General features: G+C 32.7%; 11 protein-coding genes, 1 long non-coding RNA gene and 2 other non-coding genes across 22 annotated transcripts; 9 read left to right on the forward strand and 5 right to left on the reverse strand.

The window, feature by feature from the left end:
* The first annotated feature begins 2,932 nt into the window (after window positions 1-2,932).
* LOC105172128 (uncharacterized) lies at window positions 2,933-5,599 on the forward strand. Of its 6 annotated transcripts, none has more exons than XR_002287886.2 (5): window positions 2,933-3,130; window positions 3,291-3,461; window positions 3,567-3,624; window positions 4,932-5,151; window positions 5,261-5,599. It is a non-coding gene; the product is annotated as an uncharacterized LOC105172128 (long non-coding RNA). The 6 variants fall into 6 exon arrangements; XR_002287887.2 differs by having other exon boundaries at window positions 3,567-3,616; XR_016067750.1 differs by lacking the exon at window positions 3,567-3,624 and having other exon boundaries at window positions 3,252-3,461.
* On the forward strand, window positions 2,958-3,060 carry LOC148786713 (U6 spliceosomal RNA). Its single transcript, XR_016068421.1, has one exon. It is a non-coding gene; the product is annotated as a U6 spliceosomal RNA (small nuclear RNA).
* Window positions 5,600-7,531: 1,932 nt separating the features above from the next.
* On the reverse strand, window positions 7,532-9,126 carry LOC105172126 (2,3-bisphosphoglycerate-dependent phosphoglycerate mutase). The gene is made up of 3 exons (XM_011093466.3): window positions 8,958-9,126; window positions 8,813-8,865; window positions 7,532-7,864 (listed from the first exon to the last, which is right to left on the reverse strand). Exons 1-3 carry the CDS (start codon window positions 9,046-9,048, stop codon window positions 7,742-7,744), a joined length of 267 nt encoding a protein of 88 aa, XP_011091768.1. The 5' UTR covers window positions 9,049-9,126; the 3' UTR covers window positions 7,532-7,741.
* Window positions 9,127-11,784: 2,658 nt separating this feature from the next.
* Window positions 11,785-24,154, forward strand: LOC105172125 (glutamine--fructose-6-phosphate aminotransferase [isomerizing] 1). 3 transcript variants are annotated; one of them, XR_002287854.2, is made up of 12 exons: window positions 11,785-12,255; window positions 13,184-13,356; window positions 14,585-14,693; window positions 16,821-16,966; window positions 18,511-18,675; window positions 20,976-21,336; window positions 21,414-21,664; window positions 21,751-21,865; window positions 21,988-22,243; window positions 22,326-22,494; window positions 23,473-23,629; window positions 23,760-24,154. XR_002287854.2 is itself a non-coding variant. In XM_011093465.3 (11 exons), exons 1-11 carry the CDS (start codon window positions 12,033-12,035, stop codon window positions 23,554-23,556), a joined length of 2,052 nt encoding a protein of 683 aa, XP_011091767.1. In that variant the 5' UTR covers window positions 11,785-12,032; the 3' UTR covers window positions 23,557-24,154. The 3 variants fall into 3 exon arrangements, 1 of the variants encoding a protein (XP_011091767.1); XR_848628.3 differs by having other exon boundaries at window positions 23,799-24,154; XM_011093465.3 differs by having other exon boundaries at window positions 23,473-24,154.
* A 1,216-nt stretch (window positions 24,155-25,370) lies between these two features.
* On the forward strand, window positions 25,371-27,663 carry LOC105172124 (Pentatricopeptide repeat (PPR) superfamily protein). The gene has a single exon (XM_011093464.3). It carries the CDS (start codon window positions 25,659-25,661, stop codon window positions 27,534-27,536), a length of 1,878 nt encoding a protein of 625 aa, XP_011091766.1. The 5' UTR covers window positions 25,371-25,658; the 3' UTR covers window positions 27,537-27,663.
* Window positions 27,664-29,190: 1,527 nt separating this feature from the next.
* Window positions 29,191-29,264, forward strand: TRNAV-CAC (transfer RNA valine (anticodon CAC)). The gene has a single exon. It is a non-coding gene; the product is annotated as a tRNA-Val (tRNA).
* A 774-nt stretch (window positions 29,265-30,038) lies between these two features.
* Window positions 30,039-33,619, reverse strand: LOC105172123 (uncharacterized). Of its 2 annotated transcripts, XM_011093463.3 has the most exons (6): window positions 33,194-33,619; window positions 32,147-32,224; window positions 31,639-31,738; window positions 30,986-31,128; window positions 30,510-30,754; window positions 30,039-30,315 (listed from the first exon to the last, which is right to left on the reverse strand). In XM_011093463.3, the coding sequence occupies exons 1-5, from the start codon at window positions 33,593-33,595 to the stop codon at window positions 30,533-30,535; spliced, it is 945 nt and encodes a 314-aa protein (XP_011091765.1). In that variant the 5' UTR covers window positions 33,596-33,619; the 3' UTR covers window positions 30,039-30,315; window positions 30,510-30,532. The 2 variants fall into 2 exon arrangements, with proteins under 2 accessions (XP_011091765.1, XP_088741723.1); XM_088885597.1 differs by lacking the exon at window positions 30,039-30,315 and having other exon boundaries at window positions 30,330-30,754.
* Window positions 33,620-36,063: 2,444 nt separating this feature from the next.
* Window positions 36,064-36,701, reverse strand: LOC105172122 (allyl alcohol dehydrogenase-like protein). The gene has a single exon (XM_011093462.3). It carries the CDS (start codon window positions 36,610-36,612, stop codon window positions 36,313-36,315), a length of 300 nt encoding a protein of 99 aa, XP_011091764.1. The 5' UTR covers window positions 36,613-36,701; the 3' UTR covers window positions 36,064-36,312.
* Window positions 36,702-38,215: 1,514 nt separating this feature from the next.
* Window positions 38,216-44,324, forward strand: LOC105172121 (transducin family protein / WD-40 repeat family protein). Its single transcript, XM_011093461.3, has 7 exons — window positions 38,216-38,517; window positions 38,646-38,673; window positions 39,109-39,209; window positions 41,213-41,416; window positions 41,527-43,432; window positions 43,538-43,752; window positions 44,013-44,324. Exons 1-7 carry the CDS (start codon window positions 38,392-38,394, stop codon window positions 44,160-44,162), a joined length of 2,730 nt encoding a protein of 909 aa, XP_011091763.2. The 5' UTR covers window positions 38,216-38,391; the 3' UTR covers window positions 44,163-44,324.
* A 146-nt stretch (window positions 44,325-44,470) lies between these two features.
* On the reverse strand, window positions 44,471-47,782 carry LOC105172120 (receptor-like protein EIX2). The gene has a single exon (XM_011093460.3). The coding sequence runs from the start codon at window positions 47,780-47,782 to the stop codon at window positions 44,660-44,662; it is 3,123 nt and encodes a 1,040-aa protein (XP_011091762.3). The 3' UTR covers window positions 44,471-44,659.
* Window positions 47,783-52,066: 4,284 nt separating this feature from the next.
* Window positions 52,067-68,544, forward strand: LOC105172223 (phenylacetaldehyde reductase). Its single transcript, XM_088885691.1, has 6 exons — window positions 52,067-52,267; window positions 57,256-57,428; window positions 61,094-61,285; window positions 61,364-61,529; window positions 66,757-66,946; window positions 68,240-68,544. Exons 1-6 carry the CDS (start codon window positions 52,159-52,161, stop codon window positions 68,388-68,390), a joined length of 981 nt encoding a protein of 326 aa, XP_088741817.1. The 5' UTR covers window positions 52,067-52,158; the 3' UTR covers window positions 68,391-68,544.
* A 4,375-nt stretch (window positions 68,545-72,919) lies between these two features.
* Window positions 72,920-81,068, forward strand: LOC105172119 (phenylacetaldehyde reductase). The gene is made up of 6 exons (XM_088885690.1): window positions 72,920-73,107; window positions 76,754-76,926; window positions 78,052-78,243; window positions 78,568-78,733; window positions 79,102-79,291; window positions 80,708-81,068. The coding sequence occupies exons 1-6, from the start codon at window positions 72,990-72,992 to the stop codon at window positions 80,847-80,849; spliced, it is 981 nt and encodes a 326-aa protein (XP_088741816.1). The 5' UTR covers window positions 72,920-72,989; the 3' UTR covers window positions 80,850-81,068.
* Window positions 81,069-86,026: 4,958 nt separating this feature from the next.
* Window positions 86,027-94,054, forward strand: LOC105172118 (phenylacetaldehyde reductase). The gene is made up of 6 exons (XM_020697482.2): window positions 86,027-86,214; window positions 87,919-88,088; window positions 88,635-88,826; window positions 91,682-91,844; window positions 92,366-92,546; window positions 93,797-94,054. The coding sequence occupies exons 1-6, from the start codon at window positions 86,094-86,096 to the stop codon at window positions 93,927-93,929; spliced, it is 960 nt and encodes a 319-aa protein (XP_020553141.1). The 5' UTR covers window positions 86,027-86,093; the 3' UTR covers window positions 93,930-94,054.
* An 8,907-nt stretch (window positions 94,055-102,961) lies between these two features.
* On the reverse strand, window positions 102,962-107,767 carry LOC105172222 (polyamine oxidase 1-like). Its single transcript, XM_011093595.3, has 10 exons — window positions 107,648-107,767; window positions 107,305-107,554; window positions 106,640-106,756; window positions 106,483-106,544; window positions 105,857-106,011; window positions 105,138-105,284; window positions 104,890-105,039; window positions 104,564-104,818; window positions 104,382-104,463; window positions 102,962-103,453 (listed from the first exon to the last, which is right to left on the reverse strand). Exons 1-10 carry the CDS (start codon window positions 107,703-107,705, stop codon window positions 103,275-103,277), a joined length of 1,455 nt encoding a protein of 484 aa, XP_011091897.1. The 5' UTR covers window positions 107,706-107,767; the 3' UTR covers window positions 102,962-103,274.
* Between the last annotated feature and the right edge of the window lie 15,809 nt (window positions 107,768-123,576).

Here is a 123,576-nt window from a genome sequence, read left to right on the forward strand (position 1 = left end):
AACACCTTCAAGAATTTGGAAATCACCGTGCTATTTCGCTGATACTCTCAACTCATGTTTTCATCACATTTAGCTCACGAAATTCTTACTTTTACCTCAGTTTCTCATTATAATTTATTTCTACATTTATTTATTTCTAAATCCAGAATTAACTTGAGCGCTGGAGTGGTAACATATTATTTTGCAGGTCTTATTTATCAAGTTCTCTTGCTCAATAACCCAAATCTATCATCAAAATCCAAGGACATTGGGCTCATGCTAAAATCGCACGGATCATATATATATATATATATATATATATATAGTTTTCCTCCAATTCTTTTCTTCTTTCCATTGATAATACTATACATCTTCGCAAGACAAAAGACAATAAAATCACTGAAAAACTATTGCATTGTTGAATATTTTCATTAATAAGAAATATTCTTATTCTTGTTTGATAAATACTTTTACTAATAAGGTTTTAAAATTTTTTATATGCTAAAGTCATTTTAGTATAATATTGATTTGCATACTTCATACAAAATGAAGAGAAGGGCTATTCAGTAAACCACAAAAAATAGTTTTTTGTTCTCAATCTGTTTTTTCTGTACTAAACAAGTGGAAGTATTTGAAATATTTTCCTTCCAATTATATCAAATAACTTGAAGGAAAACTATTATTTTTTTCCTATTTTTCCCCCCTTTCACTTCTCTTTTTCTTTCACATAAACCAAACGAACCCCTCTTTGGGTGTTACACATTAAAATAAATTAAATATTATAAATATTTCTTTATAATGATATTACCAAAAACATTTTACTAAATTAATTTATTAAACATATTTCATGAACTTACAATCTTACATCGATAAGGGAAATTAAAAGCTATTTGAATTTTTAATATGTGCAAATTAAATATTGTTGAAATATATATATATATATGATGCCTGCGATTTTTAGCATGGATCCAACGTTTTTGGATCTTAAAGATAGATTTGGGTTGATTGAGCAAAAGACTTGAGAAATAAAACTTACAAGCACGTTGGCACTCCGACGCTCAAGTTAGTTTTGAATTTAGGAATAAATAAGTGAAGAAATAAATTTTAATGAGAAAGTGAGATAAAAATAAAAATTTCGTAAACAAAATATGGTTAGGGCACGAGTTGAGAGTTGCAGCAAAAATAGCAAAGCAATCTCCAAATTCTTGAAGTTGTCCCCGTTGGAGGATGCTGCTTGTATTTATAAATAAGGCATCCCCCTTCGTGGGGACTCTACATGTTACCTGTATCTTCGAGAAAAAGGGCAAAAAACATGTGGATAAGGCATGATTCTATCTTATTCTTAGTTTGATCAGTACGTTTTTGTCTGCAAAATAACTTCTTTTACGTAAGGACTCCTACTCTGCAAGGAGTCCAGAGCCTTGAGGGCGCTTTCCTTATCTTGGACTGGGCTTGGAAGGCAAGCCTGAGGTCTGACAAATCTTGTGCTGGGCTTCTCTCTTGGGCCGAGCTTGATAATCTTTCAGCAGGCCGTCCGCATCATAGGCTGATGGGCCTGGTTTGGGCTTTAAACCTTTTCTTGGGCCAAGTACTTTTGAGCCATACACATAAAGATGATCTTGACTTTGTTCAAATAATAGATCATGTAAATTACATAACTCGCATAGATTCGAGATAGGAACGAAAATTAAAGAATCGGTAGGAAAAAGAATATGAAAACTATATTTTTAACTTTCGAATGATTCTTTCGTTGATCTGAAATTGTGTTCAACTTTCATTTCATGATCTTTTTTCAATTCAAATTCAAATAAATTTTATTAGTCCCATATATTAATCAAGCATGACTTATTATTTTATGTTCAAATTAATTTTATCATAAATTTAACTTGGTATTGTCACTACAAAAATAAAGATGAAAAACTCTAATAATTTTTTTTTAAAACTATCAGTACGTAAAAGAAATTAATAAAGTATGTATAATATTTAAGAATTTTAGATGGCAAGTTAATCTAGTCGATTAATTTATTAAAAAAAATATATATTTAATGATTTTAATTAATACCCGTACAACAAGTAACATAAGTTCTAGATTCTACCCATACCCAAAATACTTGTTTCAATGGGTATGTGATTTGAGTTTGAGTCTAATATAAAAGTAACGGGTTTGAGTTTGAATGTTACATATTATAATAAATTCAGATATAGATAATGTCCGTCCATTGACAAATCTAAAGCAGCATACCTATAACTAATCTATTGGTATTGAGAATTAAGACTTAATAATTCATATTATGAGACAGGTCGCTTAAAGAAGTCTACTATTTTTATAAAAAATTAATGGTGTTTTCTAATAGTGTACTCATTCGGTCTTATATTTTAGAGGTGTTCATTCTGATGAATTAAAATTACAATTTGGTTCTTTTTATTTTATATCGAATTAATAAAAAATTAAAGCAAATATACATATAATATAATGTTAATTTATTAGTTATGAATTATTTATTGATCAATAGTTATACTAAATTAAGTATATGTTAATCATAAAATTATTATTTTTTTGGTATAAATATATATATTAAGATATTAATTTTTGTATGTTGCTTTATTTATTATATTTATATATGTATTTATAATATAATGTGTATTTTAAAATTTAGTATCCGGTTGGGGTTCAATTAACCAATATAAAAAATTAAATTAAATCGAATATAATCATTTTTTTTTTTTTGATTTAGTATTCTATAAAAATCGAATTTTTGATTTGATCGGTTAATCAAAATTTGGACACGCCTATTGAATAATAGGAAAGTGTTGTAGCCTGTGATAGTTGTGCTGGGCCAATTATGGGCCTCATAAGTCTAGGGCCGCTATATGAGTCCAGCCCATTAATCAAATTTACGTTTCAAATCTGTTTCCCACATCGAAGATATATTAAAACCATTTGTTCTTGATGTAGCGCGGTGTGATGACAGGAGTATGTCCCTTCGGGGACATCCGATAAAATTGGAACGATACAGAGAAGATTAGCATGGCCCCTGCGCAAGGATGACACGCATAAATCGAGAAATGGTCCAAATTTTTTTTTTCCCTAAATTTTCAACCAAGAACACTTGATGTTCTCAGGATCGAATTGCTTCATGGTTTGCTTCAGGTTGGTTGTGATGGTAAATTATAGGCATTTTTGTTTTAGTTTCTTTTGGTTCTTCTGCTTTCTTGTGAATTGATTTAGGATTCTTAGTTCTGATTCTTGGGTCATTTCTGAGCTGCTGAAGTATATGGATCTTCTGATATCAGTATTCACTGTGACGTAGGAGGATGAGGCCTGGGAATGGGAGTGGGAGCTGGAGCTGGTGCCGATGGAGGGTCGAAACCCCCTTCTGGAGAGGGTGGAAACAGACGTCGGAACATTGTTAATGATTTCGGATCCTAGGTCAATGTGGCTCCGGTCATCTTTGACCCTCATGAGACTGCAGGCAAAATAGGTAAGAAACTATTTGCTCAAATGCGTAGCTGAATTTTAGACACGGGGAAATTGTTTGAGGATGAGAAGGTGATGCATTTCCTAAGAGCTAGACCATATTATGTAGGTCCTTGGTGCTTTAATGCTTGAAGCCTGTTGATATAGAGTATAATGACGGTAATACGGTATATTTCTTTTCATGTACCTTTTTGTTGGGAACATTGAGCGGCATGGCATTTCGAAATTAGTTGTTTTCGTGTAGTTTCCGTTGATAACATTTCGCTGCTCAGGCATGCTAACGATCTGTGATGTCGAAAGTTTCAAGTGCAAACTATGTTAACAGGAAAAGATTGAGGAAAATGTGGAATTGGGTTCAGATGCAGATTAATCTGAATCCCAGAAATTCAGAGTGTTCTTGCATCTTCTTTTCTTTCTATCTTCAGAGAGTCAAGAATTCTTAAAATGCTTTAAGGACTGGGAATAAGACACATATTTCATGTAGTTTCGTGGGAAAACTTTTAAGGAATGTCATGCATGAGTGATCAAGCTAACCCACTGGATTTTAGTGTAGTTGCTATCAGCACATTGGATATGGAAACAATAGGTTCAGAATTCAGTAGAATGAGTGCTTTCTATTTACTTCCCCAGAGCCACCGTGTCTGATATTCACTTTTGGTTACTGTGATCTCCATTGTTCACATTCCTAGATGCCTGCAGAGATAAATGTATAGGAAAAATGGCTAAAGACATAGAAAAACAAAATGTATATCAGCAAATGCTGACTGATCTACCATGAACACATAGGCCGACAGTTGGATCATTTACAGGCTGGTAAGATACTTCTAGGTCTATCCTCTTCAGCTGCAATTTTTATGTTTTCAAGTGCGAATATAATGAATACATTTTAGCTGTATCTATAACTCATTGCTTATGGAACCTTAGGAAACTGCAGTAAGTTGATTGATTCTTTCGTTTGTCTTTCTCTTTCAGCTTGTTAAGTGCATGTATTGTTTGAACATGACTCTTCTCATTCTTAATTAGCTAACATCTAGTGATAGGGTGAAGATTATTGTATTTTGCATCATCTTGATTATTTATTCATTTGAGAGGGAGGTTGTCATGTAAAAGTAGGTTACGCTGCTAGGAATCAGGTGCAAGACCTTGTAGCAACCCTTTCTCAACAACATTGCAGTGGATTTAATTTCAAGTACTTCATGATACACCAGATCCTTCTGCCAGTATAACTGAATGCTTAAGCTAATAATTCTAAAAGAAAATAACATTCTAATACACGGAAGAGATTCAGTTAAGAGTTATTATTTATCAATTGAATATTTGATCTCTCTCTTTAAATTCTTGGAGTACTTTGCGTTGCTTTTCAATCTCTATTCATTGACTGATTCTTCATAAGAATAATGAGATATAATGTATTTCTCAGTTATGCTTTTGCTTTCTTCTTTTTCTCATTTTCTCATGTAAGCGTTTTGCATAGATGATGGACCCCTTGCGAAGGAGTTGTTGCATTAAACTTTCTCCAGTCTTGTAGATGCATATTCTTGCAGAGAATTCCTTCAAAGTCTGAGCATTTTCTGTGACCATGAGATTTTGCACAATGAATATACATTTTTGACCAAAATTATCTTTGGGGTTACTGATCATGAGGCTCAAAGTTCCCAGGAACCCACTGCAATGAGATGCTTGCTGCAAGAATGGTGAGAAGTGTTCCTTTACCGTGATTTCATTTTCTTTTTGGATAAAACATGAGTAGACAATGCAAACACCAAGATTTGGTAAATTGAATGCATGGATGTGCTTCTGCAGTACCTATGTAGCTGACATTCATCACTAGCCTACCGGAGCTTGAGTCGCATTGCTGCTCTTCCATCATACGGATGAGCATTCTCCCACGCGCACCATTATTTTCCAATTAAGTAAATAGCTTGTATAGATTCGTAGGTAGGGAAAGTGATATACGTCGTGATTCAATCGCTCTTGCATCTTTTACCTATCATCGACTTTCTGCTTTTTGTTTATGTGCTGAAAGGGAAGGTTAGACTTGAGATTCGATTCTTATTTCATTTGCTTGTCTTATGTATGATATTCCGAATAATTGTTACATTGAAAAACTTTCAGGCTACCTACAGGGATACTTGTTTGAAACCTATCGATCGGCGGGTAATATCCTACTCGGACTCGATAAATACTTGCAGTTGTGACTTGTATGTTTTATCCAGATCCTACCCATTGGGTCTTACCCATTTTATATCCAAAATAATTGGATCCGATATGGGTCTTACCTATTAAGTCTTACTCATTAAAATGAATGAAACAATTATATATGTTTTTTTGTAATGATATCACCAAAACATATTACTAAATTAATTTATTAAAAATATTTCTTGAACTTGCAATTAAAAAAATAAATTAAAAGCTATTTAAATTTTTATCATGGGCGAATTGAATATTGTTGAAATATATATAATGATTTTGATTTTGATCAAATAATGTGTTGTTATTCGTCAATTGCACAATCAGCACAGATTTGAGATAGAAATGAAAATTAAAGAACCAGTAGGGAAAAAAGTATGAAAAATATATTTTAACTTTAGAGTATTTTCTTTTATCGATCTAAAATTACATTTAATTTTCATTTCACGAGTGTTTTACAATTCAAATTCAAATAAATTTTATTATTCCGATGTATTAGTAGAGCTTGCTTGTCACTTTACAATTCAAATTAATTTTATCAGAAATAAAAAGAAAGAACAATTGTTTGCTCGTTCACCAAGGAGAAGCCATCTCTAATACTTCTTGCTGCTCCTTTTTTCTTTTTCTTTTTTCTTTTTTTTTTCGAAGAAATGTAAATTTTATTAAAACTATATAACCGGCTGCTCATCATGGGGCACCAAGCCCATAAAGGCATGCATAATGTACCCCCATATATTTGCAAGAAAATTTGAACATATCCAAGCTATCTTCTATAGTCTAAATAGGACATATGCCTGCAAGCTCTGCAATTCTTCCCCCGAATCCCATTCTAAATTGATCCAGCTCGTGTTTTGTAATCACTTCAGCCTAACAGAGTGGTAAAAAAACAACCAAAAAAAAAAAACTCAATCTTCAATCTCCTTTCGTTGTGATATACTAAAGTTGCCAAGGTAGCTCTATAAACTGCATTGATATAGTGCTGCCCTCTCCATCTTTTAGCGGCCACTCAATACCCCTACTCCACTCGGCATGTGGCCGCGCAAACTATACTTCTTTATTAAGAGTAGCCGAGCATCTCCTAGAAAAAGTGCACTGAAAGAAGAGGTGAGAATGCGCCTCCAAAGTTTGGTCAGTGCAGAGCGCACATGAACTATCTGCAATGTACGTGCACGATTTATCCACCATGGAAACCCTCTCTAGAATGGCTAGCCATAGCATAAACAGATTACTTTGAATCATAAGAGGTCCCTGCAGCATGGGCCTCACCCTCTCTAGAATGGCTAGCCATAGCATAAACAGATTACTTTGAATCATAAGAGGTCCCTGCAGCAGAGAGGCCCATGCGACCTACGCTGCTTGTGACCGAATTGACTGCAACATCTTAGCATACTTCTTGCTGATTTTATCATAAGTAAAGATTATTAAGGAAGAGAGCTGGATTTTGCAATAATATGTACTAAATTTTTATTAGGTTTATTTGAATAACATGTAATATATCCGTGGAATTTGATTTTCATTTCTTTTACCAGACAACCACAGTGAAGCAGACAAGGAGAATCTCATCATCATTCTTTTTCACTTTCCTCCAATTCTCCATACCGACTGAATCGATTAGAAGCCACAGCAATAACCATAAGGGAACTTCCTCTCATGGTACATTCTTGTTTTTGAGTATAAATATTCTTGATACAAGAAAATTCCACAGCACTTTTACATCGTCACAGACCAAAGATAATAACAGAATCAAGCACTTTTCAAGCAGATTGACCGCATTTTATAATCTTTATACAAGGAGGAGCTCTTTTATCAGTAAATTACATGAATTGGCAATCAGAACAATAAGTTTTCACAGGTATGAAAGGGTAAGCGCCGGCTCAGTATATATAACAGAAGGACGTGCTATATATTTCATTTCTTCATACTTCTCACGCACAATATGTAAAATCAGTTCGAGTATATAATACATGCACTACACGACGCAAGACCCAAGAATGACAAATCGGTAGAAGGTAAATTAAAATTTACTTGAAACTAGCATTTTTGTAAACTCAAAATTGTGCTTATACAACTCACATACACCTGCCGCATGTCCATCTACTTCTTGGCACCACTTGATGAATCTGCCTGTGGTTTAACGATACTTAACTGGCCACCATCTTTATTAGCAACTGTAGCAGCTTTTACCTCATTGCAGTAATTTATAAACTTGCTTAGCTCCTGGTGAAACGAAAAGAAGTAGAAGGAGGCTGTTAAGACACATGCCCATTTAAGCAGAGGAAAATCAAGTATGAAGTATCAACTCAGATGACTATAACTAATAGTTTGTATGTGGCAGTTCAGACTTCAACTTCCATCATTATATGATATCAAATAAATCCATATTTACTTATTCTCATGGTCACCTTGGGGCATATCTTGATTGGGTTCAATGAATATATTCAACAGAGACCCAATGCTTGTACATTCTATTCAAGCTTGTTCGGTCTGATAAAGCCTACACTCCAATGGCCCTCAAAACTGAGAAAAGGTACCAATCTTGTCAAAAACAGCTGTGTAAGGAACTCCTAACATTTCAATACTCAAAAGCTTCTTTGGAGCTACCAAGCCTAAGCATAAGGAAAAATTATACATTCTTGATACTTATGAATGCTGATGCAAACAGCACAAATAAGACTTCCTGATGGCAACTAAATTGAGTAAAGATAACTCACTAAAACACATATGTCAAATGTATAATTGAGAGCATTCCAACACGTACAAACACAAAAGCAATCATTAAAAGTTGAATAAACTTCAGAGTTCCTCACGAAGTTCATCTTCTACCTGATTTCCTAAAAATTCTATGAAAAACAAACTTGTTCAAATTGGAATCCTGTTATCTCTCCAGTCAATTCAAAATTGCACATAACGTCCAAACCCATTAGAAATCGACAAAAACAAAATTCATCGTCTTAACAATCAACGTACAATACTCAGTCAAATTTTGTACTTAACCATACAATGATACAGAATAAAATCTGTACTTCAAAGCAAGTATATAAGATATCAAATATGCACAACCCTCCCCCCTCCCCCCCAAAAAAAAAAAGAAAGAGAGAAACGGTAAATACACACGCACGTTGAAAAAAAAAAAAAGAAAAAAGAGCAAGGAAACGAAGAACATACTTTATCAGCGTCCATCTCTTTGGTAACCTTCGATGGCTTCACCGCTCTCTTCCCTTCATGAGCCAATAAAACATCAATATCACGTTTATTATGTGCATACACAAGTGAAAATTCGTACGATTGTGTGCTTTGTGACTTGAATTACCCTTTCGAGTGTGAGAGACTTTGCCATGGCGATTGGGAGGGATGGATTTCTTCTTCTGCTGGCCTTTGAACAGATTGCCCTTCTGCGTCATCTCCCTGTTCTCTCTTTTGGGGGATACGAGTTCCACTTTAGGGTTTCCCTTTTGTCAAGAATAAGGGAAGATTAAATTAGGGCGTGAGGACTTTCAAAAAATATAAAATAAAATCAGGGCGTGAGGGAGATCAACCGGTTCAGCGGTTCGTAAAGAACCGTCAGTCTGCGGCTTTTTGGCACAGGTCTATTAGCTTAGCCTGGACCTTAATTTGTCTTGTTATTAAATTAAAAATAAATAGAAGTCATTTTAATTTGTTTAGAAAGCAATGCTAGTGTTTGAATCTATAATATAAGGACACTCTGAAAAATATTCTATACAGTGTTGGATATATATTCGACACGGACACAATTCAGACACGTATCGAACACGGCAACAGAGTGTCAAAAATTATTTTTTTAAAAAAAGGGACACGGCTGTTGGCGTGTCCGACACGTTTTCGAGGAGTATCCGATATATTTTGAATTTTTTTTATAATTTAAAAAAAAAATTATTGTCTTTAAAAAAAAAAGTTTTAGGCTTAATAAAAAGAAAAAGAATTAATTGTTTCCTCTTAACTAAAAGAATTAGGATGAAACTATTAAAAATTCGGGAGATGTTGAAGATAATTTAACTAATTTAAATTATTAAAAAAAATTTATTGTCTTCTTTTAAAAATAAATTGATTATGTATATTTTTAAAGTCACATTTGATTAAAAATATAGATGTAAGACATGCTTATTTTATATTTTATCTTAATATTATATCGGATATTTTAATTTTATGAGAAGTTGAAGATATATATATAATAAAAAATATATTACATATAGCCATGTCAGGGTCATGTCGTGTCATATTTTTTGTATTTTTCATGTCACCGTGTTGTATTGTGTATGTGTTATCGTGTCCGTGTCAATGCATCATAGGTTTGAATTTATTTTTGGAGTGTCTCGTTTTGTTTTGTGGAGATTGAGAGAGAGAAAAAAGAAATAAATAAGTATATGTTGCAAATAATGTATATATTTAGATTTGATTTTTTGGATATAACTTATAATAGTTTAAAATAAGTGTTGTATGCTTGATTTTGTACTTTGAGAGACAAAAATCACTATTTATTGTTAAAATCATATCTCTTATATATTATTTGTAGGTGGATTTAATTATATAGTATTTTTGTAATTATATTTATATGAAAAAAAACAAATTACATTTTTTATTTTTAATAATTGAATAAATAATTTTATATACTCTAGTAACTAGTTAATAATATTGTTGTTGAACATTTTATACGGATTGATAAATTTAAATAGATTATTCAAATAATAAATTATTTAAATGAACTATATAATAATGTTATATTATATAGTATTTTTAATATTTCTAATGTGTGGAGTTTCCGGTGTCCCTGGCTGTTGCTCACGAGTTCACGTCATAATCAGATCCCTCACTTATTATCACCATAAATGTGTCCTAGAATGTGAAAAATAAAATAAAATACATAATATGGAAGACTTGAGGTTCACCATAGGCATTAAACAAGAAAAAAAACACACGCAATACTTTGATAACAGATAATAGATTTACAACCGCGATAGGTTAGCGGCAACACAATCAAGTGGATAAATCAGAAATAATCATTTTGATGTCACTGCGTTGAAACCATCGTACACACTCATTTTCCCAATGAGTACAACCATCGCAGTTTGTTCTCATCATCTAGATGGAGGAAGATCGCTCTTGTGCTACGACTAAAAAAATGCTCTAAGGCAGTAGTGAAGACGACATTCGGTAGATTTTTAAACTTTGTTAACTCATTTATACACTGATCTATAGACTCAATGGCCTTTGGCCCTGATCTGTCAATATTTCCGTGGAGTGACTAATTCAACCTGTTCATGGTCTCACATTTTCTCGAATGCAACTCGCTCATTCTGTGTCGTGTCGAATGCTTGCTACTAGACAATGTTGTGAAGGTTGGTGTTGGGGGGGGGGGGGGGAGGGAGTAGAAAAGTATTCTTCATTTGATGGAATTGGTGATGAATGGGACAAAGTTGTATCCTCATAGTCATGTCTTAATTAACAACTGTCTGAATTAGTCCCTATAGTTTGGTCATCGTTTATGCCGTTTGCAGTTTGGAATGCACAGAGTAGGTGGGTAGAAATTCGAGCAATGCCCGTGATGTGGTGTTCCTTGCGAACATCTTGGTGCACTGATCAAAATGAGGTAGCCCGTTTCAACTATTTTCTTATATTTCGGATTTTTCTACAGTAGGACAACATATAGGACATTTAGATATAGAACATTTATATTTGTTTTTTTTAAAATAATACGAGAAGTTTTTTGTCTATAAATATAACATAGAGAAATTTCGCACTATTTTCCAAACACAGGTGGATATTATGCTATTGACCCTTATAATTTAGTTTTATTAGAATTCTATCTCATTCAACTAAGTGCGTAACTAACAATTATAAAACTAATTATGGAATTACTAATTTATACACATAAATTCATATATTATTATATGAAAAGGATATAATTAAAATAAAAAATAAAGAAAAAAAATTAAAATATGACGAATGATTCATACTTTTTTAATATATGTTAAATTATTAAATTCTATATCCAAATATCACTATTTTTAAAATTAATTATTAATATTTAATTAATGGGGGGGGGGGGTGGGGGGGTGGGGGGGTCAAATTGGAGCTATAAAAAGACAAGCAAACTTGACAACTCCAAGACAGACACTTGGCAACAAACCTGTGAAAATCCCATCACTGGTCAACCTCACACACTTTCTTCCAACACCCAAAAATCACCTGTCAAAACCAATTTCCAAATCTCTGCCAAGTCAAAAAGTGTTCGCTTCCTCACTCTCCTCCGCTCCGTCCCTCCACATCTCCCCAACTTTCTCTGCAAATCTTTCAACAACCAAAACGAGGAAAAAGACGAGAATTTTTTGAAAACTATAGGGAAGAAGAGGCCCGGAAGATATCAGGTATGTGTGGGATTTTTGCATATTTAAATTTTGACGTTAGGAGGGAGAGACGCTACATTTTGGAACTGCTTTTCAATGGCCTACGCCGCTTGGAGTACAGAGGCTATGATTCCGCAGGAATATCTATTGATTCTTCGTTTAGTTTGGATTGCGACGCCGTCCCTCCCCCTCTGGTCTTCCGCCAAGAAGGCAACATCGAGTCACTTGTCAAATCTGTCTACCAAGGTAATAATTGTATGATACTTTTGGTGATCTGGTTTAGCTTTTCTGTTTTACTTTTTTAGGTTTCTTTTTTCGGGATTGATGTATTTGGTATATTGTGACTGGAGGAAATAAGGTCATGTGGAATTCTCTTCAAACTAATTGTTCAAATCTGGTTTGCATGACATGAATAGGAGGGTTTTATATTATTTTTGTTGGATGCGTGGTGTATGGTTTCCTGTTGCGGGCTTATGCGTCATGGAATTTCATGGTTGAACTTCTTGTTTTTGTGAGTATCATGGTGGCGAAAGTGCATTCACTTATATCTACTGATTATCATGCGTTCCATACTTAACTTTGACGCTCTGCATTTACTTATTGTGCTAGCTCGGAAAATTAACACATGCTTTGCTAAAGAGTAAGAATTTTAGGATTAGACTTTCAGTTACTTTTTAATTTTAAGACAATGCACTGTCTGCACATTCATGTTGTTTTGTTTTGAACTTCTGGTAGATTTTACTTTTGTTTCATAGAAAGTGTACACCAGAATTTCGGCTGTAAGCATATGAACATGCTTGTACTAACACATTAACAGGCATAAGTATGTGAACTATGGTGCATGTTCCAGAAAAACAAGAATCTCTGGATCCCCCAAGCCAGGCAGATACTAAATCTTTGAATTGTAACTCATGGGTGGATGGCATAGCGCCGCTGCATAAATTAGTTGGATGCATTTAGTAAAACATTTGAGATCTTTTTAAACCTGCATGAGCGAGTACTATAGTGATTGCACATTGAGCAGTGGAGATTTCCGGTTTCTTTGGTGTTTCCGTATGACTTGTTATCTAAGTGCTTTTAAATTATTCAATATACCCTGCTTAAAATCTGTAGATTCATGTTTACTTTGCCTTCCATGGTGCTAATTACTTGTGGTTCATCTTCATATTTTCAGACGTTTCCTTGACGGGTTTGAATTTGGAAGAGTCATTCTCGATTCATGCTGGAATAGCACATACTCGGTGGGCTACGCATGGGGAGCCAGCTCCAAGGAATAGTCATCCCCAGTCCTCTGATCCAGGAAATGAGTTTTTGGTTGTTCATAATGGAGTTATAACCAATTATATGGTTGGTTTTCCCTCTCTGCCATTTTGCCATTTTTTCTTGTTCTATTCCAAATATGATCTGATTCTGCAGTTGCTTTTGTGCTTTCAATTGATTTGTTGCGTGGATATGGTTGCCGCTGCCTTCTATATTCGGCAATGTTTTTCTTGCTAGTAGTATACTTTTGTTCAGGAATATGATTCAAATGAGAACGATACATGTTTTCATGCAAAATAAGAAAGGGAAAACAGATTATCATAGCCCTGGATCTCTTTATTGATTGCAATTTAGGATTTGATATATCATTTCTTTCGAGAATCAATGTCCTCCCTATATATTCAACTCTGGGGTTTAACCTGACCATGGGGACTGATGTCTTTCTTTAGAGGGAAAACTGGGGAATGAGAAGTGTAGTGAATTGACTAAAATTGATGGTATGTTAGTAACTGATAGTTTCTGTATCTTTGAAAGCCCTTGCAAAAGAGTAGTTCTTTTCAGTTGTCTGGTTGAATTTGCCGATAGTGTTTTTTATAGTATAACCAAAAGGAATTCACTCAACAATGTATACCTGAAACACTGGGAAACAATTTAATTATAACTGGGAAAGCACATAGTTGAAGTAGTTGTCAAAACAGGAGTTACTTCAGGGGTGTTGCTTCTTTTTGTTAAACTTCAATTACTATTGGCAGAAAGAAATTATTATGTTACATACTGAAGAGGATTTGTAATTTGGTTTCGTTGACGATCCCACAGGTCTCTATATCTTTGGAAATAGATACTTGGAGATATAACACCTCCTTTTCCCATTTTATGGTAGCAAATATTGAGGGCAGAGGGTGGTTCAACAAATAGCCAACTTGTACATTGTTTTTCTCTATGTCCTTTTACTGCAGTTCCTCCCTTGCTAGAGTAGCTGATTTTCTTAATGCTCGTGGTTAAAAAAGGGGATCCACTGTGAGATATATTAAGATGTCTGGTTTCCAAATATAGCTGGCTGCTTTCTAGACTTAAATGGCATAATTTTACTTGTTTGTTTTCTATCCATTTGCATAGGGATATTATATGCCCTCAGCTTTCTTATCTTGTCTCCTTTAAGTTTTTGTTCTTTGTGTCCTCATATGTTGCCTCCTTGAGTTCTTATTAATAAATTATCATATGAATAGTAATAATGTTTGGGTCTAAACATAGAGTTTTCATTTTTCACACTTATAAGATATTCTCTTTTTCATTCACGCATTACATGTTCTTTTAGGTGTTAAAAGAGACACTAGTTCGTCAAGGTTTCAGTTTTGAATCTGAAACAGATACAGAAGTCATACCAAAGCTTGCAAAGTTCATCTTTGATAATACGAAAGAAGAAGGTATCTTTCTCCTACATCTATAAAGGCACTAGTTCTACATTTCTTGGTGACTTTTCATTACAATTTTCTCCTTTCGTCTTTCCTGCATAGTTGATAAATTAGCAAAGAGCAGTGAGGCCCTAACGCTTCCTAGTGTTCAAGATCATAGTGGTTCAGATTTTTTGCTGTAGCTTGCAAATTGTTTAGGAATGGTCTTGTTTTTCTGCGATTTCTCACATTGCGCAACTTAGGAGGAATTACTTATACTAGACAGCAAATTAAGACATAAATGTCTCGTCTACAGCACGACAAAATGCAGAAGCCAACGACAGAAAGTTACTGAAGCAAAGTTAGCAAACTGCTCGTATTTGGAATGGGGCAAGCGAATTTAGAGCATGCAGGAAAATATTGGAAAGTTTCCACACCTCTGTTGGTTCACCATATATTAAGTTAGAACATCAAAATAACTACTGCAATTTTCAAGGATACAATTACAAAAGGATCAGAGGTTGATTAGGTTTTGGAGAAGAGCCAAGAAGGGAACTTGACGTTTGCTTAGAAGGAATACTTTAAAGGTTCAGTCTCAGAGAGTGATACATGAGACGAAGGAGGAAAGATTAGAGCAGAAGGAACATGAAATTGCTCTCTTCTAAAGAGTAAAATTTCTTTTATTATCATTGTGAGCTTCTCTCTGGACTGTGGGGTGTTTTCATTAAATGTAGAAACTGGATACTAGTGTCACATGATGCAATTTCTTATTTCAGAATTCTGCTGTTGTCTAGGTTATATATCAGCATACTCAAGCACAGTTTCTTGTAGTTTCCATGGGGGGAATGGTCTTCAGCTTCAGTTTCTAAAATGGGTATCTCGGGAAGTGTTATCTCTAACGATCCAGCAAGACCTAGGATGCTGGAAGCATTGTGTTGGTAAAGACTTCCAATCTTCTGGCCTCCTGGAGAAATCCCAGGTCCCTGCTATAGGAGATGACTTACATGGAGAATTCTGCATAATCGTTTACTTTGTTGTGAGGGAAAACTAAGCAGTAGATGTAGGGAAAATGCTCCTTGCTCCCCCTTCTTGTCATCTTCCGGGTGGAAAATATATTACTAGAACATGCCTGTGTTAGAAATTGGAATCATAATAATAAGCTTCCCTCTGGTAGGGGTAGGTACGATTTGGAAAATTTGCATTTAGTGATATAGTTTGAAAAGATGCTATAGTCTGTAAGATGTCCATAGCCTACATAGAATGTCCTATGCTGCAATGAGGTGGCAACTAAGTGTGAGACCTTTTAATTGCGAGAGTTGAGGGAAGGCTTCATTAAGAGTAATTATGCAGCCTCTTTAACAAGAGAGTGAGGAGAAGCCTGCCTATGAAAGAAATTTTGCCTATTTTACCAAGTGAGGAAAGGTTTTCTGCTTTCAACGAAGAAGTTTATCCCTTTTTACTCTGTTTTCTCCATCCTTCCATAGGCTAATCTAATTTCTTTTGCTTTTAAAATAATTACCTCCACCTTGCTTGAAGGACTTTAATCTATCTTTGGCTACTATTTAGGGCTATCACTAGTTCCTCTACGTTTATTTGGTTTGGACTTGGACTTGTGTGGGACTTAGCTGCCTTGATCATCAGTAAACTCTCTCAGTTTCACTGGTTGCCTGTAGTAACTAGACTTGTTTTTATCAAATGTATTTTCCAACAATTGGTGTATGCTCATTCTGTTTTTGACTCAGTCTTTTACGCAAAAGAAAGTAACAGTTTTTTCCCACTCTTGGTTGTCTATTACTGTATTACATTAAAGCATCAGAGTGGTAATGTAATATTGTCAGAAATGTCTCTTTTTCGTTGAAGTACTTGGGTACACAAAAGTGTGCATAAAAAAATTGTATTTCAGGAATAACGAACTTGTCCTGCAACTTTGGTGCATAAGCTTTGTGGTTATCTGAAATTTTGCTTTCCTGTCTTATTTATGTCCTCTTTTGGTGAATAGTAGCATGTCTATGTTGCATTTGTTCTCATTGGTTCTTGTGGATTAATATAGGTTTTTTCTAGGTTACTCTTTGTGCACTATATTTTCTTTGTTTTTCTATGTTATAAAGTTTAGGTTGCTACTCGTTCACAAGGTGTCATTTACTCGAGTTCTTGGTGTAGGTGACAAGAGTGTGACATTTAGTCAAATTGTACTTGAAGTTATGAGACATCTGGAAGGAGCCTATGCTCTCATTTTCAAAAGTCGGCACTATCCAAATGAATTGATTGCATGTAAACGTGGTAGTCCACTGCTCCTTGGCGTAAAAGTGAGTTTATGTAGTCCTCTTTTTGTGCACAAGCATTTGCTTTACTATATCACTACATTTATTGAAGTTAGCTCTTAGAAATCCTTTAATGCTGCCTTCTGTGAAGTTATGTAACATGTATTTTGTGAAAAATGAGTTCTTTTCTTTGATGAGAATAACCTCTTTAATACATTTTCAAAATTTCTTTTGCCTCTTCTTATAACATTCTGAACTTTTCACATTTAATGGAGCTGTAGTATTGGTAGAAGTCAATATGTTGTTCTTAGTACATTTCTGAATGATTCATGCATTACGTAGAAAAGATATCGTGAAAATTATGAATCAACTAATTCTGGAATCACATATTCTGAGCCTGGTAGATATAAGTGAAGCACAAAATGTTATTGTGCTTTTTCTTAGTCAAACTGGTTTTATGAACTCCATCTTATGTTCGTGGTTAGGACAAAACTTTTTATCCTAGCTGAAAGCATAACTGTAGATGTTAATGGGCATTGTCTAGCAAAATCATCTTTTAAACAAGTGAACAAGGAACATCTAAAAAGGTTCCAAGGACAAGGAGGATTAGTGATACAACTGATATGAGGTGCTTCTTGTCTGTTTTCAATCTTTCTTTTATTCTCTTGTTCGATTCTCTTTTTCCACGCAGAATTTCATTTTCTGATAATAGTGATCAAGGTTTTAAAACCTAGCCCGGCCCAAATAGTAGGACCTTTTGAACCGCCGATCGGGCCATAAAATGGTCCATTGAAACCAGAAAATCGGAGGAGCCAAAGAACTACTTTTTTTTCATGAAAACCGTTTGACCTAGTGGTTTAACCGGTGAACCGTGTGGCCCGATATTGGGTTGATTGTACAGGTCGAGTCAACAATAAAGTATAAATACACGATAAAATCTCTAATTTCTCTTCTAAAATGTGTATTATTTCTGTTAAGTATCCTAATTTTATATTATTTCTAAAAGAATAATAGATTATTTTTGTATGCATTATTTTTGTTAAAATGGGATAATTTCTGTTAAGTTTTAACTATTTTATGTTATTTCTAAATATAAAATCCTAATTTCTCCTCAGTTCAGTTTTGCTATTTCTGTTAGATTATATATGGTAATTTAGTGCATCTGATTTTCTATTAAATTTGAAAATATATAATATTATTTCCTGTATTTAATCTTTATAAGTTTGTTTTTAAATTTATTTTATTATTTTATATATTCTATTGAACTATTAATGTCAAAGAAAAACAATGATTTATTATTTTTAAAAAAGATAAGTTGTTAAGTATATTAAATTATTTATTATTTAATGTTATTCTTAAAATATTAATAATAATTTATGACATAAATATGACGTCATTAGTGCGACCATGGTTGAGCAAATGGTTGAACCAGTGGCCCTAACCCACTTAATTTTCCAATTAGATGAATGGTCCAGATTTCAAAACATTGATAGTGATAATAAGACTCTTTGATGTTTCTGTGGAAAAAAAGATGGGGTGGTTGTAATTTCAAGTGTGTATGTTTTGAAAGTGCCATTTCTGTGTTGCAGGAATTAAGTGAAGAAGCCAGTATTGGAGCGTCTTTTGACGACACTAAATTTCTTTCGAGCAACGGGCAACCGAAGGAATTGTTCCTGTCAAGTGATCCCAGTGCCCTAGTGGAGCACACAAAAAAGGTCTTGGTGATCGAGGATGGTGAAGTTGTTCATCTGAAGGTGCTTTTTCAATTGATTAAAATAGCTAGATTCCAATAGCTCCCTTGCAATTAAACTGATTTAAGCTTTTGAAGAGCACCACTTGTTGATTATTTCATTAGAATTCTGAAGGACCAGAGTCATATACATCATATTTTATCCTATTTCTTCCTGAGAGAAGACATCAAATGGAATATAGATGTTATGTATGTGCTTACTAGAGCTCAAGCACCTTTGTGGACATTGATGATATTAAATATGGCAACTTTGTGCAGTTCATTAAGTACGAGTCATAATTTCTCAGAGACGAATAACTTCTCTAAATTTACAGATGAATTTGATGCATAAATAATACAAAGGCAGGGCTTGCAGTTGTTGTTACTGTTGATTTACCTTTATATAAATCAACGTCACATTAGAGTCAGATAATCTTATCTTGTTGCAATAAAGTTCTTAGAGTTCTCTTCTTGTCATGTTCTCTCTTCAGGCTTGACGTCTTGTCTTTAACTTGTTGGACTTCTATTAATGGAATCATATGAAAGAGAATAAATGGCACTGTTTGTTTTGAAGTTGAAATTTCCATGTTTTATATCTGGATTAAGTGTTTTTTGCTTGTTGGCTCGTGCCGTTTTTCTTCCCCCCCCCCCCCCCAAGTCTGCACAAACTAAATTAGCTAGTAATTAAGCCTTTTCATCCTCAAAAGTCCAATATTTATGTTGAATTAAATTTCCAGATGAAAGAAATAAATTGATGAAATCTATACCATTGGTAATCCGAAGAAAAGTAATCTAAAAAAGATGCTCGTCTTTAAAAGATTTTCGAGAAATTTTGTTATATCTTTGGTATGTAGGTTCTTATATTCTGAGGATTAGGGGCGAGTTGGTTTATTTCAAGTGACAGTGAATCTCACTCCAGATTAATCCCAAGATGAGGCTGGATTGGTTATCAAGCCATGGGGATTGATTACTAAATGGCCATTTTCTCCATGGGTTTTTGATGAAAATTTATCCATACCCTTTTCTCTAATAGCATTGTCTCTGGCTCCAAAATACTTGTTTCCATCTTAACTAGAGGCTTATGGCCCCTACCTGTGCATCGGGGCAGCCCCTCAATGCCCCACTGAATCAGCTTCCAAAACCACTTGCAACCCCATGATTCTTCTATAACCACCGTCACCGGCCCTTTTAATCTAATGTCCATTTATACGCTGGTTCCTAACTCATCATATCCTAGTGAATAGGAGAGTGGGAGGACTTTGTTCTAATCATTATTCTTTTTTCATTTTTGGGTGAGGTAGAGTAAACTGGAGGGAAATATTAGAAATAGGACTTCAGCTTGTTAATTCCTTTAATTGTCTTCTACAAGCTTTAAGTTGATTAATGGATATATCTTTTGATGGGTTGATTAATGGACAGAGAATGTGCAAATACATTATTGTTCCAATTATCGGCATATCGTCTTGAACTGTGTGAACATAGTCATGCCTTTGATATGCCTGTCTTCAAATATTGAAGAGCTTTTAAAAGTTTGAGGAACTCTCCATGCATATGGCTTCCATGGGTACTGTGTCGCCCAGTATTTTTCCAATGTTAAATTTAAATAAACACAAAGATCTTGCTTGGATCCCTTGCTGGAAACTGATACTCTTTTATTTATTTTTTTCAGTTCTATAGAAAAATTTCTTCTCTGATTTATGATCTGGAAAGGCAGGGGCCTCCCTGCATGTTCACTTGCAAACTTTTACTGGAAAAAGATCCATTTTCCATCTATCCGATGCATGTTCGATTAATTTGCTCTTTTGCTCAGAAAAGTATTTAGACCAATAATACGAACTGTAGATGACATTCATTATTTAATGCATACAGAAGGCTTAGAAAAAAATTCAGACCAAGGATCGATGTTTTCCTTGTCTGAATATCTCTGACATATGTTTTATTAGTCAGATACAAAACCAACGATATGAACTGTGAAATAACATTTATCATTTAATGCATGCGAATTGCTTACCAAAAATTCAGATCAAGAATTTACAGTTTCTTTCTCTGAATATTTGCATCTGAATATTTGCTATGTTTTGTCAGTGATATAAAATCTTTCCAATTACAAGTATAGTTATCTTGAACAAATGGGAGGTTTTTTCTTTTTAGAAATAAATTACAAATATCCGTATGCGCAGTGATTTTAGCAGGGTTAATTGCTGAGGACTCATGTTTGCTACAAAACCATGTGCATTAATATACACCTGAAGAAATATGTCACTTTTGTCCTTTTTCTCTCACCAGACTTGTGCGCTTCACTTTTATTGATTTTGGTGGGTCCAGGATGGACGTGCATCAATTTTCAAGTTTGACCGTGCTAAAGGTGAACATGCTGGAGCTTTGGCTCGGCCAGATTCTGTTCAACGTGCATTATCGGTTCTGGAAATGGAAGTTGAACAAATTAATAAAGGGAAGTATGAACATTACATGCAGAAAGAAATCCATGAACAACCAGAATCTCTTACAACAACAATGCGAGGGAGGCTCATACGTGGAGGATCATGCAAATCCAAGAGTGTCCTCCTAGGGGGTATAAAGGATCATCTCAAAACCATAAGGAGAAGCAGAAGGATAGTTTTCATTGGCTGTGGCACAAGTTATAATGCTGCTTTAGCTGCAAGGCCCATTTTAGAAGAACTTTCTGGTAAGTGTTGGCAAATGTCATCCTCATATTCAAGAGTTCCTTTGATGGTTACACACCTAAATTAATGTTGTGTTCAGGTATTCCTGTATCAGTAGAAATTGCTAGTGATCTACTAGATAGGCAGGGGCCCATATACAGAGAAGATACAGCTATCTTTGTTAGTCAATCAGGTGAAACTGCTGATACTTTACAGGCATTGGAATATGCATTAGAAAATGGTGCATTATGTGTTGGCATCACAAATACTGTCGGTAGCGCAATTGCCAGGCACACCCACTGTGGTGTTCATATAAATGCTGGCTGTGAGATAGGTGTTGCAAGTACTAAGGTAGACGAATTGCAGATATATATTTTCTTTTTTGGTCTCTCTATAGTCTCCCGATAATTTTAGTTATTATATGTTTTCATGTGTAGGCATACACAAGCCAAATTGTAGTCATGGCTATGTTGGCTCTTGCAATTGGAGATGACACATTATCTAGTCAAGCAAGAAGGGAAGCGATTATAGATGGTCTATTTGACTTGCCAAGTATGTATGTCTGCTCTGTCCCCCCCCCCCCCCTCCAACCCCCAAAATACACCACAATAGGAACTCTTTTGGAGAATATGTGTGTGCTCCAACCAAGGGCCTCTCTTTTTACTAAATTGCAGGTAAAGTGAAAGATGTTCTCAAGCTTGACCAGGAAATGAAAAATCTTGCGCAGTTGCTGATTGCTGAGCAATCACTTCTTGTTTTTGGAAGAGGATATAACTATGCAACAGCTTTGGAAGGTGCCTTGAAGGTAAAAGAAGTAGCGCTTATGCATAGTGAAGGAATACTTGCTGGTGAGATGAAACATGGACCCTTGGCTTTAGTTGATGAAACTCTACCTATTGTTGTTGTTGCCACCCGAGATGCTTGTTTCAGGTTAGTCAGTTTCCTAGTAAAAATGTCTGATTATTTCGACATAATTCTAAATGCTTCATCTAAGATTTCTTCTTATGGACAGCAAGCAGCAGTCAGTCATTCAGCAACTTCATGCTCGGAAGGGTCGACTTATAGTGATGTGCACTAAAGGAGATGCATCATCTGTGTGCGTTGGTGGATCTTGCCGTGTAATTGAAGTTCCTCAGGTTGAGGACTGTCTACAACCTGTGATTAACATAGTTCCCTTGCAGGTAATGTAGTTACTCCTTTATGAATCCTTCATTAACTGGTTTTGGGTTTCTAACTGAACTTGGAAATCTTTAGTATCAATGAAGGGTATTGATATTTGAGAAAATTATATAGATTAATACATCCAATGGTCTTGTATTAAGATGATGAAGACATATCTAGACCTTGAATGTCTTTTAATGGGACAGACTCTGTAATTATTAGAATTTGCTCTTTAGAAATAAAATGGTTAAGTGGTTTAGCTCTAGAGTGTGAGATTTCTCATTTTATGGTCTTATTTCAACTCCATGAAACCATGGTTGCGACACAAAGGCCTAATTATTTTGTAGCATATTTGTCAAGATTGAATTCTTCTGTGATGCATATGGAACTTTTTACATGTTGGATGCCTTTAAATGATATGCACCAGTACATAAATCATAACTAGTTCAGGATTGTGATCATGCCTTAGTTATACTCGCATATCTTGTGATTGCTTCAAAGTTTTACTGACTATTATTTGAATATTCAACATTGTTGAAGTGTCATATGGCAGAGGTGGAGACAGAGATTGCAAAGAGTATTGTATTGCTTGATATTGGAAAGTTTCTTTTTTGTGAAGTTTCATCTTATCTATGCTTCTTGAAGTAAGAAATTACTGTTTGCTTCACAAACTGCATGTGCAATTATTAGATTACTATATTTTCGTAATATTGCTATACCTAAACTCGTTCATTGATCCATTATGAATACTTTCTTGTATTTCGGCCCCTAGACTTGGTAAATCTGTATGCTTAAGTTAGTTCCTGAGAAGCTGGAGTGCAAAGCATAAGGAAAGTTCAGAAAGGCCAATATATGAAAAGAAACATCAGGAGATATATTTGGTCTGATATTTAAGGAAATGTATTTGAAATTGAAACACTTACATTTCTGCTAATTTGACTCTAAGCTTTAGCTGTAGTGCCTCATATTTATTCTTACATTTTTTTCTGTGATGACAGCTTCTGGCATATCATCTAACCGTACTACGAGGATACAATGTTGATCAGCCCAGAAATCTGGCAAAGAGTGTGACTACTCAGTGATATATGTGATCTTCCCCTCTTGCAGTTTCTTTAACATGTCCCGGACAGACCTCATCTGCTATCTTTTGCTAAGGTGATTGACTCCTCTTTATGTTGAGCGCATATCAATTCCTGGGCAGTTCATCATCACCATTTCATTTAACCACAAAAGACGGATTGCTATTATTCCCCAGTTTGTTTATCCATTCATCTCATCTGTTTAGCTGCTCCGTGTTCGACCTCTTCCAATATACCATTTCCAGGGAAGTGAGTTTGAAGCGTGACAACGGCATATAGGAGCCTGTCCCGCACGGATCAAGTGATCTTGTGACAGATGACTGTACAGTAACATATTGCTGAAACGTCGTCGGTAAATTATTCATGTTTTCTGTAATCACTGTATCCATCAGCCCCGACCCGTATTTGTTTATGAAACTCAAATTGTTCATTCTCTGTTCTTTGCAACTACTTCTACAACTGCATTGTTTTTCGTTATTCCGGTGTAGTAAGTTTGTGAAGACAGGTAACATGAAAGAACGTGAATACTTCACAACAAACGACGCCAACGGCAGACGCTGTATGATTATATATGCATCAGAGCTCACACTTTGTTTGGATCTGTTCCTAGTTTAGTCTACTTTCAGTATCTACCCAAGTTTTGGCCCAACAGGCAAATATAAAAGGGTTAAATTTCTATGAAACATCTTATAAATTTACATATATAAGATTGGGTTTAGGACTTCTAAAACATTAAATCTTGTTTTAAAATTAAACACTTAAAATGATTGAATAAATATGATTACAGAGCTCATAAGTTGGTAATATTTATAATTTTGTAATTAATATGATAAAAAAAATGAACGAATTCTTTAATCCTTAAAAAATAATTAAATAAACTTATAAGCTCGTAAGATTTTAGTTTTGGATTTGATAAGTTTTTTCCTCTCAAATTTTTAGCAAATATTTTTTAATTGTCCTTTTCATATAAATACAAACATACTATCCTACTCAACAACGCCTATTATTACAGTAGACAACAACTCCTATTATGCAGTAGACAATATCCCACCCACATGGCGGGGTTCGAACCTATAACTTCTAAAATTATGAAGCCTCAGCTTCGTCAACTGAGCTATGCCTCATCGATAAATAAATTCTTTTTCTAATCAAACTATTTTTATATATCTTAACTCTTATAAAGGTAATTTAATCATACAAGATTTGTTCCACCTCCATTAAGTTAGTAAAAGGTCACACACAAAAAAAAATCTATTTTGATTTATATTATATAATTGAGGATAATAATATAAAAAAATACATATTTAATCCAATTTCTATCAAATAATACTAATTCAAATAATTATGAAAATATCAATTCAAACATTTCCTCCCAATTCAAATCATTATAGAAATAAAAACGCATGCTAAATGCGGAACAATATAGAGATAATTCTCTAGTAATAATTCAAAAACACTAACAAAGTTTTATGTCCAACAACCATTCGCACTATTTGCAAAAAATAAACAGAGAAAAATCGAAAGCCGCTCCAAGAATATTAATGTACTTTTATATATTGTCGGTTGTGAGTCGAATATAATTGTTTATGCATACTTTAATACATTACAGTGTTGTGTTTGCACAAAATAAGAAATACATTTCAATTATTATTTTTTATCGAGAGAATTTTGTTTATTAATTTATTAAAACTTTTTATTTCACTAGCCAAAAGAAAAAGTCAAAATGATTTATTTATTAAAACTAATAAAAAAAAGTATGAAAAATAGCCAAAAAAAAAAAAAATAGATGCGGGCTTTGGCTTCTTATCGTGACTACAGCTCCTTATCGTCAGCGCTCCTCCCTCAACTGCCACCTGCTCGGTTGGATTTTGCTCTCTTACGTTTAAAATAAAGCAATTTCGAGTAAAAAATTCTGAGAAGGGTCGAAGTTTCAAAACAGCTTCCGAGGCCTGCGCCACACGTGTAATTGGACAAGAACAGTAAACTGCGGTGCATGGCAAATTCTAGGCTGTTTGTTTTGCCGGAAAATAGAATAGGGGAGAAAAGTTCTTTGTGCATGACAGGGTGATTTTAGGGGATTTGCAGTGTCACTATTTGGAAAATCCATGTCTAGTATCTTTAACCTTTCAAAACTGCTAACTAGAAGAACTAATCAAAAGTTGCCGCCTTTCTCACACACAGATTCAAGATTCACCTCTACTACCTCTGTCTTACTACCAACCCACCAGCAAATAGCCCATCTCATTCTGGACCAGAAATCAGCAAACAAAGCTCTCCAAACCTTCGAATGGGCCTCGAAGATTCCCAACTTCACCCACACGCTGTCCACTTACCGAGCTTTGATCCACAAGCTCTGTACTTTCCGACAATTTGAAGTTGTCGAACAATTGCTTGATGAAATGCCCACGAAAATTGGTTTGTCCCCTGATGATGACATTTTCATCACTGTTGTCCGTGGTTTTGGGCGGGCTAGAAAGACAAGGGACATGATTAGAGTGCTTGATTTGGTGCCCAAGTTTGGTAAAGGGGCCCCGTCTTTGAAGCTGTTGAATACAATTCTTGATGTTCTGGTGAAGGAAGATATTGATATTGCTAGGGAGTTCTACAGGAAGAAAATGATGGGGAATGGCCTGAAGGGTGATGATTACACTTACGGGATTTTGATGAAAGGCTTTTGCTTAACAAATAGAATAGGTGATGGGTTTAAGCTTCTGCAAGTAATGAAGACTCACGGTGTCAAGGTGAATGTTATTGTGTACAATACATTGATGTATGCTCTTTGTAAGAATGGAAAGGTTGGTAGAGCTAGGAGCCTAATGAATGAAATGGAGGAATATAGTGATGTGACTTTTAATATTCTGATATCAGCATATTGTAATGACAACAATCTAGTGCAGGCTCTGGTGATCATGGAAAAATGCTTTAGTTATGGGTTTGTGCCAGATGTTGTCACCTTGACTAAGGTGATAGAAATTCTATGCAATGCGGGGCGTATCTCTGAAGGAGTTGAGGTATTAGAGAGAGTGGAGGGCAATGGAGGGACTCTTGATGTTGTGGCCTATAACACATTGTTGAAGGGTTTTGTTAAAGCAGGAAAAGTAAAAGCAGGATGTGGCTATCTCAAGCAAATGGAGATAAAGGGATGTCTACCAAACACCGATACATACAATGTTCTGATTGCAGGATTCTGTGAGTCTGGAATGTTGGATTCAGCTCTTGATATGTTTGATGAAATGAAAAGGGTCGGTGTACGCTGGGATTTTGTCACATTTGAGACACTAATTCATGGATTCTGTTCTACTGGAAGGATTCGGGATGGGTTTAAGATCTTCGAATTAATGGTTGAGGGTAAAGGTGGTTGTGCTGGCCGTATTGGTCCTTATAATAGCATTTTATACGGTTTATACAAGGAAACTTGTCTTGATGAAGCACTAGAGTTTCTAAACTATATGAGAAATTTTTTCCCTTGTGCTGTGGGTCGGAGTTTGAGGATTCTGCAATTATGTCAAGAGGGGGGCATAGAGGAAGCAAAGCAAATTCTTGATAAGATGATTGAAGAAGGAGGCTTTCCAAGTGCTCTTGTATATGCAAGTTTGATTCAAGGATTTTCCAAAAGTGGACGCATGAAGGAAGCAGTAGAGCTAATGAATAAGATGATTGGCCATGGTTATTTCCCAGTTGCATCAACTTTTAATGCTTTGATCAGTGGGTTCTGCCAGCTGGGAAAAGTTGGGACAGCGGCGAGGCTAATGGAGGACCTAAAGATGAGAGGTTGCTTGCCTGATTCTGAAAGCTATGGCCTTATAATCAAAGCCTTTTGTAGGCAAGGGGACTTCCATGAAGCCTTAATGTTGTTTATGCAAATGGTGGAGAAGGGTATTAGACCTGATTATTATGCATGGAATTCGTTGATTCTGGTGGCATTAGAAGGCAAGAATTTGTTCCAAGAGCATGAACTAATGCAGTGGCTGATTGAAACCTGATTTTCATCAAGAAAACCAAGGGTTCAATCGTTTCTTCCTGCATTTCCTTTTTGTCATCTTTGATTAATTAATACTACAGTTCAAGATTTTCACAATTGAAAAGCATAATCAAATTTGACAAATAAAATTCTTTCTTTGACCATGAATATCTTAATTTTTCAATGAGAAAGACATATGTTATGTAAAGAAACCACCAGAGCAGAAAGACAAGAATTCATGTATACCAAACTATTATGATCCAGTGAATGCTTATGGGAATACCAAACTTCCAATATGGCAAAATTGAACTTTTTGTTTCCTAGGACAGGGATTTGAACTTTTGGTGTTCCCTACTTTATGGGGTTAATTTTTTTGGTCCCGTAAAATTAAAAAAGGTTCCAAATTTGGTTCCATGCACTAATCCTAAGTACCAAATATGTTAGGTTTTGGAACCACATCTGCAATCTTTTTTAATTTTGTGGGACAAAAAATATTAATCCTTTAAAGTTGTGGGTAAAAAATGCAACGATTCTATCATACGGGATTAAAAGTACAATGCCCTCCACTCTTTCACCTCCCTTCCCCTCCGTGTACTTGTGTTTGTGGAGGTAGAGGAGGAAAGGTGAACAATAATGGGTATCTTCGGACCATTTCGAGCACTTGGATACTTAACAACTCAGGTTCCGGGCTCCATACAGCTGCTCGACACCACCGAGACATTCGTCACAGAAAGTGTTGGCAAAGCTTTTGATCAAATTGATTTGAGTCATGAAAATAACAATATAGGATAGAAGTTTAGAGTAACCTCTGAGTTGTTATGTTTCATCAGCCATAGTTTTCAGATGGCCCTTAATGTGATGAGGTTACGAAGGATTCATGTATGTAATAAAGTTGTTAATGTTATTGTTTAATATAGTTGACTCACATATTCTACTTTAGTATGGTGGCTCTACTTGGCTTGTTTATTTATTACAAGATGATTTTAGTATTAAAGGCATCAAGAGAAGACATTCTTTGTGAGCTCATGTACTGCAACTTTTGCTTATCTGAGTTACTGAGAATAATTTGGAGCTGCTGTGCTCACTATGCATCAGCTTTTTGAATATGTTGTTGGTTGGAGCCTAGAGGTGTCAAAAAAAATCAGATTGGAAGGACAAAGCCATAAACAGCTTCTTGCCATAACATAACTGGACTGAATCTCTTTAGTGTTTAACATGTGATTGGATGGTGAAATCATTTGTGATTGCACAGACATTTTGGTAGAGGTTAAATACCAACTAATCTACTTGGACTTGTCTGCTGCAAGTCTTGTCTGATATGCTGTTGTCTTATGTATAAATGCAATGGGAGCCTTTAACAAAAAGAAGAATAAAGTGTTTGGATGAATAATTATCCCTTGACATACTATGAGCATTTTAAGATAATCTAAAATGACTAGCAGAACTGGTAAAACAAACAAGTCAGATTTACCTAAGATCAACGGAGACTATCAAACTTTCATCACGAATTGCCACGTGGCCCTTCTTAGTTCCTTCAGTCGACTACACAGCTTAGTTTCTTGAGGATGACTTTATTTTTATTTCAGATTCTTTTCCATGTATGCGAAGATAGAATTTGAATTTATGTCTGACTGTTGTTGGTAGATACCTTGAAACTTCTTAAACATTTGAGCAGTGTCTGGGTGGTGTAGTTGGTTATCACGCTAGTCTCACACACTAGAGGTCCCCGGTTCGAACCCGGGCTCAGACATTCCTGTTTCAGATTTAACCTTTTTCCTTGCCAAACAATTTTATATGAATATTCAATTTGAATTATAATATATTTTGACCAAAAGTTCATATTTCAATTTAGATCATTATAAAGCAAAACTGTTGTTGTGTTCTCCGACTCAGTTGTTGAGATGTGTATGAATGAACTCTCGAAGAACTGCACCCTCTAAATCAGCAAAATAGTCTAGTAATTAAGCTATAAACCTTTTCATTAGAATATCAAGAGAATTTGGACCTAAATGCCAATGCATAACTCATTATTTTATGTTTTTTAATTAATTTGGACAAAACATCACAACAAAGGATTGAATAGGTAAATGAATTGAGTCCAACATTAGTATCAGTGTTCAGTTCAGTTATGCAGTAGCAATGCATGCAAGTGAAAATTTAGTAACACAGACCAAGAATCATTGTTCGCGTGTACTTGTCAGACTGTTGCTGAGTAATTTTTGGATATCAAACGTACCTCCCCAGAAGGTAATTTTAATGTGGTTTGCGATACCAGAAGCAAGTGTTGGTGGTCATAGAGATAATGAGCAGAGGTGAAAAAGTGTGTCTGACAACAGGAAATATATACCAGAATACTCATCTTCTATGCAACATAAGAATGCTACCCAAAGACACTGCACAGAACGTAAGTTTGCTCTTCTCTAATATAAATATACACCACGGGAAAAGAAAACAACTGCAGAAGATGCTAAGGAGTAGGCATGTTCCAGTTGTTGTGTCGACCGTGATGAAATGCAAAAGAAAGTGTCAAACTTGATTGAATGCATCACTAATCTCTTTCTTTGTAAATATTACAATTCTTTCATGTTCTCACCAAGCGTTTGTTAGGATAATTGCCTTCCAAGCAATAGACCCGCCGGCAAACGCCTCATACTGTTTTTACTTAATTACAAAATAATTTTCTGTGTGGTGATTGCGTACTGACGGGGTGATGAGTACTAACTACTATTGTATTCCTATCCAGCGGTTAATGAGTTCGGTCTGCAAACTTATTAACTTATCTGCAATCGTCCTATCCGAGTCTGAAAACATAAAATAAAGTTAATAAGTTCCATTTGTGCATGATATGCAACATAACATAACAAAAATTCGGACACAAAGGGCAAAAACACATATTCTAGGACGTCCATATATACATATGCAGACATGAGCAGTGAACCTAGTATTACTATATTACTTTGCTATCAGACAGACTTCTGTTCTATGCAACACAAACCTTTTACAATGTCCGTCGTTGTCTCAGTGCTCGTCGCCTTCCGATTTATGCAGATTGTGAAGAATGTACAAAGAAGCCGAAGACAAGAATACACACACAGAGTAGCTCAACAACTCCATCCCAGTAGTTATTGTTGCCATCTTGCTCCTCTCAAACATCTTCACCAGAAGGATCATCACAATCACATGTCCTACTTTCGTCTTCAGCTCGTCAATTGAACTGATCTTCATCCACTTTGGCCTCTCCTGCAGTTGTGTACAAGTTACCGGTTACAAACACCAGAAACAAGCGAATGGAGGAATATGAAAAACGGTCTGCGTTCTTGCTATCAGTTTGAGGAAGTTCTTAGTTACTAGCAATCGGAGCACACTGTGTGTTGTGTGTGCATAATTTGAATCTTTATAAAAAAATATAAAATGAACGATTCATTAAAGCTGTCCAAAATGAAATTAGAATTAAGGATGCGGTAATATTACCTTCAAAGCAAACATGCCAAATAAGGAAGAGCCCTTGAGTGCTCGGTCAATGGCGGGAGGTATATCGGGAGGCACGTTTGAAATGAATAATCCATACAAGCCCATCCCAAATATTAACATGACGGTCCCAGCCAGATATACATCTGCACTAACGAAACTATGATCTCAATCAGGAAAGAGAGAAAATTTGATGAGCAAGTTTTGCTTTCAAGGTGTTTGATAAATGCCTGATTAAATCTTTGTTGACTTGTTTGGTTTTGCTTGGTCTTTGGTATCACTGTTGTGGGAATGAAAAATGATGTATTGTTATATGAATTGGAGATGAAGTTTGGATTTTTTTGTATTGTGTATTATTATATGCATTGAAGAAAGTTCAAGAAACCACTGTTGTTGTTTGTGAAGAGAGAGAAATTTAGCAAACTAGTCTTCATTTAGCACCATCTCATTGTTATATATATATTTTTTAATATTTCGGTTTTTCAACCAAAAAAACCGGTTATGACAGAAACCAAAGCAAAGCTTCTCAGTTCGGTTTCGATTTCTGAATACAGGGAACCAAACTTTGGGTTAACTGAACTGAAAAATGACCAAAAACAGTTCAGCTAATTACTGTCGAAGTAGCTTTCCCGCTGTAAGAGCTGTAAGAAACTCACCAATAGCTTCAACTAATCGTAGAACCATTTGCCCAGAATGGACCCCTTTGACGCAGCTTATCCAATAAACTTTATATGCATCAAATATGTAGACGCATCCCTACAAAAAATTCAGTCATTCTGAACAGATCTTTGATACAAACAAGTGAGAGGTTCATCAATCGCATGCTTGTGAGGATGAACTATTAATTTTACTTCTAGTAAAGGAAATAAGCCTCTTAGATGAGATAACGAATCAGCAAAAACATGTGAGCAGAATTTATATTTGTGAGAAACCCAAAAGATTGTTTTCAAGCCCTTGCAATAATGTCTTGCATCCAGGGGTAATTTATCGTGTGAACGTAGGCCAGGTGAGGTTCATATTATAAGAAACCAGCTTGGGTATGCTTAAATTATTTAAAAGAACAATTATAACAGAAAAGAAGTATTTACAGAATCATGGTCAAGATTCCTACTGCTTGAGCTGATAATTTGAGATGAGAAAGTGAAAGGGATTCCTGAAAATTACATTGAGAAAGCACAACAGAGAACCTGCTAACGAACCCCCAACTGCTAGAAGTGCCAAGAAGCGAAAGTCGAATATGACCTGCACAGGTAGAAGAAAAGCAACATATCTCATAGGAAAAAGGAAAATCATAATAAGCATATTTACTAATCTGGATAGAGTATGTCAGGATTTTGAAGGTATTGTTTCAATCAAGATTCGTCAAGAAATATTCATCAACATATCAAATAGATTGTATTCTTCACTTCATCAACAGGGAAAAACCTTTAGAATTTGTTTATTTGCTTCCACACGGCAAAAGAGTTCAAATCCTTCAATTCTCATCTTAAACTATACTTTGTAAAATATTCATGCATTTCAAATCCATTTCATGTGGAACCATTTGAAATCGTCTTTTCAAATCTTCAATACAAATACTAATCCATCCTTTCAAATGGAGGCTTAGTCATTTTGAAGAGAATGCTGGAAAGTTCTGGTCAATTTATTGTACATGTTTTCTTCTTAACTCTCATGTAACAAAAGCGAAAAGAACCCTCTTCCATCCCCATAACCTCAATTGTTCGCCTCCATGTTTGGCATTTCAGCCAACGAATGGTTTAAAAGATTACATTTAGGATCATGCTGTCCAAGTTTGAACACTTAGCCAACTGACTCGCCTCCTCAAATAGAAATGCTTGATATGCAGTCTGAATAAACGGTTCAAGGAAATTAACCATGCGCTTACTCGAATGTGCAGCAAGACACTAGGCCACATAATCATCAACACACAAGAGGCATGATTTCTCTTTACTTAATAGTTAATACCTGTATAAAAACTTCCAAAGCATATCCAACTATAAACTAACACAAATCATTTAGATTCCACTACCTGAGGAATAATGACGAACATGATAAGCACAACACAACATCACCATCGATGAAGCTAAGCTTGTAGTTATGATTGTCAAAGTCACAGAGGGGATTCGGCCTATAATTCTACAAGGAATACTTCTTCCATTGAAGCAAAATCTAGAGCAAAACCACAGCCCCGTTACACAGAAGTCTACATACCTTCTCAATGGTAGACTCAGTAGACTGTACAAATTTCACGACCGCGCTCCCATTCGTATTCGCCAAAGCATAATCGTAGGGTGACTCCGGCGACTTCAAAGGCTCAACAAACTGCCCTTTCGGAATCGACCCTTTTGCGGATACACTCAAACTCCCAGTTCCTGTCGCTGGTGAAGATTCATGAAAAGCTGCGGATGAAGATGAAGAAGAAGAAGGGCTCAAAGAATCAAAAGAAGATGAAATTTTTCTGGGAATTTTCTTGGCAGAGCGTGGAGTGGATATGCAGGTAAAGAAAGGGTTGGCTGAAACTGAAGATGAGAGCGCAGCCATTGAAGAGAGAGAGAGAGAGAGAGAAGCGTCTGAAATGGAGGAAGTTTGCGGGGCTGTAGGAAGAGGAGACATTTGTCGATCAGGGCTTTGTGTTTCTTGGCGGGTAGTGTAGTGGAGTTTAAATCATTTTTCTATTACAAATTACTTGATGGATATTTGTTCGATTCTTACAGGTGGAAAACTTTCATGCTTATCATTTATTCTGCAATTAAAGAAGAACAAGTTTCATTCACACTGACAATCCACGGAAACGTTGATGTAATTGTTTATTGGTTTATTCATATTAATGGAAAAAAAAAATGCACATTTTACTTGTGAATCGCGAATTATGACATTACTATATCAAGGTATTTACTAATAAATAAAAAGACTTTGAAAGTCTTGGGACCAAGTGCTCAATCGGGGTCAATGTAATTTGGGTGGACGCTACAATAGATAAACACGTTATGGTCACACTAAAAGGAATTTCGATGATTACTCTCAAAGGATCAAGTCGTAGAAAACTTAGGAATGTTTAGTAAGTATGTGAGTGATCTTAGAGTGACCAGACCCCGGTTTTGGGGATGAAGAACCATATGCCTATATAAGGGTAGATATGTACAATGTTATGGGCTCCTTTGAATTAGATTTTGATTTGATGGAGGGAAGTGAGTCGTACAAGTCCAACTGATAAAGACAGAAGGTGGTTCAGGGAAGATTAGCAAACGAGTTACCAAGGAATTATGAGTGTGTTGATAACATACTAGGTTAAACTTTGTTAAGCTTATATGGAATTTGATACCATTATAAATATCTTTTTATTATTTGAGAAATCACTAATATCTCTATACCAATATTCATTCAACAATTGACCTATTTTATTAGTTTTTGTTAGCGTTCCATTCAATTTTATAATAAAATTGTCCAAAATATCCTTTTAAATGCCAAACACCATTTTACTTATCTGTAAAAAATATATATTAATTTTATTATAACGTCCATCCAATATTAAATTCTTTTATATTTTTTTTTCAATTATCGTCCAAAGCTTACATAATCATGTCATATATCAAGCGGTATCAATAAATTCTCAAACAATCAAAGATTTTTTCACTATATGTGGATTCGTTTTTGGTTCATTGTTTGTATCAAAATATTTTTCTTCATTTTGACTTGGCTTTTACTGTTAGAAACTCAAAAAAACAAGATGCCACTCGCTTGGTCACATTGGATTTCCTGCTGTAAATCCAATTATATACACACCATCATATTCAAAAGTTAAATCATCTCATGTATTTAAAGATAGATCAACAACAGCATGCATGCACTACAATAAACAGACTGCTTAGGTTTCCAAATCAGAGTAGCAATGAGAAATATAGTGCCACTAAACCTCCAAATCAGTTGGAGCTTGAAAATGCAACCAGTTGTTTAAAATGCTATGCTGATGAACAATCTGAGATAGGGTGATGAGTTTCATTTGACTGATGAAGCATGCTCTCTTATTCTTCTTATATCAACGAGATGCAGAAGAATGTAAGGAAAACGACACACATGTTGAGTTATATCATACTTCCCCTGAACAAGATAGCAAATCAAACTGCACATAAACTGATATTGCAGAGTTCCTATGCTCTCAACATCTTGTATTATACGGTTGATGAAGAACAATCTCTCAACACATAAATTCTTTTACTCTACGAGTTCATCAACATCAGAAACTGAAACAGACAGGAGAAATACTTTATACCAATTCTCTACAATTCAATGTACTCAAATGAAAGAATTGAAGCGAGTGAAATAAGCTTCGCAGAATTAGTTTTGTTATGAAAACCTTCTGTTTCTACAAACCACCCAAGATTTTCTACGATATTAGTAACAACTGAGATGAAAGAAGTGAGGACAAGCGCTAGAAATACACTTACCCAACTCTTCCCTAGGAGATCTGCACAGCATTGTTCACTTTGCAACCCATGCTATCTCTCAATTTTGATACAGATAAATACCAGTAAACTTGCAAGTTAACAATATAGCTTATTACAAGCAGCTGGAAATCAGTTGCCTATGTGAAGGGTGGAGAAGAACAAACTAAAACTAATACAAAAAGTGCTGAAGGCACAGTTCATGCAGTAATTGCATTAATCAAACAGCTATAACCAGAAAATGTTCACCAGCAGAAGAAAAACAAACCGGAGATCACATCATATTACTGCCATACTAGCCATAATCGAGAGGTAACTTAAGATGCATGTAATATGGAACCAAGACTCCAGTCCATTTAAGGATCACACAAGAAGCACAACCATCTCCATCGGATTCAAGAACATCGAATTTCACAAAACTTGCAAAGCTCAGTCCACGACTATACTTATCAAATCACATGCAGAGTCACATTCAACTTGAAACCCTCCTCCTTATTGATTGCAAAAGAAGATTTCATGAGGAATATGCATCATGTCTCAAGCATCACGTAATCGAATCATTCGCAATGTTCAAGCACAAGCACCACTCAGAAATCACCCAATGAGCTGAAAAGTAAAGGCACATACATACAACCTACAAAACTACAATCAAGGAATTTTCAGATACAAAAATGGAGTTCTTACATGAAAGCATCCAAAACAACGCAATATACAATAAGCTAGCGTAATTGCATCTGAAAAGTCAAACTTTATATATGAGGAAAATCTCCAGAAATACAAATTACATTCCCTCTTCAGCACGCCACCAAAGTCACAATTTTCTACGACGAACAACTCAAGCAGCTCTCTCAGTCCCTCCCCACTTCTCCTAATTTCTCCTCCGATAGTTCAAAAGACAACCCGGAACTGAGGCGCGTCGGAGCCACTCGCCGGCAGGATCTCCCACCGGCACGGCTCGAGTTCGTCGGAAACGGGACAGTAGCCCGCCAGAGTCACCTTGTCAGCGGAGGCGGCCACCGACCCGAATTCGAAAACCGACACGTCAACTGCTGGAGGGTCGGGTCTCCGGACCTCGACCGCCCCGTTCATGCCCGGGGCCTCCACTGCCTGATGTTTCGGGTCGGGTTTTGAGACCCGAGATTCTTCCTTCTTTCCGTTGCCTTTGCCGAACCAAGATAGAATTCCCATTGCCAAAAAATCCTGGGCAAGTATTAGGGTTTTGAGTTATCCGGAGCCTAACTGGCTATATAACAAAGGGAAGGGAACTTTTGAAAAATTTCTTGTCCATGGTATCTCCAAATGGGCCCATACTGCAATTGAAATGAACCAATTCCACCCCCAAATTTTTACTTGATACTTTTTGTGACAAGGGCCCAAGAACCCTTTAGTTATCATTTGTATTAATGAAAATCTAACCAGATCAAAATAAGAAAAAAAAGGGTGATTTTTGATATTGCAAACGAGTAGATTATCTCCTATGAAAAAAATAACAATTTATCTTCTTATACTTTTTAAAATGAAGCAATTTACCTCTCTGTCTAATGAGGTTGAGGTAAATTGCTTCATTTTAAAAATTAGAGTTGTAATTTGTTATATTTTAAAAAAAACACAGCGCTATTTTTTTTTTATAAGGGAATAATTTGCTCATTTGTAATATCACATGGAGTTTACTTGCATCTTTCCCAAGAAATAAATAACACTCCATATGAAAAACACTTTATTATGTAATACATTTAATTTGAGTTTATTGTAGTATCAGTTAATTGTACTATAAGTTTATTGATCAAATCTTTGTTAGTTTATTGATATTAATCACCGTTTTTATCAAAAATAAAAAAAATTAATTATTTACTGAAAAACACTTTATTTGGAACCACATAACAAATATATTATATGTGGGGGATATCAATTATATGAAGGATAAAAGTATTATTAATATATAATTCATCATTTAAAGTTATAGTATTATATGTAAATTTTTAAATAATTTTTTCATATACCCAACTTTATATAAGAAATACAAAAAATAAACTTGATAAAAGAATTAATAATTTAGATAAATGTATACTTTATTTTATATAATTCATTTAGATTGAAAACTATGTTAAGATATTTAAATCTAAACTAACATTTATTAGAAAAAATAAAATATTAACTGAATGTATTTTTTGTGTTGTACGACTCATTATAGATCTTAACATAATATATCTTGATGAGAAAATTAATAATTTAGAGGAACATATGCTTTGTGTTATACAATTCATTTTAGAGTGAAAAGTGAACAATATATTAAGGTACTTAAATTCAAATTGATATTACTTATTAAAAAATAAAATATTAGTTGAATGTATTATTTGTATTATATAATTCATTATAAATTGTAAATGATATTACTTAATCGAAAAATTAATAATTTAGATGAACATATATTTTGTATTATACAATTCATTTTAGAGTGAAAAACTATGTTAATGTATTTAAATTTGAACTGATATTACTTTTTTAAAAATAAAATGTTAATTGAATCATGAATATATTTAAGTCTAATCAAATAATTAATTAAATTATTTAACTATAATTAATAGTGATTAACTAAAATAACAATATAATTATTTGTAGTTAAAAAAAAAGACTTAAAAGTCAAAATTCGAAATTTCTCTTTGAACCCGGGTCGAGGCGGGTCAGACCTATATTATGGATTGTATTTGGTTAATTCGGAAAATTATTGCGGAGGGTATTTGTGTACTTTTGACAAACAGAAAAATCCAAAAATAAACGCCTACTCCTCGTCGTCTCGCCTCCATTAAGTTAAACCCCTTGCTGTATTTTTGTCGCTAAACCCTGAAACGAGGTCGCCGCTCGCCGCCCGTCGCCCGTCGCCCGTCGCCCGTCGCCCTCCGCTCTTTTACCTCCCTCTCCCACCTTGTACTTGTTTTTCTGGAGGTAGACGAAGAAAGGTGAACGATAATGGGTATATTCGAACCATTTCGAGCGCTCGGATACATAACAACTCAGGTTCCGTTCTCCGTGCAGCGGCTCGGGACTGAGACATTCGTCACAGTCAGCGTTGGCAAAGCCTTTCAAGTTTACAACGTATTTGCTTGCTTCTTCCGAATTGCTTTTTTTCCTTTATGCTGATGTTTTCCCTCCCCTTTATTTCGGAAGAGTTACAGTTTCTGTGTTCGTTAAGAATCTGACTGTTTATTACCTTTCATGGGCAGTGTGCTAAGCTGAGTCTGGTGCTCGTCGGTAAGCTTCCAGCTTTCCTAAATGATTGTTCTATTTCTTTCTTTCTTTTTTTTTTTTTTCTGTTCTCGGGTTTTATTTGGAGCAGGTGTCTTTGAAATTGAGATACTTCGTGGGCTTTCTTTTAACTTTGTTTAAATGTTTGTTTGGTGCAGAGTAGTTTAAAGAGTGTGCACAAATAAGTTTTTTGGTTGGCGATGAAATATTTTGTTTCGCAAAATGTGCAAGTCATATTTGTTTCCAATGATTTTGGATATGTTCATCTCAATTTTTCGGTGTTTCAATTTTAGATGCAAATGCCAAATGTAAAAATTCTTTTTTAAATATTCAGTGTCTCCTCTTCTGGGAAGCTATTCACATGTTTTGGACCTTCTACTGATGTGGTACGGAAAAAATGTTTCTCAGGTGGTTTTTTCTGATTACTTTTGTGAAATGCAGGTCCGCAACTGCCAAAGAAGATACGAGCTTTGGCCTCTTATCGTGACTACACATTTGCAGCATATGGACATAATATAGCTGTTTTTAAGCGTGCTCATCTGGTAAATTTCTGACAAAAATTACTTCTGAGATATAAGATATATTATCTTGCTGCTTTCTTACTTATTGAAGGCCTCCCCTCCCATGTCAAGTATGCCTTTAGTATTCAGGCTTTCCCTGTTGGCTCTGATCAAATTGGTTTGAGTCTTGAGAATAATTATATAGGAGAATTTTAGAGTAACCTCTGTGTTTTTATGTTTCATCAGCCATGGTTTTCTCATGGTCCTTGAACTGATGAGGTGACAAAAGGATTCATGTAGCCAACCTGCACGAGTAGCAATGAGGCCTAGTTTTGTTTAATAGAGTTGATTCTATACATTACATGCTGTAATACTATTTTATTTTAGTATGGTAGCTCTATTTGGGTTGTTTATCTATTACAAGATGATTTTAGTATTAAAGGCATCGAGTGAAGTCATTCTTTGTTGGCTCACATACTGCAACTTTTGCTTATCTGAGTTACTGATTGGATGCAGTCGCTAATTTGATGATTTGTTTTTGTGCTCTCTTGCTCCCTCTCTCTCTCTCTCTATTTGTATGTTGTGTAGTCATAGATAACGCAGAAAAAAAGTATAGAAGACTGCTACAATGTTGTGGTGAACTTATTGTAAGTCAGCTTTTCATCCACATATGAGAATAATTTGGAGCTGCTCACTAATGTTTTTAGAAGGTATTTTCCATAGTGGTTCCAGGATGTTGGAATAGCATCAACTTTTTGAATATTTTCTTCATTAGAGCCTAGAGGTGTCAAAAATCAGATTGAAAGGAAGATGAAAGGACAAAGCCACAAACATTTTGTTGCCATAGAATAACTTGATTGAGTCTCTTTAGTGTTTATCATGTAATTAAATGGTGAAATAATTTATCACTGGTTCTGGTGAGCGGTTTTTTCTGGGAAAAGTAGTTTTTGTGATGATTACACTGATTAGGTGATAGATTAGCCTGCGTTGCTTGCCCCCTAGCTTCAAGGTAGATATGGTACTTGCTCACTCATTAGAAGACTTCTCATGACTATTTCCATATGACGGTACATCAAAATATGACAGTCACAGTAATATGGCCTTCAAGAAACTGACTGCTCTACACCTAAAGTAGTTTCTAGCTATCCAATTTCTAATGTCATAATACATTGGGGTTGATGGGTTAGAATTGTGTTTCTAGAAATTATGATGATTGGTTTTGAGTTTAGGATCTACAAATGCTGATTTTGCTTCTGTTCTTTCCTCCTTTCTTTTGTATGAGAGAAGAAATTTAACATGATTTTGGTTCTCCAAGGGTGATATTGATATATCTTCCCAAAATAGATCATAGGAGAACAGGATCTGATAGATTATTCTCTCTCTCTCTTTAAGAATTTACTCTGCGGCACAGCAATCCAGCAAAAGCTACAAAATTGCTGTCTGCAAAGCTTGATTGTTGTGTGTGGTGTTACATATTGGAGGTCCAAAATGGGATGTGAGAGGTCTATATCGTAATGGCTTATAAGTCTTATGGCTCTTATTCGTGCTGATTTTGACTTCATCAATTAGATTCTTGAAACATTTTTTTGGAAATTTTTATCATAATTCAAAGAAAATTGACTTTAGCATATCAATATTTATGAATGACACATCATTAAAGGCTGTTGGTTTGACAGACTGACTTACCTTGCATGGCCCATGTGAACTGGGACAACAGTGTGAATATGTTTTTTCAATTGTCGATTGAATGTTCGTTCTTTAGGTTTTTGTTCTTGCTGAAATTTCAAAATTCTTGGTCTGGATACTTAAGTGAGTGCTACAGCTTTGGATATGGATAAAGAATGACAAGTGGGTTTCAGATGACACTTTTTGGAGCATGACATGATAAAAAAAACATAGTTTCAAATTCACCAATAAAAGTTTTATTGGAAACAGCATCATCCCTCTTTCTTTATACTCGTTTATGGCAATAACAGTAGGCTTGTTTACATGTGATGATTTTTCCTCGCATAAACTGGATACACATAGTACTTCAAATTTTACAGGTGTCAACTTGGGAAAGCCATAATGCTAAGGTCAATCAGTTGCTTCTTCTCGGTGAACGCATCATCAGCACCGATGTTAAAGGCAACATCTTTATCTGGGCTTTTAAAGGAGTGACTGAGAATCTTTCTCCAGTTGGTCACATTTCACTAGGAAACAAGTTTACTCCAACCTGCATAATGCATCCGGATACTTATCTTGAGCAGGTACCCTCTTTTCACCATTAAATAGCGCTGGCAACATTCTAGCAGGAAATATGGTTATAACTAGCTGCATTAGTTTCCTGTAAACTTCCTCTCAAAATGTATTGTAACAGGTACTTCTTGGAAGTCAAGAAGGTTCTTTGCAACTATGGGACATTAGCACAATGAAAAAAGTTAATGAGTTCAAAGGATGGAATGCAGCCATCTGCTGTTGTGTTTCTTCTCCAGCACTAGATGTTGTTGCTGTTGGCTGTTCTGATGGAAAGATTCATGTTCACAACATTCTTCGTGATATTGAGATTGTTAGTTTCACTCATTCTACAAAAGATCCTGTGACTGCATTATCTTTCAGCACAGATGGGCAGCCTCTTTTAGCGTCTGGTGGTTCATCTGGTGTCATAACTATATGGAATCTTGAGACGAAGAGATTTCACTCTGTCATTAAAGAGGCTCATGATTGCTCTGTAGTTTCTCTTCATTTTTTTGCACGCGAGCCTGTGCTGATGAGTTCATCAGCAGACAACTCCATAAAAATGTGGATTTTTGACACTAGTGAGGGGGATCCTCCTCGTCTCCTACGTTTTAGAAGTGGGCATAGTGCTCCTCCTCTGTGTATCAGATTCTATGCCAATGGAAGACACATCCTTTCTGCTGGCCAGGATCGTGCCTTTCGGCTGTTCTCCGTTATACAGGATCAGCAGAGTAGAGAACTTTCCCAACGTCATGTATCAAAAAGAGCAAAGAATCTCAAAGTCAAGGAAGCAGAAATAAAACTTAAGCCCGTAATTGCATTTGATGTTGCTGAAATCAGGGAGCGCGATTGGTGCAATGTAGTTACATGCCACGTGGATACTGCCCAAGCTTATGTCTGGAGGCTTCAAAATTTTGTGATCGGCGAGCACATTCTATCACCACACCCAGAGGATCCAACACCAGTTAAGGCCTGTGCGATCAGTGCATGTGGCAATTTTGCAGTATTAGGGACTGCAGGTGGTTGGATTGAGCGATTTAATCTTCAATCAGGAATTAGTCGAGGCAGTTACCTGGATATGTCAGAAAGAAAACCCTGTGCTCATGATGGAGAAGTGGTTGGTGTTGCTTGTGACTCAACCAATACCATCATGATAAGTGCTGGTTCCTGTGGAGATGTAAAAGTTTGGGATTTTAAGGGACGTGAATTAAAATCCAGATGGCAAATAGATTGTGCATTAGTCAAGATTGTATATCACCGGTACAATGGTCTTCTGGCTACTGTAGCAGATGATTTAGTTATTCGTTTGTTCGATGTTGTTGCACTAAGAATGGTTCGGAAATTTGAAGGTCATTCGGATCGTATAACAGATGTATGCTTTAGTGAGGATGGAAAATGGCTTTTGACATCCAGCATGGATGGGACTCTCAGAATTTGGGATGTAATCCTAGCTAGACAAATAGATGCTGTACATGTTGATGTGTCTGTGACCGCATTGTCTCTATCACCAAATATGGATGTCTTAGCAACTACTCATGTGGACCAGAATGGGGTTTACCTGTGGGTTAATCAGGGAATGTTTTCCGCCCCTGGTAAAGCTGATTCCTGTGGGAGTGGCACGGAAGTTGTGAGTGTCAATTTGCCCACTGTCTCATCAGTGGAAAAATCTTTAGCTAACAGTTTTGAGGAGGCTAAAGTAAACCCTGAAGAAGCCGAAGATGCTCATCACTTCCCAGTTTCAGATCAACAAATACCCGATCTTGTCACTCTTTCCCTGTTGCCCAAAAGTCATTGGCAGAGCTTGATCAATTTGGATATTATAAAAGCCAGGAACAAGCCAATTGAGCCACCAAAAAAACCCGAGAAGGCTCCTTTTTTCTTGCCATCAATTCCATCCCTCACAGGGGAGATTTTGTTTAAACCTAGAGAACCTGCTGAAGATGAAAAGGATTCACAAGCTGGTGAAGAACAAAAGACAAGGCAAAAAGCTGATTTTCCAGCATCTCACTTCCTTCAATTCCTTCAATCCTCAGCAAAGGATAAGAATTGTAAGAATTTCCTCTTCATCATGGGTTGTCACACATTTTGTTTTTTCCACTGTCCCTTTACCTGGAAAACTCCACCTTCATTTACATGTGTTTGAACCTGTGCAGTTGCAGCATTTACGGATTACATTAAAGGTTTATCTTCTTCAACACTGGATATGGAACTCAGAATGCTTCAGATTATAGATGATGAAGATGAGCAAGAGCCCGGCAAGAGACCGGAGCTGCAGTTCATTGAACTTCTGATGGATTACTTTATACAAGAGGTTTCATGTAGAAACAATTTTGAGTTTATACAGGCAGTAATTCGATTATTCTTAAAGGTAACATTTCATCCTTGCTCCTTTTATTTTTTCTTTTTAATATGATTAGTACGTGCTCCACAAGCATCAACTGCCCCCTTAATATGTTGAGCTAGTTTGTGATCCAAGGATCGTCGAGTAATTAAACAGTGTCCTATTCAATAGATCAACTTTCGGTTTTAAAAAAATGTCTGGTGGTTAAATGTATAACTTCGTCCTCATGTGCTTGTTGATGATTGGTTTCTTGGTGTTGATGTAACGGCATTATTTCTTATGAATAGATTCATGGTGAAAGCATACGCCGCCAGCCAGTTTTACAGGAAAAAGCACGGAAGCTGCTTGAAGTTCAGTCTGCAGTATGGCAAAAAATAGATAAGTTGTTTCAAAGTACAAGATGTATGGTCACATTTCTCAGCAACACACAATTTTGAGTTATCACTTATATTTCCTTCTTGCTGTATTTGGTATCATTTTTGTTTTTGAGCGTAAATTTGTTGTACCCTTGTCTCTGAGATTACAAAATTTTGGTGATTCAATGGGAGGCATGTTATTCTTATTATAATAATAGTGAAAATTTACGAGTTATACTTTTCTTTCTGGGATTCTGAAACTTATCTAATGTTCGCTAGCATTGTAATGTATTCGATTTGAATCCCAAATTCCCAATAAATGTCTCGTATTTCTTCATCAAAATTATTAATTAATGATTGTTAATTTGCTGGTGATTGATATCCTAATGTAGCAATGCATTTTCATTGTATCGAAAAAAAAAAGAAAAGGAAAAGAAACTATTCTATCTAATCTCAGAATGCCAATCTTATCTCGAAGACCTGAACATATTGCAGAAAAACATCTCAAAGCATCAAACAGAAGTCATCTTTGGAATGCTTTCTATCCTTCCTCTTCTCGGTATCTTCTTTCATTGCCTTCATTGGGCAGTTTGTGCCCTGCTTCCAACAGATAACAACTTAGAGACAGCCTTGTCTACAAAATCAAAATACTTATCGCTCCAAGGTTTCCTAATCGCTAGTACAAGGTAAGGAACAATAATGCCGGCTGCAAATCCCAAGCCGATGCTAAGATAAAACCATCTATCAATGAATCCATCATTGCTGTCATAGACAACATCGTTCCCATTCTGAGGATCAACCCCTTTGCCTGAATCTTCACCAGGGCACGTTACTACTAGGGGAGCTCCACAGAGGCCAGGGTTCCCCTCAAATGCATTTGGACCAAAAGTCCACATCCGACCCTTGTCTGGAATCTTACCAGATAAATTGTTGTTTGATAGATTAAGATATCCAAGAAAAGACAAGGACTCCATGCTAGCTGGGATGGAACCAGACAGGTCATTACTTGAGAGGTCGAGAGATGTCAACTGTCTTAATCTTGAAATGCTATCAGGAACTTGGCCACTTATGTGATTTCTCGACAGGTTCAAGGCCACCAGGCCCTGTAAATTTGTTAGCTCCACAGGGAAATCTCCTGAGAGGTTGTTTCCAGACAGATCTATAGCAGTGACAAGGGAAAGAGTCTTGGTGAACTTCTGTGATTGATTTTTCAGATTCACAACCAGGTTTTCTTCAAAATACATACCTCTGTATCTCCCGTATAGAAGATACTCGTTTATTAGTTGTTCTTTTGCCATGGCTTTTAGATCTCCCAAGCTTGCGGGGATTCTGCCTGAGAAGCTGTTTTCAGCAAGATCAAGAACCTGGAGGGAAGTTAAGTTTGAAAGACTGGAGGGTATCCCCCTGGAAAATGAATTTGATCTCAAGCTCAGGATTCTCAGACTGGTAAGAGTTTCACCTAACCATGGTGGAAGAGTGCCTTCTAATTTGTTGTTTCCTAGATCCAGAGTCTCCAAGCTGGATAAATTCTTCAAAGACAAGGGCAGGTTTCCTGCTACCAAGTTGTCGTTTAAGTGCAACGACTGGAGCTGGTTTAACTGACCTATAGAGTCTGGAATTTCACCCGACAGGTTATTCTTGCCCAAGTCCAACACTTTAAGATAAGAACATTTTCCTATGCTTGTAGGTATTGTTCCCGTTAGATTATTGCTTGAAAGATCTATGACAAATATTGACGACATGTTGCCTATGGAAGCTGGAATTTCTCCTGTAAGTTGGTTTCCAGAAAGAGAAAGAAAGATCAGCTCTGGCATAGCTGCACTGATATTCTGAGGAATCGGTCCCTGGAATCTATTGTTTGATAGATCAAGCAACTCAACTGGAACACTGGGCAGGGGAACAGGCCCTTCAAACAGGTTTGAGCTGAAATCAAGGTCTGCAAATGGAGTTACCTGGAATGATCTTGGCAACTGACCTTGCAACCGGTTGAAAGAGACGTTTAAGAGTGAAAAGTTGAAGGTGAGATCCCAAAACCAGGCAGGAATTGGACCTGAGATGCTTGCGTTTGAGATATCAAGATACATAATCTCATTCTGGGATCTGAGCCATCCTGGAAACGAAGGGCCTAATTGGCACGAACCCATGTTAAGGCTACGGGTTCGAAACGGTGGAAGCCAATCAGAACTTACATTCAAGATGAAGGAGTTGGAAGATAGACTCAAAATCTTCAGCTTTCTCAGCTTGGAGAAATGTGTCTCGGCAACAATTCCTGATAAATAGTTAGAAGAAACATCTAGAACAACCAGCTCTTGGAGCTGCCCGATGCTCTCCGGCAGTGTTCCATTCAGCCTGTTTGCTGCTAAGCTCAGATCAGTCAAATTTTGGAGTGAACCTAAAGAAGCTGGTAAAGGGCCTTCAAAGAAGTTTCCAGCCAACGATAGTTCCTCCAGATTCTTAAGCTGCCCAAGCCAATCAGGCAGTCTACCTGTCATTTGGTTGACACTCAATCTTAAGTTGACTAAGCTAGGCAAAGGACTATCAACACCACAATTCTCTGTTCCCTCAAGAAACTCAGGCAAACTTCCTGTTAGCTTATTTCCTGATATATCCAAGTTTACCAGCTTACAGAGCGAGCCGATAGTGCTTGGTATTCCACCCTCCACATCATTATCAAACAGCTCAAAGTCTGTCAGTGACACCATGTCTCCGATACTTGCTGGAAGCTCACCATGCACTTTATTGGAAGCCAAGTTAAGAACTTTTATGCTTCGCCAGCTTCCTCTGAATAGAGAACGGCTGCTAGCACTTAGATTACCATTTAATGCAAGATTCAAGAATTCGAGATTCTGTAGTTCAGCAAAACCAAGTGGAATCCTTCCTCTAAGCATGCAATTACTCAGATCAGCATGCACAAGGGTACTAATGTTAACGAGCCAATCTGGAAACATTGAGCTGAAGCCATTAAAACTAAGGTCTATTACAGCAAGTGAAGTGAAGTTCACATGACTGACGTATGGAATTGGACCAGACAAGCCACAGGCAGAAAGATGCAACTCTGTCAAATCAGGCAACATGTTTAACACTTCCAACCAGTTTGAACTTACTAAAGAAAGGTCGACACTGTTCATATCCAGATGCTTCAAAGAAACAAGACCAGTCATCCACTGCAAGTGATCGGCAGCCAAACCTGGAAATACCTGATTAGAAACATCAAGAAACTCCAATCTCGACAGGTTTCCAAGATTCGGAGGGATTGTCCCACTGAATCCACAGTTTGACAAGTTCAGATACTGCAAATTCTTTAAAGAACCGAGAAATTCAGGAATCGTGATTCCTCCAAACTCGTTGGAACTCAAGTCCAAATGCTTCAACGACTCGAGCTGCACCAATGAAGACCTAATCTCCCCACTCAGGTTCCATAATCCATAGCCAGGTGGATAAGGGTTGTGAAGATCGATCACCAATACACCGCCAGTGACGTTATCGCAGACGATTCCTCTCCATCCACAACAATCCGCACCTTGCCATGATGAAAGCACATTCTCAGGGTCATTCAGGCCATTCTTGAAGTCCAAAAGCGCTCTGCGATCACTCGGAAGACATTTCACATTTGCTGTTGCAGCGTTACATGTTAGCCTCGTTGTTATTGAACTGAAAATGGCTATAACAAGACCAGCAGCCAAGAAGATCAGTCTCTCCATTTGATGACCTCCAACTGAACTGGATACAGAAAAGCATGAACTCTTGAGCCCCCCTCAGGAAAGGTTGAAGTATGCATTGTGGAATTCAGGAGGAATTTTCTAGTCAGATAATCATTAACAAAAGATTTGCTATCTGAAACAACGTCAAAGAGTTGGAAAGCCAACTTAAAAAATATGAAAGACAGTTGAAAAACAGCATTAGCAAACATTAATATAATTGGTCTGATGGGACACGGTTTCATCATTTTGGCTGATTCTGATTTCTGAATGATTTAAGAAAATGCAACAAGCATGATTTCACACATATTCCTCGGCAAGAATAATTGCGAAGTTTTGTGGTCAAAACGTGACAAAAGGATTAGAACGTTGACTTTTTGCATGTTGGACTTTTGGAGTAGAGTCCATAGGCCCACTATTTTTCTTTCCCAAGGGCTATATGGGGATGAAAAACAAATATCGTAAAGAAATTAATTATAAAATTTAAAATTCTAGCTATAAGGGAACAAAGCTAAAAATGAAATGATCAATCTTTTTACATTAAATAGAAGTTTATAAGTTTAATAACATATATATATATATATCTTATAAAAAATAAAATGTAAAGCAAGAATGGAGATTTCTGTTAATGAGTTATAAGAGAGACAAATAAATATTAAACCGGATATATATACTTATTAATATTAAATAAATATGTTAAAAAGCCTAAATAAATATGTTCCTTTTAGTAGAAAAACAAAAAAATAATAAAATATGAGAAAGATCAATAAATTAAACTATAAAAAAATGTTGATGGATTAAACTATAATACATAGTAAAAAAATAGTGTATAAAGATACAAAAGAGTATAAATTTAAACAGAAATATATACGAAAAAAGTATTAAGTAAATTAAACAAATAAATGTTAAAATGAGATATATATTAACACCAAATAAATCTATTTCTTCTTCTACAAAAATTAAATCGAGCAAGTCATCATAAAATTTTTAATCAAAGTAAAAGTAACAACAAGATTAAATATCTCAAAGTTCAAAATTCTTTTATAAAAATTTTACTACAAATGAACATAGTTAAAAAATTAATCAATAAATTTAAATTAAAAAATTCAATTAACCTCTGTATTTATTATTAATTTAACACATGTGACTACAAAATATTCAATTAAATTAAAATATACAAAAGAAAATAAAATTCAAACAACCACACGTGTGCAGATTTTTTATTTTTTATTTTTTAAAAAAAAGAGCTCGAATCACATACATTGAAGTACATATACGTATATTACAAAGCATATATATGTTTAGTATAATTATATTTAGATACTTCAAGAAACTAATTACATAAAAGTTAAAATAAAGTCATTCTTTTCATTCTGTAAAATGTCATTAGTAGACACAAAAAAAATAATCTAGAAAAGAACAATAAAATTAAACTATAAAATAAAATTTAATCGATGAAGCTATAAGATATATTAAAAATTGGTATATAAATGATACAAAAGAATACATATTTAATAGAAATAAAATTTAATTATCATACTAAATATAATCATACAGATAAATATTAAACAAAACGTCTACATATTACTAAATAAATGTGTTCCTTCTTATAGGAAAACAAAAATGAAAGAGGAAAAAGAACAACAAAATTAAATTATAAATTAAAAAGATAAAACTGCAATATATATTAAATATATATATACTAGTATATGCTCTGCACTACGTACTGAGACAATTTAATATATATATATATATATATATATATGATGGAGGGAATTTTAAAAAAAGTCGGATATACCCCTAAAGAAGGATAGAAGTGACTTTACATACCCAGACGATTTGACCTAAAATTGACATAAATTAAAACAGAATAAGTAAATATTTAAGGACATAATTAGTGGGCATGATTACAGATTTTTAGTACTGCACGTGTGATTATGGTGCGTAATTTAAGGAGATATGAATGTGAGTGGAATCTTAAAGCCTAAGATCGTGGGACATGCGGTTTTTCTGAGGGGAAAGCTTCATTCAGTATAAAAGGGGGAAAATCCTCCAATAAAGGTAATTTTTCGGAGATCCATAAAACAGTACATATTTTACATCATCATTTGTTTACATTAAAAAGATCACTGACTTGAGCGTCGAAGTGTCTTCGTCGGGTATCAACCCGACTAGACAACATTTCTTTTATTTGCAGTATCCAAAGGATTTGAAGCCAAAACGCGAACACAACCGTAGAGCAATTCTGACGATTTCGAGCCCGATCAATACACACTAGTGCAGAACCCATGCTATGCATCGTTATGAATTTTTAATATTTTTAAACTAAATAATTTTTTACAATATATGTTGTTATAAATAAATTTTTTACTCAAAATATTTTTTTTTATTTTTAATGAATAAAATATGATAGTTTTGAATGGATAGATCAACTTTTACATATATCCAATTCTATATAAAAATAAAAATAAAGAATTAGTTTAATATATTGCTTGTTTATATAATTCATTTTTCTCAAAAACTATATTAAAGTACATAATCTAATATTATCTTACTTATAAAAAATAAAGTATAAAGCAAGAATGAAGACTTTTGTTAATGAGTTATGATGCCCCCTAAAAAATATTGGGTCAAACCCACAAGTTAGGCATACTAGTCTAGCCGGTTAAAAATTCAATTGGCTCATCAACAACACGGATAATGCCCCATCAGTAGAATGGATAAAGCCCACCAGCAGGATGGATAAAACCCATGAGTAGGGAAGAAAGGCCCACAAACTTACCTGTTACTTTACTGAGCTGGTAGACCCAAGATATATACCCCATTTCAGCTGGACACATCATTATACAGTTAGGAGGACAAGTCGTATAACTTGTCGAGATATTTGTATACGTTATTGAATCTAAATACCAAAAAAATAGGCAACTTTATTACAGTAAAACCTCTATAAATTAATAACCTTGGGACCATGAAATTTTATTAATTTAGAGAGATATTAATTTATCGATAAATTAATATTTTATTAATTAAAAGAGAGATTTTTTAAATTCAGCAAATTTAGTACATATGTATTGAAAATAAATGAATTCATATATGTTTCATTGATTATATTCATGCATCAATTTATTTTTTTATAACTAATTAAATATATTCATGTATAATATCAATTCATTATTTACAATTAACTATTATATTCATAGACACATGTATCAATTTATTGGAATAACTTAAATATACATGTTTACATTAATTCGTTGCACTTAAATAACTATTATACCCAATTAAATATATTCATGCATGATGAATGAAACATATACTACATAAATCTCAATATGATAATAAAATAATTCATAACACCCAATCATGTCTTCTCATCTAAAAAGCATCGCAAAATCATCCATGAATGATCAAATGCGTAAAGCATTACAGACTTCACATTTTAGTAAACTACCATAATATTTATAATTATAATATTTATGAATTATTAATTTAGAGTTTTAATGAGACCTAATATTTATAAAGGAATTTTCCAAAAAATTATTATTTTACTATCTTATCGAATTTGATGATTTTTTACAAAGGCCCAAGTCGGGACCGGAAGATTTTATTATTTTAGAGAGTTTATTAATTTATAGAGGTTTTACTGTAGATATAAAATGTATTGTGTTTTTTTTGCTAATAACTATAACACAAATAAAATAAAACATAAAATTTGAAATATGATAAAAAGAAAAAATAATGGTAGGTTCTGAAAATGCAGGTGTCTTTAAATATAAATTGTAGTTATGTTATCCATCAAATATAAATAAAACAATCACCGGTAAATATAGATTTTTATTTAGTCCTTTTGTTAATATTAACAAATTTGGTAAATTTTGAATGAAGAAGGGACTTATTTGTTAAACGAAAGCAAACCTAGATGAAATTTTCCAAAACATAGAAAATTTGAATGCAATTACATCAAATTTCAGGAAAAAGGAAGGCAATTATTGTTAAATTAAATGAGTGTTTGATTATGTTTTAATTACTACTCAGTGGTGTTGTTGACAGATCCAATGCATGTGTTTATAGTGGTTTTTTTACTGAATAATAAGTGACGTTTTTAGTGAATAGTAGGTGGTGTTTAGATTTAGTGATGTGATTGTAGTGGTCTTTGTTAGATACGACATGAACGATTTTAATTAATTTATTTCAATTAATAATAATTTATCGCTCTTATTTAAAAAATACGTAACTAAGGTAATAAGTTTGTAATTACCCCAAATTGATTGTAGCTAAGAGTAATTAACATGCATCGACCCGTGCACCCAACCCTCATAAATTAACATCCAAACATCCCCACAGACACACACACACACACACTGGAGAGGAAGAGAGAGATGAGAAAGGTAGTGTGCGTGACCGGAGCCTCAGGTTTCATAGCTTCATGGCTGGTCAAGCTTCTCCTCCGCCGTGGCTACACCGTTAACGCCACCGTTCGCCATCTCAGTTAGTACTCTCTCTCTCAGAGTTTCTAGGCACTGTTTGTTTACGTAATTTCAATCACTATTATGATTTTCCTGATCAAAAGCCGATCCCATTATTTGAATAATATATTACGGAGAATTTTTTTTCCAAAATTCAGAATAAATATATTTTTTCTATCTCAAAATTAGGAATATTATAAAAAAATCAATAGTTTGTATTCTTTTTTTTAGATTAAATCGATTACAAGATATTAAATATTTATAACGAATTAACAATTATTATTAAAATAGTGTTATACAAATATTTTCTAAATATTGTTTTCAAAATTCAATTTGATAGAGATACCAAGATGTTTTATTTGGTTTATTTTCCATTGGAAACATTTTTACCATCATAAATTCACATTGCAATCATTATTTTTTTAAAATATATATAAATATATGTGCATGCATACATGATTTTCTAGATTATTAACTTAATAAATTATATATAATATAGCTCTTTTATCATAATGGATTTATATGATATAATCAATGACGATTCGGAAAAAATAAAAAAAGAATAAAACTATAATATAGCTTTTTTATAGTAGTAGGCATTGTTTTACTTTAATAGTAGGTTCCAATTAGATATAATTATTTAATGCTGATGATTAGTATATAATTATTAAATATAAATATTTAATATTAATAATCACTATCAACTTATTTAAAAATAACAATAATTGATCGTTTTCATTTTAAAAAAAAAGAACAACCAAACATTGACTAAAGCTTTGCGTATTCATCCCACTGACTGTACTAAGATAGTGATTTGGCTAATCTTCCTCCACCACGTCTTCTTATGTCTATTATTTAATATTATCTATTCCAATTGTACGTTTTGATTGTGAAGTAAATCTTATTTTATTTTTAAAAGAAGAAATAATATATCAACATTTTAATAAAATGTTAATACAATAAATTTATATAAAATGAGGTAATTATCCATGTACAGAAAAAATATAATTTTTTATTACGATTAATTATTATAGTAAAAAAAAATAAAAAAGCGTGGTAAATACAAATTAACCACAATTTCGCAACAGTCATTAACCGTTGTTTCTACAAGTGTGGCTGAAACATTAACCATAGCTAAAAACCATGACAAATGTTTTGGCTATAACTGAAAACCACGGCGAATATTGTTTAATTGTGGTAAAACTTTAAATTTTTGCTTTGTTTAATTTAATCGTGGTTAATAGTATTCATTTACCATAATTTTTAAGCTGTATAATTTATAGTATAGCGAAAACTCAATTTACCGTAATATATATATATATATATATATGTATGCACTTATGTTTCATAATTGATTTGATTATTGAAAGGGGAGAGACATGGAAATTAAAAGAAAAGCAAATGAAAATTTGCCACAAGAATAAAATTGAAGAAATTAATAATTATATATAGTTTCATAATTGATATGAAAATGTCAGAAACTAGATTAAGTTTTGCATTAGATTTGTGTATAAGTGTGTTTTTTGTTTAACTAATTTGATAATTAAAGGGTGGAACTGCCATATTATATGTTCTTCAATTGACTAAAATTTCTACTAGCAAAAAAATTGATATTGGGTACAATATTAATGGTTATTGTTAAAAATTTTGGTAAATAATATTTATTAATTATAGTTAAATAAAATTAATATAAAAAACTATTTTTTTTCATCATTAAAGAATTATTCGTCACAACTAAGAGTTATGGTAAAAGTATTTGTCATGACTTTTAGCATTGCATGACTATGGTCAGTAGCTATTTGCTATGGTTATTTATTATTAGCAATGACAACTAATCATGGTATGAATGCAATATTTTATTTCTTGTAGTGATCATTGGAAAGGGAAAATAGTATTTTTCGTCAGTAACTTGGAGTTTTTCTACTTTTGATTTCATTGGTTACGGAATTCTTACTTTTTTCCATAACTTAAAAAAAGTAGCATTTTTTTGGTCCTATTACATCTTTTCGTTAGATGTTTAACAGAAAAACTACGTGGCTGTTAAGTGCATGAGATCAAAAATGATACTTTTTGAAAGTTACGGGACCAAAATTAATAATTCCGTGACATATGAGATCAAAAGTGTAAAGACTCTCAAGCCCACATGCTATTTTTCATTAAAATATATCATGGGATTAAAAGTGCTATTTTTTAGAATTTACGGGACCAAAAATAAAAATTTTATAATGAATAGGACCAAAAATAAAAAGACTCCAAATTACGGAAAAAAAATAGTATTTTCCCTCATTGGAAAATTGAGGAAGAGATGAAATTTGAGGAAATGGAAACTAACAGGGATCAGTTTGCAATTAAGATCAAAAGTCAGGGACTAAGAGAAAGTGTTGTATATATATATAGTGCCCACCAAATTTTAGCAAAAATTCTGCAATTTTCATCAAAGAAAATATTTGTATAGTAGCTTGTTTATTTCCTCTGTATTTCATTTAACTCATATATCTAGGTGAAAAATTATAATTTTAATCATGTTCATATAGGGGGCAATTTGCAATTAGAGTATAATTAAGGCCTAAACTTCATAAATTAGACGGAAATCCTAAAAGAATTAGCATATTACGTGCACAACACATACACTTTTCGACCAATTTATGAATTATCGGCTAGAAATCCAAATTGCTAATTGCTTTTAATTGCATGATCAAGTGCCCGAAATTAATTTTTATGGAATCAAAATTGCCACCTCCTACATCTACCGAACTAAAATTGTAATTTTTTCTAAGCAGTTGAATCAATTCTTTCTAATCTTATATAACTTTTTGTGGGTAAACTACAAAATGTTTTTTTTATCCAAATCAAGTTTCGCCGACCAAACCAATCATAAATTAAGTGTATTACACTTATTATGTGATTGGTCCATTTCCCTGAACTATACACCAACTACACGATAAGTATATTACACTTATAATATAATTAGTTCAAATTTAATCAAGATGAGTCCGAACTAGAATTTCGCAAAACAAAACAAACCTGATGTGGGAGGCAAATGAACCTTCTTCCTTAAAATTTCAAGAGTAGCATTATACTTTTATTTTTCACTTTTGAGAAATTTTGTGCCAATTAGTACTTGATAGGGGAGTAAAGTGCAATTAATTAACCCAATTTTTGGTTGTTGAGCAACTCATAAATTAACCATTTTCTCCAAAATTAAATTCTTCACAACCCACAACTCTAATGTGTAGGTATCATGATGATTGGACTTGGATTCTTGCTTTCTATTTAGAATTGTAAATAATTCGAGTCGAATTGAACACATAATTAGTTAAAATCTTTATTGAGTTTTACGTTTCAATTTGATTGTATTATTGATCTAATCGAGTTCAAATAAGTTTTAAAGGGTGTTTGACCACACTTGTAAGCTTTTCGAAACATTTTATAAAGTTTAAATATTTGTTTGGCTATTTTTTTTTAAAGAGCTTATAAGATGTTTTGAATCTTATAAACTCTTTAAAAGTTTTTTATAGCATTCTATAAACTACATAAAATTAATATGTGATAAGACAATAGTATCCCCATTCATACACTTACGCACACTCTCTCACACACACTTGCACACATTCTCCTCACTCTTTCTCTCTCTCTCTCTCTCTCACACACACACACATATATACATCCACGCGCACTCTCTCTCTAGGATTGAAATTATTATTTTGCTATTTAATTTCTTCAAAATATTTGAAAGGAGAAAATACTTTATTATTTAATAATAAATTATTATATTTAAATAAAAATAAAATTGATGTTGATATAATTATATTTATTAAAAAATATAAATCTAAGACATTATAAATTATATGACTAGAAATAATCATTGCATAACAAAGAAACTATTAATTATGTATCTATATTGATATATATTTGACTAGCATGAATGTGTATATCTTATTTTTATTAAAAAATTTTAGGTAATAATTCTTTATTTTTTTGTTATTATAAAAAGATTATCTATTAAATTATTATTTAAAACTAAACTAATGTGTACTATTTATCAAAGAGTTTTACAAATATTTAAAATAAACTACGTCACGAAATAACAGAGAAAAATGCAATTTAATCCTGTAAGTCATTTTTCGTCCTGCACGAATTGATTTTTACAATATAGTCCTATAATTTTAAAAGTTTGGCAATTTTCATTATTTTTCGACAAATTTGGCCGAAAAATCACATGTGATTTCATGACCCAATTAAATTGCATTTTTGGTCTTGTAACTAAGGGGACATTGGCATTTTTAGTCTAAACTTAGGGGAGTTGGCATTTGTGGTCCTGCATGAATTTATTTTAGGACTAAACTTACAAATAAATTGCAATTTCCGGCTAAGTTGGCCCAAAAAAGGACTAAAGTTGCCAAAATTATAAAGGTTATGAGACTAAATTGCAAAAATCAATTCGTACAGGTAAAAATGCCACTCTCCTTAAATTACAGGACTAAAATTGCAATTATACCAGAATTAACAACTTATTTGATTCTAATGGTATGATTCTATTTTAGCCGTTTTACCAATTAAAGACCTTATTATGCCAAACACCCTAACATCACATAGGATGTTTATGTCTTATAAGCTTTAACATCTTATTTTATTTAAACGCTTTAGAAGCTTATTTTTAAAATAAGTTACAACTTTTTATAAGCTCTTAAAGCATCTTATAAGCTTATAAGATGTAGGAGCTTATACGATGTTTTAACAAAGCTTAGTCAAACACCCTCTTAGTTTGAACAAACATAACTGGAGTTTGAATAGTTTAATATTTTTATGTATAATTCATTGTTTCTATACCAATCGAATTGAGTTTGAGCCGATCGAAGTTGAAATCTTATCAAACAATTTTTTTTTGTTTTCAGTTGTTGGTTTATTAAGTTTGACAACTCCAATTCAAACGAACTTTTATCAATAGATTTCAATCACATATCATGTAGTTTAATTTATTTTCCAACCCTTTTTATTTGGATTGGATAGGTGATTCGAGTAAGGTTGCACACTTGAACGCACTTGAAGGAGTTAAAGAAAGACTCCATTTGTTCCAGGCCAACTTAACTGAAGAAGGATCCTTTGATGATGCGATTGATGGTTGTGATGGCGTCTTTCACACAGCATCTCCTGTTATACTTGATAACTTTAGCGACCCACAGGTTCTCTATTCACCTTAGTTTTTCTATCTCCTCCCCCCACCCCCCATTAATCTTAAGGTGTTATAACCTCATCAATTTTGGTCTTTAAATCTTTTTAAAATGATCAAAGTTAGTCTAACCATTAGTTGACCGTCTAAACTTATGAAAATTTTTTTTTTGTGTGAACTTTTGTTATTGGATAAGGGGTATACTTATAATTTTACAAAGAGAATCTAATATTTGTGTATTTGAAATTAACTTCAAGGGTTGTAAGTTATCCTTTAATTAATTTATATGCCTCCAGAGTCCAATTTCATTTCCATATAAAATTTGGTGAAAAAGTGAAAGTTTAAGGCTAAAAACACAAAACTTATTTAAACTGAATAGTTTCAAAACTTATTTTGATGAATATTTTTGTTCTTATTTGATGAATATTTTTACTGATAAGGTTTTTAAATGTTTTATACACTAAAATTATTTTAATATAATATTAACTTGTTTTGTTGCAAAAATGAAGAGATTGGCTTATCAGTATTATATTCTGTTGAAGCATACTTTTTTTTTTTTTTTGTATTTTGTTGGAGTCTTGTCATCAAGTATTCCATCAACCACTCAAACATTGACAAGATTGGCTTTTCTCTTGCTTCAAGTATGTTGCTGTTGAAGTATTCACAAGCATTGTTCAAGAGAATATTACAATGATAGAAAGCCCCCTCATCCAAATCATTTAGTTCTTGCATCCTCTAATTAAATTGATTAATTGTTGTTGCTGTTACAGCCTTCCACAACCCATTTTTGAATGCCAACCTTCTAAGCCCAAAAGTCTTAAAGTTGGAATGCAAATGCCTAACACAAAACCTGTGCTTTGCATTAGGAAATGGTTCTTGCAATGCACCCACAAGCCTCTTTTGTTTATCTGATATGAATGTCCAATTAGAGTCATCTTGAATCATCAAATCCTTTCTCACAAGAGTTAAAAACCAGTCCCATGTTTTCCTGTTTTCTCGCATAACCACATCATAGCAAATTGGGAAGAAATTATTATTAGGGTCAATCCCAACTACAAATAAAAACATTCCCCCATGTGGCCCCTTCAAGTGACACCCATCTACACACATAACATGTTTACACTCAGACAAAAAGTTCATTTTCAGTGCATACAAGCACACGTAAAATCTGTCAAACTGATTTTTGCCTTTAGTGCCCAATATGACTGTTGATCTAGGATTATTTCTTTTGATTTCGTCTGCATAATCCCATAACAATTCATATTGTGCATTAGGACCACCCTCAATCATAAGCAATACAAGGTTTTTTTGCCCTTGAAGCTTGATTTCTTGAATATTACACCTTGTATCTTCAATTGCACCAACTCTAAACACCTTAACCCCTCTTATAAGATCAATTTTGAACTTGTGAAAATATTTCTTTGACAACCATCTTGAAGTCATATTTCTCACGTAAAAGAGATATTATGTGTGATTAAGAGCAAAAATCCCTAATCTAAAAGGTACATTCACCTATCAAGCATGTATTTTCCAATTACATTCTTTATCTAAACACTTAGCATGAACATATTTTCTATCATTCTTTGTAATCTTGATGTTTCTTTTGGTTTGCATGGCATGTAATTGGATTGCAGTTCTAAATTCATCTTTAGTACTGAATATCATTCCTAACTCAAAATGTGGATCAAATATGCTGGAAAGATTGAATATAGGAAAAGTCACTTTGTTTGTTACATCTGCATCAAACCTCTTATTTGAGTTTAACTCATCATTATTCCATAGCAAATTCTTATCCCTAGACCAACCCTCTCCATCAGTATCTGATACCTTGGCCCCTTCTAAATCTGTATCCTCAACCCTGTCCTGCCTTATTTTTTCATCATTTTTCACAATATTTTCATCTGGATCATCTCCCTACAATTCCCAATCATCATCTTCCTTCTCCCTCTTCATCTTTTTCTTCATCCATCTTATATTTGTATTCACTATCACTACCATCAAAATCGTCACCACCTGAAGCACCTGAAGATGACTCATAATCATTTACATCACCTTGTAACATGTCTCCTCATTTTCTTCACCCTCTTTAGCTCCCACTTGCCCATTTATGATATATCTACCTCAACATGATCCTCTAATTTAGCAAACATACCTTGTAGAGTTGAATTTGAAGTGATACTTTTGAAAATGTTTTCATCTTTAATGAAATAGTTGTTTTCCCCTGTAACTCGAACATAATTGCTAAGTTCAGTCAAACCTCCAACTCCAACAAACTTATGCTCCACATGATCAAACTTATAGGTAGACCCCCACATAGTCTGATTATGTGAAATTACCCCTATAATTAATACTCATTGTTATAAACCCATTTTTTTGGCTGAAAATAAGGAAAAAAATGGAGGATGTGTCAACTCACAAAAAAGAACAGAATATGAACTATACAATAAAACAACAAAACATAAACTTCAGGGACCACATGAACAACACAATAAATCAATAAAATATAAGAACAAAATAAAAAAGCACATAGCACACACACAAAAAAAAAAAAATACAAGAACATAATAAAATAAGTATAACAAAGCACAAAAAAAATACAGAACATAAGATCAGAATAAAAAAGGGCATAATAAAGCACAAAAAAAAAAAAAAACTTCAGGGATCACAAGTTCCCATTTTTTCAACAGAAATTAAATAAAAAATACAAAATAATTTCATCCAAATCACAAGAAATCGAGGAAGGGGCCACTACTTTTACACACATGAACACAAGATTAAAATACAAAGTCATAGTGTTTTTTTCGGGTTTGGGTGCCTCAAGACTATTATTTAAGATTACAGTACAAAAGCCATACTTTTACCCACAAGAAGACAAGATTACATTTCATTGTTTATTGTACTAAAATAGAGAAAACTAACTATATTTTGGGAGTAGGTCGCCGTTCAACTCTGTGTCTCCCATGACGACCATGGCTATGCCTCAAACTAAGCTTCCCGTTGTCTCTTTCACTTTAGCAGTTCACAATTGTGTTGGGATTGGGGAGAAATTAGGGTAGAAATATTGGGGGTTGGGGGAGGGATGGGAAAGTCATTCTGAAGGGGGGTTTGGCTGAAGGAGAGGCACGTGACCAGTGCGTGCCTCTTTTTTCCCTCCAATACATGCCACATTAGATGCCAAGTGTGATTATTAGCCACGTCAGTGAATGACATGGCCATTTTCCTGGACAAATAAGCAATTAAGTGCCACATCATCAATTTTTGTTCAATTGACCGAAAAATTGACACCAAAATCCTAAATGTACCTAATTGAAGCATTTTTCAAATATAGTGTATAAAATGTGATAATTATCATATTTAGTGGACCAAAATTGAACAAGAGCCAAGTTAGTGGACTAAATTTTTTTTTCCCAAATTACAAAAGTTAGCCTTTTGTTCTCAATCTATTATGCTTGTACCAAACAAGGAGAAACATTTGAAATTTACTTTTTTTTTAATCATACCAAACAACTTGAAAAAAAACTATTATTTTTTTCTTCCCTGTTGCCCTTTCCCTTTCCCTTTTGGTCTCCCTTTCCTCTCATTTGAATCAAACGAACTCTAAATACTCCTGGCATGGAACTACAACATTATATTTTGTTTCCATCCATATTGATATGAAATGTCATGTGCATTATACAGACGGAACTTATAGAGCCGGCAGTGAAGGGAACACTCAATGTTCTTAGTTCATGTGTTAAGGCGTCGTCGTCTATCAAACGAGTGGTGTTAACGTCTTCTATGGCGTCAATGATAGTGAATAGGAACCTTCATATCAATGCTGCAATTGATGAAACTTGGTTTTCAGATCCAACATTTTGCGAAGAAGCTAAGGTTTGCAGTCGTTTGAATCTCATAGTATTTGTGCATATATGTTTTACTTAGTATGTGATAAGCAAATGTTTGTTCCAGCAATGGTATATGCTCTCCAAAACATTGGCAGAGAAAGCTGCCCTGAAACTTGCAGAAGAAAATGGCATGGACTTGGTAGTGATAAATCCTGCCTTTGTGATTGGTCCTCTCCTACAGCCGACACTCAACGTCACTTCCGATAGTTTCCTGAGCTTCATCAAAGAAGGTATGATTGCACTTGTTTTCAATCTTTTGCTGTCTGAAAAATCAGTAAAAGATAGATAATACAAAATTGAACATTTAGAAGGATAAATTGTATTTTTGATACTATACTTTTTATGAATTTGCAATTTTGATCCCTTAATTTTGTTTTTAGTATTCTATGTTTTGAGGTAGTAGAAGTCTTGGTCCTAAATTTTATTGGTAGCGATTTAGGTCCTATAATCTTTATCAAAACAAAAATAGTACCATGTACCACTATTCATTGATCAGACCTAACATACTTGCGAAATAAAATTAAGTCTGCATAAATTCATACCTTATTTTTTATTGTACTTTATGACGACTTATACTATTATTTGAAGAGTTTGAGAGGTTTTCAATGATCTCCATTTGCTTTTTAGCTCTCTATTTATAATAGTTTGCTTAACTTGTTGACGTCATGGCGATCTTCATTTGTTTTGGCTCCTACTTTTTAGCTATGGTCATTATACTTTGTTAGTCATTGCTTTTCCAATAATTGTAACTTTGCTTTTCTTATTGTGAGCCTATTGTTTTTATTTCTTACATTTTGAGGTCTTCATTGTCTTGTAAAAATTCTTTTAGTGCCTTTTTGGGGTTTAGATTCGAGTTGTTTTTTGGGTTACACAAATCTTAGTTCCAAACAAAGGTTTTTCTGATAAAAATTGAAAATTTATGTAACGATTGAGGCATGGGTGATTTATCCTATCCCTTTTATATGATTCACTTTATCACAAGAGTCAATTATTAAAATATTACTCAACCCCATGTTAAAGAAAATACATATTATTGACTCATATAAAATGGGAAAATGTTTAGCTTATATGGTATGTATCTTTCTATTTCAATGACAATAATTTTTTGGTTTTTGTGAAAAACATTTGTGATCCCTTAAATTATTTAAACTGAAATTATTTCAATTCTATATTATAGAATATCTATAACAGTGACAATTGTTCAGTCAATCTATAGATACGAACAAAGGCATATATGATTATATAATTGTTCCACATGCATCAAGTTGTTTGTCTTCTTTCTAGTGGCTGCTCTGCGGGTAACTTTATTTTCTAGATGAGCATTCATTTTTTTTTCTTGAATAGGTTCTCCACAAACTTAGTGTTTTTTTCCTGCCATGGAGTTTTAACATAAAAGATCGATTTAATTTGTTTGAGACAATCTTAAATGAAAATTTGACTTTGTCCATCTTAGTAAATAGACCCAAAACCCAAAGGTTTTTTAGTTGATATTTCATCCTCAATGATAGATATCAACAAAGGAGCTTCTTTATTGCAACTCTAATTCTATTATATGTTGCCATGTTGGGTCTCTGTAATTTGTAAAATAAAATGCTGGATGAGAATCATCCCCTGCATTTTCTGGAGCCACTAAAATGAACTTTAGCTCTAAAATGTCTCCTCGCTTTTTTAAGGCGAAGGTTGTTTTGCCAAGTGTCATAGACTGACCTACTATCAATTCTAGAAGTTTTGAAATTTTTGAAAATCCTAGTGTTGTAGTTTGAATTGAAGCAAGAGCTCCAAAATCATAACACTCTCGAACTTTTTCTACGTTAGACACCACAATGTCCAAGTCCTGTTATATTTTTTTAATGTATCAACAAGAGTCTTGCTTGGGTTTATTCTTTTTTGGGGGAATAAGTTTATTTTGATATTCCTGCCAAACAAAAGAAATTGAATCGTTAGTATTAACCTTAGAGGTGGTTGTTATTAGCCTGAGGTTAACTTAACCTCAAAGGTGTTGGGTTGACTTGAAATTATCAGGAGTCTGCACTTCCTGTGGTTCAATTATTGCCTTATCATGGGATCGCCTTGTGTAAGCAGTTCTTGAATCTACAGCTCCACATATAAAGTCATGTTCTCCAAAGGCAGGTTTAGAGCCATGCACTCGTAATTCTTGGGTCATCACCGAAGTTGATGCCTTTTGAATTGGTTATAATAATGTTTCTCAAGCATGTTAGAGGCAAGCGTGGTACTCTGAATGGTGATCTGGATAGTATCTATATCAGTTTGTTGCACTTGGCCAGTTGTTTTAGGTTACCTACTAGCTATCCAAATTTCTTCTCAATCTCCTCTAGGTTTCTTTTGACATGCCCATATCTCGTGATGATGTTGTTTGTTTTATAAAAACTTAATTTTATTAACAACTATAATAGATTTCTTTTCAAAAATCATTAAGCCTTTCTTATAACATGCATTTTAAAATATTTCAAGATGTTTAATGTAGTCCTTCATATTTCTAGATGCTATCAGGTGACATATATCCTTTTACTCCGCACGTTTAAAAGTCCTTCAAACTTTCACTGGGTCTGGTATGGATTCACTTGAAAGTCCTTATTGGGGGGGGGGGGGTTCTCCGGTAGATCTAGTGTTCCTTAATTCAAGAACAAAGAGAGCTTGCGAATACTCTTTTCAAATCCACTCTTCTCAAAATATTCATCTTCAATGAAGTGTAGATTAATTAGTCTTCGAAATCTCTTAGCCATTGTACATTTGGATTCTCAGTCTAGGGTTTCTATTTTGCTGTCCTCTAAGGTATTATCTCAACCAACTTTCACAGTTTCCTGCAATCTTAATTCCAATAGTTGTATTAAATTCTACCTATCAAGTTCCATCATGGTGATTGCTATTCTCGTAGTTGCATCCCATTCATCTATCAATGCTTTGACGTTTTAAAAGTCGATAATGTCCAGGTTGAGCATAGTGCCATATGGGTGCAAAGGCTGAAGCATGGTCTTTGTCCATAGTATATTTTCTTGCATTCGTCTTTGATTCCTACTTGGATTCTCCCTCTATTTAGTTCTCACGAATGAAGGGTTGGAATCGGTGTGGAAAATCCATTCCTTCTCTTATTGGATGATACAATGGAGAATTATTTGAATTTCTGCTTCATCTATAGTATGATTTTGTTGGTTTGGATGTTGACTATATCTACAATCCCAATTTGGGAAAATGGTTCTACTAACTCTGCAGATTTGATAGATATACTCTTGAAACCTCTATTATTTTATTGTTTCGAGGATATCAATGATTAGATTTTTCCCACATCTTCGATTTTGAGATTTTTGTTACCTTTTCCTTCTAATATAGAAGAGGTACTGGTCCAAAAGCATACTACATACGTTCCTAATAGCATCTGGATATCTCAAGGGTATTCTTTTATTTCTTTTCTTTAGATCTGTGACTTCGACTTTTAAATTTATAAAACCTTGTGTATATGTAGGAAGATCTTTAGGGTCTCTTCATCTTTTATTTCAAGAGCTCTATTTTTATAGGTATGTGAAATAATATAAGTCTATAGTCTTGAACTTTCCTTTAAAGTTCTCTTAGATCTTGAGAAATTTTTAAGGCATGTCCTTTTATCATGTTTCTAGAAACTGTGAAGTTTCAAAAAAGGATTTAGCAGATCTGTCTCACCCTATTGGTATTCTATCCTAAATTTCAGTGGATTTGTAGAGATTTCACCATGTTTCTTGGTAGATTTCTTTTACGAATGACCTTTTGCATCTATACATCCTTGTCTTCTTTTGCATGAAGATTTCTTCATTCCTCGACTCGTCTCATTCAATCTTCACTCCTTCGGATAAATTTCACAAAGAAGTTTCTCCTCTGTACTTCAAGAATTTTGAAGTATTCATATTTTCATCATAACTCAAACTTTTATTCAACTCTATACTTAGAAACACCTCATTCGTGAGGATTAATATATCAATTATACAATATAAAAATTTGCTTATTTGATGAAACCTAAGATCTAATTCCGTTTTGAGGCAACATGACTAAATCTGCCAAAAACCCATACTTAAAAAGGCTAAAATCATCACATATTAAATTGAAGGATTAAAATTGCCATTATCAGCAAAATTTTTTATACATATATTATGCATATATTAAATGAATTAAATGCAATTTAGCCCCCTATAATATGTGAAATGAGTAAATACCACTCTATAAAAAAATAATTAGTAAATTATTCCACTGTGTTTCAAAAAATGAAACAATTTACCCCCTATCAATGATTCAGAGATGGGATAATTTGCTTCTTTTTTCAAAACATAGGGAGTAATTTGTTATTTTATTTTTTACAGGGATTTTTTTGCTCACTTTTCATATTACGGGAAGTAAATTGTATATTTTTCTATATTAAATGGAATATAAGATGAGATAGGATCTAAAATAAATTACCAATACCATGTTATACCACCATAGTTTCATCATGTTTTCGTAAGGGGGAATAGTATTTTTGATCCCATATGTTAGGCCCATTTTACTTTTGGCGCCATATGTTAGGCCCATTTTACTTTTGGCGCCATATGTTAGGCCCGTTTTACTTTTGGTCCCTTTCTTACGGGATTAGCTCTTCTAGTCCCGTAACTTATAAAAATTAGCACTTTTGATCCTCTTCCACTTTTTTGTCTATAATTTAACAGTGTAGCGCACGTGCCTAGCATGTGATCGTTTTGGATGGAGAAAAAATTGATTTATTTTCATCTTAGGACCATTTTTGGGGAAAAAAGTATAACTACTTTTAAGGAGAAAAAATAAATCTCGAAGGAAACTAGGGCAAAAAACATAGCAATTTCTTCCCTCACAAAAATTAAATCCTATCATTCCCATATTTCTATAAGTTGAAGCAAGTAGAAGCAACACAAAGCATCATGTTTTTCACAACTGAATCAAGTAGGCCAAATGATGCAGTCATATGCTGCTATTGAAAAAAGGGTCAATCTTTCCTCCAATAAAAAATACTTAACGACGACATGCTAGACACATAGTTTACATCGTTAAATTGTAGATAGAGAAGTGCATAAGGACCAAAAGTGCTAATTTTTGTAAGTCATAAGACCAGAAGTGCTAATCCCATAATGAATGGGACCGAAAATGACATGGGCCGAATTTATGAGACTAAAAAGACTATTTTCCCTTGTCCTAATTACAGTGAGGCAATATCCCTATTTCATCCCGAATAGAAGAAAACATCACTATATTTTACTAAATTTCGTTATGTTAGACAAACGGTAAAAATAGAGGCCTAATTATTCGATTGATAAGATTGATGCCTCACAATCAAAATTTTTATGAGTTTGAGTCTAAACAATGTGGTTGCACGTCTACTTGTACAATAATTTATTATTATTTTTTATTTGAATAATAAAGACATTGAACCAGTTTGAGAATAAGTTGATTTGGGGTATGCAGGAAAGTGCAGTGGAATGCCTGGTGGGATTTTTCTACATGTTGATGTTAGAGATGTTGCGGATGCACATATCCTTGCATTTGAGAACCCTTCAGCTAATGGCAGATACTGTGTTGTTGCCAAAGCGCTGTATGCCTTTGAAGCTTTGGATATCTTACGTCATCTATACCCTATGCTTAATCTTCCCATGAGGTAAGCCTCTGCATCTTGTGTATAGTATATATTTACTTTTCTTAAGGTTCGATTCAATTAAAAATATATTTTTATTAAATTAAAATTATAATTATCTCTTTTGAAATTTGTAAACTATTAGTACCCTAATGGGAAAAAAGGTAAAATCAGTATTTTAATATCGTCGCTCGAAATAAAGTTTGATGAAATGACCAAATTGTTCAAAGTAGAATTATAGATCTGAATCCTAGTTTGTTTCTTTTTTCTATCTTTTTGTATCTTCTTACTCATGTCGTTATATCTAGTCTTTTTTCTCGTGTTCTTGACAATGTTCATTTTAAAATAGTACAACACTGACAAAATCAGCTAAAGATACTTTACTTAGATTTGGAGCAAAAGTATTTCAAGCCAAAAAAAAATTATATATATATATATATGATCAAATTAAAACGAAAAGAAATAAATATAGAAAGGGTATTTTAAAATATCACATGTGTTAAAACCCTACCAAATTGAGTCAAACGTAAGAGGGGGCAGATATGTTTTCATTACACTAACACCCCCTTGGCCCTTTGTATGCAATTACAATATTCTCCGTAGTTAAATGTATGCAATTAGGGCTATGTTTTTTTTTTTTTTTTTTTGTCATATAATTTAATTACTAAATCTATTTCGATATTCATGTTCCAACCTATTAATTATGATCGTCAACTTCTTTTAAAATGATCAAAGTCAATGATATCTATTAATTCATCGTTTAAACTAATCGAGAAATCCAACATGCCATAGGCGAAAGAAAAACATTCTGTACCAAAATTGATTTGGTTACTAATTAACGGGGTCAATAGCAATTTACTCTCCTGAAAATAAAGTAATTTACCTCCCTGTTTAAGGAGATAAATTACTTAATTTTACAAAAAATAGGAAGGTAAATTGCTGTATTTTAGAAAATATAGAAAGATAAATTAGTATTTTATTTTTTTAATAAGAATGTAATTTGCTTATTTACAGGAGATTGCTTGCAATTTTTTTCCGTAATTTAGGGGCCAAAATTTTGAAATTATCTCATGTTAGTATTGACTTTTATTATGCTTTTACTAGCATTTTTTCCCTTCGAAATGGTATCTCCATTAGTTAGACTGTCAACTAATCAAGAAGACTGATTTTGATAATTTTAAGAAAATTTGAGAATCAAATTTGATGAAATCAGAATATGGAATATCAAAATTAATTTTAAAAAAAAAAATTAAATTGTCCCTATGCAATTACACAATGTCTTATATATATATATATATATATATGTTTTGGTTGCAGCTCAGAAGAGAATGCGGCTGCAACACCACCGTACCAAGTGTCTAATGAGAAGGCAAAATCGTTGGGTGTCTCTTTTATCTCTATTGAGCAGAGTCTGAAGGATACTGTTGAGAGTCTCAAGGAGAGAAACTTGCTCAGTTTCATCCTCTGATGTACAAATTATTCATTACATAGAATATGTTGTCTGTAATAATATTGTTCCAGTGTTAGAAAAAAAAGTTGTTAGGTTTGATGATTTTAATTACTAGTTATTGTTGCACGTTGTTTCTGCGTGTATATAATAAATAATTATTTATACTTTAAAATATATTATAAATAAAAATAAAATATATAAATTTATACATTCCATTTATAAAAGTAAATAAATAAATAAAATAAAGCTAATTTAAAAATATTATCGGTACAAAAAAAAATTTTGGTGTGAGTGAAATTTTTATATTAGTACAGATATATAGTATATATCGTATAAATGAGAAGAAAAATTTAAATAGGGAAGTTGAAAATACAGAAGGACATTTTGGTAAATTTAAAAATTAGTGTCGCAGTGTAAGTAATCGCTTTTTGTGAGTGAAAATGAGGTTTTCTTTTATATAATATGGATACAAAAAGCATTTGGTGTAAGTGAAATCTTCATATTAAGATAAATAGTATAGGTTATATAAATGAGAAGAAAATTTTAAATAGGGGTTGTTGAAAATATAAAAGAACATTTTTTGATAAGTTAAAAAATTGATGTCGCGATATAAGTAATCAGAAAAATGAAATTTTCTTTTTTATATAGTATAGATTACATACATACAAGGTTTAATTTGTTAGTCACCAATTATTTGTCCTCACATGAAAAATACATGGTAAATTCCGATGAATTTACCAATTTCTGACAAACAAAGTCTTTAAATTGCGGAAATTCATAAATTCGTTGGACTAATTTTGTTTATGCTGAACTAAGAATGTAATAGAATCTTCTGTATACACAGGACCATAATTGTAATTAAACATTTTCTTGTTCTTTGTTTTTTTAAAAAAAAGATAAATGTGTTAAATTAATTAGTTGAAGTTGAATAGAGTTAGATATTTTGTGTGATACATATGCGTTCTATTAGCACCATAAAAAAAAAAAAATTATGAAAAATAAAAAATTATCATAAGACTGACCTGTAAAAAAAAGTGGTTGGGACTTTGATACTTATGTCAGTAAATAATTTGAAGAAATACAACAAGAAAAACTTGAGTGCACATGAGATTGTGATGAAATAAGATTCAATGTGGAGGGCTTGGATCCAAAAATTGGGGTTGAAATGTGAGTAAATACAGAAAACATCAAGAATTCGTGTTTAGGTCAACATGTGCACTTATAGTGTATAGGTCAACATGTTCCAGCCACAACGAGTTTTAGATTCAAGATAAGCTTAGTATTCCTTTATGAGTTTATGGTCCAAATTTTGCTGCTGATGATCGTCCTAATTTATCTGCTCCTGATTTATTGTGTTTCTACATGGCTCTATTAGAGCCTGGGCTGTGTTTTTCGTTTCTCCTGACGTTACCTCCTTGTTCAGCATGTCCTTTAACGACTTGACCTCCAAAGTTATTAGTATGCTAGCTAGTTTTTTCATGTTAGTAACTGTTTAGGGAGATGGGGTGAAAACAACTTAACTTCATTCTTTTTTTTTTTTCTTACAAATTTAGAAGGGAGACTCGATTCCTCAATGGAAGAGTGGAAGAGAATGTTCTTCTATATTTCATCCCTTACTCCTTAGAACTTTCCTTTCTCATGGACAGGAATCCTTCACCTACATTAATTTTTGTTTTGGTAGTTTTCATAAACGGCCAACCCAACAAAATTACTGTAGAATTTTCAACATCTTTTGCTTCTATTTTTATAATGTCTGAAAATATCAAATCATTCACTTTTACCGACATATCTTCGACAAGATCCATAAAAACCACATATGAACGATCAACTAACTAAACAATGGAATATTGTTTCCGCCTTTAAAGAGTATCCAAAGTCTCCTTGCCGTGCTTCTCATCTTTTGATTTTTTTTGTCCTAAAGGAAAATAAATAATACAAATATTAAATGAAGGTGGGATGAAGTCAAATTTTTCAATCATTCAAGTTCATGCCAAAGTATCGCTACAGGACATGTATCAGATTTTGACAAAAAATTGAGCAAAAATCCTATATTTATGCATTTTTGTAAATTAATGGTAAAAAATTGATAATGATAATACTTAATGGATCAAAATTAATTGAGAACAAAATTAAAGACCAATTTTTTTTTCCAATTATATAATTTTATCTAGAAAATTACATTCTTTCTATTCAAGCACTGAAAATGAAAATGGATTTACATGCTTCTTCGAGAACCTGAACCCGACTAAACGAATACTCGAACCTGATATGTACTCGATTTAATCGGTTTGGGATCGGGTCCGTTTTTATACTATTGGACATGTTGGGTACCAGATCCGTTGCCCGCCCCTACAGTTTTGTGCACTTTTATGATTACGGGTTTATATTATTATTTAGTTTTTTCCTTAAAAAAAAAAAAAGAAGGATACAAACTAAACTGTATATGCAAAAATTGGGGTCTACTTCTTAAATTGTTTTGGACTAATAAGGTATGTTTAGCTTTACTGTCACCCCCACTGCAAAACTCCATTTGAGTTAGAATTATTGTTCAAACGATTTTGTACTATTTAGGTCTACTTTACAAAAATACATTGGATTTGATTTGTTCAACTTCTAGCTTGATGATTTTGGATTTGGAGGTATGCGGAAGAAAGCTGATTGATCTCCATCGGCCTCTGTAATGATTCGTTGGATTTGATTGCATGGGCCACATGTTAACCTGCCGTCTGATCTATTTCAACTAATTATATTTAATAATTGTTATAAAAATATGTATTTTGTGGAAATTATCGAAATATTATCCAATTTAATTTTTGTTGTCATTTAATTCTTATTTAGAATTGTCATCGGAATCACTTATGTAATACATAAACCAACAGAGGAAATACACTCGATAAGCATACATAATTTTAAGTTATTGTTATGAGAAAAATTAATTAAAAAAATATTTAAATTTTAAATGTGTATATGAACAGAATTATTGATAAAAACAAGCAATTAAATAGGGGGTTGTTTTATGTAAATAGAAAAGCTATTCGAGGGTAATTTAGTCAAAATATATATTGACAATCAAAGTTTATTATTTTTGATATGTTGATGAACCACTTGAATCAGATTAGAAAGTGGTTGCGAAGATGTGTAGAAGAGATAATTTTGATATATGAGAATTACGAAACTCGTTCCGAATTGCAGTACAAAATTTTCAAATAATCCACTCCAATATTTTACAAATTCAATTTTGTAATATTTGTAATCGGGCGATTCTTGTAAAGGATTTTTGTGATTGTTACAATATTCGTTATAAATTTAGATGGCTTTAACGAAGCCATTTCAAAGTTTTTCGACTCTTTCCTTCAAATGGACAATGGACTGTTACAAATGCCATTCCAAAATTTGATAGAACATTACAAATAAATTGATCGTTCCAAAAAGTAAATATTTTTCTTAAAGTGGAAGAACAATCCCTAAATCTCCAAGTTCACCTCTTTCTCTCAAGCCCTAAATGGAAAAATAGTATTTTTAATCTTATAATTAGGCCCATGTCACTTTTGGTCTCTTTTTTTACGGGATTAACATTTAGTCCCATAACTTATAAAAATCAGTATTTTTGGTCTTCATGCGTTTTTTCATCTATAATTTAATGATGTGTATCATATACCTAGCACATCGCCGTTAAATATTTTTGATTGGAGGAAAAATTGGCCCTTTTTTCAACAGTAGCATATGAGTACTTCACTTAACCTACTTGATTCACTTATAGAAAACATGATTCGTTGTGTTGCTTCTACTTGGCTGCAACTTATAGAAATATGAGAAGTATAGGATTCAATTTTTGTAAGAGAAATTGCTACGTTTTTTGCCATAATTTTCTTCAAGATTTATTTTTTTCCTCATATGTAATTATATTTTTATTCAAAAATGGTCCCGAGTTGGAAAACAAATCAATTTTCTCTCTAATAAAAATACTTAATGATCACATGCTAGTCACGTACCCTACACCTTAAATTGTGCTAGTCCTACAACTTATACGAACATTCCAATAGTGCTAAGTTTTGTAAGTTATGAGACTAAAAGTACTAAGCCCACAATGAATGGGACCAAAAGTAAAACGAACCTAACTTATGGAACAAAAAATGTTATTTTCCCCCCTAAATTTATCGACCATAAATTTATAGTCATAGCAAATATTTTGCCAAGACTTTTAGCCGTGTTAAATGTTCTAGACACATTCGCAAAAATCACCACCACCAAATACAGTTGAAGGGTCGTGATCAATTACTATTCACTACTATTATTTATTTTTATGTACGATAGCTAACCACGATTAAATATTTAATACATAATTAAATATATTCAACATATCTAATTGCAGGACTAATCTGTACATTGCATAATACGACACTAAATATGTTAAAAACGTGTTAGTTTTTGAGGAATAAATGTGTTTTCTTTTTAAATAGAAAAATGAGTGGAAGTGTAATATTCCTACAGTTACGAACCTAAAAATGAAAATTTCCAAACTTTCTGCCTCCCTATATAAAACGTCACAGCCCCTCACTGGCTCACACACAATAGCAACTTGAGATTTCCAAGGAGATCGGTATTACAGTACATAAGATGAGTGGAGGAGGGGAAGTGGTGTGTGTGACAGGAGCGTCGGGGTACATAGCCTCATGGCTGGTCAAGCTTTTACTCCATCGCGGTTACACCGTCAAGGCCACCGCGCGCGACCTCAGTTTGTACCTTCACCTCTCTCTCTCTCTCTCTCTCTCTCTCTCTCGCACGGCTATATTCAAAAGTTTTGCTGCTTATTTACAAAACAATTTCTGAGAAAAAAAAATATACAAAAAATGTTCCTTGAAGCTATTGGTGTACTAGAAATGCCATTTCTAGGAGTTTTCATCATGTTTAATAATAAATATTTTATATATCTTAAATTTTGAAAGATTAGATCTTATTTATCATTGATCTAACAGTTTATACTAATTTATTTAAACAAACGATCAAGATTTAATAATCAATGGTTCGGATTTATACATGTTTCTATTTATGTTATTATTTATTATATGAATGTTATATTTATAAAATATACAAAAATATATATAATTTTTCGGGTTAATTACACTTAAACCTCCTCTGAAAATGTAAAATTATATATTTTCTCAAAAAAAAATTAAAATTACACTTACACACCTCAGAAAATCACTGTTCACACCTGACTCTCTTTCATTAAAATTTGAACAAAATATGCCGACGTAAGCAAAAAAATATTATATAATTTTTTATTTTGCCCCTTATTTAACTCTCGTAAGTATAATTTTTTACTTAATTATTTTTTTATTTATAAATATAAAATTATTATATGATAATATTAAATAAGGTAGGATTACAAATTCATGTAATTTTTTGTGCTAATATCAGCATTTTTTATCCAAACACCTAACCACCAGGTCTAAACAATTAATTTTCAAAGGGGAGCAAGTGTAACCTTAAAATTTTTTTTAGGGAGAGTATAATTTCGTATTTTCAGATAGATCTAAATATAGCTAATCCTAATTTTGATATATGGTGATAAATATATTATTGCAATATATACTATAATTTATCATGACGGGATTCTTTTTGTATATTTTCTTTTTTCACAGAGTATTTTTTGTACTTTTTAAAAAACACGTGAGGCAAATTTCTCAAAATATTTTATAGGGAAATAAAATAACTCTACGACAAGTTTTCTATTAACACTCAAGTTTGAAATCTTCAATTTTCACCTAATGCACGTGGGGTAAGTTTCAGGTCTTATTCAAGTTTCGAGTTGCACTGATGTGGCTATTTGTCTGTTTTCAAAAGAAAAAAAAAATCTTCAAATGACGTAGCTATGCTGTTCTTCGTTGTTTTGTTACAAAATTGTTCTTGAATTGTTGATCTAGCTGATAAGGTTACATAATGATATTGTAATTGATCACTTTTATATATTAAAAAGGATAAAAGAACCGGACAATGTCTTCAAAGTGATATATGTTCTCACAATTATTGCCGAAAAGTCACAAGAAATTAACTTTCAGACAGCGACTATACAAATTGGTGTACGAGATTCCCTATTTTAATGGGCCAATCGTACTTTTGATATCAGACTTGATATCATTTTTACAGTTGTCATACTATATTTTGTCAACTTGACAAAAATAATATCATTTAATTTAAATGCAAAACTAAACAAAATATATATAGTTATTAATTTTTGAATGGAAATAGCCACATGAATTGTATACATGGTTCGGCTCGATTGTGCGATCTTGATCAACGAACTCGATCGGGCCACGTCACCTTCCTAGATCTATGATTGGGCTTGAGGTTAAAACAAGAGTCAAGCTAGTCGGATTTGTCCCCCACAAAAACCTTTCTATCCCCAGGTTAGATGGTGGTGGAGATAGAAATAAGCGATGTGAAGCTAAATAGTCAAAGTAATAAATGTCGATTACCTTTGTGGAGTCAGATCTGCGGTATTTATAGGGTTAATATTGGACACTATAGATATAACCACGTGTCACGATCCTAGGCTCCTTGTCTCCAATCGTGCGGTGCACAGTCATTCCAACAATTAGGTTGATCCGCGAGGCGGGTCCCAGCGACCCGACCCGCGAGTCTCTACGCAAATTTTCAGCTTAAATGCCTCTTTTACCCTTAATGAAGGGCTTTTTTGTCTTTCAATAATTAATTCATCATCATAAAATTGATCCGGTTCGATTGTGCGACCTTGATCAACGAACTCGATTGGGCCACATCACCTCCCCAAATCTATGATGGGACATGAGGATAAAACAGGAGTCAAGCTAGTCGTGTTTGTCCCCAACGAATACCCTCCAACGCCCAAGTTAGATGATGGTTGAGATAGAAATACGCGATTTGAAGCTAAATAATCAAAGCAATAAATGTCAGTTACCTTTATGGAGTCAGATCTGCGGTATTTATAGGGTAAATATTCGACACTGTAGATATAATCACGTGTCACGATCCTAGGCTCCTTGTCTCCAATCGTGCGGTGCGCAGTCATTCCAACAATTGGGTTGATCCGCGGGTCCCAGCGACCCGACCCGCGAGTCTCTGTGCGGATCTTCAGCGAAAATGCCTCTTTTACCCTTAATGAACGGTCTTTTTGTCTTTCAATAATTAATTCATCATCAATATAGATATTAAGTTAATTGAAAATCTCATCCTAACAACACGTGAGGCGCACTCGGAGTTAGGTAAAATTGATTTTTTTTTTTTTTTTTTTTGTTTTTTGCTTTTGGCAATAGCAGCAGCAAAAGAAGCCCCTCTTTCATTTCTCTCTCAAAATGATTTTCCAATTTTCACCCTAAACCCTAACTTTGATTTTGTCAAAATCCACCGGTTATCTTGCCCGATTTTAGTTCAAAATAGTCTAACGACCGTCAGTTTTCCTCCAAAATTCATTTCCAGCATTTTTAACCGTACAAGATCAGTCCTTACATAATCGCACGTGTGATTTACATGCTTATTTCTATCCAAAAGTTAACAACGGTATCTAACTTGCACAACTTTCCAATTATATGGTATTGTTTTCGTCAAGTCGACAAAGCATGATATGTACCATGGTTACAAAGTAGTTTATGTATAGTATCAAAAATACAATTCTCTCATGTTTAAATAAAAAAAGATTTTCAATTATAATTTTTTGGGTGAAATCTTATTTATTTCAGATATTTGAGCTACAACTACAAGTAGTTGTAACTTGTATATGCAGGTAAATGACCTCGGAAACATCTCCTCATTGAAGACTTTCTACAATTTCTTTTAATTCTTAATTTTACAAGTGGAAAATTTATATTTTCCGTCCTATAACTTAGATTTAGTATATTTTTAAATTCAATTCTTTACGAATTTTTTGAAAACAGTGTCATAACTTTAAAAAAATCTTTCCATTTCATTTTGTCAATTTCAATTAGAAAATCGATGAAAAATCACGTGCAGATCACTTGGCCGCTCCCCTTCAATTTGAAAACACAATGGCCATGTAACTTGAACAATTTTGTGGGTGCACATAAAGGTGGTCATACCTTCGTGGGTTTGTACAATTTTCTAGATCATGTTAACATAATTTACACTTTATCGTTTAGGCCTACATTATATATATATATGTATATATATATATATCAATTGAGAATGATATATGTAATTTTCCAAACAATATGAGTATTCATAATTATCTCAAATTGAAGGAAAGGTACTTATTAGAAATTACAGGATGAAAACTGAAGAATCGTATGAGTAATTATGCCATAAAAAGTGAAAAAATCCTAAGTTACGGGACGAAAAGTGTTATTTCTCCTAACTTATGGCTTAAACTTATATGTTGCATACAGGTGATCCAGCTAAGGTTAAACACTTAAAGGCGCTTGAAGGAGCTAAGGAAAGACTCCAACTATTCCAAGCCAACTTAGTTGAAGAAGGATCTTTTGATGCTGCAGTTGACGGTTGTGACGGCGTCTTTCATACTGCATCTCCTGTCGTATTTGATAATATCAATGATCCCCAGGTAATTTGTGTCCAACTTTACAATCTTTTCTCATAATGTTTATGCATGTATAGTGATGGACTTGAGTAATAGTCATTTAGCTTAAGATAAACTACAACTATTTTTTTTTAAGTTTGACATAATTACCTGCATCGTTTCGTTATTTAAAAAATCACCAGCACCCCTGATTTTAATATTTTCACCCAACAAAGAACCCATTCTTTAGCTTCTATTAGATTTTCATCCAATCTTTGCGATGAACACTTCAAAATATCATTTTGAATTATAAATTTTAAATTTACATTTTTTTTTCAAAAGGCAAATAATAAGGCATAACATAGACAGACAAAGGCAACTTTACCCACCCTCAGATTTTTTTTATATTGTTCCGAAACTTTTAAAAAAAAATCAGTAAAACTCATCGTCGAAGTTTACATAATCATTTTCTATTTTAGAAGGATATTTGTAATTTTTTAAATAAAAAAAATATTTATAATTATAAAAAAAGTATAGGTATTATAGGGAGTGTTTGCAACTACTTCTCAAATACATTTCTCACCTTTTGGCTTTGAAAAGCTATTTTTTAGTGTTTGGAGAAATAAGTTTTGCAACTCTAAGGAGCCTCTATTCAAAAGGGCGTTTTCAAGCACTTTTGATTTTAATTCATATAAATAAATCCAACATGTATGATTTTGAGAGGAGAGGAACACGTTTTTCCTTCAACTCCTTCAACTCTCCACTACTCGTGACTTGGTCATGGATTGGGTAGAGCTAGGTTGAGTTTGTTATTAATTGATCTAATTAATTATTTTCAAGCGCATGCATCATTTTTTAAACCTAGTCCAAATGAATCATAATTAGTTTTGAGGTTCTTCCCACAATTATTTCATAATATGTCATAATTAAAAGTTCCCACTATTTGCACTCTACAATAACTCGATGTAAATCACAGTTTGTATCCACTGCAGTTGTTAATATATATATATATATTTTATTTTTTCGTGCAACTATGTTTCTAAATTATTAGATATTACAAATAGTATCACAATTAATGTACATTTGCTTTATTTGATGAATTCCATTTGAAAAAATTAAGACTTCTTAAAATCTTTTATTGCTGCATATTAATACCTATGTATGGTACAGGTGGAACTTATACAACCTGCGGTTAATGGAACACTCAATGTTCTTAGATCATGCCTCAAAGTCCCGTCCATCAAGCGAGTCGTGCTAACATCTTCAATCGCGGCAGTTTTTAGCAACAGAAATGCGAAAACTAGTGATGTTGTAATTGATGAAAGTTCTTATTCAGATCCAACATTCTGCAAGGAAATTGAGGTGTGTATTGGCAGATTGGATTTTCTATTTTGACATTTTATACTGTAATTCTAAAAATTTCGCACATTGAAGATTGAAATGGTTGAAATATGTTAAAATGGGTAAATAAGTACACCCATAAAGCTGGTCACGTGCACTTTTTCTTCTTTTAGCAAATTTTATACATTTTTTTCTCAATATGCAAAATTTTTAAAATTACAGGATGGAATTATCAAAATGGACTCATAGGGACTAAATTGCAAACTTCCCACACTTATATAACTAAAATATCGATTTTTACAATATATATAATCTGTTTTTTTTTTTTTTTTTTTTGGCTCTCAGCAATGGTATTTTATGTCAAAGACATTGGCAGAGGAGGCTGCATGGAAATTTGCGGAACAATATGGTATTGACTTGGTAGTGATGAATCCTGGACTAGTTATTGGTCCTTGCCTACAACCAACTCTGAGCGTCAGTCTTAAGATTTTTCTGGACTTCATTACACAAGGTACTTAGAAAACAAAAACTAACCTCTCCTTACTATAGGAGTGTTTGTAATAGCTTTTGCTCTCTCTGTGGAAAAAAGTTGTAACTTTAGAATTAATAAAAGTTGAGAGTATTTGAAAATAAAAGTGAAAAAAGAAAAAAAAAAGGCGAAGTTTGAATGTTTGAAAAATATATATTTACATTTTTATCAATAAATTGCAAAAGTCGGTAAGATGTTAGTTATAACTTTTGGCTTAAAACAACCTAGTTTAAGCAGTTAAAAACAGAAGTTGCAAATAAACAACACTCTTTTCAATTTATTTTTAGTAATAAGTTGATGTAAGATTATTTTAAACAAATGTGAACGCTTTCACTTTACTAATTTTGCAGGGAAATGCTCTTGCTCGATTGAAGGAGGTTGCGTACTTGTTGACATTAGAGATGTCGCTTACGCACATGTTCTAGCATTCGAGAATGCTTCGGCTAAAGGCAGATACTGTTTAGTTGCAGAAACATTGACTTTTTCCGACACCTCTAATATTTTACGTGATCTTTACCCGACTCTCAATCTTGTCAAGAGGTAAGTATTCACATGTGCTATTGTTACGTATTCTACAAAGAGAACCATCCATGCTTTTTGCGTAAGTATACATATATTCGATAAAAGTATCGGTAATATTACACCGACACTGCCTCCCCCATTTGTTGGGTCGGAAAAGGTTGACGTCAACCAAAATTACCTTTCAAAATTCAAATGCCATTGTTGACCCAGGTGATGATTCTGTAATTACTAAAGGTCAAAAGTGGTGTCGAAGTACTTTTTGGAGAAGAGCAATATGACCCCATTTATTTTTTGTTCATTTTGCCAATTTTTAATTTAAACCTAAATTTCTCAACTTTGTACTGTTTAATCTCTGAAAATTTTTTAATTAAAATCTTCATATTAATTAATAAGTTTTAAATGAGCATAACTAATCTATTATACCAACTTTTTTTTAGAACTTCTATATAAAATTACACCTTTTAATAATTTAAAATATGAAAGTTTAAGTTTATATGTTAATAAAATTATTAGATCATAATTATTTTGAATTCAAAAATTATCCCAACTTGTAAAAAATATTATAATTGTTTAACAATAAAAGAATTTTCTATTCTTTAAATTATTATTTATTCATATCCTATAATTTGTAATTTGTAATTCCATACCAAAGAAATTGACTTATTTTTTTTTTAGTAGTATCAATGAATATATATTTCTATGTATCAAATAACACCAAAACACCCAAACAAGGAATGCTATAAATGTAACTAACCAAGATAACAACATTAAAACAAGATAGGTTGCAGTTTCTTCCATGCCCTTTATGGTGCAATAAATGTAATTGCCTTTCTATCTTATAGCTAATTATTCCATACCCTTTCTGATGCAATAATGTAATAGCCCTTATTGTTGTTATGTTATCTTGATTGGTTATATTTATAGCAGGTATTGTTCAGGTGTTTGAGTGTTATCCGGTGTATTAAAATATATATACATTGATGCCGCTGAAAAAATAGGTGAATTACCTCGATCTGGACATATTATAGGACATGTTTTTCAGTTCAAACATCATAATTTTGATGAAATATTCACAATTTAATCAAAATTACAAGACATTTCTTCTTCCAAAATCATAGAATTTGGTAGATGAGTTATTTTCGACGCTAAACACCCATAAGTTCCCTCAAAACCTAACAACCGTTTGAATTTTGGAAGGATCCGATCCCAAGTGACATTGAATCAGTTGGAGTTTTTAATGGAATGTTAACGGCGAGGACTTCATGTGATGCAATCTTAAAACTTGAAGTGTAAATGTGATGAATTTAAGGGACTAAATATGAACAACTGGTATTAGTTTGAGGACCAAAAGTGATATTTACCCTCTATTCTTTTCATGATGTTTTTAATTAACAACTCACCGTATTATTTTTTTTTTGTTAATTTGTATTGCAGATTAGGACAGAATCAACCAACACTCAAATGCTTCCAAGTATCCAAAGAGAAGGCAAAATCTTTAGGCATAAATTTCATACCTATGGATCAAAGTTTCAAAGACATTGTCGAACTTCTCAAAGAGAGAAATTTGCTTGTTTGATGATCATATGATCAGCTCAACAATATGCTGAAAAAATAGAGATTTGCATGTAATAAATGCCATTATGATTTTTTTTAATATCCTTAAATTGCACAATTTTATTACCTTGTGAGTGAACAAGGTGGGTTGCTTGGATGCTTAATTCTATTTAAGTTATGACTGCGTTGTCTTCTGTAATAATTACTTTGAATTATATATATATATGTATCTTTTCTTGAACCTTTTGCAATCGATTTCCTAACTCTTTATTTATTTCTTTATTTTGATTGCTAATTGGATCAAAACATTTTAAATATGTCCACTAGGAAAATGAGCTTCAAGCCAAAAAAAAATGAAGTATATAGCAATCATTAACGGCCAATCAAATCGCGCACTGTAGCTCATCAAGCAATTATAGCAGGAGTTTCCACCCTATAACTATATATAGATAACCCGTAATTTTCTTCCTCAAGTCCGGAGGAAATAGCATATCTGATTCAAGAATGAAACTCCAATCCAATGTCTGTAGAGAAGAGTCGATCTTCATTCTCGAAGATTCTTTCAAGAGGTTCTAACCCTTTTTTATTAAATTCATAAATTACTTTGTCTATATTTAAAGTATATTATGCAATTATTCGGGATAATTTTCATTTTTATTCCTACAACTTTGTCATTTAAGTTCCCCATGTACAAGACTTATCATATTGCCTCCTTAACATCTCAATTTTACATCAAATGTGATAATTTCTGTTGATGTTCCGCAAGAAATTAATAACAGTTGAACATCTGGTTATCACATGTGATGTTCTCCCACATTGTTTGTTGCCTTTTAAGTGTCATCTGTCCTTGAAACTTTTCATTTTGCTAAGTAGTTAAATTTTCGGGAGAAACCTCGCAAAGTCATATGTATGCAAACCTCGATGAGGAACCTAGTCCTGTAATAAATTTTCATTTTAAATTCATAAATTTTCATATGAGATGTGTGGTTGAACATGAAGGAGAGATTATCCATAGTGATGATTTGAGAGTTTGAGGGGGTCTGATGAATAATTACATCAAAGTTACCAAAAATACAATACTGAAATAGAAAACAAGAATCCTGATTTGAATCACACTACTTCAGAAGAGGGATGAATGTAAAATTTGAGGGTAAGAATGAGGGGTATGAGTGGATTGTATTTACCAGTGCAAAATGAACAGTCATTGCAAGTCCGAAGCTACAATGTTGTATGATGTAAGTGTAGCACCTCCTAACAGCATTACGACTTTATATCGTTTAAACGTCATACTTGAGATAAACTCTTTATGTACATATACATAATTATGCAAATAACCTAATCCTTGTTGAGTATACAGACGTAATCCCATCATTATAACAAGTACACTATTTTCTCGTTTACAAGTTTATACACATACCGTACAGGATAGCAAAGGAGGCGTCAAAGTATCAAATAGAACGGAAAATAGTCAAAATTGAGATGAACAAAAAATTAAATTACATCTTTATTGAATTTTGAGAAAAACAAGTAGGTCGCAGGCTGTATTGAGGTCGAATCGCTATCCTACCAGTCGCGAACGACCTCAGTTTTGTAGGTCGCCAGCGACCTCAACCCCTCAGTTTTGTCTTTTTCTGTACAGTTTTGCTATTTTGTATTTTTTTGTTTTTTGTTATGATTTTTCGATTATTTCGTAGATTTGCTTAGTTAACAATTGGTTAGCTGAACTCCTTCTAGTTGTATTTGTAGTAGCTTCTCATTGTGTTTTCATGATGATGAATGAATACTAGCTTTCTCCATATTGTTTTGAGAATGGGAATACTATATTTCCCTTTTAATTTGTGATCTTTGCTAGTTTAAATGGTCAACTGACGGAGATGGCTAATTCGATGAATTTCAAGAAAATTTGGGCCAAAATTTATGAGACTGGATACCCGAAAGTGATTTTACATTCCGAAATTGAAATTATTTCCTTTGCAAAAGTATAATACTATTTAATAATTAATATTTTGAATATCAACATTTTATACAATTCAAATTAGAATTAAAAAAATGTAAACAATATCTTGACGGAATTAAAAAAATTATAGTAAAATATAATTGTAGCTTGCAACACAAATTAATATAAATATAGGAGACATGAGCTTAGTAGAGTGGTTGTAGCTGACTTTTAATATAAAATATGATTTGATACCGTTGACAGTATCCGATATTACTATCGATATAATAATATTATCTCTTGTATTCAATAATACCGCCAATATTGTCCAATGTTGTGAATGTTTTAGAATAAAGTTACTAAAGTATAACTGGGAGAGCAAGAAAATGAGGAAGAGGAGATGAGCTGATTGCTTTTGGACATTATGGAGGGATATAATGACACTGTAATTTCATCATTATTTTATTTTTCTCGTTTCGTTGTAATCCCCATTGCTAAAAAGGGATCAAGCTCAGAGAAGGATGAAGTTTCATGGGTTTAAAGTTTGATCAGAGAGCGAATGAGTGAGAAATTTTCTCTTCTTCAGCCTGCGGTGAGAACTCTTCATTAAGCGCTCGCACGTTTTTATAAGTCATCCGCGACTTCTAGCTTGTACACTTTTATTAATTGTACTAAATCATTTACAAAATAAGAAATACCTTTTTGAAATCTAATAAGTACTTTAATAATGAAAAAGTATGTCATAAGCTTAACAATTTTGACTTTTAAAAATTATCGTAAAAGCTTTCCATTCAATGAAAATTCAGAAGTTAAAAAAATAACTAAATAAGTGGTTACATAAATACATGATTTCGCTATTTATTTAGTTTTTTTATTTTGTTGGCAGGAGAAATCCTCTTGCCGGTTTCATGAAACTCTCGAGTTTTCTTGATAAAATTATCAATTGACTCCCATTTGTTTGGCGTTTGAATTTCAATATCATTTTTCTTATTATCGTTTAATATTTTCATCATTTTATCAGGATACTGCTTCATGTTTCTTATCAATTTGATATATTGACTTTACGGACGCTACTTAAAATTTTAAACCAATCAAGATTAAGTGAGGTAATTGATTCTCCACTTTTGGTTTCCTTCTTTAGTAGGAAATGTAGCCTTAGAGTTGCCCATAGCTAACAGCCAATTTATATTCATTAATTCGATCTTTTTTTAGTAGCATGACTTCGGTAGATGTTTACAGACTCATATTTCTGTAATATTTGGAGTTATGTTGTAAACTAAAAAATTAGTGATTTTGAGAATGAAAATACAAAAAGTAGCCAACTTTATTAAATTAAAAGTTTTTTATACTTAAAGATAAGAAATTGATAAATTATATATATTTACATTCTTATACTTAACAAAGAAAGCTATAAATATAAAAAAAAAAAGAATTATTTTCTTACTAATAAGTTTTACACAAATAAAATTATAAAATTTACATCAAATTTAATTCTCAACCTCCGGCTTAAATTCAAGTTCAACAGTCGAGAAGATTGGGGTCTTCAAACCAAGTAAAATCAAGATAAAATTAATTCAAAAAAAAAATTCCCAACAACAGTGCCGAAATTTGATGGGTGTCAAAAATCCAACAAAAATACATTCATACACTAATACATGAAAAAGTAGTGAGTAGGGGTTGAATCCATAGAATTGATTTTCAATCAATTTATTCCGATGAAAAATGGGGAAAGGGTTTGGTGAAAACTAAATATAGAAAATAATTGTTAAATAGATGAATAAATATGAGAAAAAGCTTTTCAGTTAAAGACGGGATAAATATGATCGAGCATGCTTAATTCCACTATTGATTATCGATACAACAATAACAATCTTTCATAATAAATGAATTAGTCAGGTTCATAGGTACGATCTAACAACCTCATATTTTCTTACATTTTCGTTAGCCAAAAAACATACGCTAACTACGTCTCTTACTTATAAATAATATTGGAAACATCATCAAAATTTAATCTGCCAACAACATCAATAATTAAAAAAGTCCAATTCTAACCAACAAATTCCTACAAAGATCCATTTAAATTAAATTGTGCATTTTCCACAATATAATCGACTAATACGACATAATAAGCTATAATGTGTTGTCCCTAATTATTAGACTAAAATAAACATTACTAATTTACAAATTCAATTAGCTGGATAAAATATTCTTGAAAATAAAATTAATCTTATCATTCAAATATCCGAATCCATAAACTCACCCAGATGATCTCGATCAATTCTAACTGCCCTCATCATCATCTGGATTGGGAGACCATGAACACGTATGTGAAATGACACCAAGTAGGACCAACATACACAGAATTGACAGCATCAGGAACACTATTTATCAGAATTATATTGGTTTTATCGAAAGTCCACTGAACAATGAATATGTCTGTTTATTGAACTATGTGGAATGTTGGAATATTACTTTTATTTTTGATACATATATTTTATATTTTAATTATTTTGTACTATTTTTATTATTTTACATATTTAAAAAGTTAAAAGATAACTAAAAAGTATAATTAATATTTTAAATATTTATTTTAAAGCTATTTTTACAATTTTAATGAAGAATTTAATTTACCGAAGATCAAATCAAAATATCAAAAAAAAAAAAAAAAAAACATTATGGAGACCGAATTAACTATCTGGATCTATAGTATTTTGACTTTGGCATTTGATTCGGTTGGACTATAGGTTAGGTGAGTAATGAATGTACAATACGGCTTATTCCCAATATGGTCGAGTGTGGGCATTACTAGGGATAGTTTACTTTTCTTTCTCTTTTATTTTACTAAATCAGTTTTGATACCCTATATTCTACTCTTATTACTTTCGGTGTCGTAACTTTTTATAAATAATTACTTTGGATATTCCGTATTATTAGTTAATTATTAAAAACTAAAGATCGGACCATTGTAGAGAAATGAAATTATTTTGTACAAGAATTGATAACAAGCACGTTTATCCTTCGACCAATTACTGAGTTCTTGATACGTTTAGTACCATAATTGTGGGATGAACGAGAAACAAAATTACAAGATTAAATGTATTCTACATATCTAATCGCGGGACTAAATTTTATCGATTGCATGATATGGGACTAAATATGTGAAAAACTTGAGAGTTGGAGGATTAGATGTGTTTTTTCCAATATAAAAATGACTTAAAAGTGTAATAGTCCTATAGGTAGAAGCCTAAAAACTGAAAATTTCCAAACTTTTTTTGGGTTGCTATATAAAACGTCACAGCCCGTCGCAGGCTCACACGTAGTTTTATAGTTATGATGAGTGGAGGAGGGGAAGTGGTGTGTGTGACAGGAGCGTCGGGGTACGTAGCGTCATGGCTGGTCAAGGGTTTACTCCATCGTGGTTACACCGTCAAGGCCACCGTTCGCGACCTCCGTTAGTACCTTCACCTCTCTCTCTCTCTCTCTCTCTCTCTCTCTCTCTCTCTCTCTCTCTCTCTGTTACTGCTTATTTATTCCTAGTTTTACTTAGTGTTTCTTATGCTTCATCATGTAAACTAGTTTGAGATGGTAAAAAAAAAACAGTAAATTGCGATAACTTTCCCTAAAATTTAGTATAATTGCGAATACTTTTTTGTTATTTGAAAAATTATAAATGTCTCCCTAATGTTTGATGAATTATGGAATCCTTCGATGATGGAATGAAATTATCAATTTTGCCCTTACTTTATTTTTTGCAAAAAAAAATATTAAAAAATTTTAAAATAATCGGACGAGGTGGGTGGAATAATTTGAAAAATTATAAAAGAAAAGTTATCCACGTACAAAATTAGAAATATTAAAAAATAAATAAAATCTATAGTTCTTAGTCCACAAGGGCATTTTGATTAGTTCACCACAAAAAATCGATGAAAAACCTTATAGGGACTAACGAATTGAGCTAATAATTAAATAGTAGTTAAAATAAGAGGGATATTGATAATTTTTTTAAACAACGAGGAAACATCCATAATTTGTCAACTCTCAAGGGAGGTTTTTGTAATTTACCCAAAAAAATATTGAATATTTAATAAAGAAAGATGAATGCTATAAACCCCTTAAGTAACATAATTCAGAAGAAATATGATTTTTGTCATAGTATAAGTAAAGGCAAAAATTTATGGTGAATATTAATTAATTACGGTTGTGCAATGATTACTAGTCATTGTTTCTGTTGGTGAAATCAAAACATTATTTATAACTAAAAACCATGAAAAATATTAATTAATCGTGATCGAAAATTCTCCATTCACACTTGATTTTGGACGAAAAATTTTGATATTAGCAAAAACTAATTACATAAATTTTGCTAACGTTAGGATTTTTTATCCAAATCATAGCGAAAGGGCATTATGCATAGACACTAAATTTTTGGAGGGGGTATACATGTAATTTTGAAATTTTTTTAGGAAAAGAATAATTTCACATTTTTAGAAGGGTCTAGGTATAATTCACCCTATTAAAAATGAATAAATATATGGAATAATTACACTCTCCTTCCCTGAGGTATGGAGTAATTACACGTAGCCCCCTATAGTTTAAAAAATTACATCTAATACCCTTAATGTTTGCTTCCATCTAAAAAATAGGTCTATACCTAAGTTAAAATCTACTCAGTTTGTTGATATTAACAAAAAAACTAAATGAATATCGATTTACCCTCGATTGACTTATTGTAGGTCAAATAAATCTTTTGTGACTAAACTACCCTTATAATGATGAAGATATCTCACGTGCATTATCGTGTGAAGATGTATAAGAATAATTTATTCATAAAAAGATTTATTTAACATCCAATAAATATATAACAAGTAAATTGGGGGGTAAATGTAGACTGTTATCCAACGTTTTTGTTAATGTCACCAAATTCGATAAATTTTGACTAATGAAGAGACTAATTTATTCGATAAAAGAAAATCTTAATTAGAGGTCTAAATGTAAAATCACATAAAGTTTATAAGAGAATAAAATTATCCCTAATATTGGTAGGTAATTTAGTTAATCAATATATATTATGACAACTAAATTAGTAACTGTAGGGAGATTAATGAATCTTGAAAAATAATATAAATATAGAAAAATAATTAGTTATGTAATGCAGGTAACAGACGTGGATTTGCACACCTCAAAGCACTTGAAGGAGCTAAGGACAGACTACACATTTTCCAAGCTAACTTAACTGAAAATGGATCTTTTGAATCCATCGTGGATGGTTGTATTGCTGTTTTCCATACAGCATCTCCTGTTGTGCTTTCCACTACAGACCCACAGGTTGGATATTTTTACATTTATTAAGGTGAATACACTGACATCACTTGAGGTTAAATTTAATTCATTCAAATATTTTTTTATTATTTATAAAATTATAAATACATTTTCTACGAGAGTATAATGTAGTGTACTTCACGGGGAATTTCTATAAAAGATTTCGCATCTGAACGGAGTATTTATAATTACAACTACAACTTAAAGGGTGTATTTGTAATTTTGCACTTGATAAAAAATGTTTGTGTAATTAAACCTAATCTCAGGAGGTGTCAATGTAATTTACCCGGACCATTAAATGCAACAAGCGCTATAAAAATATCAATAGGCGGAAAACCTCCTCCGACCCTCTGGACTTTTAATGGGGTCCGATGCGAACCTATCGATAAGCTTTTTTTTTAAAAAGTTGAGGAAAATATTGTTTCTTGGTTTGTTTTGTTTATGACACAAAATCCAGCCAGCCCAGTAGAAGTCATATTGCATAATTCTTAGTCTTGGCGTTTGTTTGTGTATGTTTACTTGGAAATTAAAAGTGAGGTCACGTTTAATTAGGGTGAAGTGATAGAACCAGCAGTGAAGGGAACGCTTAACGTGCTCCAATCATGCAGCAAAGCAGCATCTGTTCGACGAGTCATTGTAACATCATCTATGGTTGCAGTTAACTACAATCGGAACTATCAAGGTCCGGATGTCGTGGTTGATGAAACATGGTTTTCAGACCCCGAATACTGCCGAGGAAACAAGGTTTGAGAATTCATATACAAGATTTCAATTTTGAAATATATATATATATATAGATAGCTTAATTTAGTAATTGTTTCGTTAGATTTAATAATGTTGATCTAGTTCTTTCTTCAACTTGATAAGATTTGAATAGAAAAAATAGGGCTAGTGAGAGATTTTGTCAAGATATGAACAACTTGCAATTTACTTGAAACATGCAAAGGTTGAATAAAACCAACCTTGTGTTTGTCCCGCGCAAGGTGATAGTTAATCTCCAGAAGCTTAGTACTCTTGTGGAAAATCAGGTTGGCAACAATGTCCAAGGCTGCTTGATTATCGCATAAGAAGGGGATGCATGGGAGTTTGTCGATTGAGAAATCGTTGGTTGCTTTTTGGTTTTTGAAGACAGAAGAGTAGGATCCTAGAAAACACAAAACTTGATCAAATATCACTTCGTATCAACATAAGATGTCCAAGTGGCATTGTAGTATGTTGTAAGTCGTAGTGAATTTTGTGGGGAAAGAATGACCCTTTTGAGAAGGTCATGTTGTGATATCTGATCACATGCAAAGCAACATCTCAATGCTACTGGCAAGGATGTTGAATAAATTAGCTCTATTGTTGGGCTACATATCGAACATCTGGCCACATAAACCCCAAATAAAGGAGTCTTCCCACCAAGCGTCTATATACCTTAGGATGAGGAAGGGCTACACTAGCATTGGCAGTTAATTTGATTCTAGTGTAAGAGTAGTCATTAATGCAACTCCAATAACCCAATGCCATAATGTGTCCCAAATGTATTTATGTTGAGACATAGAAATACCCTTCAGTTGTGCTAGCAACTTCCAATCCCAAGAAGTATTTGAGTTGACCAAGGTCCTTTATGGTGAAAAGGGCATCCACATATTTTTTTAATTGTTGAATTGAGCTCTCTAATGGACTTGTTAGGAGCATATCATCGACATAAACCAGCAACATCATCGAGGCTTCATCAATATGCTTTCTAAATAAGCATTAATCATTCTTAGACTAAATGAAACCAAAGGATTCCAGCTTCATAGTTAACGGCATAGAGTGATCTCTGCAGGTTACATACCTAACTTGAAGGAACAATGTAGCCTTGTGGAAGAATTATATAGGCGTTTTCATCAATGTAACTATTAAAGAATGCATTATTAATGATGTGGTTGTGATTTTATCGAAAGGATGAAACAAAAATTTTACCTTAGATACAAATGTACACCAGGTTAAAACGCGATTTACGAGAGGATTTTCTGGTATGTGTGAGGGGTCAAATCATCGTGTTGTCTCAATCTTTCTCAGATCATTGCCTCTTGTCCCTCTGACGATCCCTTCCATGCTCGATCTTGGTTCCTGGACCATTCTCCATACTTGATCACATTCATTTTTTCCTCATCAATGTATTTCTATGGAACCCTCATTAATTGTTCCACATCTTCCAATGGATCTCTTGCTAAGGCTAATGCAAAAATTCCTTTTCCCAAACCGTGTATCATATACTAATCATCATATCGATACGAAGGTCTTTCAACGTTTTATTGTTAAATCTCCCCTCAAAACGTTCAACGGTTCGTCCATGACATTGGGTATGCTGATAAACCAATCTTGTGTTTTTTCCATGAGTGTGGTCACAAATAGCTTTGCATTCATAGAATCTGATTGTCCATGCAAATTCATCACCAATTTAAAAGCTGCAATGTGCTCTTGTGGATCTTTCGTGTCGTTGTACTTGGGCAAGTCTAGGAACCTGAAATTTGGGTTTACTCTATCCGTCAGTACCTTGTAAGAAAATGGTGAGCTTCTGTTCTGAGCGATGATCTCTCCGTGCCTCTTTAACTCGTTAATTTGTAGCCCCAGCCTTTCTATCTGCTGACAAATGCCTCCCTGCCCCTTTTTCACTAGACGTTGCATCAGACAACTCCACTTCCGAGCTTTTCTCAAGCCCTTCTTTGTTTGTCATTCCTCTTTGCTCCTCTTCAATCTCTTTTTCCTTAAATAATTGTCTTTTCATGGTATCCCGCATCATCGAGGTTATTGTCCTTCTTTCGTATTCCCTGATCGCCTTTATACTAGTTTCATCTATCATGCGTTACAAGTCACACGTAAAAGATGCACAATTTGGTCATTCTGTCGCATGGGCGTTTCCTCCCCCTCGGATTGATTCTTCCTTCTAGATACACCCTCCATCTCAGCTGTGAGTGCCGTCCTCATATTTTCCACAGACGGCGCCAAACTGATCCGGGTCGAAACTAGGTCGAGCTCTTTGAAGTTCTTTAGGTGGAGCTTATGGCCAATCTCCTAGAAGTGTGGTCCCTGAGGAAAAAATAGATCGTTAGGCTAGTTGGGAAAGTCCCTAGCTAAAACCCTCTGATTCTTAAGTTAATGTAGGATTTGAGATGGTTTAGAGTAGTAAATATGGTCGGAATTGTAGTAAATGTATGTTACCATAAATGCATGCGAACAGTGGTATTTATAAGCCCAAATGTCCATACATAGTTGGTCCACGTGGCGACATCTCATGTTCAATATTGTCAGAAGATCTACAATTCAAACCTCGGATCCCAAAATCAGGTCGGACTTGACCGGATCAGGTCGACGACCCGACCCGGGTAGAATACACCGATTTTCAGGGTTTTATATGTTTTCTCCTTGTGGCATTTCGGTATAATATACTCAAATTTATGGGGTATTTATATAAATATATATAGTTATCCCAAAAGAAAATATCTTTTACAGATGTATAATGGATATTAACTATGTATCAAGCATTCTATTTTAAATCAATATGTGATGCATTATTTCCACAATTAAAATATTTACTAACATAGAAAATTGATTGTTTCTTGGTCCAGAGATGGTATTGGCTTGCGAAAACCTTGGCAGAGAAAGCTGCATGGGAATACGCCCAAGAAAATAAGCTTAACTTGGTGGTATTACATCCCGGATTTGTGATTGGTCCTCTCCTTCAGCCCACTCTCAATACTACTTCTCAGCTTATTCTGAACGTTCTTACTGGTAATTATCGTCGGCTAGAATCGCTTTACTTCTCTATTTTCTTTCTCCGAAAATTAAAAAAATATAGAATCAAAATATTACCTAAAAAGTTAAAGAACCAAAATATTTAAAAAAATGAACCAATAGAAACAATAGCCCCAATTCTAAAAGATTACCTGAGATGCATATACTTTTTTCTGACTAAAAAAGTAAACTCCAAAGTGAAGAGAATTGAAATCGCAAAAATTAAAAAGACATAAAACCAAAATATTATTCTAAAAAATTAAATGACGAAAACACCAAATAACGTCATAAGTTATGGCCCATAAGTGCATCTAAACCGCTGTATCACAAACATTATTTTCTGCTATAGTGTAGTAAAAGGCTCTTATTTAAATTACTATGGCTAACAAAGTCTATTCACTTCCTTTTCCCTAAATATAGAGTCTTCCTTCCATTTCCATAGTTCGTTAACTTGAAATAACATTAATTTGGCAGCTAATTTTGTTATTATTTTGCTTCTTGATTCTAAATTCTGACAGGAACTCAGGGTTTTGGAGACTATCAGTTCGTGGATGTTAGAGATGTTGCCCGTGCGCATATTCAGGCATTTGAGAATCCTTCTGCTGCTGGAAGATACATTTTAGTCGGAACTTCAATAACTCACTCCCAACTTCAGCACATATTACATCAGCTTTACCCTTCCCTCAACCTTCCTACCATGTAAGTTTTCAGACATCATTTCATTTTTTATCGTTAAAGTTAGACACTGGATCACTTTCGATGATGATGTTACAACCTCGTCAACTTTTGGTTCATAATTTTTTCTTAAAACGATAACAATTAGTCCTGGTCATTAGTTGACCGTTTGAACTAACGGAGGGATCTTTTGAGTAAACTAATGGTCAGTACTAATTTTGATCATTTTAGTAAAACTTGGGGACTAAAATTGATGAAATCGAAGCATAGGGTACCAAAAGTAATTAAGTGACTGACTCAGAGGACCACGAGTGGATTTATCTCATTTTTTTAATTATAAAGGGCTATTAATTTTTTGCCTTTATTGTTGATTTGTCTCCTTTGTTTCCTTCAAAAAGGTTCCTCTGATTGTTTAGACAGTCAATTAATGATCACGATTAACTTTGATCATTTTAAGAAAAATTAGAATTAATTAAAATGGATAAGGTTCGGATATCGGGAACCAAAAGTGGAGTAGTGACTAATTTAGGGGACTTATAAAAGTCAAATTATCCCTAAATTTTCACTAAATCTAGAATCCAATTCTTGATGTTGATGGTTTGTTGCTCCGTCTTAGCAATTCCTATGTTTTGATAAACTTTAGAGCTTGTATGAAAACATAATTTTGATAATTTTTAATCATGGAAATGGTCCTTGAAAAGTTGGAAACACAGATTTTGCCTACATTTACGTTCTTTTTGTGAATATTTTGTTTTCAGGATGAATTGCATTAAATATACCCCTTAGGTTAGGTTTAATTATATATACACCACCTACTTTTGTAAAATTATAAGTTTGTCACTTGATGTTGCAATTGTAATTAAAAGTACACCCCCTATTTAAAAACAAAATTACAAATAAATCCCGTGAAGTAAATTACGTTAATTGACAAAAGCTACAGGGATGTACTTATAATTTTGTAAAAAACAAAAAGAGGGTTTGTGTGGATAGACCTAACTCAGGAGATGCCGATATAATTTATCATTTTTATGATTTGACCCCAATATTTTCAATTCTTGCATTTGTATAACCTAAAAGGTAGAAAATCATTTGAAAGGGACAAAAAAATGAAGCAAAATTGACAACAAAAAACAAGTGGATTTGTCTTACAATTAGCTGTATAAATAAGAAAATTAATCTTACTTCGTTCGCAACTCCTGGAATTTTCAAGGAATTTTGTTTTTAAATGTAAATATATTTTTATTTTTTATTTTTTAAATTTCTTTAAATTGCAGTGGTGAGAGGAATCCAACCTTCCAAGTGTCCAAACAGAAAGCAGAAAGTTTAGGCATAAAATTCATGCCTTTGGAGGTGAGTCTGAAGGATACTGTTGAGAGTTTGATGCAGCAAAACTTCTTCAAACTTTGAAATTGAAATTATGTAAAAGAAGTTGCTACTCTCAAACTCTCTTGTGATAATGCAAACTCAAAAATTAAGTACTTCAAATTTTAAACAAACTTAGTACTAAAATATGATGTAGAATCTTACTTTTAGCTTTCATATCATATAATTTTATTTTTATTAATTTTTAATTTTATAGTATATATGAAAAAAAAATTATTTTTAGTCCTGTAATTTATGCCCTTTTACATATATTTATTTGGCATTAAATTCGACACATTTGAACCAGGGTATTACATATTTAATCATGGGTCTTGAACATTTGATCTCGTGTTAAAAAAGTTGGTATTGGATTGTCAAATTTGGCCGTTCATAAATTTTTCAGTCAATATGTGTTGTTCGTAAAAGATGCGTCATATTGCATATGTTGACACGTCATTACCACACTCCAGGTGTGTTGACACATTATTGTCATGTTTTTTTTTTTTTTTTCCATAACATATATGTTTTGGTTGAAAAATTTTATGCAGGACCCAATCTTAATTATCCAAGATTAAATGTGCGAGGTCTAGGACTAAATATATGCAAATTAAGACTAAGTGTGTGAGAACGGTATAAATGATAGGACTAAATTTATAAATACTAAAAATACAAGATTAAATGTGTCACACCTCAATAATTTTTTATATAGAAACTATAACTAATCATTATATTAATATTTTACTAAATCGAACAATATATCAGTTCGATCAATACAACAATATAACTAAAAGTTACAAAATAGATTATAATAAACTCATATAAAATAAAATAAACACCTACTCATTCCGTAGGACTTGATCACATGACCTCGAACATCATTACAAAAAAGTTAAGTTTTCCCAACATTATAAATGGCCACGGCTTGTAAATCTTGATAAATCAATACTATTAACTACTGCTAAATAAAATCAAAAGAAAAATTAAATTTTTACCACAATTAATCAATATTCGTCATGACTTTTAGCCATAGTCAGAGCATTTGCCATGGTTTTAGCTATGGCTAATATTTTGACTATACTTTGCAAAAACAACAGTTAATGGCCGTTGTAAAGCCGTAGTTGATTTGTATTTGTCACAATTTTTTTCTTTTGACTATAATAATTAGTGGTGATATAATTTTTTTTTTTTTTTTGATAAAAATCATATTTGTTTTAGTGGTTGTTGATGGTATCTCAACCACACAATTGCAGAACTAATAATATGATCTTTCCTTTATGCATTTACTTTCATATAGCTCTATGCATCTTTTAATTTTGAAGCAATAATCATATGATTATGTTAATATTTTATTAAATTAAGGAATATATTGATTCATTCAATATAAATTACACATAAAGTTCAATTAATACATTAATATTCAAAAATATAAATTACCATAAATTCACATAAATTAAATAAATACTCACATTAAATGATATAAATACCTACATGTCAAGTTGGATTTGAACCCACGACCCATTGAATGAGTAATAAATTTGGGAATTGAAGAAGTATCATATAAGCAATAATAATTAAATAAAGTACTAAACGAACTTGAACTATTAAAGGGTAAATGCCACTTCTGATTTTTCAATTATGTTGTTTTTTTTAATTTGATCCCTCATGTTTTTCCTTTATCAGATTTAGTCCCTCACATTTAAAAATTCTATCGACCTTAGCCCCTACCGTTAAATCTTTGTTAAAAATAGGGAATTTATAAGAATATAAATAAATAGAGTTGATGGCATCACCATTCCCCCAAATACATACCTTTTAATTTATTTATCCAAAATTATAATTAACCACTAGGGGTAAAAAATTATAGGGCATTTCACTACAAATTAATGTGGATACCATGGATATGTCTAATTAGATTGATTTTTTACAAAAATATTTAATAAATGGTTAGTTTAAAATTATTGCACATCAACAAATTTAACAAAAAGAATTCAGAACATGGTGGTAAAATAAAAGAATATAACATTTCACAAAACAAAAAATAAAATTAAGAAAATAAAAAATAGACATAAAAAATATAATATGATCAATTTTATTAAATTCGAATTTCTTATCAAAATCTAAAATGTGGGAGTTTGTTAATTTTATTTTAATATTGAATCATTTATATATTATATTTTACTTTTGTATTAATTTGTTCTAATAAAAAAATATCAAACATATAATTATTAAATACGAAATGCAAAAATTCAATTTTAAGGTTTATATCTTTTATTTAGTATTATCAATTAAATTTATAAGGGAGTTACAAATAATAAATTAAATGATTTCTTCGTCAATTAAAATAATTATTATCAATTTTTTTATAAAATGTTTATATACTAATGATTCAATAACAGAAAAATATAAATAAAATTATGAGTTTAATATCTTTAGTAACTAATAAATTTTATATTCACATCTAACAATATATTGTACGTTCATTGCACGTGATACTTTCTAGTAATAAAATTTAAATAAAAATAGAAAAAGGCATAATAGAACCTACACATAATGATTGACCAATTTTATTAAATTATAATTTCTTGTAAAAATAATTCAAAATAAGGAGTTTTGATTAATTAATTTTATTTCAGCACTGGAGTTTTTAATATTATTTTTTTTCATATTAATTGATTTGGTTCAAAATAATAAAATATAATTATTGATGAATGCGAAATTTAAAATTTTAATCTTGGGGAATATTTTTTTTTTGTATTTAGTAGCTACAATTTAACTTAGAGAGTGAATTATAAATAATATAAACTTAAAAAATTTTCTTATCACTCAAAATTATTATTATCAATTTGTTTGAAAATATAACGGTATATATTAATATTTCAATGACACAAATAGTCAAACATATTTAATATTACGAACTAATATCTTATGTAGTTATCTGTGAATGATATATTTATCTCTAAAAATATATTTTTGCACATGTATTGCACGTCATAGTTTCAAATATGTATAAAGTAAATTACATCTACCTCCCCTAAGATTGAGCATATACAAATTCTTCCTCGTTATTTAGAAAATTACAACTACCCTCTTTATTTTAACGGCTGTCTAACTGCAAGCCCACTCCGTTAGCTTCCGTTAGGTTTCCGTCCAATTTTTGCTGTAAACTAACAAAAATGCCTCTTGGGATTATTAATTACAATTTCACATTTTTAAATTTTTTTATGGACTAATTTGCCCTCTAGATCTTAATGTAAGTTATTCATTGTCAGATAGTGTGTAATTATTATGTTGATATTTACTGTTGGATGAAATTATAATATTTTTTCAATTAACTTAAAAAGATTGTTGCAAACACTACAAGAAAATAGGGTATTAGAGACGGAAAGTAGGATTTCCGTCTCTAAAAGAAATTAGAGACGGAAAAAGCCATCGCCGAAGAATTGAGAGAGGAGAAGGAATGGAAAAGAAACACAAGTGAGAAAGAAAGAGGAAGAAAAACGATAACAGAGAGAGAAAGAGATGAGTTTTTGATTTTTTACTTTTTGTATAATTATTATTATTATTAATATATTATTATTATTATTACCATTATTATTATTATTATTATTATTATTGTTATTATTATTGTTCTTGTTGTTGTTATTATATTATTATTATTGTTAGTATTACTATTATAATAATAATAGTAGTAATAATAATAATAATTATTATTATTATTATTATTATTTTAAATCATGAGATCGACTCATAAAATGTTTTACATAGATATAGTTGAAATTAATATATGTTCATGATCTGCAAAATTTATATATTTATAAATGTTAGTATAACATTGATATAACTATCATCTTATATTTTTGAACAACATGGGTTAATCTGGCCATCAAAATTCAGATCAGACCATTAGATATGATAAAACTTATAAAAAAATACATTTGGTAAAGTTTTAGACTTATTGGATATACGGATGTCGAGATATCGTACTCGAAACATAAGAGTAATCATTCAAGAAGGTGTATCGTTGAATCAGACCATGTGATTTTAAATTATACCGTCCGATATGATCTAATGTACATAGTCTTGTATATATTTAAATTTCGTATGAATCAGGTGCCCGGATTGTAAGATATCGTAGTTATCGATTAAATTTTTTAATCTCATTATATATAAAATAAAATAATAATTAGAATTGTTCAACTATCATCATCATTACTATTATTATTGTTGTTGTTATTATTATTATTATAATAATTTTTAGATTAATTCATAGGAATTACTAAATTTTGACATAAATCTATAAAGAATAAAAAATTATAAATGAATTACTTGTCAATTTAAGAAAAATATAACGTAATACAAATATATATTAAAATATAACATAAAGTTTATATATGTCATATTAAATAATAATTTTAATTATATAAAATTAAATATATAAAAAATTCAAAAAAAATATATATATATAAAATAAAAAAATATATTCACCAGCTCGCCAGCCAGCTCGAGCTCGAGCTCGAGCTCAAATGTATGTAAATTGATTAATATATGTTCACAATCTGTAGTAAATTTATATATTTATAAATGTTAGTATTACATTGATGTAACTATCATGTTACATTATTGAACAACATAGGTTAATCGGACCATCAAACTTCAAATCAGACCGTTCAATATGATCATACTTACAGAAAAATACACTTGGTAAGTTTTAGACTTATTGGTTATACGGATGTCAAGATATCGTAATCATTGATTACATTTTTTATCTCATTATATATATAATAAAATAATGATTAAAATTATTCAACCATCACTACTATTATCCAAAATAAAATGTATGATATTGATTAATAATTATAATATATGGTCAATTTTGATTATAAAATTTATCAAATATTAAATATAAAGTAAAATATATAAAAAAATTCAAAAATAAAAATATATATAAAAAATAAAAAAATTAATATTAAAATTAAAAATACATTATAATTATACAAATATATATTATCATGTCATATAATTACAACTTAATTATTATTACATAAATAAAAAAAAATTATTTTTGTGTTTTAATATTTTAATAAATAAAAAAATTCCTATTTACACCATAAGAGACGGAAATTTCCGTGGCTAAATTAAAGAAAATTTTACGAAAATACCAACGGTAATAACCAAGTCTCAACCATCTCGATTTTTAAGCAATCATTCAACAGTATCAGAGACGGAATGTAACATATTTTAGCGAAATTATAAATGCATCTCTAAAATAAAAATTATTAATGATTTTTCATAAAAAAGAGTTCCATCTCTAAATCCGTCTCTGATAAAGACAGATTTAATTCCGTCTCTAATTTTTGGTCTCTGATACCCTGTTTTCTTGTAGTGAAATGTACAAAATCCTATTGAATATGCATAAGTAAAAATAAACATAAAAAAGTAGAACAATTCATAGTGTGGATAAAATGATGATGTTCATTCCACGAAAACATTGCAACGATCATAAATACGATCATTTAAACACATTGATTTTTTTTCAGTGAATAGGGTTTGCAAATAGAAGAGAAAATGCAGGAAATGAGAGATGTAATCTGACCAAATACAAAGGAGCAAATATGAATTTTTACCACCCTCTAACTTTTTAAATTATTTCCATACCTCTTTTATAAATAAATAAATAAAATATTAATAAAGGGTAATGCAGTGGTTTCACCCTCACCGTTTAGGGGCTTCACAATTATTTTTAAAATTAAAGGGCTATTTATAATTTTTTCAAATAATGAGTATCTGTATATCAAACTTTAGAGTAGGTAGATGTAATTTACCCATCAATATATTGTGAGATGATCATATGAACAGCAACGCCAGCAGCAGCATTCAACAGCAACAGCTTGAGCAAGTTTGAAGCTTGAAGACGACAGTCCTTTTTCCTTTGTAACTCAGAGTTACATTTCTATTTATTACGCTTCTCTTTCTAGCTTAATTGGTTGTACAGTTGTCATCCTACTTGGCAGAGTTAGTGATAGGATCACATTTTGTACTTATTTCATGTAATATTTTGGCCTATTTTGTGACCAAATGCTCCTAATTAAATATTATTTTGCAGCATTAGGACAAATGAAATGAAAAATGAAGAAAAGCACCAAAATGAAAATTCGGACGAGACTCAAACTCAATTTTTGGCAAGAGTTTGGAGCTGCTTCGACTACCTTTGATGAAGGAGGAATTTAACTAGGAATATAATTCTATTTCTATAAGTCTTTTAGTTCAATTAGGAATCTACTGGTAATCCTAGTAAAATTAGGTATTTAGCTATTATATATAGGTGATGTAATTCACTTTAGAAGACAACTTTTGAACTCTTCTATTTCTCTAGTTTTTATGATATTTTCTTACTTTGCTTTTCATGTGTTCTTCCATTAATATGTCCGGCTAAATTCCTTATTTTCTGGTTAAGGTATGGTGATTGCTTGATTCGTAATATGTTGTGAGATCTAATCTGCTCCTTTTACACTTGTTAAATGAATATTCGTGTTATTCTCTGTGCTCTTATTACAAGCGTCTGATTTATGAATGATTCGGCCGGTTATTCGTAGAGTTTGTTAGCTTCTTCTTCCTCAGTTCGTCTGTGTATACATGTATAGCTTAACAGTCTGCAACTTCCAATTTTTTAGTTAATGAGAGAGATTACAATTTTCTCTAAGATTATCTTCAATGGAGTTAATCCTCTCTCTTGAGAATTCAAGATTCTCACATGGTATCAAAGCCTTCATTTGAAGGACTCTGCATGCTCAGATTTTGTATATTCAGTTGAAACTCATCACGTCTTCATGGAAATCAGAATGGGAACCTTAGCTGAACAATTGCAGCTTCACAAATCCGATCAACTTGGGATGATATTGGTGAGTGCGCCTCTCACTGGGAATAACTATTTGAATTGGAGTTTTGGAATCAGGCGTGCACTACGAGCAAAGATGAAGTTGGGTTTCATTGATGGAACTTCTGTAAAACCGAATGCAATCGATCCATTTTTTGAACAATGGATTTTAGTCGACAGTATGATGACAACATGGATCCTAAACTCCTTTTCTAAAGACATTGTAGAGCCTTTTTTTTATGTACATAAAGTCCTCTAGGAATCTCTAGTTGGATCTTGAACAACAGTATCAAGAGTTTAATGGACCACAATGATAACATCTTCAGAGAGAAATCTGCTCATGACACAAGGAAATATGCCTCTATCTTCATATTTCAGGAATTAAAGAAGCTTTTGGATGAAATGGCAAAATTAAAAAATATAACAGGGTCTGGATGTTAGAAGGGTCCAAACCAGAGGATATCAGATAATGGTATGACTTTGGAGCTCTCGCTTCAGTTCATACTATGTCACCGTACTTTTAAAAAATTTCAAAACTTCGGAGTGGATTAGTGAGGTGGTCTTTGATTCATGGCAAAATAACCCTTAACTAAAGAGAGATGATATTTTTTGGAGATAAAATTCATATAAGTTGCTTCAGAAACTGCAAGAAAAGAGTCACATCCAGCATTTTATTTTATAAAGTTGTAGAGACCAGACATGGTGGCTTTCAATAAAATCAAAGTTGTCTTAAGAGAAGCTCCCTTGGTATCAGCTATTAGTGAAGATGATATCTCTACCAGAAGAGCTTAGGGATTATGGGTCTGTCTCACTGAGATGAACAAAGTCAAGTATCCATTCAGAATTTTCTCAAACAAAGTGAATAGATCGTTTCTGCTAAATTCCACAACGGGAAAAGCATTGAGTTCGCAGAAAACTTATTTGAGAAGAAGAAGATGTTAATCTGGGAAAATAAGCTACCAGTGACCAAAGCTACGAGAATGAAGACGTGCAACATGCTGCATGTTGGGCAATGGCATAATCATATATGCCCTTTCTGTGAAAAACAAGAGAAGTCCCTGTTTGGAACAAAAATTTTGGTCACACAAAAGAAACTCGAATCAAACTAGGACAAGGGAAAAAGAAAGAATTTTCACAAAAAGGAGTAAAAATTGAAGAATGTGAAAAATAAAAAATAAGGCTGTCGCCAGAAAACAACAAAGACCAACAGTGAGCAAGACAGGAAAACCAGCTAGCAATCACATGGCCGACAAGCCATTATGACCAACAACTGAAAAGGACACGGGATGAAGAACGTAGTGACGTCATCCGAAAGAGACAATATGATGACGAACGCAATGATGTCATCAAAAAATAAGTTTGGAGTCGGGGTTTGAAGTTCGCAGACACCTATAAATAAGAAAGCAATGAAGCAGATGGGGACCATCAGAAAACTTCTCCAACTCTTCAAAGCATAATAATTTGAGTATTCCAAATCTTTGTAGTTTTAAGCTTTTAGTTTATGGGGGTTTCCCCAAAGAGTCAAGTCCTCTTTCATGCGAGAGGCTAAATAGTTGTCTCCTCCAATGGAGATAATATTTATATAATATTTTCTATATTTGTTCATAAAAGTAAGGCTTCTGTTCAATTTGTTGTCCAAAATTCTATTAAGTCCCTATATTGGACTGTCTTCTACGCCCTAAGTTAGGAAACAAAATAGGGCTATGTTGTTTGTTGTTGAAGGAGCCAAGTGCCTGCAAACCATCTGCTGCGATAGTGTGGTTGGAAGAAGTTCGTAAAATGAATAACTTGAAATACTCGAAAACAAGGCGGTAGGAAAAAGGTACGAATTTCTGTGGGCTTAATTTATTTCGGAAGCATGTTGGTCGTTTTTAGAGCATCAGAATGGACTATTAGGCTGCAAAATAGTCATAAAATTAACTAAAGAACCGAATCTAAGTAAAATGGAAAGATACAGGACTAAAACTAATATTATCAAAGTTAAGGACCATAATAATTTCGGGACATAAATAGAGGACTATCCAATTCTTTTCCTCCAAAAAAAAATATTTTTCTAACTAATGCAGAATATAAATTCGAACACCAAGATGGTAAGAAATTAAGCATTTATAGCAAGCACATAAGATCTTGTACACCACTCCTTCAATCGCATTTGCTTTCTGGTAAAAGTATTCATTAGGAAGTAATAAAGAATAATCAATAATTGCAAAATAAACTAACTACCATTAATAAACATTTATCAACTCCTAACTCCTATGATCACCACGTCTCCCTTTTAAAGTACTAATAAACAAAAAACTCCCTGAACCCAAAAAGAAAGAAAAAAAAAAAAAAAAGCATTACGACCCTAGTACTCTTAAGCCAATAGCACCAAGACACCCAACGCAGGAGTCAGTGAGCTTTTTAAAAAAATCAAAGAGACTACATTGCACTTTCTTTCATTCAAAGGGGTTTTTTGCCTATTAATATCTTTTTACATGGGGTGAAATGCAATCAACCTCCGACAATTCGATTAGTCATAAGATAGCTTTTAGAAATCCGAGGTTACTAGTACGTAGGAAGAGCTGTTTGGGGATATCAAACACTGCATCAGATAGAGCTGACAAGGGCTCCAGCAGAAAAGACTGATGATTTTCAGTTTTCCTCTCTTTCTCAGCCAACATTTCTTCCAGTAACGCTTTGGTAGTTTCAACACCTGCGCAGTTTGATAAGTAGGAGTAAATTCATTTTTCTCTAGTAACATAGTATTTTACCCTAATATACGATTGTAGAATTTTGTGCGGAGCATAAAAAAAAAATATGATTACTTATTATGGTTAAAAGTAAATAATTGTGGCAAACATCAATTATCCACGAATACACAATTAATATTAGCAATTTTTCTTGCAAATAAGGCTAAACACATTAGTCATAGTTAAAAACCATGAGAAATATGTCTGTCATAGTTAGAATTAGGGGAAATGTTGATTACCCATGATCCAAATTTTACGTTTTTGCGTTGTTTTTATTTGACTCTAGTAGATAATATTGATTTGTCATAATTTATATTTAGGTTTCATGTAATTACATATGGCCCCTTATGGTTTGGGAAATTACATCTAGCACCTCCTAAAGTTTGCTTTCGTCTAGTACATAAGTTCCTCCACAGTCAAAATTCACTAAATTTGCTGATATTAACAAGAAAACTGAATGAAGATTGACATTTATTCTTAATTAATTTAAAAATGACTTATTAAAGGTCAAACAACTTTTTTTCAAATTAAACTACCCTTATAACAGTGAAAATATACCTCCTTACATACATTAACGCATGAAAACGTATGAGGATAATTCGATCATAAATAGATTTATTTAACCTACTATAAGTCAGTAAAATCAATCGGGGTAAATATAATTTTTTTTTTTTGAATTTTTAGTTAATATCAGCAGATTTTGTGAATTGCAACTAACGGAGGAACTTATTTATTAGATGGAAGCAAACCTAAAAATTATCTTTTTAAGAAAAAAAGCGACTCGACATATATTTGTTATATAAATTATATTTTTATAATTTTTTTAATAATATTAAAATAATTAACCCATAATATAATGTATAAATTATGTAAAGTGAAGTAATTGCTTGCCTGAGAGGTAGCCCCCATGGACATAGCCGTTAAACTTCTCACTCGTATGCTCGCCTGTGAAAAATATCCTTCCTACTGGTGCCTGCAACAAATATTCAAGAAAAATGTAAACCTTAGCTAGTTTTAGACACAACCAAAAACACCATACCAATGTGTTCGTGTCGGGATCATATCATACAAACCTTTATGTCATCGACTAGCTGACGATCTACATAAATCGGGTAGTTACTATAGCTGCCCCGTTGGAAGCGGTTGTTCCACCAACGCGGTACAAGAATGTCGACTGCGTCCGGAATGTCATGTCCAAACATGTTCCTCAGCACTTCCATTGCCTCTCTCATGGTTTCTTCATCGGATTGTGCTTCGATCCGTTGAGATTCTCCGTTGGTCAAAGTCACAACCAGGATGTTCGAACCCGGGTATGCGTTCTCCATGTGCTAATCATAGACAAAGATTTAATAACTATATGACAAAGAGTGGGATGTAAGCATATAATAACGGTAGGAACCTGCCAAAACGTGTAGTATCCTCTTCGTTCATGGGCGTAGATGAAGAACTCTTTGTCAGGTCCACACGGCCAAAACTTGTGAGGAAACTTGAGGAAAACCTTTGTGTAGACCATGATGTCGATGTTCGATATTGCCTCTGTCTTCCACCTCTGTTGCACAAATTTTGCATTGCCTTTCAACATTTTTGGATAGGTTTTTCTGTGTTTAAATGGAATAAAAAGCGCAATTAAGATTTGAAATACAGTACGGGCAAGGGCGGTGAGAAGGAGATGTTGAGGTTGCTCTGCAGGACGCCGATGCTGGCAGACAAAATCACATACTGTGCTTCGTAAATGCAGTCATCTTCAGTTTTTACTGTTACGCCGTTTCTAGAGTGTTGTAATTTCCGAACTACCTGCTTGCAGTTTAATCATGTAAACAACTAATCAATAATATGAAAATTTTCATTTTTAATTAGATCTGACAAATTTATCGTGTGATTGATCACTTTTTTTTAATTACAATTTTGTTTTTATTTTTAATCATATTGATATATTGATAAAATCTGTGTATTTCTTAAATAGGAAAATTATATTTTGCTATCCGAACTATGCCCATTTTAACACTTTACTATCAAAATTTTTTTATGTGACAACTACTATGTCAACTTTACGAAATTTACACTTTTTCATATCTGACCATCTTTTTGTTTATTTTTCTACAGTTAAAACATCACATGTTGTGCATATGTAAAAAAATATCACATTACGTAACTTTTAAATATCACATATGCACTGCACGTGATGTTTTTTCGACTAAAAACTTGGTTGAGAAACAGTTATAAATGGCAAAGTGCAAAATTTTGTAAAGTTGAAATGGTAAATTGACACAAAAAAAGTTTAAATGCTAGCGGATAAAAATAATTATAGTTTGAATGCCAAAATATAATTAAATCCCCCGGAAAAAAAAAAAAAAAAAAAAAGTTACCTTGTTGAGCTTGAGCCTGGTGTCCAAGATTTTACCCTGCTGGGTAAAAAGAAAGGTCTCCGCCATTTTATACAGCAGATGTTCATACCCTCTTTCATCCGCAACCAGAAATTCCTTCTCCCCGAAATCCACATAAGTTGATATTGGCTCCACCTCTGTCAAAACCCAATTTTCACCTCTGTAAAATATTATTTTTGGTGTTTCCATCAATTATAAATATTTTATAAGATCTCTTTCAAACTATATTTTATAAGATTTTTGACCATATTCTTTTTATAAATATTTTAAACTCCTTATAATTAGCGCCCGATAGGCCGAAACACCTTCACAATTTTACTAGTATTTCACTTTTACCCTTTTTATAATCGACATTTCTTACTAAAAGCAAAAATATCTGTTTATATGATTTCAATTTTAATAGCTCGGTAGCTTTTTCGACCATTTTAATATGAAATACTCTAACATCTTATAAGTTTAAATATTAAAATACCTTAAAATATTATTTTTCAAATAAAATTAAATATTTCAAAATTCTAAAATAATTTATAAAATATAAAAAATAATATAATATTTCACATAAATTTAGGTCAAAAAGGCCCTAAATCAAGAGAAGAAAATGATTTTACCTGCCATTTCAAAGTCATGCAGAATGAAGTCAATCGCCAAGTCTATTGGACTCCTGGGACCGCTGTCATATTTAATTATATAAGCTGATGATTCCTAGGAAATCACACGCCAAACAGCGAATTATTTTGTCATACAAGTAGGGAAATTAGTGATTACGTCGTCGTTTCATCATCGCCAGGATTGTCGGAATCTTGGTTCCGCAGCTTCGCAATGGCGGACTCCACCGCCTTGTTGTACGACTCCGCCGCCACTCCGCTCGGAAATATCTTCCCGCTGCATTAATATTAAAAGAAAATACTATTTATTATTTAGGAAAAAAAATAAAAAAGCTTAAGGTGAAATTTTTAATTATACTTATTTTTGTAAACGTAACGTGTGTATGAAAATAATTAAATAAAACATACGTATATTTTTAAAAATATTATATATATATATATGTAATATTTATATATTTAAAAAAATAAATAAAATTATTAATTTAAGTATAAAAATTCGGTTCTATAATATTTATATTACTGTTGCATAGTGCATAATTGTATGTACATTGTCATATATTATTTGAGTTCGAACGGCTTATAAGCTTTAATTTGTTTTATTTTTTACATTTTTATAACAAAATCACAAGTTTAATAGTTAGAATTTTCTATCATAATTTTATTTGTATATTTTATTTTATTTTTATACATAATGCGTGTTTAAATAAATTTGATGATGTAATTTTTTTATACGATATATATATATATATATGAAATGAAATAAAAATATATATAATTTGCGAAGTAATACTACATATATAAACATATACGTACGAACATACGTACGTGTTGTCGTAGATATTGTAACGAGCGTTGCTGTAGTCAGAAAAGCAGGTGCGGAGGTTGGACCGGCCGGCCAGTTCCCAGACGGGGTTCATCTGCTTCCCCCCAACTCCGGCGATCCAACCGGCGCCGAGCTCCACCGTCACGCCCCCAAACTCCTCCTTCCGAATCCTCCCCCCGATTCTGTCAGCCGCCTCCAGTATTACCACGTCGTCCACCCCGTTCTCCGCCAGCACCTTCGCCGCCGTAATACCTATATATATATATAATTAAATTCATATATATCCATCAAACACACACGGACACACGCACATATACATACACAAGTATATGTATATATATATACCAGAAATACCAGCTCCGACGATGAGAACGGAGCACCGGGTTCGGGTCGGATTTTCCATGACGAAACTGAAAGAAATAGGATGGAGAGAGAGAGAAGAGATTAGTGTTTGTTTTTTAGTTGGGGAGGAAGAAATTAGAGGGAGGAGTGGGTTTATATAGTTTTTGTTGGTTGCCTTTTCCACTTGGCGTTCTGTCTGTTTTTTCTTCTTTTTTTTTTTTTTTAATTACTTCTGGATATCTTACTGTACAACATTTACTAAAACACTGTTTATAAATCTTTGGGTATATTACAATGGAGTCATTGAGAATAATTATACATATTTATTTATTGTTTGAAAAATTATAAATATTATTTTAGAATTAACGACCATTCAACTAATATTCCCTCGTAAAAACCCATTATGTAAGGTATTTGTTAGTCGATCGTTGATTTTAAGAAGTTATTTATAATATTTCAAACAATGAGGAGTATTTATAATTATAAAAAATCTTATGGGAGCCTTCTGTAATATCCAAAATTTTGACTTGCAAAAGTTCAGGACAAATTACAATTGATCTCCTAAATTTTGGTATGACTACAAATATTTCTTGTTATTTGAAAAATTATTAATATACTCCTTATTATACCATCCGTCCAACAATTAGCTCATTATAAGTCCTGATTAAGTTTTCATTTATTTTTTTATGATAAATTGACCAAAATACTTATTGGGTATTATGAAATATTTTTACTTATTTTCTAAAATTTCTCTAAATTTTTTTATGGATGGAAGTGCAAGAAGGAAATTGTACCTCGTCTAGTTTTTTTATAGGTTTTTTTAGTTTTTTTTTTTCAAAAAAGACAAGAATAGCAAGAACAAAGTGAATATTTTCTGTTAAAAAATTACATAATTCCATGAAATATTATAAAATATTGATTATTTTTTAATATTATAATTATGTCAAATCTCATCAAAGTTGATCGTAATTTACCTTAAAAATTTAAATATTACAAGTCCATAATAACTTAAAGAATAGTACGAAATTTCCCTAAGCGGACATATAACAAAATCCTTTCCCATAATCACACATTAACAAATTACAATACCAGGGAGAAAATATCAAATAATAATTTTAAAACTAATGTTCCTTAAATATATATCAAGTGACGATAATATTGATTTTGTGATTATGAAATAATTAATGACAAAAATTGTAAACAAAGTTGTCTTAATAGATATATTTACAATGACAGTACATTTCGTATTACTGAGTCGTTACTTTATCTAGAGATGATAATTAACCCTAAAAGACCGTGCCCCAACCCAGACCCGCCCCATTTGAGGCGGGTTTGTGATAGTATTTGGTGGGTTTAGGGTGATTTGGGCGGGACCTGACTGGGTGCGGGGCGGGGTAAGGTTTTTGTCCCGGATCCACCCTACCCCACCTTGAATTTTATATATTTTTTTATCTATTATTAATATATAATCTATTATTAATAAAAATTTATAGTATTATATGTAAATTCTTAAATAATTTTTGTATATATCCAACTCGATATAAGAAATACCAAAAATAAACTTGATGAAAAAATTAATAATTTAAATAAATGTTTCCTTTGTTTAAATCAATTCATTTAGATTGAAAATTATGTTAAGATATTTAAATCTAAACTGATATTTATTAGAAAAAAAAATTATTAGGTGAACGTATTCTCTATATTATACAATTTGTAAGTAGTAACATAATGTTACTTGATGAGAAAATCAATAATTTAAATGAACGTATACTTTGCATTATAATACAAATCATTTTAGAGTGAAAACTATATTAAGGTATTTAAATCTAAACTAATATTATTCATTAAAAATAAAATATTAATTGAATGTATTCTTTGTATTATATAAATTCATTATAAATTATTAAATGATATTATTTGATGAAAAACTTAATAATATATATGAGCGTATACTTTGTATTATATAATTCATTTTAGAGCAAGGACTATATTAATGTATTTAAATCTAAACTGACTACTTATTAAAAAAATTAGTTGAATCATGAATATATTAAAGTCTAATTAAATGATTAATTTAAGTTATTTAACTCTAGTTAATAGTTGTTAACTAAAATAACAATACAATTATCTGTAGTTAAAAGAAAATACTTAAAAATCAAATTTCAAAATCCCACTTTGCACCCAGGGCGGGGCAGGGTGGGAGGTGAGACGGGTCTGGGTCCCATCAAACTCATACCAACCCCCCACCCCCGTCACCATCACTAACTTTATCTGTGTCACTAATTATTTTCAATAATAATTTTATGCGTAACTTTTCGTTACGAGTTCTTGTCGATACCCCTCCCCCCCCCCCCCCCCGTCGTTGCCATCACTAACTTTATTTGTGTCACTAATTATTTTGAATGACAACTTTATGCAGAATTTTTTGTTACTAATTCTTGTCAATAAAAAACTATTACAACATGATAATCACTATCAAAATTATGATAAAATATAATTTTTTGTCACTAAGTATATATAAATAATGGCAATATCAAAATTAATTGTTACTTAATTCTTTTACTCTTAACTTTTTTCTTAATGTAATTAAACGTTTTTTATTTTTTTTTTTTGGTGGGACTCTAAAATCGTGAAAAAGAGATCAACAAAAATGGGGTTTGGCAATTAGGTGAGAATAGTGTAGCCACAACAAAACGTGAAAAAGGGGTAAATTGCATTTTCGGTCCCTATATTTTTGGCCGATTTTGACCTCTCTAAATTTTTCTAGACATGATTTCGATTTTTAATTTTTATTTACGATTTTTGTCTTCTAAATTCTTTCGAGGTACGATTTTAATCTCTATTTTTTTGTAAACTATTACAATTTTGGTCCGCTAAGTTCCCTCCTCAACATTTTTCACTCCAAATTTAATACGTGGATCAAAATCGTAATAATTAAAAAAAAAAACTAAGAATCAAAATTACACTTCAAAATTTTTAAGAATAAAAATTAATTATAATATAAAGTATCGGGATCAAAAATATAATTTTCCCACGTGAAAAACATTGAAGTTGCGTAGGTTGTCCGTACGTGTTCACCAAGTGTGGATATGTCCCTTGTTGGCGCACGTGATCATATTAAATGTTTGGTGAGATGTATTAATCTCTAATGCATAGTAATGGTTTCTTATTCTTTAAATATTATTTAGTAGAATCTCTTATATTTCATAAAATTTAAATTATAATAGATGGAATATTCCATTAAAAATGAATAAAATTAAAAAAGAAGGCTTCTAAGTTAAATAAAAATACTAAAAGAAATGTAACATTTTATCATAATTAATATAAATCATAATTAAAAGTAAAAAAAATATTTTTTAATCACTACTATACTCAATTATTAGCCATTTTTTTTAATATAAACCATGCAATAATATTAGTCAGAGCGGGCGATTGTTTTGGTCAGAGTTAAAGTCATGACAAAGTTTAATTAATTGTGATTAAAATTTAAAATTTTATATTAAATTTACTTGACAATAATAGATTGATAATATCGAGTGTGCACGAACGTTAATATATATATATATATATATACTAATAATGTTATTTATTAAAAGGAAGCCCCTATTATAGTTAGCATAATGTGCATGGACGAAAATGCCATTCAAATATATTTATTTTTTCCCCATAAAATAATTTTCACTTTATATAACTAGGGTTATCAATTATATCACTCAGAATTATTCAATTCGTTTTTAATTATAAATTAATTAAAAACGACATAAATTCTGTAGAGGGATAATTACACTTTCCTTCCCTAAAGTTTGATGTAATTATACTTGAAACCCTCTATGGTTTGGATATTACACCCAGCACTTATGAAGTTTGCTTTCGTCTAACAAATAAGTTATTTTGTTAATCAAAGTTTATTCAATTCTTTTATATTAAAAAAATAATGAAAATTGATAATTAGTTTCGATTGACTTATTCTGACTAAACTACACTTATAATGGTGAAGATGTATATTTTCACATGCATTAATTTGTGAAAAACGTGTGAGGGTAATTTGGTCATAAAAAAATTTATTTGACCTGTAATAAATCAGAAATAAGTCAACCAGACGTATATAGATTTTCTTTTGATTTGTTTTGTTGATATAAGCAAGTTTGGTGAATTTTGACTAACGGAGGGACTTATTTGTTAAAAAGAAGCAAACTTCGGGAATGCTAGATGTAATTTTTTGAATCATAGAAAATCTCCGTGTAATTATATCAAATTTCAGGAAAGGAGAGTGTAATTATCACTTATATTTATTCACCACTATCATTCATAATTATTTAATTCATTTTTAATTGTAAATTAATTAAAATACATAAATAATGCATGTGCCACAATGATTTATTAATTAAAAATTAAAAAAATCACATTATCAAAAATAAAATAAAATTAAAATATCACAACATGGGAAAAAGCTTTCAAGGGTTCGTACTTTGTCAACGACACATTTCAGAAATTATAATTCCACGTGGTTGGTCAATGACTCAACTACCAACTTTTACTAAGTACGTGTCATGTGCACTATTAAAAAATTCTTTTTTGAATTCGACTCGATCAAATTTAAATCAATCACATAATATTAGTATACAATTTATAAAAATAATCAATCATAGAATAAATATATCACACTTGCTCTGTGATTGTATTGGTTCAATCAAACCACATTCAGACAAGAATTTTCCGTACACTATCTATACATTTTAAACTCTTATTTTATTTAAATTATAGAAAGATCTCAAAGGAGTTAGCTAAAACATATTTTATATTTTGACTGCAATAGTTTAGTTTTGAAATAAGTTGAAAGATTTTATAAGCTCGAAAAATATCTTATAAGATGTATGAGTTATACGGATTGGGAATAAGTTTTGCCGAACATCCACTAAATAACAATTTTAATTTGTAGTTTTTTCATTCATAAAAGATAAATTACATCGACACTACCTGAGGTTAGAAGTAATTACATAAACGCACACCTTATTTTGCAGAATTACAAGTACATGTACTCTAAAGTTTTTGCCCACAAGAGGGTTTTAGATGTAAATTACGATTACAACCTTCAGATATGTATTTGTAATTTGTGCAAAGAACATGAAATATTTATATAATTAGATCCAATTTCGAGGAGTGTTCATGTAATTTACCCTTGATAAAAATTTATCAACCATGTATATAAATAGTGGGGTAAATTACGTTGACACCCCTTGAGATTAGGCTAAAATACACAAACACTTTCTACTCTTTGTAAAAAATAACAGCTCACACCCTGAAGTTATAGTTGTGATTACAAATACACCACTTCTTCAAATATAAAACTTACACAAACACTCTATGAAAAATATTAAACTAACGCTCCTTGGAGGTGTAATTGTAATTTTATAAAATATATGAACTGTTTATGTATTTTAGCTTAATCTCAGAAAATGTCGACGTAATTTACCATAAATGGTTGGGATGGGGTTTGGGTGTTTGGGGGGGGGGGGGGTGAGGTATGACTATAGTAGTGCGGTGGGTATGCTGATTTTCATTAATTATAATAATAACGCGGAGAAAATCTACCAAGACCTAATTTCTTTATTAATTTATTTTAATGGACAACTTTAGAGATAATTATCTTTTAACCCCTGAATTAAACGTTAATTACACTCAAGCATATGATTTGTCATCATTGGCAATTTAATTATTTATTAATGCGAAACCAAGAAGGATATTACATGCTTTGAAGATCATAACAACATGACTCACAATTTTATGTATTTTTTAGGGTTTAATTAATTATACTTGCATCCCTTTAAAAATTTTCCTTTTAATTTTACAATTATACCCCTTCAGTTTGTAGTTTGTATGAAAGATACTGATGTCAGAAAAAATTTATACATACACTAGAAAAAAAATACTATTTGCTATAAATATTAGTAGCTATAGCTAAAAATCGTGGTAAATAATTACTATTAACTACGGTATAATAAAATCGATACAAAAGATTAATCTTTTCACCATGATAAATTATTTGCCACGACTAAGAGCCATGGCAAATGTTTTTAGCCACCGTCGCAAAAACCACGGCAAAAAATTGTTGCGTGTCCATAGTCAATAATTATTTGCTATGGCTATTTGTTATTAACCATTACAATTAATCATGGTTAAATATTATAATTCTTCTAGTGATATAAGTCTTCTTTTTCACATTTCGTATAATTTTTAACAAAGATATATATCATAGTGATTTTCTTTTAATATTTGTAAGGGGTTAAATGTGATATATATAAAGTAAAAAGAGTGTAACTATAATAGATATTGTTCTCGAGTTATCGTCATTTGATATAAAGTAGTTCTCAATGAATGAAAAAAACGTAGTCGCATTGTCAACAATTTATACGCATTGTCAAAGTTTATGTATTCTTTTTAGAGGTCAGCACTTCTCGTACGCTGAATGAGAGGAATGAAGAATCTCTGAAAGTGTAATTTCAAATGTTTTTGGGGGCAAGTGCAATTTCATATTTTTAAAAGAGGTTTACGTCTAATTAATTCTATTTTTTGTTTAAAAGATAAAATACTTAGAGGGTCTAAGTGTAATTTTTATATAATATTAATAAAATAATATTATGATTCTTAGTGAGAAATCCCATACATCTCTCTCAATCACTACCAATACTTCTTCACCCCTTTGCTTAAATATTGAGGGAAGGTTCTATATATATAATTATTCCTTACACATTAATTGACTAAACACTCAAATTTCTGTCTGAGTTGTCCGCAATCCATTGGTCCACGTGTAAACAAAAACCATCACCTTGGTTTTGATACGTTAATTAACTAGACAGTGTTTGGGCGTGCTTATAAGTTCTTCCAAATATTTTATAAAATATTAAAATATGTTTGATAATTTTCTCAAAAAACGAGCTTATAATAATTTTATTTTATCCAAAAAAATAATTTAATTTTAAATTTAAATATAATAAATTTATAAAAATATTTTAAATAAACTTAATCAAACACCCCCTTACCAAAAATATTTTGAGAAATTGGGGTGTTATGATAATTCTCCATTCTTGTGTGGGAACACAGGTTAAATTCCCCTGCGGCGCCGACCCATATAATAATGCCCCCAACACGCAGACTTTCAACAGATTTTCAAGTGCACATACTGAAAACACGTTTCCCGTCAAGTCCCCATCCAACATTCTCGAGAAGACGTCTAATTTAATTAACAAAGTCAAGGTTCGACTTTTAAGGTTACGAGTTGGACCACCACTTTATACGTGGGATATTGTGTCTACTGAATAGTAGATATTGTTTCTACTATATAGTAGGTCAATTTATTTTAATTAATAATAGTTCATCGCTTTTATTTCAGAAAAAAAGAAAAATCCCATCAAACATTCAGATATTTAATCATTTTATATGAGTTTATTTAAAATAATTATAAATACATTCTCGTTATTGAAAAATATAAATACCTTAGAACGTACATCTAATAACGCGCGAGTCCCTTCCATTAGTTTTCATCTAAATTTTTGTGGTAAACTGATCAAAATATATTTTGAAGTACTTTTATGGACTAGTCCTACATTTACCAGCTTTCAATTTTTTTTTAAAAACTAAATAAGGATAAAATAATAATATCCAACTCATCATACGAACTAAATTTATTTGAATATTTTTTAAATATTGATAAATATTTATAATTATATCAAATTTTAAGAAAAAATAATTATAATTTATTTTATTATTTTATTATTTTTAATTATATATATATATATTGGTTGAATATTAATATATTAATTAAATGAGTGTGTTGCTCATTATTGAGATATCAGAAAATGGCAGGCATTTTTTTTTTTTTTTTATCAAAAACCACCTAGAGGTGGGGGAGCTTTTCGGAGTTCCCAATCCTTCTATATTAAGATGCACAAAATAATTACAGTGGGGAGAGTTACCTTTCTAGAATTTCTAGTAAAATCATAAATAAGGAGTACTACTCCCTTACAAATAGAGCAACAATAAACAAAGAGTACTACTCCTTTACAATAAAAAACCCGATCAGATGTCGTAGAAAAATTATAGCGAGTCAAAAAAGTATTTGTATATACATGATTGAAGTGTAACTTATGCAGCCGCCCACCAATCAATTTAACATGGGTGTCATAATCGTTGATGAGACCACCCACATCATCTAATCAAATCCATTTTAATTAATACATTAGATATGATTTTTTTCAAAAAAAAAAAAAGTTCAGAAAAGATTCAATCAAATTAAAGTTAATTATTATTATAATATATTATATTTATTATGTAGTTGATATATAAATTTAAAAAACAATTAATAACATAATAATTGCAATAATACTCGTAAAGTGATTGATAAAACACCAAAAGAAATATGATTTTTCACTATAATTAATTATCATGATCAATAATAAAAATTCATTTGTCGAAGCTAATCAACTACGATTCGGGTCGGCAACGACTTTTACCCGTTTTCTCGGCAAGTAAGGCCGAAATATTTGCTACAGTTAAATATTGAGGCAAATATTATGGCCATAAATAAAATCATAGCGAATGTTATTAACCGTGGTCAAGACGTGAGTTTTCGCATCGATTTTTATCTGATTATGGTAGACAGTATAGATTTATATAATTTTTAAGCTGTAGTAATTTCTTGTACAGAGAATAATCAATGTTTTGAAAAAATTTTGAGGGCAGAAATTATCTCAAAAGATAAAATTTAATTTAAAAATACTTTGAAGAATAAATCAAAAGTAGGGGATTGGGATTGGGAGTGCTATCACTTTCAAAGAAGTTACTTGAAAAATCAGAAGTGGCCATAATCACCCTTTCCCCTATCCTTAGGACCTCAATTGACCTTTTCAAATGGAATACTGTCTTTTCAGATGTGAAATTATCCCACATATATACATAAAATATATGATATGGGACTCAAAATATAAAATTGGATAAATATTTTGGTTTTATGTTTCGACGTCAATTTTTAATATTTTTTAATTTTTTTGGGTCTTTTTGAAAAATGTCTTTTTGGATTTTTTTTAAAAAAAATTCAGAGTATATTTGTATTACGCACTTCTCTAGCAAGCACTGAAAGATTTTACAAACTTTAGACGGAGTAACTGTAATTTTTATTTTGAATATATTTAAAAATAAGGAAAACTCTAGAAACTATGAATGTAATGTACCTAATAAATACTAATAGGTCAAAATATCTCTTTCAATCTAGAAAATTAAACAACAATATGAGAATCTGCATGTTTTTATACGAGTCGTATCGATCTACGTGACACCATTCTTAATTTGACTCATACGGTGCACCCCAATTCAACAATGCCAAATATTACATATCACATTGATTTGATAGTTCAAGTGAACCACTATTTTTAAATTAGTCGAAACATACACTCGACGTGTTCACAAATACAATAGTATTCTTATTGAACTGATAATTCTAGATGCACGATATTGAATAGGTTTGGGTAAGTACGACTGACTTTTATAATTCAAAGAAGGATGTCACTTCTTGAGCTCAGAACAAATATATATAATATATACACATATATATTACTACAAAAAAAAATAATTTAATAGCTATGAAAAGAATTTAATCCTAAAGTCAACGTCGATCTACTTAACAAGTTAAATTCTCGTTGCTAGCTATATTATTTATTCATATTTTAAATAATTTGTTGCTAAACATTCGCAAATAAATTATTATTTTTAAATTCATTAGCAAGTAAATTTTTTATATTAAATAATGTAAATTAATAACAACGCTTTTACTTACTAATTCTCTCGACGATAATTTTTTTATAAGTATTGAGATATTTTCTTGTAATGTATAATATATATATACCTTTATGTTTTTGTGTTGTTTAATTATGATGATATAGGTAGGGTGGGGTGAAGAAGGTGCAGTGAGAGTGCAAAGACTGATGATTGTGGCCCCATTTACAAGTTTGAGACTGAGTCAAGTCCACATTTCAACTCAACAACTGCTCCCCATATGCTCTTTGCCTCATATCTTAGATACCTTTCACATCTGTTTTCTTTAAGTAATTTTTCCCTTGATTTTATGAAAACACAGCAAACAAACACACACACAATCATGTCTGAATGAAATAATCCTTATCTGCATACAACTAATTAGTAACACGTAGGAATTTTCTTTGCGTAATGATTGTTGGGGTGTGAAAATTGGGAACGCGTAAGCGCGTTTCGATTCTGCTCTTATCAGGGAATGTCTTGCAGATTACGGATTCATGATGTCATTATTTGTTGGGACATGCATTTGAAAATGTGGCTCTCTCTCTCTCTTCTCTCCCTCTCTATATATAACACCATTGAATAGAAATTTATATCTTTTATATGTAATAAATGATTCATTTTTCTGGTAATTTTTTTCAGCCCAACCCCAGTATAGGGATCCATGATATTAACTCCCAGCCCAACCACGAAATTAGTTCCTAGTCCAACCCTGACATATAGAGGACCGTGAAATTAATTCCTAGGCAGTCTCTCTAAACATACCAAGCATAGACTACAATTTTAGCCCTTGTGTTTAGGCCTAACTACATCACTCACTAGGTTCACATCTATGAGTTGAACTTCTTTTCCTCCCAAATTCACCCTCTCGGCTCAATTAATCGGTCATTGTCCTCTATTGTTGCTTTAGGCATGTGTGGGGATCTCCATTCAATTCAAGTTAACTATGATAACTAGCGAGTGACATCTCCTTTGGAACCGAGGGGAAGGGATGCTTTGGTTGTTGTGTTGGTCGTGTTTATGGCGAGGAGAGGGGCGTCGATGTGGTTGATGCAAGGAAGACGATGAATAGGGGTGAGAGAGTCAAGGCACGATGATGGGGGAGTGGTCATTTAAGAGGGCGCTCATTAATGAAGATTCATAGCTCCATCCATTGGTAGAGGCTACCGGGCAGCCCGACCAGGTTTGGCATGAGTGCCTTGGTTTGGGTTTGTCGAGGCTTGGCGGCGATTTTGATAGCTCGTAAGGTTGGGGAATGCGTCGAGGGATTAGACCTCTGTTGGTGGATATGTAAGGGATTTCTGTTCCAGAAGCACATAGATTGGGGGGGGGGGGGGCTTGCATTGTTTTGAAAATAGGAGGTGGTCGTGCAACTTAGGCAATTTTCACTAAATCATATCGATATCAATGTGTTGTCTGAGCCCCAATCTGCGAACGGTTTCTATGGGGAGGGGGATACAACAAGGCGGAAGGCAGTTTGGGAGAAATTACTTTAGCTGAGTTCTCAGGCTGATGCTTCGTGGCTATATGTTGAAGATTACAAAAAATTGTTTTAACATGAAAAGGCGGGTATAGAACAACCGGTGGCAAATAGATGATTTTGGGATGGCCCTAACTCAGTGTACTGTGATTTAGGCTTCCGCGGTTCAAAATTTGTTCGGTGCAATCAGTGTGAAAGATCAGAGTTAGTGTGGGCACATTTAAACAAAGCTTGCAGTAATACAAATTGCATGCGGTTCCCCAATACTCTCGTTACTCATTTAGCGAATGTTGTACTCAGATCATGCCATGTTGGTTATTCATTGGGATCTCGTGGGAGGGGGGAATACAAAAATGTAGGAGGAGGAACCAATCTCGGTTTGAAGCTAGGTGGTTGCAATCTGATGGTTGTGGTAAGGTGATAGAGGAAACATGGAGAAGCAGACAGGTGATGATCCAGGGACTCTATGGTTTAGAAAGATTAAGGGGTGTAAGATGACTTTGAAGAAAGAATATTTTCAAGTGCATGAGAAATAAAACTATAATTTTTCTGTTACCTACCATAATTGAGAAGCATTACTAAGGTAATAAGATACTCTAGTTTAGTTAACTATGGATTGTTGGAACAATAACTGGAGGTGGTTTGATAGATGTCCATATGCTTTCTAAGGCTTGTCGACTTCTATCTTAAAGTATGACTTTCATGATTTTTCCAGCTAGAGGTCCAGTCAGTCTAGCTAGTGCACGATTCTTTTAAGCATAAAGCAAGTCAATGTCTACAAGTGAGCATATGGTTGAAGCATAGTGCGTCTGAGCTGAGGCCAAGATGGGATAAGGTTTATAGATTTGGTTTGGTTGCAAATGGAGAAAGTTAGGAGCATTATATTTGAAGGAATTACATGTTAAATGTGCGGTTCCTCAATGAAAATTTGGTGCTAATGAACCAAATCCGAATTTGGACCTGACTGGATGCTGGTTGAAAACACTAATCGTTAAAATGGCTTTCTAATACAAAAATGAAAGCTATCAAATGATAAGAGCATTTTGTGTACAAGTAATAGAGATTCTGTCTTCAGCACAGCGTGAGGCTTGGAGTATTTAGCTAAAGGCCACAACTCTACCCGTGACAAAAAGAGAAGAAGCATGGTGGTGTTGGAGTAGTGAAAGTTAACTGGCATACCAGAAAACGTTCTTAGTGCTCTTGAGTCACGGTGTGATAATCTCATATGAAGAGCATATGAAAAATAGAGAAAGTTCAGGTTTAGATAGAGTGACGCATATATGCATATATTATATGCATATGTTCTATAAGTGGCCATCGGTGACTTCCCAGCTATTTTCAGTGAGTGCTAGAACCATTTACATAACAATTAGTGTTGTAAAGAGTAATACCTATTTCCTGTTTACATCTCCAATACTCCAGTTATGATCGACAGCCCGATTTGCATATGAAGTACTTAAATTCTGTAGCAAGTAGGAATGGAAAAGAAAATATAGTGTATACTATTGATTATTCCACTGCTATATATAGTGGAAGAATTAAGTGATAACTACAACTTAGTGGATATCATCAAAGAATTATATCCAAAACAAATAAGAAAAGATATGTACAAATAAGAAAAGATATTTACAAATCCTAAATATTCTAACACTCCTTCAAGTTGGAGCAAATATATCAATTATGCCCAACTTGTCACACAAAATAACAAATTGTTTTCCTTCCAAAGCTATGGTAAAAATATATGGTCTTTGCTTTGAAGGAGCAAAGGGAGTGGAAATTTACTAACTCTTGACAGCCTCAAGAACAAGTAATAATCGACCTCAATATGTTTTGTCCTCACATGGAAAATAGGATTATTGGCAATGTTTATAGCTGCTTGATTGTCATAGTGCACAGGAACAGGGTAACTGTACATGAAACCTAACTCTTTCAGCAGATCTTTTAACCACAAAAATTCATTAGTGGCATGAGCCATAGCCTGATATTCAGCCTCTACGCTTGACCTAGCAATTGTGGTTTGCTTTTTACTATGCTAAGTCACAAGGTTTTGACCAACATAGGTCATGAATAAGGGTAACTGAGTCTGGTTCATTCATAGAAGGCTCCAGTGTTGCATGCTCTCACCACTGTTAACTGTATTAGCCCATTCTAGTTTGCTATATTTGTGCCAATATTTTTCTGCTACATGACAGGTGTAGCACCCCCTTTGCTACAAGGGCTATATCTTCCCTAAACGTCATACTTATAGTAATCCCTGTGTTCATAAATATAAATGCACATAATCAACTAATCAATTTGCATACGTAATCCCAACATGTCATAGCAAGTATTATCAACCTACAATATTATATATATATACATATCAAACACCACAAGGTGATTCACCACAAGTAATCCGTACAATTATATATTATAATTTTTGGGGCGTCACAATTCTCCCCTCCTAATAAAAATTTCGTCCCCGAAATTTAACTAACTTACCAGCTTGAGGAATAAATATGAATATTTTCTCTCATGTTCTCCTGCATCATTTCTACAAACTGTTGCCTAATTGGGTTTATTTCTGGTTGTGAGACATTTCTATTTTGGGATCCTAACCCCTGATGTTTTGATCGTGAATAATGACCCTGCACAAACTCTATTGACTCAGCTGGGCCAGCAGCGTTTTCTATTGACGCCTCCATCCTATATAAATTACACACATGTGGGTAGATTCCTAACATATACACCTTACATATAATATTACATTTCAACTACTATTCCAAGGAAATCTAATCCCTGCTCTGATACCACCTAATGTAGCACCCCCTTTGCTACAAGGGCTATATCTTCCCTAAACGTCATACTTATAGTAATCCCTGTGTTCATAAATATAAATGCACATAATCAACTAATCAATTTGCATACGTAATCCCAACATGTCATAGCAAGTATTATCAACCTACAATATTATATATATATACATATCAAACACCACAAGGTGATTCACCACAAGTAATCCGTACAATTATATATTATAATTTTTGGGGCGTCACAACAGGTTCGACCACAATGGGTGCAAGGAGAGTTGGCAGAAGTGTTGGAACCTTGACCACAACCACCATGATCTCGGGCAGAGCGGCGACCCCATCCACGAACTTCCATAGTTGAGGACTTGGTGGTTGTTCCAAATGAAGATTTAGAAAAACCAGTAGCAAACACGGAGACACAAGACAGAGCATTGGATAATGTAGGGACGGAGTCACTAGTTAGGAGATGATCATGAACCACTTTCAGATACTTGTCAAGGCTAGAAAAGAACTTGGCCACCAAAAAATCTTCCCACCGAGTCTTTTTAATATGAGTATCACAACTCAACGGGTGATATAATAGAATCTCATCAAATGTCCCCTTTAATGAGGCAAAATAGTTGAGAACTATATGACCATCGTGTTTGATGGAAAATTTTTTCATATAGCTAAAAAACACGAGATATGTTCTTCTCATGAGAATACATTTCATGTAACGCATCCCACATTGCCTTAGCAGAAGTTAGAAACAACATTTACACTAACAGATTCCTTCATACTATTTAGAAGCCAAGTCATGACTAAGTAATGAACTTGCTGCCAAGTAGAGAAAGTAACATCAGTAGAGGTGGGTGGAGAAGTCGGTATATGTTTTAGTTTATTTTGAGTGCCTAGAAACAACTTAAAGGATTGAGACCAGAGGATATAATTCTGACTATTTAATTTAACAGTGGTGTTAAAAGTATTTTTTAGTTCGACAGTGGCCATTAGCAAAAACGGAAGAAACATACAGAAATGTAGAGTGAGTAGAGAACAAATCTTAGGGTAACATCTCAGTCACAAATAAGCAAACTGTAGATCTGAGGGAAGAGGGAAAGGAAATAGTGAAAATGGGGATTGGCGGCGCCTCAGGGCTGACTTGAAGCAGGAGTGCAGACAGAGGTGCTCATGCCGCTGTCCTACGGTTAATTAGATAACAAGCAGTAAGAATAGCATCCCCCAATAAGACTTAGGAACATGCAATTGTGCCATTATAGTCCGAGCAACATCTAGAAGATGGCGATGATTGCGTTTTGCTACACCATTTTGTTGAGAGGTATGGGCAAGAGGTTTGATGTAAAATGCCATTGGGATCACAATAGTCCACAACTACTTTATGGACAAACTCAAGAGCATCATGAGTACAAGATATACGAATATTAACTGAAAATAGGATTTTAATCTCATTATAAAAGGAAGTGATGGTAGTAGGGACCTGAGATCTATCCTTGAGTAAATAGACCCAAGTCATTCTAGAGTAATCATCAACAAAGGTAATAAAGTAGCAAAAACCACCAATAGACTCAATACGACATAGACCCTAATAATTAGAATGAATTCAACTAAAAAGAGAGGAACTATGTTTGTCAACACGAGGTGGAAAACTAACACGATGGTGCTTTCACAATTCACACGACTCACATTCTAAGCTAGTCGACTCAATAGGTAAGACTTTGTTTAAGGTAGGTATAGACAGATGTCCCAAATGACAATGCCACTGAAGAGAGGAAACAGAGACAGAAAGACCACGAGCATCCACAAGTGTAGATGTATCTAGAAAGTACAAACCACCATGCTCATGATCGCCACCAATTGTC

The sequence above is a fragment of the Sesamum indicum genome, linkage group LG10, assembly GCF_026168435.1.
Source record: "Sesamum indicum cultivar Baizhima isolate 11 linkage group LG10, ASM2616843v1, whole genome shotgun sequence".
NCBI lineage: Eukaryota > Viridiplantae > Streptophyta > Magnoliopsida > Lamiales > Pedaliaceae > Sesamum > Sesamum indicum.

Bases quoted from the DNA above. Each gene is read 5' to 3' on its own strand.
- LOC105172118 (XM_020697482.2), top strand. From the start codon at position 86,094: ATGATGAGTGGAGGAGGGGAAGTGGTGTGTGTGACAGGAGCGTCGGGG. The intron at 88,089-88,634 runs GTTGGATATTTT...ACGTTTAATTAG, and splicing joins TTTCCACTACAGACCCACAG to GGTGAAGTGATAGAACCAGC. The intron at 92,547-93,796 runs GTAAGTTTTCAG...TTTAAATTGCAG, and splicing joins TCCCTCAACCTTCCTACCAT to TGGTGAGAGGAATCCAACCT.
- LOC105172121 (XM_011093461.3), top strand. From the start codon at position 38,392: ATGGGTATATTCGAACCATTTCGAGCGCTCGGATACATAACAACTCAG. The intron at 39,210-41,212 runs GTAAATTTCTGA...CAAATTTTACAG, and splicing joins TTTTTAAGCGTGCTCATCTG to GTGTCAACTTGGGAAAGCCA. The intron at 43,433-43,537 runs GTAAGAATTTCC...GAACCTGTGCAG, and splicing joins CTCAGCAAAGGATAAGAATT to TTGCAGCATTTACGGATTAC.
- LOC105172125 (XM_011093465.3), top strand. From the start codon at position 12,033: ATGTGTGGGATTTTTGCATATTTAAATTTTGACGTTAGGAGGGAGAGA. The intron at 16,967-18,510 runs GTGAGTTTATGT...TCTGTGTTGCAG, and splicing joins CACTGCTCCTTGGCGTAAAA to GAATTAAGTGAAGAAGCCAG. The intron at 22,495-23,472 runs GTAATGTAGTTA...CTGTGATGACAG, and splicing joins TTAACATAGTTCCCTTGCAG to CTTCTGGCATATCATCTAAC.
- LOC105172120 (XM_011093460.3), bottom strand. From the start codon at position 47,782: ATGGAGAGACTGATCTTCTTGGCTGCTGGTCTTGTTATAGCCATTTTC.
- LOC105172123 (XM_011093463.3), bottom strand. From the start codon at position 33,595: ATGTCTCCTCTTCCTACAGCCCCGCAAACTTCCTCCATTTCAGACGCT. The intron at 32,225-33,193 runs GTATGTAGACTT...CTACCTGTGCAG, and splicing joins CTGAGTCTACCATTGAGAAG to GTCATATTCGACTTTCGCTT. The intron at 31,129-31,638 runs GTGAGTTTCTTA...TCGTTAGTGCAG, and splicing joins ACGATTAGTTGAAGCTATTG to ATGTATATCTGGCTGGGACC.
- LOC105172126 (XM_011093466.3), bottom strand. From the start codon at position 9,048: ATGACGCAGAAGGGCAATCTGTTCAAAGGCCAGCAGAAGAAGAAATCC. The intron at 8,866-8,957 runs GTAATTCAAGTC...TGGCTCATGAAG, and splicing joins AGTCTCTCACACTCGAAAGG to GGAAGAGAGCGGTGAAGCCA. The intron at 7,865-8,812 runs GTATGTTCTTCG...TCGTTTCACCAG, and splicing joins AAGAGATGGACGCTGATAAA to GAGCTAAGCAAGTTTATAAA.
- LOC105172223 (XM_088885691.1), top strand. From the start codon at position 52,159: ATGAGAAAGGTAGTGTGCGTGACCGGAGCCTCAGGTTTCATAGCTTCA. The intron at 52,268-57,255 runs GTTAGTACTCTC...TGGATTGGATAG, and splicing joins CGCCACCGTTCGCCATCTCA to GTGATTCGAGTAAGGTTGCA. The intron at 61,530-66,756 runs GTATGATTGCAC...TGGGGTATGCAG, and splicing joins CCTGAGCTTCATCAAAGAAG to GAAAGTGCAGTGGAATGCCT.
- LOC105172119 (XM_088885690.1), top strand. From the start codon at position 72,990: ATGAGTGGAGGAGGGGAAGTGGTGTGTGTGACAGGAGCGTCGGGGTAC. The intron at 78,244-78,567 runs GTGTGTATTGGC...TTTGGCTCTCAG, and splicing joins CATTCTGCAAGGAAATTGAG to CAATGGTATTTTATGTCAAA. The intron at 79,292-80,707 runs GTAAGTATTCAC...TTTGTATTGCAG, and splicing joins ACTCTCAATCTTGTCAAGAG to ATTAGGACAGAATCAACCAA.
- LOC105172124 (XM_011093464.3), top strand. From the start codon at position 25,659: ATGTCTAGTATCTTTAACCTTTCAAAACTGCTAACTAGAAGAACTAAT.
- LOC105172222 (XM_011093595.3), bottom strand. From the start codon at position 107,705: ATGGAAAATCCGACCCGAACCCGGTGCTCCGTTCTCATCGTCGGAGCT. The intron at 106,545-106,639 runs GTAATCACTAAT...TAAATATGACAG, and splicing joins GGCGATGATGAAACGACGAC to CGGTCCCAGGAGTCCAATAG. The intron at 103,454-104,381 runs GCAAGCAATTAC...CAAACTGCGCAG, and splicing joins CCATGGGGGCTACCTCTCAG to GTGTTGAAACTACCAAAGCG.
- LOC105172122 (XM_011093462.3), bottom strand. From the start codon at position 36,612: ATGGGAATTCTATCTTGGTTCGGCAAAGGCAACGGAAAGAAGGAAGAA.